At 39.4% G+C, this 132931-nt stretch overlaps 8 protein-coding genes across 18 annotated transcripts; 6 read left to right on the forward strand and 2 right to left on the reverse strand.

The window, feature by feature from the left end:
- The first annotated feature begins 1994 nt into the window (after positions 1-1994).
- Positions 1995-26003, forward strand: mark4a (MAP/microtubule affinity-regulating kinase 4a). 3 transcript variants are annotated; one of them, XM_056237860.1, is made up of 18 exons: positions 1995-2658; positions 6251-6448; positions 9695-9748; positions 13057-13105; positions 13236-13301; positions 13542-13612; positions 13752-13808; positions 14213-14449; positions 16273-16392; positions 16594-16693; positions 16838-16947; positions 17026-17200; positions 17285-17496; positions 18343-18446; positions 18551-18835; positions 21148-21230; positions 21651-21695; positions 22122-22306. In XM_056237860.1, the coding sequence occupies exons 1-18, from the start codon at positions 2608-2610 to the stop codon at positions 22184-22186; spliced, it is 2082 nt and encodes a 693-aa protein (XP_056093835.1). In that variant the 5' UTR covers positions 1995-2607; the 3' UTR covers positions 22187-22306. The 3 variants fall into 3 exon arrangements, with proteins under 3 accessions (XP_056093835.1, XP_056093836.1, XP_056093834.1); XM_056237861.1 differs by having other exon boundaries at positions 21148-21226; positions 22122-22203; XM_056237859.1 differs by lacking the exon at positions 21148-21230 and having other exon boundaries at positions 22122-26003.
- Positions 26004-26809: 806 nt separating this feature from the next.
- On the reverse strand, positions 26810-31144 carry ckma (creatine kinase, muscle a). Its single transcript, XM_056237862.1, has 8 exons — positions 30996-31144; positions 29412-29620; positions 29129-29283; positions 28842-28974; positions 28414-28585; positions 27733-27856; positions 27454-27643; positions 26810-27328 (listed from the first exon to the last, which is right to left on the reverse strand). The coding sequence occupies exons 2-8, from the start codon at positions 29602-29604 to the stop codon at positions 27150-27152; spliced, it is 1146 nt and encodes a 381-aa protein (XP_056093837.1). The 5' UTR covers positions 29605-29620; positions 30996-31144; the 3' UTR covers positions 26810-27149.
- Positions 31145-45263: 14119 nt separating this feature from the next.
- Positions 45264-48674, forward strand: nccrp1 (P1, F-box associated domain containing). Its single transcript, XM_056237863.1, has 6 exons — positions 45264-45481; positions 46380-46466; positions 46697-46793; positions 47634-47729; positions 48128-48266; positions 48349-48674. The coding sequence occupies exons 1-6, from the start codon at positions 45337-45339 to the stop codon at positions 48496-48498; spliced, it is 714 nt and encodes a 237-aa protein (XP_056093838.1). The 5' UTR covers positions 45264-45336; the 3' UTR covers positions 48499-48674.
- A 628-nt stretch (positions 48675-49302) lies between these two features.
- On the forward strand, positions 49303-74711 carry slc8a2a (solute carrier family 8 member 2a). Of its 7 annotated transcripts, none has more exons than XM_056237854.1 (15): positions 49303-49453; positions 53454-53611; positions 62233-62560; positions 63131-63268; positions 63574-63801; positions 63933-64187; positions 66063-66506; positions 67110-67459; positions 70423-70526; positions 71071-71088; positions 71230-71342; positions 71456-71494; positions 72152-72251; positions 72368-72637; positions 74296-74711. In XM_056237854.1, exons 3-15 carry the CDS (start codon positions 62261-62263, stop codon positions 74670-74672), a joined length of 2736 nt encoding a protein of 911 aa, XP_056093829.1. In that variant the 5' UTR covers positions 49303-49453; positions 53454-53611; positions 62233-62260; the 3' UTR covers positions 74673-74711. The 7 variants fall into 7 exon arrangements, with proteins under 7 accessions (XP_056093829.1, XP_056093826.1, XP_056093830.1 ...); XM_056237851.1 differs by having other exon boundaries at positions 49304-49453; positions 71456-71521; XM_056237858.1 differs by having other exon boundaries at positions 49306-49453; positions 62315-62560; positions 71456-71521.
- A 1382-nt stretch (positions 74712-76093) lies between these two features.
- srsf7a (serine and arginine rich splicing factor 7a) lies at positions 76094-80118 on the forward strand. 2 transcript variants are annotated; one of them, XM_056237824.1, is made up of 9 exons: positions 76094-76173; positions 76285-76368; positions 77593-77817; positions 78183-78362; positions 78439-78507; positions 78598-78636; positions 79217-79336; positions 79450-79536; positions 79624-80118. In XM_056237824.1, the coding sequence occupies exons 3-9, from the start codon at positions 77600-77602 to the stop codon at positions 79673-79675; spliced, it is 765 nt and encodes a 254-aa protein (XP_056093799.1). In that variant the 5' UTR covers positions 76094-76173; positions 76285-76368; positions 77593-77599; the 3' UTR covers positions 79676-80118. The 2 variants fall into 2 exon arrangements, with proteins under 2 accessions (XP_056093799.1, XP_056093800.1); XM_056237825.1 differs by lacking the exons at positions 76094-76173; positions 76285-76368 and adding an exon at positions 76372-76504.
- Positions 80119-82844: 2726 nt separating this feature from the next.
- hnrnpl (heterogeneous nuclear ribonucleoprotein L) lies at positions 82845-103525 on the forward strand. Of its 2 annotated transcripts, none has more exons than XM_056237805.1 (14): positions 82845-82999; positions 83665-83783; positions 85424-85661; positions 85804-85889; positions 87683-87779; positions 88327-88399; positions 92550-92585; positions 92832-92900; positions 94137-94408; positions 94734-94855; positions 95085-95286; positions 95543-95600; positions 95736-95843; positions 103320-103525. In XM_056237805.1, the coding sequence occupies exons 1-14, from the start codon at positions 82916-82918 to the stop codon at positions 103376-103378; spliced, it is 1623 nt and encodes a 540-aa protein (XP_056093780.1). In that variant the 5' UTR covers positions 82845-82915; the 3' UTR covers positions 103379-103525. The 2 variants fall into 2 exon arrangements, with proteins under 2 accessions (XP_056093780.1, XP_056093781.1); XM_056237806.1 differs by having other exon boundaries at positions 95748-95843; positions 103320-103524.
- A 3695-nt stretch (positions 103526-107220) lies between these two features.
- Positions 107221-112415, reverse strand: kptn (kaptin (actin binding protein)). Its single transcript, XM_056237837.1, has 12 exons — positions 112111-112415; positions 111942-112024; positions 111722-111806; positions 111505-111559; positions 111268-111346; positions 111092-111165; positions 110882-110988; positions 110693-110788; positions 108217-108280; positions 107999-108134; positions 107683-107856; positions 107221-107598 (listed from the first exon to the last, which is right to left on the reverse strand). The coding sequence occupies exons 1-12, from the start codon at positions 112319-112321 to the stop codon at positions 107437-107439; spliced, it is 1326 nt and encodes a 441-aa protein (XP_056093812.1). The 5' UTR covers positions 112322-112415; the 3' UTR covers positions 107221-107436.
- A 12424-nt stretch (positions 112416-124839) lies between these two features.
- crx (cone-rod homeobox) lies at positions 124840-127565 on the forward strand. Its single transcript, XM_056237813.1, has 3 exons — positions 124840-125260; positions 126164-126315; positions 126685-127565. The coding sequence occupies exons 1-3, from the start codon at positions 125164-125166 to the stop codon at positions 127279-127281; spliced, it is 846 nt and encodes a 281-aa protein (XP_056093788.1). The 5' UTR covers positions 124840-125163; the 3' UTR covers positions 127282-127565.
- Positions 127566-132931: the final 5366 nt, after the last annotated feature.

The raw sequence follows: 132931 nt of genomic DNA on the forward strand, positions 1-132931 counted from the left end.
AATGTTCTTTTGAGCCTTAAAGAATCCTGAATTTTTATATTAAGTAGGACAACTGTTTTTAACATTGATAATAATAAAATGTTTCTCAAAAAAAAAATGTTGGTCATCAAATGCAGCATATTAGAATGATTTCTGAAGTATTTCTGAAGTGACACAGACTGGAGAAATGGCTGGTGAAAACTCATGCCGGAATAGGCTGAATACAATAATAGAAAGGAAAGAGAAATAGTGTTTAAAAATATTACACATTATTATTGTTTTTGTAGGCTATTTTAATCAAATAAATGCATTGGTGAGCATTAGACACTTCTTAAAAAAAATCCAAACTCAAGCGATGATATGGCCCCTTTTGCCTTGGGCAGTTAACTGACTTCAGATGACTGTCTGTATAGCTGAGCATTTGACTAAATGTAAACAATGTGATTAAACGGTGTCAGTCAATTACCTCCATTTTTGTAACTGGCAGTTTGTTGTGAGGTCTCTACACATTAGTGGCTTGCATCCTTTAGTATTTATAATCCTGTCCTTTGCCACTAGCCTGTAAATATTGTAAATATATAGTTCTACGCTCGGTCATTCATTTAGGCTACAATTTCACTGTTTATAAAAAGATTGATAGCTGCAACACCTTGAGCTATTCTCCTTGAGCTCAATATATAGGCTACACTTTTTAATAAGTAGCTATAATGACTACAAAATGACAACGAACAACGATTGAGAGTTTAAAGACCTTTACAGTCACGGAGAATAAGGTCTCTATCAGATTGTGTGCAGAGCCGATCCTGGCATCCCTGGGGCCCTAAGCAAAAATCTGTTAAGGGGCCCTCCTACCTGACCCATGAGCCATGTAAACCATTTGCCATTGCCACAGTCACACCTGACACCCCAGTTCTCCCACTACAATCCTCCCTCGTTTAGTTAGTACTAATGAAAATGTAATTCCTGATATCAGAAATAGACATATTTTATATTAATATCAATAATTCACATTTTAAATAGTACAATAAAAGCAATAATTGATACTTAATGGTTATTATTTACTGATTGATGTGCATCCATATTGACCAGTATGTCCAGCCAATCAACATTTTAAATGCAATAGTCAATATCAATAGATTGCTTTCCATCTTGCTTTATTGCAGGGTTGTAACTATTCTGATTTGGAGACTTGATAATCATTGTCTTGTTTTAAAGTGAGCGCCTAATGAGGAGTGCCATAACGCCCATATTGTACTGGTAACTGGTCCCCATAGATTTTTTTTTTTTCTGGAAAGTGCGCGTTACATTTCGTGCACGCGCATATGAACTCATGTTAACGCGCGACGCGGTTATCTTTTCCGAGCTGCAGTTTATAAACGAAAACCGTTGCCCTTTGTATTATCAAACGTAATATCATGAAAGTGCGTATCTATAGCCTACCACGAATTTAATTCATCGTGCTATTTATACGCCAAAAATGTTTTTTTTGCGTGCATATGCTACGCACTGTAAATCTCTTGGGTAGGATTAGGGGTGTGGAGTGCGTGCATATTACACGCCAAAAAGTGCGTATCATATGGCGCAAAAACTATTTTTGGCGTATAAATGGCACGAGAAATTAAATTTGTGGTATAAATACGCGCTTTCATGAGATCGGGCTGGAGACAGACAGATAGAGAGAGATGCACATCAACTTAACTTTACTGTTCTGTTCTGTGCTGACATCAAACTTGGAGAGGAGAGAACACAAGTTTACCTGATCGCTGTTCCCGCAATTCACTCACATGGTGTTTTTCTCTCAGTTTCTCTTTTCGTGACCAGAAGGATAGTTCCGCTTAATTATCTCATCGATGTTGTAAACTTTGATTGACGCGCTTTGACGCGAGGGGGAGGCGGGGCCTTGAGTAATTTGCGGGGCCCTACGCAGCTTGCGTAGTGTGCGTATAGGGAGGATCGGCTCTGATTGTGTGGAGCTCTTTAAATTGTCCATCGGTGCGCGCGCGTGTGCGTCCGCGCGCGCGTGTCAGTACCGAGACGAGCGAGCGCTAGCGGAGGCAGCAGTGGCGCATCTCACATATATCTGCCGCTGGAATATAACGGCTGCTTTAGGATGTGAACGGGTTTCGGCCTCGTCACCGACCAAAGCTTCTGTTTTCCCATGACAAACAGATGCGACAAGAGAACAAGCGAGCGCGAGAGTGAACGGTACAGTGGAGCGGAGAGATCATCGGTATTATTATGAGAAAAGAGGACGGGGTTGTCGGAGCCGTATTTGTTTTGCTCGCGGAGATGAGGCGGGGGGTAGCGAGTCGCTACAAAATCGTTGGGCTCCGGCCAAGCATTACTCTGTTTTAGCACATATATACCGCCGCGCTTGCGTTTACATCGTCAACAGACGCGTTTGATCGCTACGGTTTGCATCGCAGAAAAATAATGCAGCTGTCTCGAGGACATCTGTGAGATTTGCCGCTGCCATGACAGACGCAGGCTTTACCGAGCAGGCGGTTTGAGACGAGCACGGCCCCAGCTGTAGCAGCACGGCCGATGTGGGCTGCGTTTACCGGGGGAGATTAAATCTGCATACTGTTCGCGCTATTCCTCTTTAACCGTTTGCAATCTCAGGGAAAAATGTCCTCTCGGTCTGCTTTACCGTCTGCGAACGACCGGAGCACAGATCATGTAAGTATCATCATTTCAAATTAATTATTATTGTTGTATCATCTAGGCGCTCCGTTTCCACACATATCCTACAACGCCCAGAATAACGTCAGATGCACGGTCATTTTTGCTACCGGGATTGAATATCAGGAATTCATTGCCTGGTATCGTTCATTCATGGGAGGATGGAGAGGCAGGATAAATACAGTGGCCCATGTACGCGTAGCAGGTTCTTTGGCAAAATGGGCCGCGTCCTTGCATGTGCAAAGCAGCAAAAGAGGCGCTGCGAAACGCGCAGGCCATCCGCATAGTGTACACATCAGCGCATCATCTGCGCACGAGCGCGCGCTCCTCTCCCAGAGAGCGGTTTTGCTTCATTGGCAGAATTTGCGGGAGAATGGCAAGAAGCTCTGAGCACTCTGTCTCTGCAGATTAGAAAATGAATATAACCTTTTGTGGCACCAGAGTCATATAGGGAGGGTGAGGTTTTAGCGTTAGCTGTGATCTGCCGTCTCCGTTCGTCTACAGTTGCATGCTCCATGCTCAGACGCACTGGCTGGTGTCGTGGCCTACCAGTTCTGCGCCAGAACATAACAGTGTTTTATTAACTGACCTAGACTTGTGTTGGTTAATGTATTTAGTGTTGCTTCAATATCTTATTAAACAATCTAAAACAACTATGGTTTTAATTAGCCTAATTTATTTACTTAATAAAAGAGAGTGCTGTTGATGTCAAATCTATAGGGATTCAATTTATCTGACGTTTGACTGATTGAAACTGTCTGAAACCTTATAAAAAAAGTATAATAAAGCAAAAAATCTCAGCTGATGGTAAAGCTTAATGAATATAATTTTACTTGCTGTATATTTTAAAGCAAGCACCAAGGTAAACGTTTTAAGTAATTCATTGAAGTGTGCACAACTAACAAAATGTTATGTGAAGGATCATCAGGTTGTTGATGTCTTAACCGATTTGCATTTCTACTGTCTGGCTCACAATTATACATTCATTCATTCCCTTCTCTTTTTATGTACACTGCAATGTTTTTTTATATAAGTCTCTGATGCTCACCAAGCCTGCATTAATTTGATCAAAAATACAGTAAAACAGTAATATTGTTACAATTTAAAAGAACTGTTTTCTATTTGAATATTTTTAAATGTAATTTATTCCAGTGATGTCAAAGCTGGATTTTCTAAATCATTACTCCAGTCTTCAGTGTCACATGATCCTTCAGAAATCATTCTTATATGCTGATTTGCTGCTCAAAAACATTTCTTATTATTATCATCAATGTTGAAAACAGTTGTTCTGCTTAATATTTTTCAATGCTAAATTTTTTCAGTTTTTTTTTATGAAATTTCTAAAGAACAACATTTATTTGAAATGGAAATCAAACATTATAAATGTCTTAAAGGTCACTGTTTGATCATTCGTTTGCTAAATGTTTTCTTACTGACCCCAAATGTTTTGAACGGTAGTGAACGGTAAAAAATGACTAATTTCTTTCAAATTCAGCATTGTTATTCTTTAGACCAACTGCCGAAACATGCACAGGATTCTGGGATGTCATAGACAGCAAATGATAAATCTGTTATCAAAAACCAACCAGATGAAGACATCTTAATAAATAGTGCACAAATGTTGGATATGGATGTTGACTTCTTACCTGTGTGTATAAACTGCAAAGGCAGCATTTTTGAGCTTTCAGACAGTTTTAGAGAACACTAAATGGTGGTTATTAAATGTAACTCTGTAGTTTAGTACATGATGTATCCTTACATGGGACAGAGACATACAGGATTTTAGGATACAGAGCTAAGATAATGTGCATGGTACATTTTATTGAGCAAACATGTTTTGACCATAATATACCATTATGGAAAGTTGGGGCATTTAAAGGTCTTTGCATAACATAAAACAACCAGATCATAAATATAATGAAAATGTGAGCCAGAACTGGCTTATTGGTTAAGCCTACTTAACACCCACACATGCTCTCTCACATTTGGGATTCTCCCAACAAACCCTTTTCAAATAGGAGCAGTCTATGCTATATTCTTTATTTATTTGGTTATAATTTTTCAAAAATAAGAGGGAACCTGGTGCACAGTGTGTGCAGTTTGGCATATTGTGTATATAGCCTATAGCGTAGGATGCTGTGTGTGAGGTAGAGTCCAGTACGGCAGGGCATCGTTAGTAATTTATTCAATCCCTGAGCTGTAATCCCGTGGTCAGCGGTGCAGATGTGGACCTGCATGGGCATGTTTTGATTTCTGTGCGAGCTCCTTCCTCTCCCCTCTTAAGGGGGGCAGTTGGAGCCATTCAGTAAACTTCACCAGATGTTAGTTTGAGTGTTCAGGGTTCAGGTTTAAATGTGCTAATCTGTTTCAGCAGCGACAGACTAAAACCTCCATGGCAAAGTAAATTAATCCTGTATTATAGGGCAGAATTACTCAAACACCAATGCTTAAGCTCTCCTATACCATCATCACATCAGCCATCTAAATGATAATTCATATGATTTCAGTCACCATTTATTAAGGTTGTGCATGTGTTTGTGTTTCGCTGTGAATTTTTAAAATTAGATTTCATGTTTATCACAAGAAAGCTGAATTACAGCAACAAACTTCCCCTCAGATTTGCATATTTCTAAATAATTTTAGACCGTGTTTCACCGTGTGTATAACCAAACCTGTGAGGACTCCTTTAAAAGCAGTTACAAACCCTCTGTAAATGCGTGAACTAGTGATGCACTGAAATTATTTTTTTTACCAAAACATTGAAACCAAAATTAAAGCTTTATTTAGCCTAAAAACTAAACCTGAAAATGAAGGTTGAGTAATTAAATTGACCAAATTAAGCACAGGAATTTGTGCAGTTGTTTGCACGAAACAGACCCTGACATGGCTGAAACACATTAATGGAGAAACATTAATTAAATGCCACTGTTTCAGTCAATGGTATCGGCCCACCAAAACTATTTCGGCCGAATATTTTAGGTTGCCGAAATTCCGGTGCATCATTGCCTAATCCCAGATTTGAGCAACACAACTGTGACATTGTTCTTTTTTTAGAATTGTTCACACTATAGTAGTTAAATTAATTAATACATTAAATTAATAAGTGATGCAGTGGCCAAAGATAGCAAAACATTGGTATAAATAAATAAAATACTAATTTCTAGCTACTACAACAGTTGTGTGGCCCATCTGCATTAGTGTAGACTGATTTTTGTGTGTGTTAGTAAGAGGCTTAATCAGTAAATGAGGATTTAATTCAGAAATCTGGTGCAGTCGGTCAGTGCTGTAGCATTAGTCTGTTTCACTAAAGATTCCTTTCTTAAAACTTTCCTATTCCTCAATTAAATTCTGCTTTAATTAATTAAATTAATAAATCTACATGCGATTTCTGTGATCTGAGCTAACTAGGCTACTTGTCTTTTTTGCTGGCTAGACACACAGGCAGGTTAAATTCTTTCTTTGAGGCCATTTTCTTTTTTCTGTTTGCTTCAACAACAACACATATTCCCCAGTTTAATCCAGTCTATTTGTTAAAACTTTAATTAGAATAATCGTAATAAATTTTCTATGTGTCTGTCTCTTCGTCCAGCATGCATCTCTGGGGGCGAGTCGTTCAGAGAAGGGGACGAATGTGTCGAGTCGTTCACTGGGTGCCAGATGTCGTAACTCCATGGCCTCTAGCTCAGACGAGTTGCCCCACATCGGAAACTACCGGCTCCTTAAAACCATCGGCAAGGGCAACTTTGCTAAAGTCAAGCTAGCCCGCCACATCCTCACAGGCAAAGAGGTGAGAGCGAAAGAGAGAGTTTACATAGGTAAAACCAGAAGGGTGTGATAAGATGTAGGAGCTGCTGTAGTAGGTCTCATTCACATTAGAACACTTGTGAGCATTAATTCTTATTTCTTTGGGTGGTATATTTTTAAAGTGGTCCAACTTAAGTGTGAAAATTTCCACGCCCACGTTTACTTATTATAAACCAAAGCTGATATAGTGTGATTTTAGATGGACTTGTTAGTGGGCACCAACCATAATCTTGGACAATAATAGAATGTGATGTTTAAAGAGAAGTTCTTGCACACAGTGTTAAAATATGTACATTTCAACAAAAAAAAATCTAAAGTTTAAATACCATTATAGAAAGTTTGCATAATTAATAGTGAACTTATGTGTGGCAGTCTGGAGCCACGTATACACTTTGGGGAGTGACATCCGCATTTAAATGCAGATGAGAATCCCCTAAATTATGGTTGTGTATGGAATACAATCGTCACGCCCAGACTTAAAATGGTTGATATAACCATAACACTATTGTGGCTATAAATTAGGTAGCATGGATGCTAAAGGTTTTGTGCTCTTTTTGATTGAAGTAATGTTAGTGATCAGATACAATTTTTAATAAAATACCCATCAATGTGCTTTGTTTATACGCCTTAAGTTGTTACTAACAGCATGTGCTCTGTCTGAAGTGTACAGTATGAGTTACTTCTAGACCACATGGCTGGTGGGAGCAGCTACAGAAGAGACTGACAGACTGGCATGAGAATTTGCGAATGAGTCAAGACACATGGCTCTGTCTCTGACTTGCGCCACGTGAGAAGAAAAGAGACATAGACCCACATCTAATTACACTAGTTTTACAGTTGGGTGCTGTACCTGTACACATTTGGTTATCACTACCTGCATTTCTTTATTTATTCAGTATGGTTGTCACTCCTGAAAATGACCAAACCTCTGAAGCAAGGAGCAGTTTTATAACATTGACACAGATTTCTCTTCATATACTGTATTATTAAGCTATTTTATTATCTATCTTCTGTAGTATTCTAATAATAGAGTCAAATATATACAGTACTGGTCAAAAGTTTGGGTGTAGTAAGATATTTCTTTAGAAGTAATTAATACTTTTATTCAGCAAAGATGCATTAAATTGATCAAAGGTTACAGTAAAGACATTTATAATGTTACAATACAAAAAAATAAAATAAATGCTTTCTATTCATCAAAGAATTAAGAAATAATGCATCACGGTTTCCACCAAAATATTAAGCTGCACAACATTTTCAACACCGATGATAATAATAATAAGATTAATCATAATAAATGTGTCACAGTCATCGTCTGCACCATCCTGTCTTCGTCTTCACTAGACTTCCCAGAATCCCTCGTGTCTCCACCGTGACAGAAGAACCGACCAAACAAGAAGCATGGAAGTTACCCGCTTCCTTTTAACCCCAGCCAATGGTCTGGTCCATTGTTTTCAGGATGGCCTCCCAATTGAGGAATATGTGGCCAAATTCCTCGAAATTTCCCACCTCATGGACTGGGCTGACGATGTTTTGAAGACCGCATTCTGGTGCGGACTGGATGAATTGTTGTACCAGCACAGAGCCCTCACCACTGGTCCCGTCCAGCACAGAGCCTTCACCGCTGGTCCCGTCCAGCACAGAGCCTTCAACGCTGATCCCGTCCAGCCCTGAACCTTCACCGCTGGTCCCGTCCAGCCCAGAGCCTTCACCGCTGGTCCCGTCCAGCCCAGAGCCTTCATCGCTGGTTCCGTCCAGCACAGAGCCTTCATCGCTGGTCCCGTCCAGGACAGAGCCTTCACCGCTGGTCCCGTCCAGCCCAGATAGGTCCTCGCCGTGGCTGCCCGAAGGGCTGTCTCCGCCACGGCCGCCTGAAGGGTCTTCTCCGCCATGGCCACCCGAAGGGTCTTCACCGCCATGGCCACCCAAAGGGGCGTCTCCGCCATGGCCACCCGAAGGGTCTTCACCGCCATGGCCACCCGAAGGGTCTTCACCGCCATGGCCACCCGAAGGGTCTTCATCGCCATGGCCACCCGAAGGGTCTTCACCGCCATGGCCACCCGAAGGGTCTTCACCGCCATGGCCAGCCGAAGGGTCTTCACGGCCATGGCCACCCGAAGGGCCTTCACCGCCACGGCCACCCGAAGGGTCTTCCCCGCCACGGCCACCCGAAGGGTCTTCCCCGTCATGGCCACCCAAAGGGGCGTCTCCGCCATGGCCACGCGAAGGGTCTTCACCGCCATGGCCACCCGAAGGGCCTTCACCGCCACGGCCACCCGAAGGGTCTTCCCCGCCACGGCCACCCGAAGGGTCTTCCCCGTCATGGCCACCCGAAGGGTCTTCACCGCCACGGCCACCCGAAGGGTCTTCCCCGCCACGGCCACCCAAAGGGGCGTCTCCGCCATGGCCACCCGAAGGGTCTTTACCGCCATGGCCACCCGAAGGGTCTTCCCCGTCATGGCCACCCGAAGGGTCTTCCCCGTCATGGCCACCCAAAGGGGCGTCTCCGCCATGGCCACCCGAAGGGTCTTTACCGCCATGGCCACCCGAAGGGTCTTCCCCCGTCATGGCCACCCGAAGGGTCTTCACCGCCATGGCCACCCGAAGGGTCTTCACCGCCATGGCCACCAGAAGGGTCTTCACCGTCATGGCCACCCGAAGGGTCTTCACCGTCATGGCAACCCGAAAGGGAAAGGGCGTCTCCGCCATGGCCGCCTGCTCATCCTGTCTTCGTCTTCACTACACTTCCCAGAATCCCTCGTGTCTCCACACCGTGACAAAATGACACTGAAGACTGGAGTAATGACTGCTGAAGATTCAGTTTGGAATAAATTACATTTTAAAATATTTCAAAATAGAAAACCGTTATCTTAAATTGTAATCATTTTTCAGAATATTACTGTTTTTACTGTGTTTTTGATTAAATAAATACAGCCTTGCTTAAAATAAAATACTTATTTTAAGTATTAAAAATTCTTACCAACCCCAAACTTTTGAACGGTAGTGTACTTATTGTCATATTGTCTTATTGGATATTGTCATTTTTCATAACCAAGAATTGTTTAAACTGGTTTCCAGTTCCTCTAGCAAGTTGCTTTTGATAAAAGTATCTACTAATCAAATGACACTATAACAGGTTTGATTGAGTTTTTCTGGAGGCTATCTACCTGGCTTAAGGAAAAAAAAATGTTTTGGAGCTCAAATCACTAATTGTGATTTGTACATTTAGGTTGCAATAAAGATTATCGACAAGACTCAGTTGAACCCAACCAGCCTACAAAAGGTAAGACCATTATGTATATATTTAGTATTTATGTTTTCAAGACATTTTCTTCTTATTAAGACAACTGTCGACAAATGCCACACAATGATGTAATTTTAACACATTTAGTACAGAAACGGGAAAAAATATCCATGCACACTCTATATAAAGTGTCCAGAAAATCACATATTGAGTGCCACAAGTGAATAGTGCATATATAACTATATGCTTATCTAGAAAAGTTTGAGGCTCTTGGAAGTATTGCAGTAAAGTGTGTGTGTGTGTGTGTGTGTGTGTGTGTGTGTGTGTGTGTGTGTGTGTGTGTGTGTGTGTGTGTGTGTGTGTGTGGTGTTTAGTGTCTCTGTTGAGTCTGCGCTCTCGCCTGTATGCCAGTGACTCATCTGTCTCGTAATAGATTATCTCCGGCCTTCATTCCTCCTATTGAAGGCCAACACTCCACATTGCTCTGTGTTTGAGCATACATCAAGATTTTTTTTTTTGGATTATTGACAAACCTATGTTTGATAGACTTCTGTCTTTGAACACACTTGTGAAACAGTAGTTTTCAGTAAATCTGGATGGATCTTACATTAAATTTCAGCACAGACAACTGTGTTTAATTCAAGAGCTCCCATTTTGTGTGCAAAATTTGAAATGTAGTAACTTCAACATCAGTGATACTGTATGAACTGTCTTTTTTATGGGGAGCATATGCGTGTGAGTACAGTAATGTTTTTTTCTCTAAATATCTACTGTATTTCCATGCACTGTTTAGTTATGTTCATTTTATTCCAAAGTCTTCTGACTTATCTCTTTAAATCTGGCCATGGGCAGTCTTGTTTTCAAAATGCATCATTTGTTTGTGTGCTTAGTGTGTGTGTGTTGGAGAGGAGAGGTCGACAGCTGCGGTTCTCCACAGGCCCAGAATGCCCCACTGCGATTCAGTCTTGGCTCTGTAACACACACAGTTAACTGTACACAAACTGGAAACCACCCTTATTGAACATAAGTCACGTTTGGCTTTTTGATCACTCATATAGCTGATATGAGCTGGTATAGTGCTGGAATCACTGTTCAGTGGAGCATTTGCCAGTTGTTAGAGTAAGTGTTTGTCCCATACCTCTTTTCTTGCCCTTTAGTGTTGCACATAAAGGAAAGCTTAGAGATTTGTCCTGTGTCATGTTGCGTCATGATTTGTCTGGTTTGCTAGATGATAGTTCCTAATTGATCTCCCATAAAATAAGTATACAGAAAGTATGTTTACATGTGACATGGCACACTACAGCATTCATTCACAGTATGTGTCTGTCAGCAATGCTTCTTTCTAATCTTCTTCTATTCTTCTGATCTGCTTATTTTTTTGCAGTTAATTCAAACATCGCTGAACTCTTATGTCAACAACACAGTTTTACACATGTTTATTTTACTTTAGGAGTATCTAAAAGAACAAAATTAGGGCTAGGACTTTGCTCTATCCCCTGGTTGTTGATTGGATGATTGGATTGAGGCAGATCTAATATGAGCTTGCAGTCGATTGTAAGAACGGGGTGGGTTTAGGTTGACCAAATGACTGGAGAAGTCCAGCATAAGACACTTGAGAGGAATCTGTCGTTTCACTGTACAATCGTGTTAAGACATTTTGATTGAAAAAAAATGACTTGGTAAAAAAAAAAAACATGCATGGACATGGTCATTAAAGGTTCTCTAAGCGATGTCGGGTGACGTCACTTCTGGTTGACGTTTAAAGTATTGTCAAACAAAACGGAGGCTAGCTAGACCCTCCCTCCTCCTCATCCGCGCACTAACCCCCCAAACCCCGAAAAAAGTATGACGGGCCAGAGGTGGACATCTGGAGCCTGGGTGTCATCCTCTACACGCTGGTCAGCGGGTCTGTTCACAATACACATCATTTCAAAGCAGCTTTACAGAAAATGCACTAGTCCACATTACAATTTAGAGTGATCTGTTATCAGAGGTAACTGTCTAAGTTACGTATTTCAGAAATGTACATATACAAAATCACAGTTAGCGAAAAAGATATTAATTTAAACAATGTAATAATTTAATGCAGAAACAATGAGCTCATTGAAGTAATGAATACTTGTTTGTTAACAAATGATTATGACATTTAGAAAAATGTAGCATTTGTGCATGTTGATTCAGAGTTTGTGTCATCTGAAGTCTCCGCGGGAGCTGGCGCCGTCTCTTCATAGGTGTCGGGCATCTGAAGTCTTCATAATAGGCTGGATCCAAACTGGAGCTGACAAACTCTCTAGTTACCTCAGGATGCGCATCCCAAGATAAAACAGAGAAGCAAATAGAAAATAATTAGCGTAGCTGCTGTTCATTACATTAAGCAAGAATAATCATGTGCTTTTGATCTGATATAACTGTATAAGTTTAGGAGATGCATTATATTAATGTTTGGCTAAAGAGATGCGTCTTTAATCTAGATTTAAACTGGGAAAGTGTGCATGAGCCCCGAACATCATCAGGAAGTCTATTCCAGAGTTTAGAAGCCAAATGTGAAAACACTCTCCCTCCTTTAGTGGACTTACAGTAGATGTTCTAGGTACTATCAAAAGCCCATAGTTTTGTGACCTTAAAGAGCGTGATGGATTGTAGGGCGATAGAAGATTAGTTAAATATACAGGAGCTAAATCATTTAGAGCCTTATAGGTCAGTAGCAATACTTTGTAATTGATACGGAACTTAATAGGTAACCGGTGTAGAGATAATTGGTAATTATCGATAATTAGTTATATGATCTTATTTTCCTGACCTAGTAAGAACTCTAGCAGCTGCATTTTGGACTAATTGTAGCTTGTTTATTGAGGATGCTGTAAGATCAATAATAAACATTAAGACAATATATAGGGTGAATTTCCATTGCATGCCAACTTTAAACTGACAGTAACAGTTTTTAAATAGATTTAGTGGATTTTTGTTTTTGTTTTAACACAATATTGTGCTTAGTCATAATGAAAGAATGAGGCCATGTGATAAAAAATAGAGGAGTATTGTGATTAGCTTATAAGTCGACAACCCTCAGTAACCCACAGAGTTGAGAAAAACAGCTGATACAGATTGGTGCAGTTTCCACAGCAACATGAATGGTATATTGGGTACTCCCTTCAGACTGAGAGACAACAAAATACAGAAGTATATTCTATCTGGATTTTACTGTCCTACCTTGAGGCTGACGTTGATGATAATACGAATATCAGTATATTCTGGGAACAGAATTTAAATGTCATTTTTTTTCTTGATTATCACTGAAGAATCACACCACCCTCTTTTTCTTACTTTCTTTCTTTTTTCTCTTGCAGCTGTTCAGAGAAGTGCGGATCATGAAGACCCTTCATCACCCCAACATTGGTAAGATGCACTAAAATGCAACTAATGCCTGCACGAATGCTGCTTTTATAATAATGACTGTGCAAAATAATTAGCTAATGCTGTTTAAACGTAAGCTTTCCAAAAATATTTTATCTCTTATATATTACAGTGCAACTCTTTGAGGTTATTGAAACAGAGAAGACGCTTTATCTTGTGATGGAATATGCAAGTGGAGGTGAGCTCTGAAGTTCATACTGAAGTATGGAGTATACAACATTGTGTAACTACTACTAGTACATACTTGTGTGTCCATGAAAGTACTTTATGAGCTGTGTGAATATAGGGTGTTTATTTGTGTAATGTGGTTTTTCCCCAGAGCTGAAACATAATGCAAAAAGACCTTTGATACTCATAACATTTATAGGTGCATCTGTGATATTTTGGGACATTATTCGTGTGGGATTTGGTTTTCCAGGTGAGGTGTTTGATTACCTGGTGTCTCATGGGAGAATGAAAGAAATAGAGGCTAGAGCCAAATTCAGACAGGTGAGACATTTACCTAATGACTACAGCACATACAGTTTAAGATCAAGGTGTTGTCACATTAAGCTTCTGGTTTACAGTTTCATCTCCAGTTTCATGTGTTTTAATTGGGTCGTATTTTTTTTTTTCTATTTCATTTCAGATTGTGTCAGCTGTTCATTACTGTCATCAGAAGAATATAGTTCACAGAGATCTAAAGGTACGAGTTTGAATCTTTACACTGCAAATCTGATTTTTGTCTTGTTTTCACATTAACAATATCTGAAACATCTCTTAACACTTTTCATTTTACTTGAGAAGCAAAATTGTGTGAGGATATATCTTGAATTATGCAGATTTTTCAAACCCCATTAAATCTTATTCAGTTTTGATAATAATTAATCATTTTAAAGATACAAACATATACAAAAAAAAAGTTTTTTTAGCACTGTACAAGCACTATGCTGTACAAGTATTATGTACTATTACTGTTTGTAGTATTTGTTTGTATCACTTTCTGTCCTGTTTATTTCTCTTTGTTTTTCTCTCCTTCACACAGTTCATCTGTACAACTTAATTATTTTTCTGCCTCCTTCACACACTCATGACTTTCTGTATTTGTAGGCAGAGAATTTGCTGTTGGATGCAGATGCTAACATAAAGATAGCAGACTTTGGCTTTAGTAATGAGTTTACGTTGGGAAATAAGTTGGACACCTTCTGCGGTTCCCCGCCTTACGCAGCTCCAGAGTTGTTTCAAGGAAAAAAGTATGACGGGCCAGAGGTGGACATCTGGAGCCTGGGTGTCATCCTCTACACGCTGGTCAGCGGGTCTCTTCCTTTTGATGGACAGAACCTCAAGGTACAATTACTTTGTTCCTACACTCACAATGATAATTTCCTGCCACTTTACTCCCTACGGGGAAATAATTGATACAGTCTCTTATTGCAATATTCTATGATTGTGTGATATTGATAAACTGACACCAGTTACATTTCTATTTACAACAAGAAATGCACTTCCATTCCTTAGTTTAATTGTTTTTTGAAAGACATCTCTTTTACTCACCAAGGCTGCAAAAATACAGCAAACATCGTAATGTTGCGAAATATTATTACAATTTAAAATAATTGAATTCTTTGATCAATAGAAAGTAATAATTTTTTAATTAATTGAATGCACCCTTTCTGAATAAAAGTATTAATTATAATAAAAAAATCTTGGTAGAGTACATTGAGGGAAATGTTTTTTTTACGGTACTTTGAATGTGTCTTAACTTTGGTTTTAAACATTTCTTTAAACAAGTTTTAAACAAGTTCTTTAAACCCTTATTTCTAAATTCTTTAGTATCTTACTGTCTAAAGTTTATGACACACCAAGCCGACGTCAAAGTCGCCATGGAACTGTTCCTGTTTTTACATGGAATGCAAGAACAGAGCGAATAAAAAAATTCTACATAAATGTAATATAAAATTAGATACAGGTTAGGTAGATTAGGTACAGAAATTGAATAAAGTAATCAAATGGGTATAGTCTTCACTGTATCATTTAAATATAGATCAATCCTTATTAAAGTTACAAAAGTTATTCAGTCAAGAGCAACGAGTGATTTTTTTACAGTGATTCTTTTGTTGTTTGATTAACATCAAAACACAGACAGCAGCAGGAATATTAGGCTGCTGTCACTTTAAGACATAATGCACGGATCTGATACCGTTACACATGAGTTTTCTTTCTCCGCTGTTTACATTCACTTAAGACATAACTGTATGTTAAGGATACTCGCCAAGACTGTTTTTTTCACATCATTTTGTGTGAAATTGTCCATTCAAGCGCAAGAAGACTTGAAAGAGAGCTCAATTCAGTATTTGGGTGCTGTCAGATGCTGCTTATTGGGCACACAGCGCATGTGAGTTGTTGTTCGCATCTTCTTGCGCTTGAATCTTTAAATTGGCAAAGCTTAAAAACACGTAAATCTTCTTGACGATGCAGCACTGCCCCGATCGGGACCGTGACAGTTCTGTCAACTCTTGGCCATCGAGCATTTAGAAGTGTCAATTCTCCTAGCGTGTCAATTCTCTTTACGTGGCATGTGTAAGCCCCTCTTTTTCTCTCACGTTAAGTGTGCGTGTGTGAGAGAAAGCGACAGAGGGTGCTCTCAGTTGAGCGATGGTACATAAAGTTCACCAGGCAATGGAATTATATCTGCGCTAAACTTATTTTTTTTGCCTCTATCTCAATCACAGGCGACTGAAATCATACAATTTAATAGCCATTAGCTAATTAAATAAGTTTTTTAGTGAGTGATTTACTCGCACTGTAGAGGGTTGTTCTTAATTCCATGTTGCTCATGTTATGTTATGAAAATATTTGCACACTGGAATGCTCAGGTAAGATGATGTAAAATTAGAATAGCCTTTTGTCTCTGCTGTCTTGACTCGCTTTCATCACTTTCACTTTTATTCTTGAGCACTGACACATTCTCTAGACTGAACAGTCAATCAGAGCAATCAGGGCAATCTCTCTCACCAACGGCCCCGATACGGATTCAATATTCTGAATGAGCCGAAAACTAGCCTGACAGAAGCTCACCAATGGCCAACTGTCGGCTTGGTGTGTCAAGACCCTTAAGACCACACTGATATCTGTTTGTCACATTGTTTGCTGGTGCATGTGTTTTCCAGGAGCTGCGTGAGCGAGTGTTGAGGGGGAAGTACCGTGTACCCTTCTACATGTCCACAGACTGTGAGGGGATTCTGCGCAGGTTTCTTGTGCTCAATCCCAGCAAACGTTGCACTCTAGAGGTGCCTACTTGCACATTCATTGATACTCTCTACCATACCAAATACTAATGTGCCTATTTCTGTGATGTAGGATGTACAGCATGTATTTGCTGGAAGTCGCTAAATGCTATTATTAGTGTATGATTCGTGTTAAGTCAAAGCAGATAAATGAATGAGCTAAGAAGTTTATGTGTAGTCAGGATGCTGGTATTTCCTCCACAGCAAGTGATGAAGGATAAGTGGATGAATTCAGGGTTTGAGGGCGATGAGCTGAAGCCTCACATTGAGCCAGCAGAGGACTACAGTGACGCCAACCGCATTGGTGAGCATGTAGACCAGTAAGAAACTGGTTAAAGTATTTTACTGCTGTTACTAACTGTTCTGTTACTGTGATGCATAGAATAAAGAGAATGATTGCGTCTGGAAATATTTCTTTCTGTTCTCACTTATTTATTTGTCTTTTCAGAGATTATGGTCGGGATGGGTTTTACTACAGAAGAAATTAAGGACTCTTTACTCACTCAGAAATATAATGAAGTCACGGCTACATATCTACTGTTGGGCCTGAAGACTGAGGTAGTATATAATACATGAGGTAAACAAAGTCCTGAAATCTGTGTTTATTTATTTATTTTCATTGCTTTTTGGTCATAGGATGGTGCTGAGTCACGAGTTAGTGGCAGTATGACGTTGCCACGTGTGCGTCCAAGCCCAATGACCAATGGAACCAACAAACAATCCTCTTCTTCATCATCTTCCTCATCTTCACACAGCAAGACTCAGCGCAGCGCCTCTACCTACCACCGCCAGCGACGGCACAGTGACTTCTGTACGAGACACTTGAGCTTCAACTCTAAACATAAACGTACTTCTAATTGTTTATGATTATAATCATTATCAGTTTGTTCTGCAGGTGGTCCTAGCATGCCTGTGATGCACCCTAAGCGTAGCCCGACCAGCGGTGGAGATCGTGAGCTGCGTGAGAGCCGCATGCCGCCGAGGAAGGCCAGCTGTAGTGTAACGGGCAGTCGAACCCTACCACCATCTAGTCCAATGGTCAGCACCGCCAACAACCCCAACAAGGCAGAGATACCTGATCGCCGCAAGGAGATGACCGCCACCACAGTGAGAGAAATTTCTCTAATTGAATCATTATTTTATTATATACACACTATTGTTGAAATGTTTGGGGTCAGAAGTTTTTTCTTTTTAAGAAATTAATAAATTTATTCAGCAAGGACGCATTAAATTGATCAAAAGTGAGGGTAAAGACATTTACAAAGTTAGAAAAGATTTCTATTTCAAATAAATGCTGTTTCTATTCATTAAAGAATTTAAGCATGTGGTGGTGATGGCGCAGTGGATAAGACACTTGCCTTTGGTGTGAGAGACCCGGGTTCGGGTCCCTGAGCAAGACACTTAACCCCTAGTTGCTCCAGAGGTGTGCGACCTCTGACATATATAGCAATTGTAAGTCGCTTTGGATAAAAGCGTCAGCTAGATGAATAAATAAAATAAAAATAAGAAAATAAAGAATCCTGAGAAAAATGTGTCATGGTTTCCAGAAAAATATTAAGCAGCACAACTGTTTTCGACATTGATAATAATAAGAAATGTTTCTTCAGCACCAATAATAATAATATAATAAAATAGAAAAGTTATTTTACATTGTAATAATATTTCACAATTTTGTATTGTATTTTTGAGCAAATAAATGCCACCTTGATGAGCATATGTGACTGAATCCTAAATATCAAAAATAATCATTTTGCACCATAATTCTTTTTTAATTTAAATTTTTAATACTTAAACTTTCTGTTTATTTTAATTACATTTTTAATCCTAGGTTTTCAATATGGTCTCAGAGTGTTGGATCCCATTTTATGAGTGTACGTGTGGCATTGTGTTTTGTAATGACATTCGTTATTTTGTGGGGGGTTAATGAAATGTTGTCTGCCATCTTCCTTGCAGAACAATATCCCAGGAAGTACTATGACCCGTAGAAACACGTACGTATGTACAGATCGTTCCAGCACTGACCGACACTCGCTGCTGCAGAACGGCAAAGACAACAGGTGACCAACACACATTCACAAACACAGTCACACTCTGTCACTGTGCTGCATATTGCAGTGCCCTGTCTGACTCTCATTCACTATCTGTGTCTATCTCTCCTTAGCTCTCTGTCTCACCGCCTCCCTCCCACCTCTCCCTCCACTCTCAGTATTGTTGGAGCGGGAGCATCCTCCTCTTCTTCCTCAGGTGAGCGCTGTCGGCTGACACGTGGATCCACCATCCGGAGCACCTTCCATGGGGGTCAGCTCCGTGACCGTGTACCGCCCACCTATGGACCTCCGCCCACGTCGCCCACCCTGAGTCATGACGCTGGAGCCCTGCCGGCCAATGCCCGCAGCCGGGCCACCTCTAACCTGTTCAGCAAACTCACCTCCAAACTCACACGCAGGTAAGAGAAGTTCTCATCATACATATAAAAACATATGCATAGCTATGCATTAAAAAGTATCGCACATCACATGACAGGAAACAGGTTTAAGCATCATTTAGAAGGGAAAGCTGTCTCTGATCCAGATCCCTCTGATTCTAAAGCTGTTTACTCTGACAAAGTTTTTTTTTGCTGGAGGTTTATTGGTCACTGTACCTTTAGTCACTACCTGGCATTTGTGCTGCTGGATGCAGCAGTGTATAATCCATTATATCATATGGGCTTGACATTAACACCATCCAAGCCGCCAAATGCGGGTGGATTTCAGCAGTGGCGTGTAACGCATTCACTCCTTCTAGCCACTTTGGGAGGGCTGAATTTTATATATAATATATTTATATTTCTATTGTAGTCTTTTAAAAGGCATCTGAAATAATAAACTAAGTGTAATTTAGTGTTGTCACAAATATTGATTTTTTGATACATATCGATGCTGAAATATCTGAAACGCTTCCAATACTCATTTTCCGCAGAATAGATACACCAGCTGCACTTTCTCGCACTTTCTCGCTTTCTCATCTCTCCGACAGCGAGTTAACACACAAACCCGCCTCCCCTCACTCACTCGTTTCATTTGCTCCGGATGAATATTGTTGTTGTTACAGGGGGATTGCGCGTTTTGCACATAATTTTATTCCTGTGGATTTTGTGCTCAGACCCAAAGTATGTCCACATAAAGCTGCCTCTCAGTACAATTGAGTTATTTACATTTACATTTAGTCATTTAGCAGACGCTTTTATCCAAAGCGACTTACATCTGAGGACTAAAGCAAGGGAGTCATCGTGAAGAGGGAAGAACGACGCAAGAAGTGCTCAAAATACAAAGTTCAGGCATTGCTCAGAGTAGCAAAAGCCAGACAAGGGAAGATTTAAAAGGGAAGGAAAGATTTGAAAGAGAAGAATTTTTTTTTTTTTTTTTTTTTTTTTTATGTTAAGTACTCACGGAAGAGATGAGTTTTCAGTTGTCTTTTGAATGCTGTCAGGGATTCTGCATTACGGACGAGGGTGGGGAGTTCATTCCACCAGCATGGAACCGTGAATGAGAATGTTCTGGAGAGTGATTTAGTGCCTCGCTGTGATGGCACCACGAGCCGTCGCTCCTTGGCCGATCGTAGGCTTCTGGTAGGGACGTAGACTTGTAGTAGGGAGTGAAAGTAGGACGGAGCTGAGTCTGTGGTAGATCTGTAAGCAAGCGTCAAAGCTTTGAATTTGATGCGAGCAGCGAGTGGTAGCCAATGCAGGGAGATGAACAGCGGAGTGACGTAGGGCCCTTTTGGGCTCGTTGAAGACAAGGCGGGCTGCAGCATTCTGGATCATTTGTAGAGGTTTAGTAACACATGATGGAAGTCCAGCCAGAAGAGCATTGCAGTAATCAAGCCTAGAAATAACCAGGGCCTGGACGAGAAGTTGTGTTGCATGCTCAGTTAGGAAAGGCCTGATCTTCCTGATGTTATACATTGCAAACCTGCATGATCGAGCTGTCTTTGTAATGTGGTCTGTGAAGGTCAACTGGTCATCAAATATTACTCCAAGATTTCTGACTGACCTTGATGGGGTGATTGAGGATGACTCTAGCTGGATAGTGAAGTCGTGCTGTAGAGATGGATTGGCAGGGAGGACGAGAAGCTCAGTCTTTGCCAGGTTGAGCTGCAGGTGATGTTCCTTCATCCATGCCGAGATGTCCGCCAGACAGCTTGAGATCCGTGCAGCTACTGTGGGATCATCTGGTTGAAATGAGAGCTGCTTAATGCACTTAACCAGTCAAATACACACAAAATAATGTTAAAATGCCAGTCTTGGTGAGTATTCATGTATTCATGTTTTGTTTTAAGTGAACGTAAGCAATTAAGAAAGAAAACGCATGTGTAACAGTATAATGGATCCGTGCATCCGGTCTTAAAGTGACAGCAGCCTAATACACCTGCTGCCAAATTTTAATATTTTAATATTATCTCATAATTTGGCAGCAGGTATATTAGGGATTCCTTAAAAAAAAAAAAAGAGCTACAGTACAACCTGTCCAATAACACTGGGGTATTCTTTCAGATTAAAAATTAGATGTACACTCATGCTTCACACCTCCTTGGCGTATTGCCTCTTTTTTTCAAGCTTTCCAAGCTTACAAATGTGTACTTTTCCTAATCTCTCCCTCTTTGTTCTTATTTTTCTGTTACCTTTCTTTCTCCCCATTTGCTCTCACTATCACTCAATCCTTCTGTCTTTGACTTTCTCTCTGTCTTTCTCTTGCTCTCCTCGTTGTGTTTCTCTCCTAGGGTCAATCTTGACCCCTCTAAACGCCAAGGCTCTAATAAATCAGTGTCGGGTTGCACTCTTCCACAGGGATCCAAAACAGTTAGTAAGTTCCTTTGTTTGCCTGTCTGTTGCCGCTGCACGTCCGTCGTTCTCTGCACATGGCACGCCTATCTGCATGCAATGTCCTTTGCAGAATTGTGCGAGTCTGATAAATAGGTTGTGAGGGTGAGGAAAGTCTGGATGATGGTGCATGGAGGTTTTGTCTCTAATCGGTTTGCATGCATCCAGGAACATACAAAAGTTTTTATTCGTTATGACTGTTGTACTTTGCTCAGGATCAACATCAGGATAGTTATAGTTATATTGACCAAATTACAGATTAAATTGCTGGGTCATCTTCATACAGGACTGAGAGATCCAGATAAGCATGATTGTCTTTTTGTTAGTTATGTTGGAGTTGTGTGAATGGATCGGTCACTGTTGGGATAATGCAGATCATCTCAAGATGTGTGCTTTTTTGCAGGATCACAAATGAATCTGAGGGAGTCAGCAGATCTTCGGTCACAGGGTGAGTCCTCATATGATACTACACTTTATGATCAAGAAATATCCAATTAAATGTTCATGTCATGCCAACTTTAAGAACAGACTTTGTCAACAGATTGCAATGAATAGACTAATATAAACTTAAGTTATGGATAATTTATAGCATAATTGTTATACATTTAAATAACACTAAAGTATTAATACATACACAAAGTAAAAAAATCTGCCAATAATTAACATAAAAATATTATTAATAAGTAGTAATAGTAAATAATAGTAATACAAATAATAACATTATACAATTGCATAAAACAAGGGTGATGAAAGCAGTGACTTCTTTCTGAAGATGTGAATCTCAAATATGAGTTTTGCAGAAACTTTTTTTTTGTAAATCTTTCTCAGTATTGCTCTCTCTCGTTCTCATGCTCTTTTCCTCTCTATTTTCCAGTGGCCATTTATCTGGGGATCAGAAAGCGTCCCAGTCCTGGGGCAGGGGAGGGGGGTGGGATGTAAGGGGTCGTTTCCCCCGTCCCCCCCGGGCCCCTGCAGAAGTGGTACTGGCCTTGCGTGAGGCAGCGAGGGGATGCGGCTGCCAGGTCCGGCACGCTGGCCCGTTTCTGCTGTGCTGCAGTCATGGATCGGCAGGATCAAAAGTCGCATTCCAAGCTGAGGTGTGCCAACTGAGTGTGGGTCCCGCAGAGACAAACGGAGTTCGCTACACACGCCTGTGGGGGGCTCCCCTCGCCTTCAGGCACATCGCATCACAGATCTCTAAAGAGGTGGAGCTCTGAGGGGACGGGGGAGGAGACTTGACTCGTAGATGTCCCCTCACTATATCCGTTGTTATAGAGATCTGACCTATGTGTTATAGACAAAATCTGATCCCTCCAACAACACTCAACACACACCTGAACACACATACACGTAAACAAACACAGTCACCTTAAAAGCACGGGACACTCAATCCTGACAATATGGAAATCTAAAGTACAAAAACAAGCACACCCCTTCCATGCATAAACATGAGCGCTATTAGAGCGCTACAGATACACACACACACACTCACTCTCTGAAAAGCCTCATTCACTGGGTCTGGATTGAATCCAGTTTAGTATTTTTATTCTCATTCTAGTCATGAAATTCTTACTTCAATAATTGATGTCATTCTTTTTTTTAACCACTTTTGTATGTTTTCAACAAGTCTTGACATTTTAAACGGGTCATCATTTTTATGTTTTTGTGATTTAATGTGTCTTACATTTTCTTAATACTAAGTCAAAGCATTGAATCATTGACAATGTAGGACTGTAGCTGCCAATGAACTATATGCACAAATGTGAAGTTGGCAAACGTATCCTAACTTCATCATAGCTCACGGTGCGCACCCAAATCCACATCACATTCGCTGGCGACCACAAATTTGATCAGGCTGCAAGCCAACCATCTACACTTTGTTTTTGAGATTGTCCGAGCAAAATTTTGTTCCCTAGATTAGAAATCTGTTTTTCTGATGTATAGTGCCAGTTTACTTACTTTCTACCATGTTTAATTTAGAAGAGACATTTAATGCCAAATGACTTTCCCTGACCCTTCTCGGACACAGGCACGTTGATTGGTTGGTTGTTAATCCTTCATTTCAACTCCTAGTTAGTTAAACTTTGCAAATAGTCACCTCTCCTTTTATCCAGTCTGAGTGGAGTTGAGGTTATCACATGAGTGATTTTACTAAGACAGATGGTTTTAGTGTTCAGTGTCATAAAAAAGACACACTTCCTGCATTGTAGATATCTGATTAAATTGCATGTCTAGAAAAAAACACCTTTCTTATTCAATATTATTGAATTGTCAATAGATTCTCTCCCACCTCCAGTATTAAAAAGAAATAGAAAAGTAAATATCCAATACAGAAATGGTGTTTGCATTGCAAAATATGTTGTGGTTCAGCATTAGCAGACATTAAATCATAGTCACATTCATTAGCACACACGTGTCAGCTTTTTTCTTTAAAATTCCCAGGCTTTATATATGACTAAATTGGTATTGAAAAATATTTTGATCCCTTACCCAATCATTTTGGCACCAGATATCTAAAATGCAGGATGTTTTAATGCAAGAGTACAGGAAGAGGTTCAGTGCTCTCACTACTGAAATATGTTTTTGGGGCAAAGGCACCAACAGGGCTTTGAAAAACGTGATTTATTTATTTATTGTAAAATCAGTTGCACTTGCAATCTTGTAATAATATGGCATCTATATGGCTCTGTTTCCATTGCAAAATCTTAACAATGCTGTGTAACTAACAGAAATGCAGTTTAAAAATGGACCATGGACATTGTGTCATGGACTGGTCATGTTTTTGCTATAGCTCATGTTGGTTTTTATTCATACACAAGTTTGTCTCTTTAACAGATTTGTAATCATGTTATTATCAATTTAACAGGGGTTTCATTTGCAGGTTTGAGACCTGAATAGAATATATATGCTGCTTCAGATTTTTCTGTCATGGGTAGAATTAGGTTTGTTTGGAGCTTATTTTTAAAATAATACTCTTGGCTTACTTTTTGATCGAACCAGTTCTGGTTTTTGATGTGTAACAAGGCCTAGTTTTGCAATAGTTGTCAATTTGCCAAGCATAAGCAATTCACAACCGACGGTGATCAAAATGTAATTGTGAATGGTGATAATTGTGCAATAGCATTAGATGTTACTGTCATGTCTAGAAGTTGTTTCTATCTTAATGCAAAGCCATGCTTTGACCCTGTTGGTGCTGCCAGCCCGTAGACAGTACGATATTGATCAAGGACATGGTTTGAGCAATGAGGGCATAGTGTATAGGACACTTGCTAGTTCAGTTTGGATAAACAGGTTGATTTAATATGGTTGGTCTGTTATTTTTTGATTGGGGAATCATTGTGCTGTCATGTGTGAAATATATTGTAGATACTAAAGGATTATATGCCACTTTCTCCATGTTTGTGATGGCATCTCCCTCTGTTCATGAGAGGGTGTTGGATTGTGGTACAGAAAACAAGCTTGGTTCTTGATTTTGGTTTTGTCTGCTGCAAGTATGTCAAATGCTTTGAGATGCTTGAAAGTTCACTTGTTATGACTGACTCCACAGGTATCACTGTGGTGCTTCACCATTGACCTTTAGCCAGACAGTGAGCCTCCTAGCCCACCTTGCAAGTCTGACATCTTATCATTCATCCACTTTTTGTTGTTCACTTTATTCTCTGCTTTTGTGCCGCACATTCGCAAAGACACCTAGTTTCTCCTCGTCCAATTGCTGAATCACTGGAAATCCTCGTGTCATTGTTCTGTCTGCTCTGTGACTGGACTCCTGTTGTGGAGACGCTCCCTGTTTTAAACTGAACAGGGTAAAGACTGCACGTCCTGGACCAGTCTGACCCGGTCTCCGCATCAGACCGGCTCTGTCTGGTTTGGACTGCTAGGATCTGTATCTGTTCGACGTCCATTAAGACCTCTGTGCACTCATGTTGACTTGAATCAGCTGCATCCTATGGCTCTGTGGGTTTATACCCATGTTTGGCCACCGGAAGGCGCCAATGTCTTAAATGTGAACACTTCGAATTGTGTATATTTGCACAGGTACTTAATTTATTTTCTAGAATAATTATCTTGGGAGAAAAAAATTATTGGTTTATATCAGTCAAATTCTGGCTGTATATAAAGATTATGATACTGATGATAATATTGTGAGTATAGTATATACAGTATTTTAGAATTCCAGGTAAATTCATAGCTAGAGCAGAGACCCTCTGCTAGCTCTCCAGACGTTTCTATGTGTGCTGAAGTGAAACACTAAACTGCAATCCTGCATGATTCAGAGCAAGGATGGAGAAAGAGAGACTACATATGTGAAATAACAGAACGGGCAAAAGCAAAAGAATTTGAGGGAGAGAGAGAGCGTGTATGCGTGTGCATGTATGTGTGAATGTGTGCGTCTGTGTATTGCGCTACTCTGTTGACCTGCCTCCCTCTCTCTCTCTCTCTCTCTCTCTCTCTCTCTCTCTCTCTCTCTCTCTCTCTCTCTTTCTCTCTCTCTCTCTCTGCTGGTAGGAAATGTTTGTGTGAGAGGATGGCAGCCATACTTGACCTGGAGTGAAAGTGTGTCCGTATGAATTAGCTTTTCTTGATGTTATTTAAAGGCATTAAAAAGAGTATTAGCGAGAATTGTGAGTTGGTGTGCCGGGCGTGAAACGTCTGAATGACAAATCCCTCCAGTTCAGTGTTGTGCTGTCTGTGATGTAAACTGTATGCTATGATATTGGGTTTCTCATGATGCATTTAGCTAATATGCAATATGACAAGAGAGAAGTCAGGTGGGCAAACTATATATGAGAGAGAAAGAGAGTGCAAGAGAGAGACAGAGAGATTAAAACCTTGATGCTGTTTGCAGAAAGTAATTTCGCCCCCTTCGCCCCCCCCCCCCCCCCCAACCCAACCCAACCCCAGAGGTGTTTGCACCTCTGGCCAAATATTAAAATGGAAACAAAAAATCTTGAGAGAAAATAAACTTCACTGATGTTGGCGTCTTTGCTTGTGTTCAATTATTGTTTGGTGTATTTGTGTTTTATCCGGATTTATGGCAAAGTCTGTCCCTCTTGTATATGGGTACTTTATTTGGTGTCTGACTAGAATAGATAGGATATCACTTATGTATTTATTTATCTATCATGAATTTATATTATTATGAATATGTTAAAGTTCCCCTGTAGTCAAAAATTGTATCCTTTAAAACTCATCTTTGATCACCAAAATGACATATTTAAAAAAAAAATCTTCATGCCTTAAAATAGCTTCTATGCAACTCTACACCCTTGCTTCATTTAGTATGAACACCAAATACACACTGATCCCTAGACCTACCCGTCACTGTAACCTTAACCAATTAAATTGGGGGGGTATATTATTAGTCTTTTGCTTGACTATGTTGCTAATGTTACACAAACTGTTCCTGTTCGCCATCTCAGTCTGCCGGCACGTTGATGTGATTGGTTACAAGGTAGTTTGTGACGTAAATTATTTTTAACTTTCATCTACTGAAACTATATATATGCTCACAAATATGATAAAATACAAGATGTGTTTAGAAGAGATACTTAGTAGAGTATATGTTTTATGGGGTATGTTTATTCAAATACAACTTGATTGATTCACTTTTTACAACCAAGGCTGAAATTGAGGTGAAGCCTCGACGTCAGGCACTCACACCTGCACCGACAATCTGATCCCAAGATGTTACCAACTGAACAGGAAACAAAGTGGAAAAAAGTGATGGCGAAATGACATGGAAAATAAAGAAGAAAGGAAAAAGGAAAGCAAGACAGATGCAAAGGCTAGACTGTCTATGTGTTTTCGAGCAGCAGTTTCCTCTGTGTTGATGTAAGATTGCATGATGGACTGTAAAAAAAAACACAAAGACGAGGAAAAAAAAAATAGAAGGGCTCCCGCTTTACTTCTGGGCAGGGATCATGCTGTCGATTGACTCGCCCTTCTCCAGCTTCTTCTCCATCTCGACCATCAGCTTAACGCCATCAACCACACACTGCACCTGGTCAACCTCTGAAGAGCCTATACGGTCAGCATTGGAAATGTCAAACACTCCACCAACGGAAGCAGTGTCCACACCACCTGAGAGAAATAAATGAAGATGGAACAAGTGGAGGTCAACAAATGGAGATGTTAACTACATGTCTTCATCAACATCAATAAGCATTTCTATGCTTTTTGCATATGTATGTTCAGTGTTTGTATACCTGTGCCACGCTTCTGCAGGCGCAGTCTGGTCAGGATCTCCTCAAACTTGGCATGTGTGCTCAGCTTGGGCAGCTTGACGTGGACACCACCACGCAGTCCTGTGCCCAGGTTGGAGGGGCAGGTCAGAATGAAACCAAGATGCTCGTTCCACATGAATCCATGGTTGTGCTTCTTGAAAATTTCCTCAATCTGTCAAAGCAGAACACACATATGCTCACATGCTCCAGGTGACAACAGTCAGTTATGTGTGTGCATTTATTTATGCATGTTCTCCATACCCTCTGAAGACCAACGCAGAAGCGCTTGAACACTTCCTTCATGTTGCCACCCTTCTGCATGGCAATGACACGCAGATGATCCTCCTCATTCACCCAGACCAGGAAGGTCTTGTTCTCATTGTGCCTGTAATTGAAGCATAGGCATCCATTTACAATACAAAACCTAATTTTTATCACCCAGCTAATATAAATGGTCTTCTATTGAAGACACCAAACATGGAGTTGTTCAGAACTATTTTCATTGACGTGGAAAAAACAAAGTAACTGGGAATATATTGTCTAAAATGTTACTCAATATTAACTTCTTGCTATAATGTCAATGTTGCACTTGCAATAATGCTGTTGGTGTGGCTATCATCGTGGATATTCTGAAAAACTGCATTCTTGCTTGTGCGGTATTGATTAATTAAATAATATATTACCTTTGTCCAGTAATTTGACTCATGTGATCATATGTCATTGAGGCTGCATTTAAGAAAAGTAACCATTACTCTGGGATGTAAAGGTTACATTTCTGAAATGAGGGAGTCTCAAAGTAAGAAAGAAATATGTCAGTTTTATAATGGTTACTTTTCTGAAATGAGACAACCTAGACGACATATATGGCCGACAATTGCGACAATGCAGAGCGCAACCTTTGAAATGAGACACAGCAGTATAGATAACTATGATTCGACTTACCAAATGCCTCTGCCATCGGGCCAGTCACGGGCCATACCAGCAGCCAGCAGCAGGGGGGAGACGGGTTTGTCAAACAGGAAGTGGTCAGCGATCAGCTGCTCCTGCTCGGCGTCAGTCATGGACTTCAGGGGGTAATACTTGCCCTTGAACTCTCCGTCCAAGCTGTTCAGAGCTGGAGGAATAAAGAGATCCCAAACTAATGATTCCACACTCTCGTTCTTCAGTTATAATTTTGTGCTATGTACCCTTACAATTCTGAACTGTTGTTGGGGTTTGTAAGGTGTGAAATAAAATAAACTAAAAAAAGTACTAAAACTTTAATTAAAATTAAAACTGAAAATTTTAAAATAATTCAAAGCGTATTGAAAATATGAATCAATATAATAATCATATGTAATAATACTGAAATAACGCTGATGTGTGCACACCTTCAACAGACAGCCTCTCCACAGCTCTGCGCTCTCCACGGGTGTTGTGGGGGGGCAGGGCGTATCCCTTGATGCTGCGGCCGGTACGCACACGGCTGCTCAGAACGTAGTTGGGGTCCAGGTCATCACCACCCTACAAATAGAGATTTAATTCATTTTAGTCCCAAATTTCAAATTATTCAAGTAAATTAACAGTTGAGGTCAAGGAGTTTACTGTTGTCTCCTGTCAAGGATCAATTAAGAGCATCTATAGCCTTTATAAAATATTTGTTATTTCTGTTTTGCACCTTCAGGTTCTCAAAGTTGAGGTCGGTCTTGTGCTTGTCAGTTGCCTTGTATCCACCATGGCGGTCGGAAATGACAGGGTCGAGGAGATCCTTGAAAACTTCGTAGGACTCCTCATCACCAGCAACGCAGCCGACGGTCATGATGAAGGGGTGACCTGGAGAAAAGTGTGATCTCATCAGTGTATAGACAGAAGAAAACATATTGTGCTTCCTGAACAAATCCAGGTTTGATTGGGGTAAATACTGAATGTGGTAAGGATGTACAACTGATGTCTTTGCTCACCTGGGTTGTCAACACCGGTCTGGATGACATCATCCAAGGTGTACCCAGTGGGGGTCTGCTTGTCCCTAAGCTTGGCATAGATTTCCTTAGTCAGCAGCTTGGCCATGTGGTTGTTGTGCTTGGTAAGGTCTGGATACTCATCATCAACTGAAAAGTTCAGCTTGAAGTTGTTGTGGGTGTTTCCGAAAGGCATGGTTGCGTTTCTAACACTGCGGATTGGACAAAGAGAACGTGAGAAAGATTATTTGCATTTGATTCCTTGAATTTTCATATATTAATTCCACACACGCACATCTCACTTGTCTCTGACCTCAACTGTTTGAACTTAATTTGATTAATTCTGCTTAGTCAGTTAGGCTGGAAAAAGTTACTTCAACCAAACGTGTAAAAGCTTGCCACACTGTCGCCAACTGCTGCAAACACTAGCTTCAAGTTTATATGTATAAAAATGTAGTAAGAAATTGACCATTTACCAAATGGTTTCAAAATGTGTTTACAGCATGCTGACTGAAATCAATGAAACTGTATTCCGTGCAGAACCATAACTGCTTAAACATCAGCTTCCATTGAATTGAGAAGAATGATACACATGTGAAACACAGCTGCACACATTAAAACAGTCTGTCTGGTATACTAGCAAGTTCCACTTGAGGTCCTCACTTGTTATTTGATATGTCTGATTGTAGGAATCGGAGAGATGCTCCCCAGGCTAAATCTATACAGATCTATTTTTACTATGGTGTTCACTCCCTCCCATTACTTTCACATAATCTCGAACCTCTCCAAAAAACATTGCACTGTTTTCCACATAAATAGTCACAAAGCTTTGTGTTATTAAATTATTCCCACATGTTCTGACCAGTTTACTCAGACTCACGTGTTAATCATGTCATGGTTGTGTAATGATATCGTTTAGATGAAATCAAGTTCTATGTAACATACAAAACATAACGTTGTCATTTGAATTCTTTTGTATTCATTTCTGTTCTGTGGAATACACCTATCAGAAGATACTCGCATGATTACCACAAGATTCTATTTTAAGAAAAGCCAGCAGAGGGAACCTGTCCCATATGTGTCAGTATGAGAAACATACGCACATCTCAGGATTTTTTATGGCTGTATCCGATTATGCTCTCAGAGCTGCTGCATATCACATGTTTGACATCTGCTCCCACATTTAAGCACAGGTCAACCAAACCAAGAGTCCCTCATCCAACATATTTAAACATGCACAAAATTAAAAAACATTACTAACATTTTCATAGTAAATCCAGATGCCTTTGATAAACACTCCAGTATTTCTTTCATGAAAAAGATCATGCATCTGCTATCATGTTGGAGTGTATCATTATCGTAAATACATTTTAAACAAATAGCATCTGACTATGAAGATTTTAAAAGGATTTACAAATTGTAAAATGTATGCAGCCCAGTTAAGCACTTCTATTTTGCTTTTCTATTTTAAGGAGTATACTTACATTTTTCTTTCAATTATTTTATCTAATTTAATTATTGCTTCTTCTTTTTTTAAGACTCTCCTTGCTGTGAATGATGGTTATTCAAGAATGTTGATGTATTTACCTGCACAAAAGACAACAAAAGAGGTAACAGTCCTTGGGATCAGATCCTGTTCACCAAAGCCGAAATAGGGGTCACCCAAGCGAGAACAGTCCGTTTTGAGTTTATATACCTCCAACCCCTGCAAACCATTGGCTGGCCCATTTTAGAGCTCGCTGAAATCTGATTGGCTGGCCCTAGTCTCTTATGCCCTGTTTAGTGTAAGAAAAGCTTCAATTTAGATCCCGGGCATCTTAAATGAGGTGGCAGCTGTGGGTTGTGTCCCCCTCCACTCGAATATCCATTTACACTTCCCACCCCATACATAGCTTTCCAGTAGGGTTTAAGTTGGAGGAGGGGTGATGGGACATGGAGGGTCTGCCATGCTAAAAAGGCTGAGCAGCACTTTTGCCAAACATACCATGGATATCAGAAGTGCTCACGTAAGGCCGATGGCTTTGGAAAAAAATCACCTGGTAGGCCACGGCCATCTCATGATTCTTGGTGCAAATTCACTTAGCAGTTTTGCAGATGAAGTTTGCTAGGGTGTCACATTTAATTCATTTATCTGTTCATGTTGGACACCATATTTATGCTTTGGGGGTAAAAGGTCATCATCTTTTATCATGTGAAAGTAAATTGGACACACAGCCAACATAACCGTAAAGCCCAACCCCTAACCCTAACCATGATTGTAAATGAAAAAAAAAACCTATACAATTGTTTGTATGATCCAATTCAGATGATATCATACGATTTTGCCATCTTGCAAAATTATTACATATCTAATTATGTTGCCAAGTGAGTGTTTATATGAAAACCATCAATAATACAAAACATCTTGAACTCTTAGCGTTTGTTTTATTCAGACACTGTTGTGTCTTTTTGTAATTCAAAGAGAGGTATTTCCATCTCTCAAGTTTCTGTCACGCGCACACATACATGTTTTCGCTCAGGGAGGCACCGTTAGTGTCCCCAGTATAGAGTCTCACTGGATATTATGGGTAACCCCCTCCCCCAATGTATCTGTCTAGTAATCCATTCAGCTGCAACTTGCGTAATACATACATTTTGTTAAGTAATGCATTGTAAAGATTTAAACGTAACAGCATTGTTTCATTTTATCTTTGTACCATGGCTTTAGGTTACATAGGACTCTAATGCTAGTCTAAGTGTCTCCAACATGGCACCAGTTGTGAATAACAGGCCTGTCATGGCTCACATGCTCCCCAGCAGCTGTCAAGCATGCAACACACACACATACCATCACAGCTTATTATACAGAGATAAATGTTTAAACGATAAAAGTTTTTCATTTGCTTCTCAAGCTCAATTCATTACTCTGACTTTAAGATATAAAGTCGGCATGAAACTGAGATAGTCTTTTTTCCCCTTGTATATATTTTTCTTCTCGAACAAGAAAAATGTTGGGTTGGACTTAATTTTGTCCACCGGTAATTGGATTTGTTGGATCGTTGTGGTTTGCTATTGCAGTGATCTCATGTGAGTGACAGGTTGTCCCGCCCTCGTGCCAGTAAACATGTCATCAGAGAAGAGATGTCGCTGCAAGAGGGAGAGAAATTTATTTTGATTAAAGATTGAGGGCACATTAATTAAACAAAAAAAAACTTGCATCGGTAAATCATTTATAATAAACATTGTAATTTTCCATTTAAAAAAAAGAATTATTGATTTTGATTTCATAGTGACTTTAATGTGGCGCCAGACATATTTTTGAAAAAAAGATTCAAGGGATATTAATATTTTAAGACTGGTTGGTTGGGGAGGGTCGTTTACTGTGGCCTTGCCCTCTGGTGTCACCCCATGTCCCCTTACTCACACAGCTGTCTTCTGTTTGTCCTATCTATCTATCTATCTATCTATCTATCTATCTATCTATCTATCTATCTATCTATCTATCTATCTATCTATCTATCTATCTATCTATCTATCTATCTATCTATCTATCTATCTGTCTATCTATCTATCTATCTATCTATCTATCTACTGTATCTATCTATCGTCTTTTGAACAGCATTTATTTGAAATATCTTTTGTAACATAAAAGTCTATACTTTCCCTTTTGATCAATGTGATGCATACTTGCTGAATAAAAGTATTATTTCTTTAAAAATAAATCTTACTGACCCCAAACTTTTGAATGGTATATGTGATACCTTCCAATCTTTGAATATTATTTCATTGAGTTGGGTGTGTATAGTTATGTCTAATCTTTCTAGGTCTGTGAGGTGGTGTCAGAATGGTGTGCATGTGGGAGGGAGGGTAGGTTGTGTAATATTAGTGTGCTTAGACTAGAGTGAAAAAACAGACCCTCATTACAGCTTCAGTTACTACAGGACAGTTAAACAACACAGTGAGGACAGAGAGAGAGAGTTTTTAAAAAGTCTTCTTTCTCATTTGCAGTTCTTACATACTAGGTACTATTGTTGAAGATGATATCAAATCATAGTGTGCCATAACATGGTACACATTTTTCTAAAGTGGACATGGAACATGGAAACATGGAACCACACTAAAGCCTCAAAATATCTGTCAAATGATGGCCTGTTAAAAAAATAGTAAAAATTAAGTGGTGTAAGATGCATGGTTGGGTAACTGCTATATGAACTAGAATGTTGTTTAGGACACATACTTATTACACATACAGAATGTGGAAGTGGAAGTGAGACTTTGACTTGAGAATGTCTTTCATGGAATCTCTATTAATAATTATATGTTGCGTATATGTGTCTGTGGGTCCGGGGAGGCCATGTCATCATCATGTTCTGTAGTCTTGGTGAGAGTAGCAAGTTAACCAGCAGTGGCGGCTAATAATATACTTGGCCTTTGGAAGGGCAGCAGGTAATCTGAGTCTAAACACTCCATATGACCTTCAGCCAAGGCTTGATTTTAAGGTAGAGCATGTATGCATGTCTGTTCTAGCTTGTACTTTTTTTGCACGATTTTGTTTTGTCTCCTTAGAATGAATCACTTCCTGCATACTTCATTTGTCAATAATTATAATGAATAAGTTGTAAATATGCGTGTGCTTGCATGCCTGTACAGGCGGTTGGGTGCAGTGGAATGAGCTGAAGGTCTCACATGGTCACCTAACGGTGTTAAATTTTATTTTCAGTTCATATAATAATCAGACACTGATTATATTTGGTAGGAATGAAATATGCACAACAGTACGCACTAATAGTGTCTAAATGCATTAAGTAAATTAATTTACTTCCATTTTTATTTCGATTACAGTTTTTCTCAGTCGCTTTGGTACATTTCTCGAATCATCCTCGACATTTGCAAAACAGTAAGTGCATTTCTCAAAACAATTTGTAAAAGCAAAACACCTGCAAAAGCCAGTCTCTTGCTCAAAATCCTTAGTTCATCTCTCAAAAGTAAATATCTGTGTCAATGAACATGTCAGTGCCATCAGAATGACAAGTCCTTGTGTCATTGTGTACGGATAAGACAGTCAAATTGCTTAGTCATGTTGTCAATATAACAGTCTGGAGGGATGTTCTGTAAACTAAGTTTTGATGACAATTATTGTAAATTGTAGGTTACACACCTTAGTGTAGGAGTTTGATTGCAAGAGACTGGACAAGATTCACATTTACGCTTTTACTGTTTGTACTGTAATTTGTTGACAGACCATGTCATTGCGATACAGGAAGGAAAAGACAGCACTGCATAGCACAAAGAAAAAAAAGTAGAAATGTGAACAGGACAGATTCAGAAAAAAAGTCTAATGGAAATGTATAGAAATATGCTTACAGTTTTTCTCAATCGATTTGGTACATTTCTCCAAACTCAGGTAACTGCTCTCAAAACATTTAACACAGTGATCTGTACACTTTGTAATTGTCCTAAACAGATAGTAAATTCTCCTTCATTTCATACAAATTACAAATCAAAAGCATCATTTTCTCAAAACACTATGCACAAAATGCCCTAATGTTATCACAGCAGTTCATACAGCCTACCAAATCTTTAATATATCAGGAAAAACATTTGCAGCTTTTTCATTGGTCTTCACAAAGATCACAAGCATTTTTGTACCATTTTCAAAACACAACAAACAAAACTCTGTGAATTGTAAAATAGTCAGTTGCACACCTTATGTCCTCAATTAACCCCAAATTGATATCTGATGAGTTAGTAATCCACTCAACACAGAAAAAGCCAATTTCCTAATTGTTCACACAGCTGTCTTAATTACAACAACTAAAAAAGGGGGAAGAGAAAAACAACAAAGACGACGAATGAAGAGAAAAGACAATAAAAAGAAGAAGAATGATCAGTGGAAAAGGAAGAGGTGTAAGAGTGAGAGGTGGTGGACAGGGTGAAGGGAGAAGAAGAGGAAGAGGAGATGGAGAAAGAGGAAGAGGAGATGGAGAAAGAGAAAGAGAAAGAGAAAGAGAAAGAGACAGAGAAAGAAGAGCTGAATATGTAGGAGAAGGAGGAGCAAGAAGAGCTGAAGATGTTGGAGAACAAGCAAGAAGAGCTGAGGATGTAGGAGAAAGAGAAAGAAGGGCTGAGGATGAGAAAGAGAAAGAAGAGCTGAGGATGTAGGAAGAGGAGAAGATAGAGGAGTAGAGAGAAGAGATGGATATATTGGAGGGCAATGGTATAGTGGAAAGAGAAAGAGTAGAAAATATAAGAGGAGATGGACTGAGAGGAAGAGGAGGGCAAGGTGTAAGAGGAGGGAGGGGAGGTAGAAAGATAGGGTACACACCTGTTAATACCATAAATCATGGTCTCTTACTGAGAGAAGCTGGGCAGAGAGTTCAGCCCAATATAAACAGATCCACAGTGGCTTCAATTATCCGCACACTTCAGAGAGAAAACCGGTAAGTAAATATATCATTCTACTTCTACAATAAGAGTCCATGTAGTCTTGTTTGACATAGGTCTAGATTTCTACAGTAAATTTTCCTGCTTGTCCAAACATTTTTCAGAATTGAAGTTAGAGAACATTCAGGTGGACGAACAAGACTTCCTTCAACTGAACAAGAGCATGTCATTGTTGACATGGTGGTCCAGAACAACACCCTCCACCTCAAAGAATATCACAGGACAATCAACTGCCATTACTGTAAAACACTAACTTACTGTATTGTACCTTGTGTTCTTTTTACTCTAGAGAATCTTGGAGTTGGATAGCAGTGCAACTCATTATGAGTACCTGTATATTGATGAAGCAGGCATCAATCTTCACAAAAAAAGGAGAAGAGGGAGAAATGTGATTGGCCATCGTGCTACAGTCAATGTCCCTGGACAACGAGGAGGCAACATCACTCTCTGTGCCACAATTTCTACAACTGGTGTTGTGGCACACAATGCTGTCTTGGGACCATACAACACAGCAAGGCTGCTACATTTTTTAAACCTCCTCAATGAAATCCTCTTTTCGCAGGGTGATCAGGAGCAAATGGTGCGTAATTTTGTAGTTGTTTGGGACCAAGTCCAATTCCACCATTCAGCACTAGTGTGAGAGTGGTTTGAGAATCACCCACATTTCAGGGTGGTGTTCCTTCCACCATATTCTCCTTTCCTGAATCCAATTGAGGAATTCTTCTCCTCTTGGAGATGGAAAGTACATGATCGCAACCCTTACAACCAACTAAGTCTTCTTTAAGCGATGGAAGAGGCCTGTGGAGATATCGGGGCACAAGTTTTTTTGATGTGCACAAGTGACACAATGATGTGAAGATTGAACAGGTAGTTTTGAGAATTTCTGAGAAATGTACCAAAGCGACTGAGAAAAACTGTAAATGATTGGACAGTTTTTTCAGTTGAGTCGTGAGAGAAGATATAAAATGTGAGCTAATCAACCAGTACTAACCTGTTATGCTAACCAGGGGCAAGTTGCACAAACACAGCCACTATGTTAAAAATGAGTCTTAAAGCTGCAGTCCGCAGTTTTTCCTCTGTCGCCATCTCTGTTCGAAATCTGCAATTGCAGTTATTCGCGGAATTATCAACTTTACGTTAGTTGTGCCTCGGCATGTCACAGTGCGGATGAATCCAATGTTTTGAGGAGAATGTGCAGCTGTTAATCACCGCGCCGGTGTGGATATCGGAATCACAGATTTTACTTTTTGGAAGTATGACCAACATAAGAATTTTCACCCTAAAATGTCATCTGAACAAGTAACATCCACTTTTGTTCTGACCAACTAAGGGAAAAAAAGCATTGCAGTAAATCACGCTGATTAAATCTAACGATCGCTTATATATCACGTCAAACCATGCAAATCATACTTTGTTCTCAAATTGTTAATGTTAACAACATCTGCATTGCGTGACTACATTTAAAGCCCTTCAGATATTTATCCTTGTTTTCACATGGGTCCGGTTGCAGTCTCTTTTTCCAAACTCTCAGTCCAAATTCTTTTGCATTTTACAACGGGTGAATCTCCAGTTGTCACTGGTGATTGTCGTTTGAACCTTTCTGGATCCGCCATCAAATTGATAAGTTTAATTATATCAAGTGCTGTGAGAAAAGGCTATAAATCTACACCTCCAACATCCTCACGCAATATAGCTTATACTAGCCGAGACTCCTTCTTTATGTGTACAGATGTGACGTAATGACGCAAAGACATGCTCGAAGTTCCCGGAAATCCACCAGTACCACTGGAATTAAAAACATTACCGTTTTGAATCGAGCTAAGGCAAGCAGATAGTTTTGAACACTGGCTGGTTATGTACTTGCTCAAAAAATTATTTTAGATAATTTTTAACCTAAAAAGTTACGGACTGGAGCTTTAAAAACTGGTTTGACCAACTAGCAAGCCTTTTTCAGATTCAAAATAGACCAATCTACATTTTTATGCAACTTACTTTAAAAAAAATCATGATTGCAGAACAATGGGTCTTTATTAAGTATAAAATTAAAACAAAAACTACCCCAAGGGGTAAACCATGACATGACTCAACTCGACAAACCACAGGAGGAACAAGGCATACGGCGACAAACCAGCACAGGACTGCAACCACAGGGAGAATAAATAGGGAGCAGACAAGGCAGGTAAGGAGGGAGGACAGGTGGGGAAGAATTTTACCCCCCTAGCATTGGTAGGTTTAGGATTAGTTGTGGGGAGGGGTTAGGATTAGGGGCGGGGTTGGGATTAGGCAATCAGGTACTGACTTCAACGAGGGGGGTAATAATTTGGCAGGGGGTCGAAATTCGGCACAACACCGGCCCTGGGGCAAATTAATTAATAATCAGGTAACAAGATGGGAGGGGCTAGACAATGGACAGGAGAGCACATGGCACAAGGAAACACATGACAAGCCATGTGCTCCATACCTGTCATCAGGTGTGTTCGACATCGGCTGCGGCTGGATGTAACCGATCGGCGAGAGTTGCCGGGTGCAGGCAGGGAGGAGCTGCAAACGGAGACGTGAAGTCGGACACTTTCTGGTTCCCGTAGTGACCGCTCATGTGATGTTTGTATACTTTACCACAGCTGAAGTGAAATAAATTCAATATTTGCCAAATACACAGATGTTTCAGACACATTTTCATTCAATACTTTATGTACTGCATCACATACAGCATCTGTTTGAACAAGAATAAAGTTCAAAATAAGCCTATAGCTACTATCAATGAAGTGGAGTCGACGTTTTTTAATCAGTTTTATTTTGATAAACATAACACAATATAACATCACGACTACATGAAAAGAGTGTTTACTGTTATAAAAAACTGATGATTTGTGAGCTTTAGTGGAACTAAATGTGTGAGAATAAACTAGGGATGCACGATATATCGGCCACATTATCGGTATCGGCCGATATATGATCATTTTTAATGTTATCGTTATCGGCCCGACAAAGAAAATTTAGCCGATATATTAAAGCCGATAAATAATGTATTATTTCCTTCGGCTGAGACGCTTCAGATGCGCACTGTTCAACATCATGATGCTTTTAAACTGCTTGAAATATGATTGAAATCACTTTAAAAAAGGAAAATCCAGTTAAAGTGCCGCAAGTCTGTCATATCGGCTACCTAACATTATAATGAGAACATCATAATTGTGTTTGTATCTTGGCTTATAATGGTGAGACTTTTGTTTTTATAATGAGGCTCTCAAAAATTATCTAAAAATTTGGATTTAGATTTATCTGCCAATATATCGGTTATCGGCTTCCAAATGTAAAGAATTATCGGTTATCGGTATCGGCCAAAATTGTCATATCGGTGCATCCCTAGAATAAACCATAGACTGTAAAAAAAATAGGAATAAACACGAAACGCACGCCACGTGATCGTTGTCATGCGGTGAATCCGGCCAATCATGGAACAGCTGTGACGTCATCAGAGCTTGTGCAGCCGCTCTTGAGAAGCTGCGCTGACTGAGTTCTCCGGCTACTCTCGAATCGCTCTCGCGGTACTTTGATGGCATACGTCACAGTCACATGTCGTCGGCGCTGTATCAAGTCACACAAAATTTCTAACCGGCATGCACTGCTTCAAGTCAGCACCCGATCGGTCTGCGCAGAGCTGCATGAAGTCGAACAAGCCTATTAACACTCCCGTTTTCCCCGAGAGTCACCTGTATTTCACACCCATCTCCTGGCCCCTCGCGTTTTGTTATTTCTCTCGTGAAACTCCCGTAATTTGTATGTCCCAAACCTCGTTATATGAATAATCTCATTCTCACATTAATATATTTACAAGGTTGTCCAGTTGCCAGATCTTGTATGAAACACACCCTACTCGCACAATTTGAGAGCTCAACCTGGCAACCTACAGCCCAGTTGCGCTGTTAACGTCTGCGCAGGTTGTAGACGCGGGAAGTTGAATAAGCGTCACTGGTAGAAATCAAGGTGGTAGTCCATCAGCCGGAAACCGAAGCTTCCCTGGGGGCCGCCATTGATTAGCAAGCCATCATCTGCTGTTAGCATTCCATTGACTCTCATTCATTTTGACGTCACTTTGACAGCGAATAACTTTACATCTGAGGTGTTTAAAGACTCCATTTGTCCATTGTTTATTTCTAAACACGACAATGTATAAAAGCCTCCATTACCTTGTATCTTACGTTATGCCCCCATTGAAGCAGTTTTTGTAAAAAAAAAATAGGCTAACGATTGCGTCATAACCACGCGACTCTGTCGCACAGTAGAGAAATTACCGTATAGACAGGAGGAGAAGCTCACAGGCAATCGGGGGGATGTGGAGGCATAAAGTCAAGGGAGAAGCCCATAGAGTCATAAAGTTCATCCTGCTGCTACCTCATGGACAGCTACTCACGCTCTCCGTCTCTGCAAGATTCGGAAGGGAATGATTCAGATTTCTCTTGGCACAGTTACTAGAAGACTTACAACTGTCAGACAGGTTGCTCACGTCACATCTACGTCGTCAAGCTCAGTTTGAGGCTGCGCAGTACGCTCAGCCATCAGGAAGTGAGTGCTTCTAATTGACTTCACTTTTCTCCGTTGAAGTCTATGGGGTCGCTGTGTCCATTTCTTTTACTGTCTACGGTAGAAATGGGAGTAGAAGACTCAGTGGTAAATATTTAAAGGAACACGCCGACTTTTTGGGACTTTAGCTTATTCACCGTATCCCCCAGAGTTAGATAAGTTCATACATAGCCTTTTCATCTCCGTGCGTCCTGTAACTCTGTCTGACGCACCCACCGCTAGCCTAGCTTAGCACAAAGACTGCAAGTAAATGGCTCCAGCTAGCATACTGCTTAAGTGACAAAATAAGGCCAAGGCCCAAGTGGCAGTGCTTCGCCTTCTGAGAATATAGTTCCCAGTGCTACTGTGCAGTATGTATACGGTTAAAAGATGCCTGTGTCTCATATGACCTTGTTATTTCTACACACTGTGACTATAAAAATCACAACATATAAATAGGAAAATGTTGGTGTTATTTTGTCACTTATTGGGAGCAGTATGGAGCATCCGTTATTTCTGTCATACTTTGGCTGGCGTTTTTATTCATACAAATGATTTTAAACCATTCAAGCCTAGACAAATTGATCGAGGTCTCTTTTGGCTTGAAGTTGAATGAACACTAACACACGCAATTATGCCGAAATGTCCGTTTTGTCGAGTATCCTCATAAGAGCAGACTGAACAGTGTTAAATAAGTTAAATAAAGTCTTAAATGTGAAGAGTTGTAGGAGAATGAGGCGCGTGAAAGATCCGCGTCTCTGTCAGCAGCGGCTGGTCTTAAAGGGACAGCAGCCTATAAAGCTTTCTGTCAGTAAAGTTAATCAAAGAACAAAGGGAACAGAGAAAATCACTCACTGCTCTTGACTAAATAACTTTTTGTAACGTTAATAACGATTAATCTATATATATATATATATATATATATATATATATATATATAAATATAATTTAAAATGTATGCAGTGCAAACGGTTTGATAACTTTATTCAATTTCTGTATATTTCTTATACCTGTTAGACAAATATTTAAATATACTGTCTTTATGCTGTTTCTACATTAATATGGAGATTAACTGTGAAATTATTACATTATAAAATATATTAAAAACGTAAGATTTTTTTTAATGGCGATTAATCGTGATTAATCAGAAAGAAAATGTGTGATTAATCTAATTTTTGCAATCGATAAAAATAAATAAAAAAGAAACATGAATAAGTCTTATTCATGTTTATTTTTATTGAATATTATGTATTTATTTATGTTAATATCTGCGCAATTAATGTGTATTTAGCCTGCCTCTGCCATCCAGCACCCCCCTTCTTTCTTTCTTTCTTTTTCTTCCTTTCTTTCTCTCTCTCTCTCTCTCTCTCTCTCTCTCTCTCTCTCTCTCTCTCTCTCTCTCTCTCTCTCTCTCTCTCTCTCTCTCTCTCTCTCTCTCTTTTCAACCCCCTTCCATCTCATCCTCCGTCTCTCTCTGTCTCTGGGTTGTATTGCATTGCCTCAGCAAAGAACTCAATAAGTGAAATTGATATAAATTACAATTTGATGCTTATGATTAATGGCAGAACTTATTGTACGAATGCAGTTTAAGTAAACTAGTATTTTTTGCAAATTGATTGCACACTATTAAACTGAGTTTCAAATAACTGTATTACATTATATTTCGAGTGTAGATTTATTTAAACACATATACAGGTGATGTGAAAATAAGTTCATAAACTTGCGGACAGCAAAGCCGGGCTAAAAATGCCTCATACACTACAAGAATATACTCACATACAGAGAGTGAGATATTCCCCTTTAGTGCGAGTCTGCTAATGGACCCACAGATAATTATTCTAACACCATGGTTCATAAAGATTCACATTCACAAGTGTGTGACTGTCTAGCCACTTACATAAGTACATAAGTAGTGTATCATGTGTACATTTGCCATGTGTTGTATGAAATGCAATATGACTGTGTGTATTAATTTGCAACTCAGTGAGGCCACTAGTACACAGTGTGCCTGACTAATTCAAGATATTATTTAATTACGCAGGATTTCGCTCTCTAAATAATTTTAGTGCATATGAAATACTATGATATTTTTTAGATTTTGAAACAAAATTACAGCTTTATTTGTGTATTTATAAAGCTTAGTTAAAAATGTACTTTAAAAGATATTGCTTGGTAAAAATATTGAAATCATAAATATTTTAAGCTATATCCCAAATTGAAAATTATTTTAAATTAATTTGTTTGAAGTGTATATGAGAGCCACCAGAGGGCACTCCACATCAGACTAAATTGTCATTCCCTCACAAACTACATTTCCCAACTCACTGCCCGGACTCATCATCCCTGATTGCATCCACCTGTGTCTCATTACCTTGTTAGTCTCAGCCTATTTAAACCATGTACACGCATTCATTCCCTGTGAAGTCTTGTATGTTGTCGCACTGTATTTCTGAGTGTGTTTGTATCCTGTTTCTCCTGTGTCTTGATTCTCTGCCTTTCCCTTGGATTCTCTCTTTGCCTCAGCCCTAATCTGTTATTGTTTGTTTGTGTATGACCCTTGCCTGTTATCTAGATTACGTTTTTGGATTACTCTGTTCAATAAATACTTCTCAACCTTCTTGTCTCGGAGCAATTTGTGACAGAATGCTTATTTTCCTTTCCTTTCTTTTGTAAACATTCTTTTTCTCACTCGCTGTATAGTGTAGCTGGTGGACTTTCCTCATGAAATGAAATGACTGGACAATGATCGCTGGTTTACCACATCCATTTGATTTTACTGATGTTTGTGTGGCTTCAGTTGCATGTGGAATGTTGTTCTGAGCTCAGACCGCAGATGAGTGTAAATTAAACCACATAAAGTGAAGAGTTGTTATTGTATGTTTCAGATAGCTGCCAATCCTCAAAGACAGAACAACCAACAACTCAGCCTGATGGCCTGCTGCCATTGCCATCTGAAAACAAGAAAGGGGAGAGATGTGAGGATTATGAGAATGTGATAACATAATCAATCAGATGAAAGAGTGCATCATTAATCAATAACTACTGACTTAAGAATTAAGTAATGAGGAAATTCTGTTGCAAGAGGTTTTTGTTCAAACTCGAGACATTTAAAAGGACTGACAATGCATTCATATATCCAGATCTTTTCTCAGTACATAGTTTTTTTTAACGACTGTTTATGTATTTTATTTGAGGTTTATATAAGCTATATTTATATTTTACTCCAACAATACCAGCTATAATTGGCTTTTGTGTCAGTAATTGCTCAGAGATCAGTATAATTTGTTTCCTTTTGTGTTCTGAGTTGGCTATCACAACAAAACATATCTGTGGTTCATATGATTTTGGTCCCTTTTGATCTCTATAGAATCTCTCTTAAGCTTTAGCTCTGTAAAATGCACCAACACATTTCATTACATACAGTCTGCAGAACTAACCTCGACTCTGCTGAGTGAGTTGTGACATCAGTAAGCAACAGTAAACTGACTTAACACTGTAACAATGGAGATGTGATAATGTTCAATTCTCTGGAATGCTTGTTTAATGGATGATTAATAAGAGGTATTGGATGTCTGTTTGGAGCAGCTGGTTTGGTGTTTTTCTTCAGATTATTTAAAAAGTACTGCAGGCCTTTGTTTGTTTGGCAGGGCTCAGGATTTCAGCTGACAGGGAGCTAGATCTAGAGTAGTTAAGTTATGTAATCCATTTGAAACAAACCACAGCAACTGACATGCTGTGGTCGAGAGGGTCATCCAAAAGTGTTTTTTCCTATGTTAGCTAAGGATAAGTGAGGAAGAAAATACAAGATTGTGAAGATTCATTGTGGCTCATTTATGCCACACACGCAGAAGAGTAAATTGTTGATAAAATACATACATTGTTGAATCAAATTGAATGTTTTACGAAATATTCACAATGAAATGCATTCCATTCTCATGGGGATAATTGGTCATTTTATGGAGAAAGTAGGCCTATAAGTATAATTTCACAATAAGTTATTGAAAATACACAAAATAAGTTAAAACAAAATGCTGTATAAGCACTGAATCTGAATCAGGGAAACTAGTCAAATGTAATAGCATTAAATTATATATCTTCTTATACATTTATATATAGACTTGTACACCCCTACTTACATGTATTTAGTAAAATACTGCATGCAAAATATGTATAGGCCTATATATATCAAGAGATAAGCAAGCCTCTTGGCAAATATCCTCTCTGAGACTTCATAGATTGTTCATGTATAATGATAAATTAATCATTAATCATTGAGACTGCAAGTGTAACATTGAAAAATATATTATTTTAACAAATAAAGCTTTATTTTAATTAGATAATTTCACTATGTTTAAACAGATTTGTTAATATTGTTAAAATATTTTTTATTATCCAGAGTTTATGAATGTGCATTTCCAAGACACTGGTTACATTTATTTGAAAGATTTACTGATGGATTTGGCATGTTCAGGCAGCCTTGGGCTGAACTTTAAATCTTTGCTGACATGATAAGCTCTTGAAGTTGTCTTTATGGGTGCAGGCCTAGTTCACCTGTCCACCTGTGTGCTGCTCATTAATTATATTATATCACTTCAACCTATTAGTCTTTGTGTAAAACAAGGCCATCAATAACGAATGAAGTGATTGAAATACTCTTCATAAATAATTGCGTTCTATCTTATTGTCAACTCATAGCATGGCATTTGTCCAGCTCTTTGCTGTGTGTATTGGTAAAAAATGATCAAGTCTTTGTCTCAAGTATCACACCCATTCATGTTGTGAAACAGAGCTGGTCTGTCGTTGGTGTGACTCACTTCTGAGTGTGCAGCACTGTGCAGTAAAGTAGGCTCTTGCACAAGGCTCTTCTGGGTGGGGCAGACCATAATAAAACACTTCCCCATGCTTTGCAGTGCGTGGCTAACAGCGAGGGAAACAGTCGGAAATGGCGGCGGACTGGAAAAAGAAGTGCGATTCCCAGTGGCAGCTGGGGGCTCACGGTGTCCCCATGCCCGACAGCGTGGACTGGAAATTGGTGTACGAGAAGAAGCCGTTAAAGCGCAACTTACTGAAGAACCCCTCGCCTTACGGTAATGACGTCACACAGACGTACGCTGGCGCTGCTAGTTTACAGTGTTGATGAAATCTCTACTACTGGAGATCTCTGCTTGAACTTTGTTGTAACTTTAGAACGTAACACTGTTATGTTGAGATGGAGTGGAGGGGAACGATGATGTAGGCCTAGTTGTTACACCGTTAGTTAAACTAGCGGCGAATCATGCATGAACACCACCCTACTAACATAAGTTACACACTGTTGCTGTGTCTCATTGCGCAGGTTGCGGACTTGCGCTCTGAAAAGTCACCATTACATTACAAAGCAAGGAAAGAAATTATAGGCTAGTAATTTATGACACACAACGAATAATACCAGTCAATTTTATAATGGTTACTTTTCTAAAATGAGACATCCTCGATGTATTGTATTATGTATTTTAGTTCTTTGTTGTTATTGTTAATTAAATCAATAATTCGATGTAGCCCTACTTCATTTTTCCAAATGGATGGCTGTTTTAGAATAAAATGTTCCCTATAGTTTTAAAGATACAGAGAAGATACACAATTAAATGTATTTATGAATAAAATTCACAGGGCTAGTTGGTAGAGTGGCATTATCTTCGTAGTAACAAAGTCATGTTTCATGAAGAAGGCAATTTAAAAAAATATATAAATGATGGGGATGATTTATAATGTTGTATTATGTAAAAGAGAAAGAAGCTGCTTTCAAAATATTTAATATTTGGCACTGCAAATGTTGCTCTTAAATTATAGTCTATGGATTATGGATTTATATGTTTTTGCCTACAAGGATATTTTACATATACCTTTGAAAGACAGTATTTGCAATTACATTTTACTGTAATAGAAATTTAATATTTTCATGCAAATCTTTTTTACTCATCTTTTTTTTTCTTGCTCAACAACTAGGTGTAAACCACACCGTGCCACCACCTGAACCCCATCGGTCGGAAATGCCTCCTCCTCCAGACCGGCCACCTCAGTTAGAGCCCGATGGTGAGTCAGCAATCAACACAGTAATATATTTGCTGCCTAAAAAGCTCACCACTGCTGAATATTACATCCACTGCAATGGAAATTTGTTATATCTGACATTTGACTAGAACATGAATTGTTAATTGGTTGAACTTTACACCCAAAATATTTGCCATTCTTAATATCTTTGCTTTCTAATTAAAAAAAAAGATGATTGAGAATTTAATCTTGTACCTGGATGTTAATTGTAGGCAATTTCTCTGGCTGGAAAACTAGTACAGAAGTTTTGCCATACGACACTAGTGGAATACCCCCCGGGGTTGTGATCTGCCAGCTGCCTCAGTACAGGTGAAGCCCAGTTTTGTGAGAAAAATGACTTGTCTCAAAAACGTATAAAAACATTTGTCATGTTCCAGTACCACAGGTAATTTTATTTAGTCACTTGTCACTTTTATATGGTGTTTGCATATAAATGTGTCTTTGCAGTGTGTGGACTCAACCACCATACAATGAAAAAAATCCTTTCACTCCTTTTTTTTAATCCTCAAAAGGCCTAAACACTCTCAATAATCAAGCCATTTGGATTTTCTGAGCAATATAATGTCATATTGCACATGCTCCGCCCACGACCACTGACGGACTGTCCCATATTAGCATATTTCCGCCCTCAGCCATTTGTATACTGTCCACCAAGGCAGGTTGCCATGGCAGCACTTTATGTGTCTTGTGTGACACCCCCCATGGAAGAGAGTGGTGGGGTGAGCAGTTGCTCAGTATCATTTAAAGAGACATGCACTGAAACGGGTCGCTGTGAACAGAGCTGTTTTTGAGGAGGTAAAAAGGAGGAGGTACCCCTTTATTACCCAAAACTTAACATATTGTTCCCTTATACCTACACGGAAGTACACTATAATTACAGAAACGTACACCGTAATTTCGGTTTACTTACGAAGTTCTTTGCAGGTTGTATATCTGCTTGTTACCCCTTTATCACGCAAAACTTAACATATTGTTCCCTTATACCTACACGGAAGTACACTATAATTACAGAAACGTACACCATAATTTCGGTTTACTTAGGCAGTTGTTTGCGGGTCGTAATATAAAGTGTTACCCCAGTTTGTCAGGGTAAGCAGAAGGTCATATATATATTCTGTCTGATATGGCCTTTGTGTATCTTTACCTCAGGTGGTTTTCTCTGGAGCAGCATGTGGACCTGAAGGCAGAGGGTCTGTGGGACAAACTGCTGGATGAGTTTCAGCCTGAGATAGTCATTGAGGACTGGTGAGTTATGAACTAGTTATAAAACTATGTATTTGCAGTTTAAGCAATCTTCAGTAACAGTAATGCAAACTGAGCTGCAAAATGCAACTGGATATCAGTTAAGCTAACAAAGTTAGCTGTTATGCAATCTATCCGTGTCCACACATTCAAATGTTTTACAACTAAAGAAAAATGGACAAAAAGCACAAATCAATTTGAATGAATTTCTGACATATCGGAACAATTTAATCTGTGACATAACTATATTTTGGATTTTAAAAACAGTTGCATTGTTGCAATTGCTACATATGTCATGTCTGTGGTGGTCATAGTGCTTTAGACATTGTGGTTTCAGCCTTAATGGCAGCTTTAATATGCCCTTTCACTTTTAATGTCTGGGTGTTTCCCTTCATGTGTAGGTATGAGGAAAGCCAGCTTCATAAATCTATCTATCAGCTCGATGTGAAGCTCTTGGGTGCTGATGCTAAGACAGTCATCAAGCAGCATTCATTTAACCCTGAAGAGAACCTGGAGCACTACGCACACACCTGGAAAAAGGTAACACACACGTGCATATTCACACATTTATATTCATTATTTTTTATATACATGTGTCCACATAACATTTTAATTTGTATAGGTCTCCCATGTATTCTCCAAGTATGGGCCGGGGGTGAGGTACATTCACTTCCTCCACAGACTGAAGAACCAGTTCATGGTTGAATTCTTTAATACCAAAGTCACAGGCAGCTCGATTATTGTCAAGACCAGCAAATCCAGTGTGAAATAATGCAACACATTAAAATAAACCGGTAGGAGTTGATGCATCCCTGCCAGTTGATGTAGACTTTGAGATGTAGACTATTTAGAACAAAGCACTAATTGTTTCAAATGCTTTATAAATTGACTGCACTTTCATAAGATGTATCCAGCAGCTTAATAATGTAATAAAACATTCCTCATTCATTTTGTGACACTGTTTCTTTCCTGTATTCACAATAGCACTAGATGCATAGATATTGCTATTATATTTTAGTATTTCAGGCCAGCAGATGGCGCTCACTCATTGCAAATAAGACACTGTGAAATTGAACTGTACATGACCAAGTAGTTTCTATGAAAATAGAAACAATTGCTACAGTTATTTTTACTACGGTAAAATTATAAATTAATATGGAATCATCTTTCTAATTTAGAATCTTGTATTTCTGTTTTTCATGACAGTGGCTGTATTTATTTTTTAGTGACAGTAGAAACTGGTAATTTTTTGTAAGGGGAGTTAACAAACAATATGTAACTATTTTTAATAACTATAAATATATTACTATACAGGCTATTATATAATTTATATAATAACTATTAACATTTGAATAACTTTTTTTAACAATTACTGTAAGAATAGCTAACCCTTTTAATGAATAAATGTATATTATAGCGCAACTTTATAAAGTTTTATATTTGCTTCGAATTTGAGTGATTCTACCCTCAGGCAAAGGCCAGTGTTTAGGTATTTTGAGAAACGCTTTGACGCACCAATCAGAGCGTCGCGTTGAGCTGTTGAACAGTCTATCGCGTGCTGTGCGCGTGAAAGATGCGCGCATGTTTGGGATGCTGGCACACTTCAGGACAGAAACAGATACACCACGAAAACTAATGGCGCGATTCACCTGAGCACTCGAAAAGCATCCTCCACTGCCTCCGGTCATGTCCGTCCTAACCATTCCAGGTCTGCCATAGATATTAAGGTAAGTTCTGTTGAATAACTTTAATAAACCACACTCACGTGGGCTTCATAGTAGCCTACTTTATTAACTTACTAGTGTTCAGGCATGCACATTGGTTTACTAATTGCCACCACTACATCTGTCAGAACCGAATACGCTCTTGACAGCTTCTTTGCGTTTGGCATCATAAACCGAGGAATGAAATGAACTCTTTATAATTATGTTTTCTAGTGTTTAGCTGTCTTTTATACTGTTACCTCACAGAGTCGCATCTGATAGCAGTCGCATGTGCCTCAGTCTGTGGCTGTTTTACACAAGTTATTAATGAGCCGCTCAACCTTGGGTCTGCTAGGTTTCTTTTGTATTATTTAGGAGTCGATGAAAGCTAAAAAACGAGAGTCGTTTTCACCCTACACAGGAAAAAGAGCAAAAGGGCAGTTGTTACCTTGAAAGAGTTATTTCTTTTGGCACTGGCCCTTACAATTACTCTTGTTGGTGTAAACGAATGTAGTTTGATTAATTCATGTTAAATCATAATAAATCCAGTTCATTTAGATGTTACCACATAGGTTATGTGACAACATGCAGTGGGTATAACTTACATGCAGCCCCCCTATTGGTAGCCTACCTCAGACCCAGGGATGGCCTGAGATACCCCCAGTCAGCTCACTGCATGCCTTTTAATCTATTAAAAATTCACTGATAGAAAACAGAGATAGATTGAAGTATCTTTTTCAATCCATTCACTTGATTGTATATTTAAAAAAAAAAGCTGTATGTGATCTACCAGTGAACTTAATGTAGGCTAACTGAAAATACAATGTAAAATAAGCAGTTGGTCACTTTAACTGATCTTACTTTTAAAGATAACTTTCTTTGCCCTAACTTAATGTATTCGGATTGATTCAGTCATATTAAATTATATATCTTTTATTTTTTTATTTTTTTACTGTGAATCATTTAATTGCCCTTTTTGGAGCACAATTTACAGTGCTAATTAAACAACTTTTGTGATGATGCGAGTTTGAGTAGTGTGGATTTATGTTTTTTTTTTTCTAGGCTATTTTGCAGACCAATCCCCTTGAATAGCTCAATAGTTTTTTTTTGTTGTTGTTGTTTTTACTTTTATGTCCTCTCAGTTAGAGGATCTTGTCTCACTGATAAAGTGGTCTGTTAAAAATTCCTGCAGCAGAGTAATACTTAAAGTCTTGGATTACATGAAAGTCACGTTTGTCTGGTGGAAGTTTGCGCGGTCAAAGTGGAACTGATTAAACGGTAACCCGTCTAGCTCAGAAAAGGTGTTGTCTTTCGAAATGGAAAAAAGAAACAGAATATTTAGTTACAATGTGCGGTCAGTCAGTAACGTGGATAAACGTGACTGCAAGTAGACCGGACACATGAATGAGTTGTGGTGAGGATGAGGATGATGATGATGGTTATGAAGGTTGAGTAGAAGTGATTCTGCCCTGAAGACTGTCTCTTTACAGAGAAAGTGTGGGCTCAGGTCAATACAGGAGTTCAGTTATCTTAATCACTTATACTTTCACTTACTTACTATAGCTAATTTTAACATTCTCTAGTCCCAGAATCTGCAGTCCCAAATGTCTTCCATTTTCTTGTTTTGTTTCTGAGAAAATCCTTCAGAGCACTCACATGGAAATACAAGCAAAGCAGACACTATTCAATAGCAGCATCTCCCACATTGTCACACACACACACACACACACACACACACACACACAAACAGGTTAGTGGTTAAACTCCCTGGGATGGAGGGGCAATTCTAAACAGTAAAGTATCCATGAAGTTGTGTAAGAGACAGACACATGAGACTCGGCATGTGTCCAGTATGACAGACCATCTTTTCAGAAGCACATACATACTGTAGACAGACATATACCATGAACAAACTAAGCCAAAGATGTGCATTGATGTTTCTTGAGCAGCAAATCAGTATATGATTTCTGAAAGATCATGTGACACTGACTGAGGACTGGAGTAATGATGCTGAAAATTGAACGGTAGTGTGTATGTGAGACTGATGATGAAAAAAAAAAAAATCTCCATCCATTCTTTCCTTCCAAGTAAACCAACAACACTTTATTCATATTTATTTATAAACACTTTAATTTAAACTAATGCATTTTGGTGCAAAGACCTTCGGCAGAGTTAGAAGAAATAAATAAATCCTTTAAATTCAATCCTTTAAAAGCAACTTTAACTTAACTTTAATAAACCTTTAAGAACAGAAAACCCCCAAAGTATTTTCTTTTCTAGCAAATGGTTTTACCTCCTTGGTCAATGTAAAGGATTTATTTTCACCCACTGTTAAGTTTTCTGATGAAAACTTGTGTGCCAAAACACCCCAGGTTTGAGATTAATAAATACATTTGAAGAAAGTACTGCTGGTTTACCCTCTCTACAAGTGTTTGTGCAACTTCACTACCAAATAAGGTGCATTGAAGTAGCAAGTTTTCACAAAACCATTCTCTCTCTTTCTCTCTCTTTCCCTGTTTCCCACTCTCTCTCTCTCTCTCTCTCTCTCTCTCTCTCACACACACACACACACACTATTTCTCTCTGTTCAGGGCTGTACAGTAGGATTTGGTTTGTTGTGAGCACACAGCCAGACAGGTGTGTTTTCTGCTCTTTGGACAGGTAATGCATTGCCTGCAGAATGTGATACTCTAGGAGTGAGGTAAGACTGAAATGGTGCTCTGGAGAGTTCATCTGCACTGGAGGAATATGGACAGAAGGGATAAGTGAAGGGTTGTGAATAAATGAGTACTTAGATGGTGGTTCGGTTTGCATAATACACTCAAATACATAATAAATATACATGACAAATATGATGTTCTGTGGTAGAATGTGTATTTGCACTGTGATTCACTATGTTTGGTATTGTGGAAGAAGTGTGTTTGTGAGAGTAAGTGATGGATGCTTTTCTCTTTACTGTAGATTTGTGCTCCTCCTTTAGAATTGATTGTCAGCAAGAGTATTTAATGATAATTACATTTCAGTAATCTATCTGAAAATCTATCACCTGATATTGGACTTTCAATTATTTCAGCCTATTTGTATTTTAAGATATAGAACATCTTCTACAAATTAAAGAGATGGCGATAGATTATGGCAACAACAAAATAAATGCTGTGCACATGTAGTGATAACAGAGCTATGAAAAAAAGTAAATTTCTTGAAAAAAGTATTTTTAACGCTACTTTGATATTTGCAGTAACACAACCTTTATTATATAACACCTATTCATTCATATATGTTGATTATAACTCACTTTTTGACATGTTTAACAATATAGTATAGATTTATTAGACTTATAAAGTTGGCCAGAATGTCAGCACCCTTACTGTTCATAGTTTTATGTTTTGTAATGTAAGCGCTATAACATTTAAATGTCAAGCAATAACCAACAAAAATTTACTTGCAAAAGCACTTGCAAATAATTATGCTACTCATGGTTTAATAAAGTTCTTAGTGATAGATTTTTGTTAAGTTTCTTATGCTTAACAAGGCTGTATTTATATTGTGAAATATTATTACAATTTAAAATAACTTCTGTTTTAATATACTATTTTAATAAACCATTTCTTCAGTGTCATATGATACTTCAGAAATCATTCTAATATGCTGATTTGGTGTATGATTTGGCTGATTTTAGCATTTTTTAAAAATATTATTATCGATGTTGAAAATAGTTGTGCTGCTTAATATTTTTGTGGAAGGATTTCAGGATTTGTTTTATTATTAGAATAGAACGTTCAAAATAACAGCATTTATTTGAAAGAGGTTTTTTTAAAACCAAAAAATGTTCAAACTTCAAACATTTGAATGATATTGTCTCTGTACTCTACATTTCATCATTCTATATTTCTGATGAATTAATTTAATGTGTATGTGACATGCAGGTTGTTGTTTACTAAATTTTTTTTTTTTTTTTGATGTGCTTCTTCTAGCACAGCTTCTTACACAGACTCACTCTTGACTTCCAGTTGCTCTGTTTCAGTGTGGGATGATAATGAAACTGCAGGTTCTGAGCTGAAGCTCTGCAGCTGCTGCTGAAGTCTTGCCATTGCTTTGGCTCTCACACAGAGCTCTACCTGAATCTACCTCCTGAGGTTACCTGAGTCGACCCACCTCAAAATACTACCCCATGAGGCACTAGTAAGTCATTTGAGATTGTTTTGGCTTGAGCTGCCTCAACTGCCTTTACATATTCTGTATTTCTTTGAAGAATTTGGGAGGAAATCAAGGCGTCGGTCATCTAAGTAAACTCAACAACATACCTGTACTGGTGCACATGAATCTCAGCCTAAAACCATGGGCAACATTCACTAAAAAGTGTCATCCCACCACAAATATTTTGAATGATTTAGTAACCCAGACTCGCAGAAGTTTCTGTTCATGTGTGTCAGACAGACAAAATGTGATTTAGACAGCATTTGTCTGAGAATGAACGTGTACCTGGTGTGTGTGCTGTGCTAAATATTGCATAACGGCAGTGTCGTGATGAGTGGCGGGTGAAGTTGAGACTGCGGATCCTTCTAGAGTAACGCTGGCCAGGATGAGGGGCCACCGTAACACACACCACAAGACCTGAGCTCTCAGCCTTCCTGCTGCAGTCTGATGAGTGTGTATGTATGTGTGTACACATGCAGTCTGGTTTATTTGTCTCTCTATGTATGTGTGAGCACGTATGCCTCTCTCACATGCACATGTCTGTCGATCTGCTTCGCCTTTGTCTTATTTTAGGTCTGTGAGGTGATCCGTTTGTCTCTGTATTGTACATTCCACTTATAGGGGAGCATGTAATATGTAACATGCAAAACTGTAACAGGTTAATCATGTGATTCCAGTCAAATGATCACACAAGTCTCCGTTCCGAACACTTGATCTAAACCTGTCATTAGTTAACCACCTGATCTTTGATCGATCTGCAATTGGTTAATTATTTAATGCATGGATGGAGACCATGAAAGCAAGAGTAGAGTTTCTCAATCCAAAACGCCCATGTTAGTGTGTCAGTCACTTGCACCGTCTTTGTGCATGTGTCCTGGTGAGTGTGTACTCGTGACTCTCTGCTTGTGTTTAAAATACCAAGACAGACCCAAGAGCAACCATTTTTATAAAATAGTGTTGTTAAAAAAATCTTTATTTTAATATCAAGAAAATTAACTTAATCTCTAAAGACTATGTAACAAGCTTATGTCATATTTAACATACATTAGATATAACATACATACGAATTTTTTTCTTCATATGTCTTTACGATATACTAACATTTAAATAAATAATTTAATACAATGCATTTATTAAATACATTCATGTTTTTGCATTGTACTTGTGTTTAAAAACTGCATGTAATTACTGCTGTAATTAATTTATATAATTACTTACATCTATAATAGGCTTTATGCCGGACGTCACATGAACAAACAGAAAAACTGGTCTCATTGCATTTGCTTGTCCAAGAAAGTGTTAACAGCAGGACTTTTAAAGTCCCTGTAAAGGCAATTTCAAAAAAAAAATCTAAACACATTATAAATGTTAGAAATGTATTGATTAAACATATTACAAAGACTGTGAACTGTGAAGTACTAAATTGTGGAGTTAGACCGTTAAACAGTTTTTCACCATTGCTATTTTCCGGATTTTCTGGGCGCGGCTAAAACGGGGCTCGATGACGCACTGGAGCCCTTGAGCTCCTGGACACGCCCCTACTTGATGACGCACTAAAGCCGCTGAGGCTGGCCGCTCCTCAGTTTGCCGCTCATTCGCGAGTTACTGTCAGTAGCACTACTATTATTAGTAACGGCCTACAGATTGCTAGCTAGCTATGCCTTTGTCACGGAAATGCGTAGCAGCTAACGTTACTACCTGGATGCGATCACCGGATCACGTACAAAACAGATCGGTGTCCTTATTTACATTTCCGAAAAACGATTACATCAAGAAGAAGTGGATTAATTTTGTGAAGAGCCACTTTGATGGAGAGCTGAGGATCACCGCCAAAACCACCTCTGTAAGTGATCATTTTAAACGGGATAGTTTTATAAACTTTCATCAGAGACAACTGGGATTCACTGATAATCCGCTGTTACTGGTGAATGGGGCCGAACCGACTATCTCCCGCCTCGGCCTTCATCCTCCAGTCGCGCCGACAACTGGTGCCATCATCGGCAGTGCGTGCCCACCGTGCGAGCATCTATTCCGGCTGTAGAGTTGAGTGTGGCGACGGCAGCTTTCCCGCGAGTGGGCGTGGCTTCAGCGCAGCCAGCGGACACGCCCCCAGCGTTTGAGAGCAGAGAATACTGCTCATTTTTTCAAGATTTTGATAGCTTATTGTATGTACTTGCTGCCTTTTTTTATCATTCAAATTTGGCTGGGTGACTAATAACACATTTTTCTGTGGTGTGACAAACTCAGAACACATACTTAATTTTGACTTTACAGGGACTTTAAGTTAATCCGCTAAACTTTATTCGATTTAAATATCTCAATGTTAGTGAGAAGAAAAATAAAAAAACTTTTAGATATCAAACTGCATATGCGATGGACATCGGATATGCTCATCTTTGCTCGCTTCTTTGAAGGTATCATGAGTAAAACGGCTCTATATTTAAGAAAGCACATACAAAAGACCTCTGAACCGGAAGCGATGCGACCTGTTTTACAGAATATGGAAGTTTGTTGTGCATACACTGTTGACCCTTCTCTTACCCCTTAAACCTAACCATACCACAAACCTGTTCCTGACCTTGCCTGAATCCCACCTCATTAGTATCAAAAGTGTTTTGCAATACAACATGAACATAAGTAGTACATTGTACCTAACAATATTTTTTTTATGTAAAAATTATGTTATTAATATAAAGCGTGACCATGTTGGTTGTAGTGTGTTTAATGACAGTTACAGATGACCATAAAATATTGATAATTAGGTGTGTGTGTTTGTTCTGGTGAGTAGAGAGAGAGCAGAAGAGAGAGAGGGGGAAGGTACTGAGATTATTGTGTATAGATACTGAAAGGAGATCTGTGTGCGTGTGTGTGTGTGTGTGTGTGTGTGTGTGTGTGTGTGTGTGTGTGTGTCTCATTGGCAAGTGCTCCTTGAAGACAGCTGGAACACTGTGTGCTAGGACTCACTTTTAAAAGGCTGACTTAAATGGTGTGGGTCACACATGGACAGCTTCAAGTGAAGTTTATTGGCTATGGTTAAGTGTCATTGTGATTAATTGATGAGAATTCTATGACCGAATAAAGGTTCAGTAATAACTATAACATTAGATATAATTAGAATAGTGACAGACTTCCACAATTTTGAACATTACCTAAGAATATCTCACATATAACAGAAATAAAAAGTATCAGTGCATACAATTCTTTTTAATTTAATTTATTAGTTGTGTGTTTGGATTTCCATGTTTGATTTTGTTTGTGTAAGTGTTCATAAACGAGAGCATTGCTGTTATTTTACACAGGTTGATACTATGGCGAGCTATTTGGTATATTGTGCATTCTGTGAGTGTTTGTGTATGTGACACAACTCCAGGTCAATTGTTCAACGCTGTCCATCCACTATTATGTAGTCAAGTCTGTGTGAGTGTGTCAGGGATGGAAATTAGCACCAGCCATATGCTGGTGATTTTGTGTTGTGGCTGGTAAACTCGCTTCACCTACCAGCCACCGTGGCAGGTAAATAAAAGTAGCATGCTGTTTCAACTGGACACTTTTAGAGGAGGCACACCTTGAGACTTTACCCTATGGAATAAACGGCTTAAGTATTGTAGATCTTGTAGTATTAATTTTCACATGCAGGTATACATTGTCGGTTAAAAACAAGAAAGTGGCTGGTAAAAACGTTGAGTGGCTGGTAGATTTTGGAATCCACCAGCCACAGTGGCAGGTGGACAGAAAAGTTGATTTCCATCCCTGGAGTGTGTGTAATCAGTATTGGATGGCAAATACTGAGAGAGAGAGAAGATGTTAAAGCACACTCATGAGAGAGAGAGAGAGAGAGAGAGAGAGAGAGAGAGAGAGAGAGAGAGAGAGAGAGAGAGAGAGAGAGAGAGAGAGAGAGAGAGCACACTCGCTCTCATAAACACCTCTCATTCCACAGGGCAACAGCTTAGTAGTTGTCAGTGTGCTGGAACAAACATTGTGGCTGAGAATTTAAAATGAATTCATGGAATTTATATAAAAAATCAGATGGATGCTGTAAAAAATCTTTTTTTTAAATAATAAGTTCAATTAAATGATCAGTGTTTCCCCTACCATTGTTTTAAGGGGGCGGCCCGCCCCCCCAAAACGACCCCCCCACCCCCTAAAATGCTGACGAAATCCAGTCATAAAAAGGAATTTACGCGGAATTTCACGGAATTTGTCAATCTTTTGAGGAATAAATAGAAAGCAGTTCAGTACACTTGAAAACAAATCGCGATGTAGACAAGTGTCTGTGAATATTAAACCACAAAGACAATTTAAATACGAATCCTGCTTGTTCTCTGTAAATGAATGGTGCAGCCGACGCGCAGTTTAATTTACCGCACACACACACACACACACACACACACTGAAGCACGTGTGACGCTTGCGCTGTTTTTTTTGCCTATATGAAGACACAAATGGATAAACTTCCTCTCCAGGCTCTAGATCCACTCTGAAAGTCACTTCGTGATCATTTAACCGCTTCATTTGAGAAAAACTATCATTATGACATAAACACACACAAACTCAAAAGGTCTTCACGTCAAAATAAAAGTTCGGTTTAACTTGACAGAAATATATTACCGTTGTACAGTAGAATTTAGATATGTCCCAATGTAATAATACTAACACTAATCCAAATAAATTATCATCAAAACTGAATTTTTTAAGGAATAATCCATGCTTTAATTTTAACAGTAGCCTAAAGCTCATTGTGCAGCATGTTATTTGACAAAAAGTTTAATTTCATTTGATTAAAATTGATGATAAATGATAAAAAATGTGTGTTTTATTTCTTCATTTTATTACCAGAAAAAACACAACACAGAGTTAGTGTGAAATTTTTTTTCAGATATTTTTTTTAAATGTTGTATAAGTTTAATGATTCATAATACATTATTTCAATTAATTAGACACTCTTTTTGATTGCTAAAAAATTTACACCACGTATCCGTAACCGTAACACGCCCGCTGCGCAACACTACCAGTCAAATAAGAGTAGTGTAAACGTTACAATATATATATTTTTAATTATCACTTTTAATTAGTTAATAAAATAAATGTGTATTTTAGCAAATCAGCAGAAAATGATGCATTTCCTAAAAATGTGTGATGTTTTTCTTCTTTCTCTTTTTACCTAACCATCCTCTTCATTTTTCTTTGTCACTCTCACGTTTCCAAGAACGGATCCTCTGCCTTTCTCCCTCTATCTCCCTCTGTCACTTTCTCTCTCTGGTGGTGGTAATCTTAACCACTAAAAGGTGCTAACTCCTATTAAGCTGTCAGAGCTCTGTGTGTAAGCCAATCCGGCCAATCACTTATCAGCGGCACTGACAGACTGAAACAGTGTCATCGTGGTAATCGGAGACATTTCAGTTTCAGGCACACGCACACACCTGAACACAAACATACACACACATAACTGTATGAGAGTATCACACACTCACTTATTCAAATACACACACACAAACAAACACACACTGTCACCCAACATCTACAATAACATACAAGACACTTTCATACACATGTACATATGAGTATGTGTGTGTTTTAGTTGTAGGGCCATGTGTGATGGGCAGGTTATTTTTGGACAGTGGTGTAGAGTAACACAGCAAAGCTGATGTCCAGGTAACCATAGCGCAGATTAGAAAGTGAAATATGAACACATGGTTCAATCCAGCACGTCACTCTCAATCTCTACCACACAGGTGACGGTCAGAGAAACAATCAGAGGAAAATAAGAAGGAGAAGGAGAGAAATTAAGATTAAAAATCTATAAATGGATGTGTTATGTCTGAGCTTTTGGTGCATGGCAGGAATTTCTTGTATTCTATCTTAAAATTAAAGTAAAATCTCTTGCACTAAAATATAACCAACAATGATGATGCTGTTGTAATAGTTGCATACTAAATAGTAATTGGTCTTGTCTTTTTACATATTTTGAACAACTGCTTTTTGAAAGTGTGGGGGTCTGTAAAATGTTTTAAAAATGTGAAAGAAGTCTCTTATATGCTCACCAAGGCTCCATTTATTTAAATTCACATTTATTTGTATAGCATTTTCATAATAGTACATATTGCTTCAAAGCAGATTTTCAGAAAAATGCATGTTTCTACATTACAGTTTAGACGAGTAATCTGTTATGTTATGTCAAAAATGTACAGTTCTTAGCTAATATCATGTATTTATTTAGGCAGAACAATTATCTTATTAAAGCAATTATTACAAGTTGGGATTTCTAAATTAAATGCTGCAGGACCAGGAAGATTTATCTGAAGATTTAGAGACCGTGAAGGAGCTGTTACAATGAATAAGGACCTCAATATCAATCATTGGGTAACCATATACACCATCAATAGTTCAATGTTCTGTAAAATACTTATCAATTTCTTCTCTTTTTCTGGAATTGTCTTACTTCCATAAAGCAGGGCTGATAAATAAAAGAAAGAAAATTATCCTCTTTGATTTGTTGTCCTCTTTTCTCTGTACCAGTGTAGAATTTGGGTGGCTCGCCATCAAATGTGAAGTTTCGGATCACAGGAGTAACACAATCCATAGAACCAAAAAATAGATAAAACACAAAGAAGAAGAAAAATTGGCCTGATCACAGACCAGAGCATTAATTTTGTGGATCCAAAAATAATTTCACATCAAAGATCAAAATAACCAAATTAAACCAGTTACACATACAAATACAAATGCCATTTTACAAGAAAATTATAATATTATAGTCATTTACCTCTATATTAATTAGATCAGCTCATGTCTCAAGAGCTCTCGTTGGTCAAATCAATATTCAACTAAATAACTTAAATCAACTTCTTTCTATTTTAATGTTCTTTAATAACTTTTACAATGTTCTTTAATAACTTTAGTATTTCTTTTCACCTTTTGGTTACATTAATTTGAATAATCCCGTTTTTAAATAAACAAAATGGTTACGGTATGATCTAATTTTCTAATCGAATTCTAAAGTGATCTATAGTGTCGAGTGCACCACTAAGATCAAGTAAAACTAGTATTGAGATACAGCCTTGGTCAGAAGCTAGAAGTAAGTTTCTGTGCTATGATGGGACCTTTCATAGATACATTTTCTTTCTTTTTTTCTTTTCTTTTCCTTTTTTCTTTTTGCAGGAAGGAGCACAATTGAGCGGACACAACTTTTTCTAGTATTTTAGACATAATTGGAAGATTTGAAATGGGTCTGTAATTTGACCATTCATTTGGATCTAGTTGTTGTTTCTTAATAAGAGGATTAGTAGTTGCCAGCTTGAACGGTCTTGGGACCTAGAGATAAGACGAGTGAATATTGAGAAGAGGTAACAATTCTTCTGCCACAGGTAACAACTCTTTCAGTAATTTAGTGGGTATTGGATCTAATAAACATGTTGTTGGTTTAGATGCAGTGATAAGTTTATTTAGCTCTTCCTGTCCTATAGTTGTAAAGAACTGCAATTTTTCTTGAGGGATGATAATTGAGGCTAAATCATAAAACACTGTCTAAGGTTGTACATTTACTATTGTTTTTCTGATGCTTTCTCAGTAAAGAAATTTATAAAGTCCTTACTACTAAACTTTGAATATTCAGTTCATATTTATTTGTTAAACTAGCTACTGTACTAAATAATAAACTTTTTTTGGTTATTTTCTATGAGTTTGTGGAGATGCTCGGCCCTGGCAGCTTTTAGAGCCTTTTTAATAGCGGGACATGTTGTCTTGCATGCGATATAAAGACCTCTAAATGAGTTTGTTTCCATTTGTGCTCTAGGTTACGAGTTTCTCTCGAAAGCACGAGTAATACTGTTGTACCATGGTGTAGTACTTTAAGTCTATTTTTATTATTACATATATTATATTATTACAGTTCTAAAACACTTTTCATTTGCTACTTCACAACCATTGGTATTTTCTTTAGAAAGTGTAAATAGTTTATAAATCATATACTTATTCAAACTGAAAGCATGCTGTCTTTCTTTCATTTTTATGGTGCCACTGCTGCCAGTCCACTTGTAGTATTAAGGTCCTTGCATACCGAGTCCGAAATTTTCGTCCGAACATTTCGCATGTTAAAAAATAAATACGACCTCACGTTATGTCAATCACGTTTACACACGTTTGGATGGGGTTCGATTTTCTGCTTTTTTCGCATCCGTAGCAAGCCTTTTAAAGAGGTGTTTTGACAATTCAGAGCCACCGAAAGACGAATATGAAAAAACGCATACGAAAATTTCGGACTCAGTGTGCAAGGACCTTAAGTCTCATGGATCCATTAGGTTGGACTGCCTGTGTCCAGTGTGGGCCAGGCATGATTAATGAATCGTTGATAAGTCCTGTGGTTTAGATTAGGACTTAGATGGCCTCACACACATTCACTGTTCTTGACAAGCATGTACTGCATCCACATATAGAGATTGGGCCTCATTCATAAAACACAAGCAGAATTTCTGTGTAAATCATTTGTAAAAAACATTCTTATGTACATTGTTGCATTATATAATAAAAATGTATCATGATTGATTGATCATGCTTTGTATGAATAATCCCCACTCTTTTTCTCTCCCTTTCAATCTCCCAACTTCAAGAAAACCTTTCTGTTCGCCATATGTGGTCATGGCTCCTCCTCTACTCCTCCACCTTCTCCTCCTTCTCCTCCTCTCTCCACAGGTGTGTTTGGGTGGCAGTGCTCATGGGAACAGCAACAGTAGTGCAGATGGCCCCAAAAGATCCTGTTCTGATAAAGTCAAATGTCATCCAGGGATTCTACTTCCTGTGTGGCTGCCACAAAACCCTTCACTGGCAATGCAGGCGATGCGAGCAGTGATCTACTTTTCATGTCTTCTCTACATGTTCCTGGGTGTGTCTATCATTGCTGATCGTTTCATGTCTGCCATCGAGACCATCACTTCACAGGTGTGACAAAAAACAAAAAAAAACAATAAGTATTTTATATATATATATATATATATATATATATATAATATGTATTATAGAGAGAGAAATAAGAATGTAGATATAAGATTTTTTTTTTTTTTAAATAAGTCTCTTAAGCTGGACAGTATGACAATATATTGGTACGGTATGACGGTGTGTGTCATCCAGCAGAGAATTTGATATTATTTTATTCCACGGTAGATATATTGGCAAAGACATTAGTGAGCAGAACTGCTTTCAAGAAGAGGAAAAACTAGGTGATTTAAATTATGTTTGAAGTCCTTACTGTTGTAGTTTGTGTCAATCTACTTCAAAACAGAAAGAAAAAATAGTCAAATGAGATGAAGTGCCTTTTTTTATAAAGTAAACTCACTTGACTATCCAAAAATAGGCAATACTACATGGTTATTAAAATATAAACTATTTACTACTGTACATTGTGATATACTTTTATTGTTTAAAAAAGGACTAGCGTGAAATAAGATTTTGGTCATTCAGCCCACCCATATGGTGTTGTTTTTATAAACTTAATGTGTCTCTTCTCCCTAGGCGAAGGAGGTGACTGTGACAGGTGCTAATGGAGAGAAAACAGTAATGACAGTAAGAATCTGGAATGAAACTGTCTCCAACCTCACACTCATGGCTTTGGGTTCATCAGCCCCTGAGATCCTGCTGTCTGTAATAGAGGTACGCACACAACGTCAAAACAAACCAGCAACCTGCATTGCTCAGTGGTTTATCACAAGAAAAGTGAAGGCCTAGGTTTTTTTTTTCAGTTTAATTATTAAACGACTGACACACAAACCTCATCAGTTTAAAGTGATGACTTCAGCGCTTTTCATACTAACCTACATCGGCCAGTGACATTCAACTGTCATTGATAGAAAAAAAAATAGTCTTAAAAAGTCCATAAATTGTGCATTACTAATTGCTTTGGAAAATAAAGTATTAGTATTGGTAGTATTGTTCTCTGCTTTGTATGTGTGTAACAGGTGTGTGGACATGGTTTTGAGTCAGGAGAACTGGGTCCTGGCACTATAGTGGGCAGTGCCGCATTTAACATGTTCGTGATAATCGGAGTGTGTGTGTGGGTTATACCTGATGGAGAGGTGAGGAAGATTAAACACCTCAGAGTCTTCTTCATTACTGCAACCTGGAGCATCTTTGCCTACATCTGGCTCTACCTCATCCTGGCAGTCATAAGCCCTGGCGTTGTAGAGGTGTGTGTGTTTGTAAGCAGAACATGTTTGCATAATGTGGATGTTAATATTTATGTGGATGTACATTTTGTTGCTAATTTGATTAACTTTTTGTGTGTGTGTGTGTGTGTGTGCGTGTGCGTGTGTGTGAGGTCTGGGAGGCTCTGGTCACTCTGTTCTTCTTCCCTGTGTGTGTCTTAATGGCGTGGATTGCTGACCGGCGCCTGCTCTTTTACAAGTATTTGCACAAACGATACCGTGCTGATAAACGTCATGGTATCATTGTGGAGATGGAGGGTGAACTAGCACCCAGAGGCATTGATGCCATCATGGCAGACAAATATCAAAACAGCACCACCAGCATCAATATGGAGAAAAACAAAGAACCCGAACAGGAGAGAGAGGAGGTGAGAGGGCAAAACAAAACAGATTCTATGGCCAAATGTCTTTGTATACTGATTGCAAATTTGTATATTTTTCCATTTTTGAAAATATGTCCATATTTCCTCTTCCTCACATACACTTCTGTTCAAAACTTGGATCTGTAAGAATAGTTTTTTACGAAAGAAATAAATACTGTCAGCAAGGATTTTATTTTATTTTTAAAGCTGCAGTCCGCAGTTTTTCCTCTTTGTCGCCATCTCTGTTCGAAATTTGCAATTGCAGTCATTCGCGGAATTATCAACTTTACGTGAGTTGTACTTCAACACGCTCGACACGGCACAGCACGGATGAATCCAATGTTCGAGGAGAATCTGCGGCTGTCAGTCACCGCGCCAGTTTGGATACTGTCATTCAGAATCACAGATTATTCTTTTTAGAAGTATGACCAACATTAGAATTTTCACCGGAAAATGTCATCTGAACAAGTAACATCCACTTTTCTTCTGGTTCTGACATTGCAGTAAATCGCGCTGATTAAATCTAACAATCGCTTATCATATTACACAAAACTGTGCAAATTATACTTTGTTCTCAAATTGTTAATGTTAACAACGTCAGCATTGCGTGACTACATTTAATGTCCTTCCGAATTTTATCCTTGTTTTCGCATGGCCCGGTTGCAGTCTCTTTTTTTCTGTAAGTTAGCCACTCCGAAGTCCGAACGAAGTCTTTTGCATTTTACAGCGGGTGAATCTGTTGTCACTGGTGATTGTTGTTTGAACCTTTCTGGATCCGCCATCAAATTGATAAGTTTAATTATATCAAGTGCTGTGAGAAAAGGCTATAAATCTCCACCTCCAACATCATCACACGCAATATAGCCTATTAGCCGAGACTCCTTCTTTATGTGTACAGATGTGACGTAATGACGCAAAGAAATCCACCAGTACCACTGGAATTAAAAACATTATTAGAAGCTTACCGCTTTGAATCGAGCTAAGGCAAGCAGAGAGTTTTGAACACTGGCTGGTTATGTATTTTTTCAAAAATGTATTTTGGATAATTTTTAACCCAAAAAAGCTACGGACTGCAGCTTTAAATATTTTTCAAATGTTTGTCTCTTTTTAACTTTTTATTCATCAATGAATCCTGAAAGAAGTGTATAACAGTTTCCACAAAAATATTGAACAACATTGAAATGCTTATTGAGCAGCAAATCAGCATATTAAAATGATTTCTGAAGGATATATGAAGTAATGATGCTGAAAATTCAGATTTGCCATCACATAAATAAATATAATCAATTAGAAAACAATTATTTTAAAATGAGTTTAAAATAGTATTTCACAATATTGCTGTTTTACTGGGTTTTTTTCGTATTTAAAAACATGCAGCCTCGGTGAGCATAAGAGAATAAAAAAAATTCTTACTGATCTCAATTTTTTTTTTAATAATACAATATGTGATTACCTCACATATTTTAAACTCAAATCAATATTTCATGTCCATTTATTTATTAATTTGCTAAGTAGCCATATAGTGGGATAATGCACAGTCAGTCCGTCATTATCTCAAAATAAACAGGGACCTGGGGCCAGTTGCATAAAAATAGCCACTATTTTAAGACTGTCTTAAGAACTAGTTTGACCAACTAACAGTTAACAAAAGGGTAAACAGTCTTACTTTTACAAGTCAAATTATACCAATATACCTTTTTATGAGAAAATTAGATGACTAACTTTTGAGACTAGTCTAAGCAGTTTATGCAACTGGCCACTGATTGCCCTACCAGAGCTTTTTACGATATTGATCGACTGAATATCATCCCTTACATATAAAGATGTTGAACATTGAAATGAAAGATTATTGGATGTTACTAAGACTGTCCATGGTTCTAGGTGATCCGTATGCTGAAGGAACTGAGAGAGAAGCATCCGGACAAAGACCTGGATCAGCTGATTGAGATGGCCAACTATGCCACCATGCAGAAACAGCATAAGAGCCGGGCCTTTTACCGCGTACAGGCAACACGCATGATGATTGGTGCTGGGAACGTACTGAAGAAACATGCCGCAGCCGAACAGGCAAAGAGAGTCGCTGGAGATTCGACTGAGTGTGACCTGGCCACCTGTTCTCAGATAGCCTTTGAGCAGGCACAGTATCAGTGCAGTGAGAACTGCGGGAACGTGAGTCTATGGGTCTGTTTACAGGGGGGAACCGGCACCAGAACATTCCACGTCGATTACAGGACTGAGAATGGGTCAGCCAGTTCTGGGGCAGATTATGAGTATTGTGAGGGAACGATCGTATTTCAGCCCGGAGAGACACGCAAGGAAATAAAGGTGAGAAAGTGGTGATGTCTGATCCATGAACAACAAAAGAATCATTGATTTGTAAGTGATTCAATAACAAAAATCAGTGGGATGATGTGAATGATTCAAGTAGCAAGTGAAAACACAAAGGATTTTTTTTCATCTGTAATTTTGGATACATTTTGTGTGTCCTTCTTAAATAAAAGAAATGACATGTATAATTGTCAAATATTTTCAAATAAATGTTGTTCTTTTGAACTTTCTATTCATAAAAGAATCCTGAAACAAATATATCACATTTTCCACAAAAATATTAAGCAGAACAACTGTTTTTTTTTTTAACAATGATAATAATAGGAAATGTTTGCTGAGCAGCATATTATCAAATCAGAATGATTTCTGAATGATCATGTGACACTGAAGACTGGAATATATTCCTATTTTAAAATATATTCATACAGAAAATTGTTATTTAAAATTGTAATAATATCCCACAATAATATGTTTTAGTATTGTTTTGTTTTTTTCCAAAAACATTTAAAAATTCGTACTGACCCCAAACTATTGAACAGTAGTGTATGTATTCGAGTTGAATATGAGAGTTGTCTTAAGATGCATGTGTGCTTTTTATAGGTGGGCATTATTGATGATGATGTGTTTGAAGAAGACGAACACTTCTTTGTGCGTCTCTCAAACCTGCGAGAGGGAGAGGGTGGGACCAACACCGACGGTGCCCGACTGGTTGAACCCCTCGTAACCACAGTAACCATTCTGGACGATGACCATGCGGGAGTCTTCGCATTTGGTCAGCAGGAGCTCTGCGTGGGTGAATGTTCAGGTGTGGTGGAGGTGCCTGTGAACCGGACATCAGGTATGCGTGGGACCGTAACAATTCCGTATCACACAGAGGACGGTTCTGCTCGACAGGGTGTTGACTATGAGCACACACAAGGAGAGCTGGAGTTTACCAATGAGCAGACTAGGTAAATGTCCACAGGTTTTAAATTCAAATACCTTGTTATTTTAACTTTACCAACACAATTTGAGTATTTACTTCTCACATGCACACAGACCCTGCCACATTCACACAAAGTTTGAATTTATGTAAAAAAAAACTAGTTAATTGTAGTGTGGTTTAATGCATGTGTTATATTGATGGTGATGAATTTGGTAAGTATCTCAATAAGCAGTCTGGCAGTAGCACTTAAAAATCTCTAATTATGGACAATTGTGGACCATTACAGCCCATTAATATACTTTACTTATATATGCTATGCAGTTATAATGCATTATAAAGGTATAATAAATGAACATTCACTACCGTTCAAAAGTTTGGGGTTGGTAAGATTTTTTAAATCGTTTTTTTAAAGAAGTTTCTTATGCTTACCAAGACTGCATTTATTTGATCAAAAATTCAGTAAAACAGTAATATTGTGAAATATTATTACAATTTAAAATGACTGTTTTCTATTTTACTATATTTAAGTTAAATTTTCATACAAAATACAAATATTTAATTTATTTTAAAAATCTTACTTTTGAACAGTAGTGTATGTCAATTTATATATCATATCCATTTACTATCTATAATTTAATTACTATTTTTCAAAACGCACAATAAGCATTATTAAAGACTTAAGTTGAAATTCTGAAACACTAGTTTAGCTGTAGTTGTGTAGCTAATGCACTGATATTAAACCTCGTATTACATCGCCATCAGCATACAAACAACCTCTATTATTTGTCACTATGCCCTCACTTCTCATTTGAGCCACTAGAGGTCTCTTTCTCCCCAGTACTAACATTTAATGCTGTTTAGTCTATAATCCCTAGTACTTTCAGTACTTCCTAGTACTTTCAGACTCTGAAATGATGTGTTCACTTCTGAGATATTCTCTAGTGTCCTGTGTGTGCTTCCAGACTGAATCTGTTACGCTAATACTGGATTTTGAGCAGCAAACGGTTTTTTTGTGTGTCAAAAATAATTTTTAACCGACTTATCCTGGGCTAGAAGGTTTAAGGTTGACACAAGGTGATTCCATACAGCATATCCATAGATCTCTATATCTAGATCTCATATACACTCACCGGCCACTTTATTAGGTACCCCATGCTAGTAACGGGTTGGACCCCCTTTTGCCTTCAGAACTGCCTCAATTCTTCGTGGCATAGATTCAACAAGGTGCTGGAAGCATTCCTCAGGGAGTTTGGTCCATATTGACATGATGGCATCACACAGTTGCCGCAGATTTGTCGGCTGCACATCCATGATGCGAATCTCCCGTTCCACCACATCCCAAAGATGCTCTATTGGGTTGAGATCTGGTGACTGTGGAGGCCATTTTAGTACAGTGAACTCATTGTCATGTTCAAGAAACCAATTTGAAATGATTAGAGCTTTGTGACATGGTGGAAGTAGCCATCAGAGGATGGGTACATGGTGGCCATAAAGGGATGGACATGGTCAGAAACAATGCTCAGGTAGGCCGTGGCATTTAAACGATGCCCAATTGGCACTAAGGGGCCTAAAGTGTGCCAGGAAAACATCCCCCACACCATTACACCACCACCACCAGCCTGCACAGTGGTAACAAGGCATGATGGTTCCATGTTCTCATTCTGTTTACGCCAAATTCTGACTCTAACATCTGAATGTCTCAACAGAAATCGAGACTCATCAGACCAGGCAACATTTTTCCAGTCTTCAACTGTTCAATTTTGGTGAGCTCTTGCAAATTGTAGCCTCTTTTTCCTATTTGTAGTGGAGATGAGTGGTACCCGGTGGAGTCTTCTGCTGTTGTAGCCCATCCGCCTCAAGGTTGTGCGTGTTGTGGCTTCACAAATGCTTTGCTGCATACCTCGGTTGTAACGAGTGGTTATTTCAGTCACTGTTGCCCTTCTATCAGCTCGAACCAGTCTGGCCATTCTCCTCTGACCTCTGGCATCAACAAGGCATTTCCACCCACAGAACTGCCGCTCACTGGATGTTTTTTCTTTTTCGGACCATTCTCTGTAAACCCTAGAGATGGTTGTGCGTGAAAATCCCAGTAGATTAGCAGTTTCTGAAATACTCAGACCAGCCCTTCTGGCACCAACAATCATGCCACGTTCAAAGTCACTCAAATCAACTTTCTTCCCCATACTGATGCTCGGTTTGAACTGCAGGAGATTGTCTTGACCATGTCTACATGCCTAAATGCACTGAGTTGCCGCCATGTGATTGGCTGCTTAGAAATTAAGTGTTAACGAGCAGTTGGACAGGTGTACCTAATAAAGTGGCCGGTGAGTGTAGATCTTCAGTACATGTAGTGTTTAATTAAATATAATAATTAAATATTATTTTTTAAAACATTATAATATAAATAATTATATTATAAATATAATTTAAATAATTATATTATAAATGTTATATTAGAACATTATATTATGTTATATGCTTAAAGTAGAGCATTTATGATAGGTTGTATTTTGAAAACAAAAAAGTATTTTGATGAACAATGTGGTTCAAATTCACATTCACATTTTTTTCTGGCAGTTAGAATCCACTTTTGACAGGTTTTTATTACTTCATTCATGTGTATGTGAAATCTGATGAGGTTGAAATCTGTGCTGTCTGTAGTGAAGCTTCAGCGAGTACATGGCAAAGACCAAAATCATGCCGCATACACGCACTGAATAAATGTACCTTTTATTGTTAAAACAAATTAGATAAATCTTAAACCCTCAATGAAGCAGTGGTTTGTGGAGAGGAGAGCATGAACACAACCGAAAGCTCGTCTCAGTTCATCTGTGTGTGGGTTAATTATTTATGCACTGTGTGTTAAAGTATTCATGTAGGCCCAACTCTGATGTGATTTAAATGCTGAGGTCTCCTTTAATATTTCAGAGGTAAAACCAAGAGGAAATGATTATTTGACCTTTGCTCTTTGTGTGCGTGTATCCACAGTAAGACACTACAGGTGCGCATCATTAACATGCAGGAATATGAGAAGCGAGAAAATTTCTACATTGTACTTGAAGAACCCAGTTGGCTCAAGAGAGGCATCTCAGGTCTGTGTGTGTACCTATTCTTGTTAATCATCACATATGTTATAGTATTTTCATATTTTCTCATTGTGGGAGATTTCTATGAATGCTTGCTAATAGCCTCAATAGCCTCCTACTCGCCTCTCAGACACACACATTTCTATGACCAGTGTCCAGTTTCAGATCAATAACAACAGCACAACAGGGGGACAAACTAGATATGCGTCACTCATAGTAACTAGATCCAACTCACCTACGCACACATTTCAGCCTCACGCTTGTGTGTGTGTGTGTGTGTGTGTGTGTACGTAATATAAGCCGATGTGTGCAAATAAAAATGTTTGTACTGTATTTTTGATCAAATAAATGCAGCCTTAGTGAGGATAAGAGACTACTTTGAAAAACATTAAAAAAAACTAGTGTAGAACGGTAGTGTAGATTGATTGATTGGATGATTGATTGATTGATTGATTCAAACAATGAATGAATCAATCAAACATTCATTTAATTAATCAATCACTCAGTCAATGATTCATTCATTCATTCTCTACTCGCATGCTGCAAGTAGATTTGCTGTTGAATCAGGGTAAGATGATTTTACAAACTCTTTCTACATATATTATGCAGTGTATATATGCAATTTTGTATGTCTACACATAAAGAATTGTTACACCTCACATCTTAGCATTCAGTATTTATCCTTTGCTCTCCTGCTCATTTTCCCCAGCCACTCCTGGTCCAGAAGTGGAGGATGCCAGGCGTATAGCAGAGAAGGGGAAGCCCATTCTGGGAGAACACAGCAGGCTAGAGGTCATTATAGAGGAGAGCATGGCTTTCAAGGTATACATCATATGCATGCATACATTAACAAACACATGAAACTCAGTGCCCAATTTATTCAGTCACATGCAGGCAGAAACTGTATAAGCTGTGATTCCTTCCATCTCATATAGGTCCGACAGGGAATGGCCCCTAATGGAGTTTTAGATGCGGTAGTAGACCACTTGCCTCAGTGTGAAGTGTGTGTTGGGATTGCCCTTAACTTCAACCTTTAAACACTCTCTGACTGAATTAATCCCATCTAAATGCATGGAGATTGTGATGCAATTAAATTTCATTTTTCTCATCTCAACTCTTTCTCTTTTAATGTTTGCTAATTGAAAGCTTTAAAACTAAAGCTTTATACACAACCTATCATGATTTATCAATGAAACATTTGGCTGAGAAAGTGTAAAGGAGGCCAGCTAGTAAAGAGCTGTGCAGGTAAACCTCACTTCGCTGGCCTCAAGAGGGACTCGCTAACAAGGGCGCTAAAGACCACAGCCTCTGGCATCAGTTGCTAGTTCGCCTATTGTCTTCGCTCGAGGTTGACGAAGCGAAGTCCCTCCTCGGTCCATGGCTCTGGCTGCACCACCCTAAGGATGGCCCAGGGCTGTGGGGTTTACCTGCACAGCTCTTTACTTGCTGGCCTCCCTTACACAAGAACAGTCCTTTTGTGCAAATGAATCAGGAATACAGTCAATATTACAGGAATTTAAAAAAAAAGTGTAATGACTTATACAGAGCAACTGATGAAGTCTGATTGATTGCTGTTTAACGGATGTATTTCTCAATCACTAAGCTCTACTATGGTGTGCATATGTGTTTAGAATACAGTAGACCGCCTTTTGAAGGATACCAATCTTGCCGAAGTAATTGGCACACACTCCTGGAGGGAACAGTTCATTGAGGCTGTAACAGTCAGTGCAGGTAAAATCAAATAATTTGTGTGTTTGTATATATATGAAATGAATTATGCTGTGTTTGTGTGCACAAAAACTCACTAGAGATTGTTTCAGGTGATGATAATGATTTCTTTTTCTCAGGAGAAGGTGATGAGGAAGGAGGGGAGCCTCAGCAGCCTTCGCGCTGTGATTATTTCATGCACGCGGTTACAGTGTTCTGGAAGATTCTGTTTGCGTTTGTTCCACCCACAGAGTACGGGAACGGCTGGACCTGCTTCATTGTGTGCATTCTGGTCATTGGGATGCTAACTGCTGTCATCGGAGATTTGGCATCTCATTTCGGATGTACAGTGGGCCTCCGTGACACTGTCACTGCTGTAGTGTTCGTCGCCTTAGGAACCTCCATACCAGGTAAATATGTATGGTAGACAATGGCTGTGTCCGAAATCTCCCACTACTCACTATATAGTGGACTATATAGTGAGCTCGCCATTTTGTAGTGCTGTCCGAATGTATAGTGATGATTATTATACCCTTTGTAGTCCACTCAATGTATCCCAGAATGCATTTTGAAAAGTAGTGTACAAGCGATGGTCACTAACCCAAGCCCTACATACCATCATGCATTGCGCTGATCGTGAAAGACCTATCAGCATCATCCTCATCTTTAACTTACAATTTTGACGACGTCTCGCTAGCGTAGCAAGAACAGCACGTCGTTTTCTGTGTCTAGAAATCCTGTTTCTTTTGCTAATCCGCAAAATCTTCTGAATCACGAGAACAAACAAACAAAAAAGATAAATATTGAGTGGCATCTCCACAGAATCTAAAAGCTGTTTTATTAAGAGTATTATGAGCAAGATATTTGATAACGTAGATCTGTTTTTTTTTTCCTAATGTCGACAGGCAAGAGAAAACGGTGTGGCGCGAAAATGAAAATATATGAAATATGTGTATTAATTTTATTTATGCAGAAACGGCCAGAAATGTCTTTTAATTTAACAATTTTGGAGAAATAAGCTCAATATAATGTAATGTATTTATAAAAAAAAAAAATCTATTTAGCCCAGAGCTGGCTCGGCACTAGCTGACAGATGATGGCGCGTTTAAATAGTGCAACAGTAATGACGTAATCAACGGCTCCGAGAGACGATCGAGTAGTGTCTGAAAGTGGTGTTTCTATTATGCTGGTGAGCTCACTATATAGTGCTCTACTCCCTACCCACCCCTACATAGGGGTTAGGGAGTAGTGGTTTGAGTGGAGATTTCGGACACAGCCTGTGTGAAATAAAGGCGCACACTAAAAGCGGTTGTCAATCCCAAAAACTGGCACTTACAGGTGTGAGTCTCGAAATGTCCCGTTCACACAGAAACTTTCAGTAGCGTCTCGAATACTGTCTGTATGAACGTGCAACGGGAGTCAAGCCTGTATTCTCTTACCATTAACCATAGCGACACACTGACATTATGGCAATGTCCATTAAACTGAAAAGTTTTATCACTTTTGAGACGACAAGTCCAATCGAGCCACAAGGTTATCGGTCAAATCTTCATCAACTGACTGCAGCTTTTATATCTGGGTGGAGAGTCACTCATAGAATATAAAACTGAGCCTTCAGATTACACACAGCTCATATCTCCGTCGCTGTAAGTTACTGAAAGTAAAACCGGTCCACACACCAAAACCCGCAACACACGGTAGACAAGCATTTGTGCAGTGCAGAGCGGCTCTCTCACACAGTATGACATGACAGACAACTAGTTGTCCAATCCAGTTCCGTTCATACAGCATACGTTTTCTGAGAAGTTGTCAGTCCCGTAAATACCGGAACTGTGTGTGAACGTAACCATATTAAAGGACAATACGGATGAAATTTAGCCTTTGGCTAGATCCGGTACAATGCATGAAATGGAAACATTTATGTTAAAAATTGTACATGGTCCCTTTATAAATAAAAAATTAATTAATTTTAAAAAAGGACTGACAACTGTATTTTGTTGCTGTGTGAATGTGGACAAAATCATTTTACCAACCAGGCATTTCTCACCTCCCTTCCTTCCTTTTTTAGATACATTTGCAAGCAAGGTCGCTGCTCAACAGGATCAGTACGCAGATGCTTCAGTTGGAAATGTAACCGGTAGCAACGCCGTTAATGTTTTTCTTGGGATTGGCGTGGCTTGGTCCATTTCAGCCATTTACTGGGAGGTCAAAGGTCAGGTGTTTTATGTAGACCCTGGTTCGCTTGCGTTCTCTGTTACACTCTTCACCATCTTCGCCTTCATCAACATTGGTGTGCTGATGTTACGACGGCGGAAATCGGTGGGCGGAGAGCTAGGTGGGCCCAAAACGCTAAAAGTTCTGACTTCAGCGTTGTTCATCGGTTTGTGGCTTCTCTACATCACATTCTCCAGCCTAGAGGCCTACTGTCACATCACCGGCTTCTGAGGACAGAGAAGACATACAGACTCAATAAACACACATACACACTAACACTAATGGCATTCATATTAAATGAGTTTTGTGAAAACTGTGAGAGAAATGTACGAAGTACTGTCTATTCCATGGTAATATGTACATGAAGTAGGTATAGGTTTGCACTTTCTGTATAAACAAACATACCTAAAATAAGAGAGTGAGTGAGAGAGAGCAAGATATGACTGCACAGGTATCCGGGGCATCTCTAACTGTTGTTCAGCTTTGGTTTCAAAGCACATTAGAGGTATTATGAACTTTTGACACCACCAGACCTTCAAAGACATGGTGGAGTTTAACACTGCAAGATGTAGCACTTTTATGACAGAACTGTGATGTGATGTATATGCTGACTCATTACAGTAATTGATGCACCTGTGAAGAGATGCTAGGCCTCTCTCTGAGAGAGAAGCCACATATGACTCTCCATAGAAATTATCACAAAAAAAATTGTCTTTGACAAGTGAAACTGAACAACTTTTGCTAGTTTCACTTTAGGATGTTATACATTATGGGATGTACCTTGCAAAGTTGGTCAAGGAAATAATTTATGTGACAATAATAATCAGAATTCACATTCATATATTTACAAACACTGACGAGTCTATGTCATATGTCTCTTCATGAATTCACTCAAATGTATATTTTCAGTATTTAAATTTAAGTAAAATCCTTAATAAATTTAACTGGTTGTTTTATTGTGTTCTGTATTCTAACCAGTCTATGATTCTAACTGGAACATGCTGCTTTCAGAAATGAAAAGTGGAATTACTGTTATTTTATTCATTAAACATCAACAGATTACACTAGGCCTAATTAATAATAATTTCTTCCTTTGACGAATCTTGTACATGCTTTGGTTGCTTATAGAATCCATACAGATGGAGAGGCGATATACAGTATAACAATGAGACAAAGGACATGTTAGAATTATGAATGTTAATTTAAAACCATGTCCAGCATTTGAAAGCAGAGGACATTTTTTACTGAAAACACATTGTGGTACTGTATGCAAATGAACTATAAACTATTTTGAGTGTCCGGTTGGCCTATTAAAAACAAACATGCAAATATTTTGCTTTGCTGAATTTGGCAACCCAACCATGCACTCTTGGTAGATTTGTTTATAAATCATTTATTAGTTACATCAACTATTCTGTCTTCTTAACGAATCGGTTGAGTGAAAGATTCAACGACTTTATGATACAACTGAAGCAGAAATGATCGCTTGAATTAATGAATGAATCGTTTTAGTGAACATATTCAAACTACTGGAATGAATGAAAATCCCCGCCAGTAAAAACCAGTAGGAAACGCGCCTTTAGTTTGAGTTACATCAGTGAGAGCCAATCATGTTTAAGCATTAAAGACACCGCCCCTTCTTGGAAGTAAGAGAAGTCGTCAAGGCCGCGCTCTCAGCCGGTGACGCTTCCGGGCCAAGAGCGCGAGTCAGGAGCATGAGATAAGAGAATTGGTGAGGACTCTGTTTTGAGTTACATGCTCACGTTGTTTATTCGGTTAGATGAATTCGATTTGTATCGACTTTGTACTTGTAGTCATTAGCTGGTTTCCCCTGTCGGCCAAGGTTTGGTTGAGCGCCTTTCATCAACCGGAAGAAGAAGCGTCCACGCGCCCTCACACGACGGAACCGAGGACGTCGAGTCACACAGTAAGTCCGCGTGCTGTATATGGTGTTGTTTATTTGGTATTATTTCAAAGGCCATTCTTTTCACATGCGATTATATATCTTGTACGAGAGATCGTGGTTTAAATGTTGCTGCCAGCTGGCGGATCTTTGTGTTTCGGTAGGTGTATCGTTTAATTCAAAAATGTGCCAAACAAAGAGCGGCCTGCGTTTCTGGCGCACTTATTACTGGCGTTAATCTTGTTAATTGGCTAACAATCAAACCACTTGCTACATTCTCAAATTTATCATGCTTCTAAGCTATTATGCTATTGTCTGTTTTGGGTTTGGCTGTTTGAGTCTTGTTAATTCCAATATCATGTTGATAAACATGATTGAGCGGTCTATCGCGGCCGTAACGTTAGTTCGTTACGTGACTGGTGTTACAGAGCGATGAAAACGAAACCAAAACATAATCCTTGAGAAATTCATACGTTTACATTGTGTAGCAACAAAGCTCTAACAGCAGCACTCACATCTTCAGCTTTAACGAATTTAGATGCATCCACGTGATACTGGAACAGCTGACCGCGAGTTGCTATGTTTTTAACAAGTGCATGGCTGTACTACATTCTAGACCAACGCACTTGCATGCGCACTGGTTGATCAATGTACACTAGACACTGTATTTTATACTAGAAGAAAGCTAGAGGTTTTCAACCTTTACAGAACCAGAGACTTGTAGTGTACATCGAAATGTGTTTTAACAGTTTACAACAATCCTGGGCACACTGTTACTTTACCACATTATATAATGCTTAATGGAAAATTGTCATTTACTCATGTCATTACAAACTTGTATGACTTTCTGTTTCGGTGACATTGACCTTCGTTGTATTTGGGAAAAAAATACATTATACTATACATTATACATTATTGGTTGTGTCCTGCAGAAGAAAGTCATACAGATTTGGAACTTGTACGAAGGCAAGTAAATGTATTATTATTATGGGTGTTCTGTCCCTTTAACAGAATGAGTTCAATGTTTGATAGTTATAAATGTGGTGTTCTATGTTTTATATAGTCTCCACAGACTTTGAGTACCATCAGAGACACTCAGTGGTCCATGAACCCCTGGTTGAAAACATTCATTTGAGTGTCAGTGAATTTGGGGAAACAATTACTTGTATTTTGCTTCAAACATTAGCCTTAAATTTTTACTCTCTCAAATAGGCATCAATTAATTTCTTTACTTTGTCAATACTACAGGTGCAAGATGTCTTACTCATCCCGAAGTTCCTCTCGTGCCACCGACTGTAAGGTCTATGTAGGAGACCTTGGCAATGGTGCAGCCAAAGGTGAGCTGGAACGGGCCTTCAGTTACTACGGACCATTGCGGAGTGTATGGGTCGCCCGGAACCCTCCAGGTTTCGCCTTCGTAGAGTATGAGGATGCCAGAGATGCAGAGGATGCCGTAAAGGGGATGGATGGAAAGTGAGTCAACTTGAGTTCTACCTGCCTACATTTGCCATGATGCTACTGCAGCACATTTAACCCCCTGACCTCTTCAGGGAGCTCAGACCCGCAGGGGTGAGTGTCGGCGGTTTCACTGTTCTCTTTCCGCTCACAAAGGCCCCAACTTTTGTGGCATTTTCCTAGATGCAGATTAATTGTAGCCTTTTTTTGAGTTCAGTTGTTTTTAATTTGTCTGAACTTTATCTGCATCTAGGTGAAATGTATGGCTCAGAAATAAAGGCTAACAGGGGGGAGTCTGGGATGTCCCAACAGCTGGATCACATATGTACACACCTTTGTTTGACATAGGGAAACAAATAACCGTCTGATCTATAATATCCCAGGGTGCTTTGTGGAGCCCGTGTCAGAGTTGAGCTGTCTACTGGTATGTCAAGAAAGTCCCGTTATGGCCGTCCCAGCCGCAGGCAATTTGACCCCAACGATCGCTGTTACCAGTGTGGGGAGAGTGGTCATTATGCCTATGACTGTTATCGTTTCAGCAAGAGGCGAAGCCGACGCAGCAGGTACATGAATAAACGTTTTATTTGTATTGCCTTTCTACTTGAGCCTGTTGTTGTTAAACTTTCATATTGTTTTTAGATCAACATCTCGCTCTCGGTCCAGATCTCGAGGCCGCCGCTACCGCTCTCGGAGCCGTAGTAATGAAAGGTTAGACCACGCACTGTTCCAGTTGTTTTAATTCTTTATTTATTTTTTGTCAATATGCATCAGTCTGATTTCATGCCCTCCCTTTCTCAGAAAGTACCGTTCACCTTCATACTCAAAACGCAGAAGCAGGTGAGCTTTGGTATCTTTTCACAGTCCTGTTTTTAACAACTCTTAATTGCAATAACTCTACTTAAAACATTGATTTGCCAATTGCCACAGCACTGTTGAAAAAGCAATCTTTCTATGGGAAGTTTTGATTTTCTGAAAGTCCCCCTATTTATTTTATTCCTTAACCCACCTTTGATCACCAAAATGACATTTACCTTGAAGAAAAAATAGCTTGAATGTAACTCTACACCTTTGCCTCATTTATATGCGGTTCTATGAATATGCAAATTAGCCCCGTCCCCGCTCGCACACACCAGCTCAGAGATCCCCTCTGACGATCACATGTTGGCTTGATTGGTTAAAAAGGTAGTTTGTGATGTCAGAAACACCAGCAATTTCGTCTTTTTTTCACTGCATTTAAGGAGAAAATACTCTGCACATGGTTTGTCTTAAAGCATAAGTCAACACCATTGCTAATTCATATTAAAAACACCACATAGACATATAAACATCATTTAAAAGCTTGATTTTTACCACAGGGGGACTTTGTCATTGATCTCTGGGCTTTTGATTTTTCATAAACTTCACCTCTTTCTTTTAGGTCAGGCTCCCCGGCTCGCTCCAGATCTAGAACCCCTGTGCGGCGCTCGCGTTCACCTGTACGCAGGTCAAAAAGCCCTGTCCGGAGGTCCAGATCCAGAACGCCTGTCCGTAGAGACAGGTACTGCATGCACAATTTACACATGCTAATTTAATTCAGTTTCACATGTATAAAATAAGATATACGTGTTGTACATTCCATCTCAGTTTAAATCTTATTTGTTTCTTTTAAAGTCGCTCCCGTTCACGATCTGGTTCCAGACAGAGGGAGCGTAGTGTGTCCAGATCTCGGTCTCGTTCGGTCAGTCACAAGAAAGACGGGTAAGTGCAAATGTACACATTGGCACATTTCAGTTGTGTCACTCAAGGTCGAAAATCTCTAGATGCTGACTGTGTGTCTGTTCTTAGTCATTCCAGGTCTGCCAGCCCAAGGAGAAGTACAACACCGGGTGCTGACTGATCTGAATACTGATGCTTCACCCCTATTCCCCACCTTTGCCTCAGGGCTAAAATACATTTTATCTTCCCCATGATTTCAATTCTGGTTCTACTGTAGCTACAAAGCTTTTATTTTTTTCCTCCCCACAGTTCAGTGACAAAGCTCCTCCACCTTGTAAAAACATCACTATCATCTCAAGCAGCTCATATGTATTTTTTTCCCTTCCCTTTTTCATAATCCCCTTTACTTCTAAACATTTTTTAAGAGCTCCATTGTTTTAATTTCAGTGTTGAGCCAGTGTCCTGTGATTTGTGGGTAAGGTGGTGAATGAGCTATGTTGTGATTTAGTCAGTGTATTATATGAATTGAAAAGTACGCTGTGATTCGTTTGTTGTAGAAGGGTTTTTTTTTTTCATTGAAAATGGCAACAATCTTTTTAATAAAGTAAAGCTTTACAAACCTAACGGTTTCAGTGCATTTTTTTTTTTTTTTTTTGCTGACCTAAGGTTTCTTTATTCATCTTTTTTTTTTTTTTTTGCTTTAACTTTTAGATTACATAACAAAGAGAACATGTTATAAAGACTCGCATATATTCACATACAGATAATCTAAATAAATTAGGCCTCCTAGTACAAGACGCATCCAACAATACTACTTTTCTTGCATATCTTATAATATCCCATAAAATATATCCCCATTGTTTTCTTTTTCTAAGAAAATCATAAAGGGGTTCCAAGCATCTTCAAAAGCCTTAGACCTGCTTTTAATATGTTATTTTCTCCAATGACATATTCAATGCCATCTCCCTATAATTAGTGCCTCCAACTTTTCCAAAGAAGTGCTATAAGCTTGTAGAAAACACATTTACACTCTCCCCCCCCTGCTCTGGTCTGGGGGCTAAAGGCTCGAACGCTGTTGTCCTGTCCGGGTCCACGCCTCGCTCGGGACGCCAGGACTTCACACAGATGCATATTTAAGTTTGTCTTTTATTTACATTCAAAACTTGCACCCACACACTCAACACATCCAAACACCTGCCCTACACTACTGATACTGACACTCACACCCCATTGTTAGTTCTGTTTAAATTTGTGTTAGGTTCACAATAAACTTATGATTTGCATCGTTTGCTTATGGCATGGTCTCCTATATTTTGTTATGGCCCTGAGTCAGTCATAACAAAGGCTTAATCTAAACCCTGTTTGTGAAACCAGGCCATATATTCTCCTCTTCTCAATTTAAGATTACTAGGATAAAAATGTAATATATAAAAAATGTTGTTTCAAAGGAAATAGTAACATTGATTATTTTATCTATCATAGTCTGCTCTAACTTTTTAAGATCTCTTCACACTCCCATACACAATTAAATAATTCTTTATTCAACTCTAATCTTCAAGGGATAGGGAGTATACTGTTTTAAATTAAAAATGCACATTTTCAGCCATAATGTTTTTTATTCATTTGTTTTATTGATTGTAAGTTGCTGCTATTTACTGTTTACTTGCCTTCAGCAATTGTTTTAGGTCTTTTTACTTTAGTTAGCCTGGTATTAGTTTTTGCTGCTGTCAAAGTTGTTTGAGAATTTTGAAATTCTGCTGTTATATACAATTTTGTTATTGTAATGACCTCATTTACAGCACAAATAATTAATTATATCATTACTACAAAATCAAATTAGAATGGATTGTTTTTTTTAATTATTGGGCCTTTAGTTGCTTTTGTGTACAGCTTTTAGTCATGTCCTGAATGAATTGGATCTCTCCTGGAGGTTTGATTTTGTTTTGTGTCTGTGTTTGCAGTGCTCAAACATAAAGCTGTTTAGTCGTGTTTTGGTTTCACTCCATTCTTGAGTCAAAGCAGTTTATCATATCAAATTGTTTAACCATTTTACGTAGAATTGTAGTACACTTATTACTGTTATGGGGGAAAAATACAAAGATCGATATTCTAGGCAAGCTGAAACAAAACATTTAAAAGTGGATGGAAACATGGCAAATTCGCACAGACCAAATATTTTTGTAGTTAAAGTTAAATGTCCTTTAGTTTGAAGTATTGGCTGCCTCGAAACCATGGGTTTTTTAATGACTACAAAAATGTGTACAGTGTGTCTGACTATAAATCATATATAATCAGTTTTTTTTTTTTACTACAATATTATAACATAGCAGTATAGCTGCCAGTCTTGAGTCTGCACTATCTGGTGTAGTCACAACAACCTGGAGCTGAACACACTCCAAACAGTGGAGATGATAGTGGACTTCAGGACGAACACCCCAGCACTCCCCTCCCTTACTATCATGAACAGCACAGTGGCATTCAGGTTCCTGGGCACCACCATCTCTCTGGACCTGAAGTTGGACACTTTAACTCTATTGTGAAAAAGGCCCAGCAGAAGTTGTACTTCCTTCGCCAGCTGAAGAAGTTCAATCTGCCACAGGAGCTGCTGACACAGTTCTGCTCAGCTGTAATTGAGTCTGTTCTATGCACTTCTAGAACTGTCTGGTTTGGTTCAGCTACCAAATCGGACATTAGAAGACTACAACAGACAGTGCGGGCTGCTGAAAGGATTGTTGGTACTCCCCTGCTCAAGGACCTGTACTCTTCCAGAGTGAGGAAGAGGGCAGGTAAAATCATCACAGACTCCACTCACCCTGGCCACAAGCTATTTGAACTGGTGCCTTCCTGCTGGCGATTCAGAGCGCTGAGCACTAGAACATCTAGGCACAGAAACCGCTTCTTCCCACAGGCCATCTCCCTCCTGAACAGTTTATTTCCTTCAGAGGCCAATCGCAGTGCAATACTCCCACTGTTTAGTGCAACATCTTGTTAATTCACTTTTATTTATTATCCATAATACTGGTAACTGTAAATATGTTCATATCTGTAAATATTCATATTTACTTTTCTTTATTCTTTAATTTAGTTATTAGTGTCTTCTTGTTTATGTGTGCACTGGAAGTTTCATTTACAGACAAAAAGTATTTGTGTGAGCAAGCACCATAGCAAGCACCATGGCAAGCACACTTGGCAATAAAGCTCTTTCTGATTCTAATTTTCATAAACGTCATTTTGGTGCACCAGACGCATTCGAACGCGACTACGCAGCCTTAAAATGTTGTCTAGGTAGGCAGCTTAAAGTGTTTGAAGCGCAACCATTCCCAAAATTCATTTTCCTCTCGCGTTTCTTCCTCCTCCTGCGGGTTGCCGTATAGCTCCGGCAGTGGTGTGTTCCATTTTATAACATTTCATTTGAGACAACATGGCTGCTGCGGCTGGCCATTATTACGGTGACGGAGGCAGAGCAACAAAAAGACAGAAAACAGACGGCGACGGAATGGCCACGGTACTTTCATTTAATTCACGTTATTGCATGTGTGAGCTTTGTGGTGCTAGATATGCATTTATTCTTGAAACGATTTTTTTCTCTCCATTCAATACGTGATGGCATAAGGCTAACGTTAGCTTGTAGCTAACACCAGTTTGTTAGTCTGTTTAGTTATGAGAAATAATGATGCGATTGTGGAGGATATAAGCATTACAGGTGATATACTGTATATAATATACATCATCTAATACAACTAATTGGTCCCTGTGGTTCGGCTAGGATTGCTTTACTCAATACGCATTCATTGTTCTGGTCAGTCCTATCAGCCTCTGATAAACCATTCACACTGCTTGTTACCAGACTTCTTTTCATTTAGCCGAATGGAAAATGTCGGATTCAAAAGCAGTAGAATTTCAGTTTTTTGCGCGAAACACTAACCCTGGCTAGATCATGATATCTGTAACGTTCGCGTAACTGTCTGAATGTGTTGCTGGTATTTTGGATCAATTTCATTAGTTTGAACCTTTATTTGTTACAGTCTTACAGCACTGATTTTTACCTAGAGGCTAACGTAGTGAAGCAAATTAATTAATATTTTATATATTTGCTTTAAGCATTCACAAGGATTCTAGTTTTCTACTATTGTTTAATTTACCCCTCTGCTCTTTCCTTTGTATGTGCAGGAGGGTTACAATGACCCGCACAAGACCTTGCCCTCGCTTGTGGTGCATATTAGGGGGCTTATTGACGGCATTGCCGAGGCTGACCTGGTGGAGGCGCTACAGGAGTTTGGCACTATAAGGTAACGTTCATGGTGGATAAGAATTGGCTTTATGCCCAGCTTCACTACTTCCTGAACTTCAGCCAGCCCTTTGTTTCCTGTCTGTCATTATTGGACAAACTGATTAATCCAGGTGTGCCTGATTATTGTTACTGAGGCCAGGCACACCTGGATTAATCAGTTTGTCTAATAATGACAGACAGGAAAAACAAAGGGCTGGCTGAAGTTCAGGAAGTAGTGAAGCTGGGCATAAAGCCAATTGTCCCTGTCCCAAACAAGGGGGTAATCCAGCTCCCGGAAAGCGTACCTTCCATGGGGGCCGCCATTGGCTAGCAAGAGATCACCTGGTGTTAGCATTCCATTTACTCCCATTCATTTTGGCGTCACTTTGACCGTGACTTTACATCTGAGGTGTTTAAAGACTCCATTTGTCCATTATTTATTTCTAAAGAAACACAACAATGAATAAAAGGCTCCATTACCTTGTATCTTACGTGATGGCCCCGTAGAAGCCGTTTTTGTAAAAATAGGCTAACGATTGTGTCATAACCATGCGAGACTCTGTCGTACAGTAGAGAAATTACCGTATAGACAGGAGGAGAAGCTCTCTGGCAATCAGGGGGACGTGGAGGCATAAAGTCAAGGGAGGAGCCCATAGAGTCATAAAGTTCATCCTGCTGCTAGCTCATGGACAGCTAATACTCACGCTCTCCGTCTCTGCAAGATTCGGAAGGGAATGATTCAGATTTCTCTTGGCACAGCTACTAGAAGACTTACAACTGTCAGACAGGTTGCTCACGTCACATCTACGTCGTCAAGCTCAGTTTGAGGCTGCGCAGTACGCTCAGCCATCAGGAAGTGAGTGCTTCTAATTGACTTCTCTTTTCTCCGTTGAAGTCTATTGGGTCGCTGTGTCCATTTATTTTACTGTCTATGGTCCCAAATGGTATCCTCAGCCCTTGTGGTTCTCATTCTAGTCCTTACTTTGTTGACAGAGATATTAAGTTACAAAAGGGGGTGTATTTGAGTTTAATTTAGAACACTTATAACAAAAATTCCTTTAAACCAGTGGTTCTCAGTCTTTTTGACTCAAAGGCCCTCCATTGTCCAACACAATATTTAAAGGCCCCTGATATTGGAGAGCTATTTCCTCTGGTATTTCTGCTGTAATTATGAAAGCGCTGCTGATATATTAGTGTTGATATGTTAATTCAAGATTATGATTCTGTATGTTTAAAAAAAAAAAAAAAAAAATTTTGACGGAAAAATAAATTATTTAATTGTTTTCTTTTTTTGCATTTTAATTAATTTTTTTACATAGAATTAAATCATTTTAAGTCATCCTGTGGTCCCCTTGAAAGTTGATGGCCTCTCGGTTGTGAACTGCTGCTTTAAATTAAACAAATTTTAATATCTGACTAAATAAAAAATAAACCGTACTAATGTCTTTATTGGTATTAAGAGAGAACTTGTTTAACCAATAATAGTACACCAAAAAGTGTTTCTAATCCCATGATGATAATCCATTATTCAAGATGGTGAGGTTGTTCTTTTTTTTTCTTCTATTAATTGATTTGCATTTATTTTTGCACCATTTCGGGAAAATTGTTTGAGGAATTCAAAGGCGTTATTGTGTGTGCGTGCATGTGTTTGTCTTTCAGTTATGTTGTGTTGATGCCAAAGAAGCGTCAGGCACTGGTGGAGTTTGAGGATATGGGCGGCTCCTCTAACGCAGTGACGTATGCTAACAATAATCAAATCTACATTGCTGGCCGGCCATCTTACATCAATTACTCTACCAGTCAAAAAATCTCTCGGCCCAGCGACTCTGATGATACAAGGAGCGTCAACACTGTACTACTCCTCACAATCATGAACCCCATCTACCCCATTACCACGGTAAGTTGTTTAGATATTGATCATCATGGTCATATATTATGATGGTGTAGCGGAGTAGACTCTACTGTCTATCTGTCTACTACTGCATCTGAGCTTGTCTTCATTCTTTGTGCCTCTGTTTATTGTCATTTCTTGTCCATAGGATGTTCTGTACACCATCTGTAATAACTGTGGACCCGTGCAAAGGATTGTGATCTTCAGGAAAAATGGAGTTCAAGCCATGATCGAATATCCTTGAACAAAATGACTTTAACCTTCACTAATGTGTTTTAAGATTAGAGTAGGGGTGTCCCCGACTAAGGATTTTCATAGTCGAATCAGATTCCTGCCTGCCTAAGTCCTGCCTATAGTCGACTAATAGTCGAATCATGTGTGTGGTGTTGGGGAGGGGGCGGGGCTTTAACATTTTAAAGCTGCGATGTACAGAACATCACACAAAGATATAGAAGAAAATGTATAAAAACATTTTGGATCAATAAAGCTAAGAAATAACATAAATAACTGCAGAAATCAAATTAAATCGGCTGAATTGCCTGTACGAGCATGCTCTAAGTAGGCCTACAGCGCAACATCGATGCACTGAAAAATAATCAACAATTAAGAACACAATATACATTTATAATAAATAAAAATACAAAACGAAATAAGTCAGAATCAAGTCACAAGAAGCAGAACAAATGTGTGCAAAATGCCTAAAGTGCAGGAGAACAAATATTCAAAACACAAGTCACAAATAGTTCAATTAGATATCCCTGAGTGATCAATTAATAAAATTAAAATAAAGAAATTATCAAAAATTACGAAAGAATGGCCCGGATTGTCAACTTTGTCTTTTTTAACTGCAGAAACAACAATAAACGCTAAACTGGAGCGGCAGTCTTTTTAGCTAAACGTGTTCACAGTATCCAAAAATCAAATTAGAACCAGCTGAAATGTTTTGAAATCACTTGTACCCATACCTGATCGAAAAAACAAAATCCAGTCTTTCACTCGGCCTGTGTCCGTTTGAGTCTTTTCAAATTGTGTGCGCGGATAAAATAGGCCTAACGTTACATTCTAAAACGCTTAACGTGAAAAACGCTTAACGGCTTTGTCCTAAAACTGTTATATTAAAAGATCAAATTCTGTACACACCTTATTAATAAAGCATACTATATAGCTTACAGAAAAGCAGATGAGCCCAGAAAATGAACGCAACGCGTTTTATTATAGGCTACGTTAAGCATTTTCCTCCCATAGAAAACCGTTAAAGAAAAAGCTTTACTTGACTTTCTATAGGAGAAATGCGTTGCGTTCATATTCTGGGTTCATCTGCTTATCTGCACATAGAATGGTTTCTTAAGGTGTGTAGCCTACTGTGTACATACATTAAGCACGTAAAAGTGCCATTTAAGCGTTTTAAAAGCTTTTTTCACGTTAAGCGTTTTAGAACGTCCCGGGAACGTTGGCCGGCAGAAGTGCGATCATGGTTTTCCTGATGCTAAATCCAGCCTTGGAGAATATCCTTTCTGATGGTGTGCATCTTTAGATTTTCTTATCCCAGACATTTTTAAAGATTTAAATCCCTGCCGACAAGACGCTCCTCTGTCGGTCACGGATCGAAAGTGAAACTTAAATCTGTCACGGGGTGCTTGGATTTATTCACGCTGCACGCACGTTAAAAAATATTTATTAAAAGCTTCTTTCTTCGCACATTTTTATTGACAGCATTATCATAATAGGCTGTATATTAACGTATTGACAGAAAACCAGTAGTTCTATGTGAAATCAGACATTGAGCACACTCATATAGCCAAAATGACACAATCCTCGTTTAATAACACATCTGCGAAGATTCGACCGTGATTGAGATTGGTAGTCGAATATCAGGCTCCTCCTATCGAAGCATCGAATCTTCGACTATTCGGAGTTACCCCTAGATTAGAGTATGGGGCTTTTCACTAGAACAAAGATCAAACCCTGTACAAGTATTTTAGGCTGCATGCTCTTATTTAAAATTGTTCTCCTTGACTCTTGGTCACATTTGACTCAGTCCAGAGTGCGCAAAGAGCTAAAGCCTCTCTCAACGGAGCTGACATCTACTCGGGCTGCTGCACCCTTAAAATTGAGTATGCCAAGGTTAGTGTACCCCATAAAATGACATCAAACTCTTTGTGCTGTACAGTGCCTTCTACAGGCCTGGAGTCAATATGGGAAATTAAGTCATTCTGTATAATTATTTTTCTTCATTAAAAGGTATAGGCTAACGATTAAGCTAGTAGCTAAATCTTACACATAGTCAAAGGTAGGTTGAAAAGTCATGACTCTTTTGAACTGTTCATTTTAATAAAGACATGGAACACTCATTTCATGGTAAAACGCAAGCGATATTTAGCCAGCCAATCTTTTAAAGTAAGTTACTGTACTAAAAAAAATCTATATTATCTAACACAATACAAATTGTAGCTTAGTTATTTATATTTGTTATGTAATTGTTGTAAGTTGTATGCATATATCGTATAAACGCATATCTGAATTCAGATTTCAGAATGAGCGCTTTGACTTTTGCAGGTTTATTTGTAGCACACTCACACTTTTAATGAGCAGGCACAATTCAAATGATTGCGCCTACTTATTACTCCTGTAAAAAAATATTCCTAATGAAATCTCACTTTTTATTGTACAGCCAACCCGTCTCAACGTCTTCAAAAACGATCAGGATACATGGGATTACACCAACCCCAATCTCAGTGGCCAAGGTACTGTACAGCTGTTGCACTCTGTCTGTGCTGCTCCTTATGTTTTGTGGGGATGGGTGTGTGGACAGGCCTCCTCAAGTGACGCCCTTGGGAAGTTTGAAGTAACTTCAATAGTGGATCTTTTCCCAAGTACATCACTTCAGTGATGCTGCTTCATTCTTGTGTTCCTTCTCTTTAGATTATAATACAAAATAATTACACGTTTGTTGTTGTAAATAGACATTCTTACATGGACACGCATTCTTGCACATGCGCAAAAAGAACATGCACCTTTAAAAATAAAACGCACATTCGTGTATTTAATGGAAACACATGCACTTGAGAGGGCATGATTGTCATACTGACTGCAGAAGCGCACATTCTTAGCTCATACTGACTTGCACTGGTCTGTTGCGCATGCCACCTGTCTCATGTTAAAGCACAAGTGTTTCTCATATAGCAATTCCTGAGAAGCAGGCACTCCTTTCACCTGTAGTCACTGAGCATGACACTGCATCAAGCAAATATTACATGATGGAGATTTGATTTTTGCTTTGCAATAGAGATGGGGTATCCAGTACTGCTCCTGGAGGGCCACTCTCCTGAAGAATTTAGCGCCAACCCCAAATTTAACACTCCTGAACCAGCTAATCAGGTTCTTCAGGATCACAAATAATTTCCTGGCAGGTGTGTTGGGGCAAGTTGAAGCTGAACTTTGCAGGACGTTGGCCCTCCAGGAGCAGAATTTCACTGAACGGGGCTGTAGAGCCAGGCTGCAAATAACAGGTTGATTCGTGAATGTAAAGTTTCACAATGGTCCTGGCAATATTTAATGAATCATTCAGGAAACAACTTTACCCAGATTAAGTTGTTTTATACTACACTTTTGCATTCAGAATTCTTTTTTTTTTTTTTTTTTTTTTTAAGACTAAAGCTTGTTTGTCTTTGGCCAGAGTTTGTCTTTGCTCTTATGCAAAATATCTATGTATCAGGTCTCAAAGGGTAAAATTGCTGAGCATTTTTACTCCTGAGATGTGATGCGTTAAGCTCCTGTGCTTGAACTAGCTGCTAAACACATTTTACATCCAACAAAACATTTCCATGTACTTAAGTTTCTCTGCAAGACACACTCGCAGCACTTCAGCAGGCCACATGGAACAGCCAAACGGAACTCATGGCAACTTTAAACACTTCAAAGTCTGCAGTTTCACTCGTATCGAAGTCGCACGGATACAAAACACTCAAGATATCCTTCCATTCCATTCTCTACAAAGGTGGCGGACATCTCTGAATTAACGACACATTTTAGGGACATGAGTCTAATCTCTTTGGATAACACATTACAGAATATCACCGAAGACTTTCACACATCAACACCGACCAAGCGACTGATCAAGCAGCAAACACATGAAGGGAAGTGGTACAGATACACAGAGTGACAGAGAAGAGTTACACAGATATTTTCTTCTCGTTCCCTGCCTAATGCCGTCATGTTTCTTGGGTGTTTGGGCTACTTTTGCTCTCGCTTCTCCTCTTTCCTGAGAACATCATGCGAACATGCCGCACTGACATAAGTGACAACACCAGATCAGGATTGCTACAACACAAGTGCCATGGTCAGAGATTTGGGTTGGTCAGAGATCGCCATGACATCATGCCAAGCTGACATTGCCATGACAACATACTATCAGACAAATCGTTTGAGATTTATGCAGAGATCATCATGACAACACGGCAAGTTGACATTACCACCATGACACAAGTCAAGAGTGCTTCAACACAGCGGCGGTGGTCTCGTTGCGCACAGCACTACAAGTTGAGATCGTCACTACTCACCCGGCCAAGAACAGGCATTTGTCTATACATAACGAACAGATGACATCGACTTTACACCGTGACACATCCAAAACCGCATGATCACAGGCCACATGCTCTGACATCAACGTGAGATTGTTGCAAACACATCCTTTCGACATCTTGCTAACAATAGTGAAATGCACCAGACAAGACACTATGGGTGACAATAGCGACAAAACACCGCCGTAACACATGGGAAGGAGCAGCTGCCCACCGATCACACAGACAGATCCTCAGCTCTCCCTCCCCAAGCCCTGTCTCTTTGTGGACTGAAGTGCTTTCTCTCTCTCATTTCTTCATCCCTCCTCCTCTTCCTCTCTATGTTAAATCTGTTTTATTCATTGGGCACGGCTGACCGTGTTCTGATCCCTGTGTTACGCCCCCTGTGTGACGCAGGTGTGGATAAGTCTGATTGCTGATGTGGCGTCTCTTCTAAACTCAACACCGTCTGCTGTCTGCTATCCACCTTTGCTACTACGGTAAGCACCTATGTGCCTGGAATGCACCAAAAGCACATGCAGTGGACTGGGAGGAATATCCTAAAGAACTGAATGAAAACCAAATCATCAGGAAAAGAGCGACTGGTAAAGAATATCACACTTCCACCATGGTGCCTGCTGCATTTATTTATGTATTTATTTAAATGGGCATATAGCACATTGCTCATTTAAACTGTTCGTCCTAGCTGGATCGGCTAGAACTTTGTTGGTAAGATATTTTACGCCATTTCTGGCATGGAGGGAAGACCTTGAATAACACTTTCCTGTGGCCTTTTAAGCCTAAATACAGAATATCCCTGGTGGTGGATACATGTAGCACTAATTTATTATTATTATTATTATTTTGGGACCATTTGAGTATGGTTGTTTTCCCACAAGTGACTGATCTTTATTGTGTTGTCTTTAGAAGGTAACATTTCCTGTGGGAGTGAATGTACCTTATAGTCCTGAAGCGTTTTTAAGTCAGAAAATATTCAATTACAAATTCTCAATTTTGTAAATGCATGTTATTGATCTTGAGAACTGTGTGTGTGGTGACCGTGATTTCACCAAGTACAACATGAAGTTGATCCAGGAACAACATTCCAGTCGACCAATCAGATTCGAGGGACAAGTTTACAGTTTGTCAAGTTTAGGCTTACAACCAGGCTTAGGTGCTTCTACATCCGTGTTTACCTATTATTTCCCTCTGATTTTAGGGATAAATTATGGCTAGAGTTAGGACAACATTTTCGGACAGGAATGTTGTTCCAGGATCAACAAAATGTTGATCCAGAAACATGTCTGTCTTGGCAAAAACACGGTGACCACTTGTTTTTGACCTTGTATGTTTGAATCAATATTATTATTCAAACTTCTGGTGATGTATGCCAGACTCTCCAATCATTTAGTCTGCTTTAACCCCGTCCCTTAATTACAGTCGATTGAAAACTCACATTCGTATCTGCCTCCGTCCTTTCAACAACCAATGGATGAAAGACCCCTGGCCTGTCCTACTTTTTTTTTTTTTCGATTGTTTCATTTACGTGTCACAATACAGAAGAAAAGATCCTTCAATTTCATCACGACATAACATAACTCTAAAAAGACCTACCACCTTATCATTTGGCAGCCATGTTCATTTGTCTAGTCAACTTGAAATCAAAATTCACCCCCATTTTCTTTAATGCGTTTTTTCTTAGCTTATTGTCCATTTATTTCTGCGCATTATTACAACTGTTCCAAATGCACATTTATTTTCACATGAAATAGGATGTTCAATGAGAACATTGGGATAAGTCAGATTAAAGAAAGTAAAATTGGTTGCAAACAGTGTTTAATGTTCACTTCAACTCAACTCCACCCTTTTAGAAAAGCCTTAAACCCCTTCCTAAAGTTTTTGGTATTTTATCAATTTAAGTGAAACATTAATTCATTCTGTGTTCATTGAAATCCCTGTCTAAAATGTAGGTAAATAAACATCACTGTATTGTTTTAGTAGTCTTTGCTCTCCTTTTCTGTGGAATCTTGTATTATGACTGATGTAATTTGGGTGTAATTTAATTGGAGAAGACCATTTATTTTGGTCTCACAGGCACAGATAAAACATATCTAGAACCAGGCTACTTATGTGCTTATTTTTCATTCAATTAATCAATACATATTGTTCTTTTAAACCCCTCTTGGAACCTGTGGTTTTACATTCTGACCCAAGTGAAATTAATAAATGAAGAAATAAATTTAGTTTTCGAAGTATGATTATTTAATCATGTTCTTGTTGTATTTATTTTTATTACTTATTTTAATCTGATTTGTGTGTATACCTGTCTGTGCAGATACCGATGCAGATGGCAATTGGAACAATACACAAGGTGTGTGTTTGGTTGTGAATGAAAGATTTTCTTGGATCATGTAAATGGTTGAATTTCTCTTTGAATAACCTGACGTCATACAAAATCTCCATTATGGTTTCCTTTAGTATTGCAGTAATCGTGATTTTAGTTGTTTTAACACCTAACTCTCACTGCATGCCACTCACCGAACTGCACAGCCCTTCCTTTTCTTTTGTTTGTGTTCATAGCAGTTGTGATGCTGTATTGTTGTTTTGTCTCTTTCAGACCCCAACGCTAACACGAACAAGCGGCAGAGGCAGCCAGCACTGCTGGGGGATCATCCACCTGAATATGGTCAGTTTGATACACACATTAACAAATGGCCCAAATAGAGGCACGGAATCAGGCTGCACGATTTGGGACAAAATGTTAATCACGATTATTTTGTTCAATATTGAGATCACGAATAATTATCACGATTATTTGTTGATTTTAACCAAAACAAATGTTTTTGTCACATAGGCTAATTATAACTGCTTTCACATCCATATTGTGCTACATTCCTGCTAATGTACAACTATGTGCATCAAAATAAAATAGGTCCTCTTATTCACCAAAATTCAGTGCATCTCCTTAAAGAATAAATAAAAATAAAGAAAACAATAAAGAAAATGTAGCAAAACTTCAACAGGGCACTATTTTACATTGTGTAAATATATTTTAGGAAGCAAAATATAAACTTGCATTGTACCTGCATGATGGATGTGAATAAAACGCGCAAAATATACAATCAATAAAAAACAAATATTCCATAACAATGTAACCAAATGAGAACATGTCAAGGCAGAACTATGCACTATGGAAGTTCGATTAATGGATTAACTTAATTGTTATTTGTAATTAATTGTTATTTCATTGTTATTTGATGTTTAAGAAATGTAAAATGTGGTACAGTGTCAGTGATTAGTTGTGAAGTCTTACTGCATAAATTGAATTTATTTAATTCTCCATATGAAAGTTTATGTGCTTGAATTATTTCTATTTATTAAACAATAGTTCAAAACAAGACGTTTGTAGTACTGATTATTGGAGTCCATTAATCGAACTTCCATGCCTCTTATATAGTAATTATATATTACTATGTAGTATGTATGTACCAATTTACTAATGCTCACACTCGGTCTCTCGCGCGTGCAGACACAATCGGTATCTCTCGTGGGCTGTCGCTCGCACGCAGACACACTCGGTCTCTCACGCGCACTGTCGCTCTCGCGCAGACACACTCGGTCTCTCTCGCGCACTGGGGCTCATGGAGGCACGTGATCAGACAGTGGTTTACGGAGCACTAGATTGGCTTTGCAAAAAAACCCACCTTTGATACGGAGCGTTCTGTGAATGGAATGACACATTTTAAATATCGCTCGATCAGGCGAATTTGATCATGGGAAGCCAAAATCGTGATCGTGATTAAAATTTGATTATTCGTGCAGCCCTACCTCTAGCTTTTATAGGTGCTTATTGTGTATATTTCATTCTCAGTCCCCTCTCTCTCTAATTACTATATATATATATATTTTTTTATATATATAGCTGGTCCTCAGGGTGGCTATGGTCACTATGATGACACTTATGGACCACCTCCTCCACCCACTCACTACGAGGGTAGGCGCATGGGGCCCCCAATAGGGCGTGGTCGTGGCGGACCCCGGTATGGTGGGGCACAGTACGGACATGGACCTCCTCCACAAGACTACAACGCTCATGCTGACTCTCCTGTGGTCATGGTGTACGGTCTTGAGCCCAACAAGATCAATGCAGACAGAGTGTTTAACATATTCTGTCTCTACGGTAATGTGGAAAGGGTGAGTGGGTGATTCTTTACATAAGTGGCGTTAGATTATGATCCTCAGATGAAGAACTTGTAGGTTCAACTGCGCCTTAGAATTATAACCAAGTAATGGCTGAAAGCATTTGTCAAGCAAACCTTAAGTCAAGAGGCTTCTGCATACTGCATAAGTCTCTTAATCTCACCAAGGCTGCAGTTATTGCAAGAACTGCATTTGTTTCACTTTTGATCAATTTAACATGTCCTTGCTGAATAAGATATTAATTTCTTAAATCTTGCTGATTCCAAACTTTTAAACAATAGTCTCCTTATGTTTTGAATATTTGTGTGTTGTTGCTCAGGTAAAGTTTATGAAGAGTAAACCAGGTGCTGCAATGGTGGAGATGGGAGACTGCTTTGCCGTGGATAGAGCCATTTCACACCTTAACAACAACATGCTGTTTGGACAAAAACTCAATGTCTGGTGTGTACAATAGAATGTCTTTTAGAGCATGTATATCCATTATACATATATTTTATTATACATTACTTTTGTTTCTTTATTTTATTTTAAAATGAGTCCATTTACTAATTTAATGTAAAAGGATTTGACCATAAAGGTTGCTTTTCCATTCAAGACAAGTAAAACTAAATGATTTCTGTCTGTGTACTACTATTTAGTTTTTTTTTGTTTTTTGTCTATTGGTCTGCAGTGTATCCAAACAGCAGGCCATAATGCCGGGTCAGTCATACCAGCTGGAAGATGGCAGTTGTAGTTTTAAGGATTTTCATGGCAACAGAAACAACCGTTTCACCACTGCTGAGCAGGCAGCCAAGAACCGCATTCAGCAGCCCAGCAACGTACTGCACTTTTTCAACAGTCAACCAGACAGTACTGTTGAAGTTTTCACTCAGGTCAGAAATCTTATGTCAATTAAGGTTGCAGTGTTTATTCTGAGTGATATCTGTGCTTCTTTTTTTTTTACATTGCACTTTTAATCTTTTAACAAAAACATTAACTCGCTACAACTTCTGACTTTTTTTTTCCACTCTCTTTCCATTTTACTCGAATATATGCCATAATAGTCATTGGGACAAAGATTTTTGTGTTTTAAAGGTCTGTGTGTGTGTGGGCTCAGTTAAACAGTCTTTTCTGTATCTTCATCTACAGATTTGTGAAGAGTTGGGAATAAAGAGCCCAGCCAGTGTCAAACTGTTCACTGGCAAGAGTGAGTTACTAATTGGTTTAATATGTTTGTAAATAGTCAATTTATTGTGTGAATTATGTTAAAGTGTGTATATAGGTGGTGTATGTTTGGTTCTATGTAAATACACTTGTGTTGTGTGTGTGTGCTCTTGTGTTGGTGGAACTGCAGGTGAGAGAAGTTCATCTGGTCTGTTGGAGTGGGAGTCAGTAAACGATGCTATGGAGGCTCTTGCGCTGATAAACCACTTCCAGATGAAGAACCCTAGTAAGTACTCGGCTTACATCCAGCCACCACACTTTAACACTACTGCAATGTGACTACTATAGTTATGGCAGCTACACGTTTTTGTACTGGTGCGAGTTATTTCTGTTGGAGCCATTTAAGGTGTGCAACACAACATTCTTCATCGCATCATAATCTAAACTCTGCTCAAGAGTCAACGCGGAACAAACTTCTTGAGCTTTCCCAACCAGTTTACACTGCAACAGCAGCGACCAAACATTTCACGGTCATTGTAGCGTGGCGGCGATGCGTTCAAACACAGTGAAGTATGTATCCACTTCACTTTCACGGAAGAACGGGACTAACTCAATTTGTTTACTAATATCAAAACTTGACTGACTTGCACAGGGTTCCCGCGGATCCTTAAGTCTTAAATTAGATTTTTAAAATTTAAGGCCATAAAGTCTTATTTTTACTTATGAAAGGTCTTCAATTTTTGATGACACTTTGACTTAGTTTTAATTTGGAAAGCATTTAGATACGTCTAATTAGCATACATATTCTTTTTTATTATTCTATCTTTGTGGATTTGCTTGTTCACGTGACAATTTCGTGTCATTCGCGGCAGCATATTACGTCTGTCTCCTGCACGTGAAAGGCGGAGAGGAGAAGAAAGTTGGTAAATGTCAGTTCAATTGTAGGTTCATTCTTTATGTGCTTAGGAATGTGCGATATGTGTCATCAATCATTGTTTTAACTTTGTACGAGGCATTGCGAGCTGACATCGCATTTGTGTCTCATGCTTGCTTTCACTGCATGATGTGTCAGTGCAGTTATAGGTATGTCCCCAAATGAGTTTTGTCTTATGTTTATATCATATATTTATATTAGAATATCACATGACCAAGAGTGCCGTTTTCCTGTGCACAATTGCAAATGTGATATTGTTAATTTAACTGTTGTTTAAAATAAATAAGTTAAAGGTGCTATATGGAACTTTTCTTCTAAAATGAATCCTCTTTTTATTGCCTGTGTGTGAAGGGGTTGTAATCACACATTACAATGATCCACTTGTCGGGTTTTGCTATTACCTCTGAAGGCCAGTATTCATATTTATATGTGAAGTCTCCGGGTCGGGTTTACCCCGAAATCCATCGGAATGTGACGTGCATGCGCGCTCCCGAGCCTCTCTCCTTACTTAGTCTATGCGACGGCACTGCAGCTGACGACATGGAGACTGATAACACCCCAAAACGACCTGCCTCCAGCACCACACACACTCCAACACTAACTCCACATAAATATAAAAAACAAAACAAAGTTTTATCTGCTGAAGCTCGTCAGGCCAAACGTGATTCTGATCGACTCAGGACGAAAACACGGATCAACATCGGCAGAGCTTTTGAATTATTAGTAAACTCAAATGAAATAGCAAGGTTAACTACATGAGACATGGAATGAATACAAAAGACTGTTCCAGGATAAGAAAAGGTGCTTTAGGATACTTGTTTTATGTACTAGATCTACGTTATAGATCGTTATGCTATAACGTAATTCATCCCACTATATTGTTTATAATAAACATTTCCAGACACGTTCAGTACAGTAATGTTACTTCCTACTGTCTTACTGTTTCACTGACATTGTTCAATCTAGTTCACTAACCGTTTTCGTTATCATTATTATACATTCACCTATGTTGACATTGTTGATTGTGAAAGATACACGAATAGTTAGTGAAATGCCGTAGGCTATGCTAGATAACACCACATGCCGGCTAAATGCAGTCAATGTAACGTTATCATGGTACGAGCATGGAGCATTAGTTCAACGTCAAGCTGATAAAAGTAGCCTATTATTGTAACGTTGCAGTGGGAGTTTGAGTTTCCAGCATGTTGTGTGATGCTTTCGCCGTTGCGTTGAAAGTCTCCTTGTGGCCGGTAGTGAATGCTCGCTCCTGAGATCGCACACGAGCACGAGCGCTCTTGTTGCAATCTGAAACATCACCACTAGAGACCGCTAAAAGTTCCATAGAGCATCTTTAACATTGTGAGTTACTTTTTAGATTGTTTTCTCTTTATTTCGCTGATGAGAATTTCAAAATGAAACCGTAGCAGAGTCTCAATGCAACAGACAGCGATGATTTTTTTTTTTTACTGAAATCTGTGTTTTTAACGAATAATTTTAACGATTCAATGGACAATCACTTGTTTTTCCTGAATGAATCAGCCGTTTGAACAAATCGGTTGACTCTACTCACTTAAGACAGTGACTTGCCGCCACCTACTGGTGGTTTTAGTTTCATATTTTTAAAGTAGCTACCCTTTAATTAAAACGTTAAAATTAAAAATTATTTTATTTAAATATTGAATAAATTATCTCAGCTTTATTTATGCAATTGTAAATGGAGTGTAAATATATTAGTGCCAGTTCTGATGCCACCTCTGTGTCACCTCTGCAGTGCAAAGATGGATTTTTGATTTAATGATTTTATTTGACTGATAACAGTTGTATTGTGTTATTAGGGGCCAAGCACCGAAGGTGCGGAGGCACCTATTGTATCTGTTCGGATTGCTATTATTAGGGGCCAAGCTCCGAAGGTGCGGAGGCACCTATTGTATCTGTTCGGATTGCTATTATTAGGGGCCAAGCTCCGAAGGTGCGGAGGCACCTATTGTATCTGTTCGGATTGCTATTATTAGGGGCCAAGCTCCGAAGGTGCGGAGGCACCTATTGTATCTGTTCCCGTTCCTATTATTATTATTATTATTATTATTATTTATTCTTCCGACTGGGAGTCTATGGCAGCCGAGAAAGTTGTAACGGTCTGATAGAGGACAGTCCCAACATTAAATACACCAATTTTGGTGTCTCTAACTCATTGCCTCTAGTGCCACCACCTGTCCAAAGTTTCACTCAAATAATGCTAATAACTTTTAACCGTAAGGCCTATCAACAAAAATTTTTCCTCTGATTCCTGAGCTAATGACGATTCGATTCGTCCTAGACGGTTTGTCCGATTTTCACCAAAATTGCACCAGATCATCTCCAGGCAGTGCCGACAAAAAGTTATGGAATTGAAGTTGATTCGCTTAACCGTTTTCGATAAACGCACAAACTAATTTTACGTAGCGCTTGCGAAAACAGACGTAAGGCTGGATCTCTGCAACGCTTAATCGTATTCAGACCAAACTTGGTACATGTCATCATAAGCATGCTGCGTTTCGGCACAGCGCCACCTACTGGTCTGGAGATATGAAAAAAGGTTATTTTTGCTCATAACTTCTGAACGGTTTGTCCAGAAATCATAAAAGCGGTCTTTTTAGATTCAGGGCGTCATGTCGAGTCGACTGATATCCAATTTTCCCAGATCAGCTATTTTGGCTGTTGGCCATTTTGAATTATGTGCTAAAATGCTGTATTTTTTTAACGCATGAACGAATTGTTACGAAACTCGGTATGGGTCATCAGTACGATGCCCTGAAGGAGCCTGAGAAGTTTCGAAACAGTGCCACCTAGTGGTAAAATGTAATTTTCAAATGCTTATAACTCTGGCTGTGGTTGACTTATTTTCACGAGAGTCATCTCGTTGGGTTCCTGAATCCTTGCCGTGTCCACAGATACCAAGCATGCTAAGTTTCGTCTTGCGGTTTGTGTAGCGTTGTGATTTAGCGCTTAAAAAACATTTGCCGATATCTTCGAAACCGTTAGTCCGATCGAGACGAAACCACTGTCAGAAGTTTGGAAACATTGGTCGATGGCTATACGCCAATGGCCAAATGCCAAAATATTGATAGTAAGGGGTAGTAAAATTCAATCAAAGTCACGTGTCAGTCATTTTTGACGTGTTTTTACATATTTATGTCTATAACTCCGAAGCGAATTGAGATGTCTTCACCAAAATTGACACACATGTATGGGCTCATTCTGAGGACACATGAAAAAAATTGTGGGATTTTGCCTCTTGGTGGCGCTATAATAGAACAAAATATGATATTCCCATTGACTTCAATACAGTTTTGTTATGTAAAATGCTATACTTAACAAATGCATTGCTGTAACATTATGAAACCCAGAATTTGCCACCAACACCATCCCCTGAAGGTACTCAAAAGATTTCGAGTTAGCGCCACCTGTTGGTCAAAAGTTAAATTAAATTTCCAAAAATGCGAATAACTTTTGAATAAATATGCCTATTGTAATGACTAGGGGTGTCACGATTCTCCAAATCCTCGATTCGATTAAGTTTTCGATTCTAAGGTCACGATTCGATTCTCGATTAAAAATAATAATAATTTAAAGCGCAGATTGCTATGCAATTTTTAGACTACACGTTTATGCATTATGCAATATAAATTTGTTCACAATGTACACTACACCATTGCCAAATTTAAAATATAACAAAAACAAGTAACATCATAAATGTAACAATAACTTTATTAAGTCAATTGGAAACTTAAGAGAAACTAAATGGCAGGTTACTTTGCAGTCTTCTCAGAAGATGACATTTATGTTCACAGTTACAAAAGCAATCACAACAAAACAAACAAAAGCAATAAAACAGCAATGTCCATAGACTCCATACTAGTCTTCTCTTCTCTGAACAATTAAGCATCTTAAACTATTTCCGAACAGTTATATTATGCCTAAATCCGGAGTTTTCCACCACCGAATAAGGTCGCATATCTGCAGCGATGAATACTCCTAAGGCGCTTGTAATTGCATTTGCACGAGTTGAGTTACTTGGAAATTTAATTCCAAATGAAGACGGGAGAGTAGTTTGTACAGTTGTTGGTTTGACCGACAAATCTATATTTTTGTGCGGTCTGCGGAGATGCGCAGCCATGTTATTCGTGTTGCCAGTGGACGAATATGGTAGGCCTATACACGCACATAGCAGAGCTTGCAAACTGTGGCTTTTTTGTCGACAACGCGAACGTTGTCAACATACCGCACTGCAAATCCAAAATACCTCCACACCGGCGACTTCAGAGAAGCAGGAGGGTGTTCAAGTTCCGTTGATGGGTCTTCGATATCTGCAGTTGCCATGTGTCAGTTAGAGGACTCGCAGCCTTTCAACAGGTGTTTTGTTTTCCGCACCGTGATGAGTCGTTCATCATGAATGAGTCATTCATCATAAACGATCTGTTCATTGCCTCTGTCACGCGACAAATGAACAAAAGACTCGGAAGGTAAAGTAATTATTTGTTCCCTGTAGTGTAAATTATTTTTCACTGCATTCATGATGTACATTTTCTTAATGTTCGGGGAATTTGCATGTTAATAGTATAACATTTAAAGCCCCTGAAATGACTAGAAAAAAAGTTTAGTTAATTTTGATGAACGAGATTGAACAATAGAGTCTGTAAAACGATCCGAACTTTCCATCACGGACGCGACATGGGGCGTGGCAGTATCGACGATACCATTTTTTATTTCGATTTCGATACCATTGAATTAATTTCGATCGATTTCGATTTAATATCGAAATCGTGACACCCTTAGTAATGACACTGCTCTTAATAGATTCCTTGGGTCATGCCGAGAACATAGATACCAAGTTTTACATATTTGGACGATTTTCCTGTCCGCCATCTTTATTTACTTTCAAAACCTTCTTTTTCGAACTTCTCCTAGACCAATCGTCCGATTTTCACCAGAATCGAATCATATCATCTCCAGACCATGCCGACTAAAAGTTATGGATTTCGTGACGATAGACGAAACCATTTTCGCATACCGCAGCAGCAAAGTTGAGGCATGCTGCCAAAATGACTATTAAGTCTTTATCTCTGCAATGCCTTGACATTTTGACACCAAACTTTGTATGTGTCATTGTCACCTCACTCTGACCACATCACATAGATTTTTGTAACTGCGCCAGCTACTGGGCGAAAGTGATAATCCATTAAATCATACTTTTAGTTAAAGTATAATATTATGATTTTTCAGCCATTTTACCAAATTCTCTTAATGTCTTTAATTCAATGGTCAACAATGGGTTTTGTGGAGATGGCAGCTCAGTGCTGAATGGTTCCTCGTTTTTGGTCTGCTCTGCTCCCTTACCCACGGAACTCTGTATTGGTTTTGCAACACCCGCTAGTTCGCCACCCTCTGGCAAGATCCCATTTTCCACCATATATTCCACAACCACTTCCTTAATCTCCCTCTTTACTGCACCTCGAGGCACCTTGATGTGATATAAATCCGCGATAGAAAAAAGTCGTAAAGATGACTTATTTGCACATTACTGCGCCGTAGGCCGAATTGCAAACTCCTCTAAATCAAATTTAGAAGACATCTCAAAAACACTGCCGAATTCCTTTCCCTTTAAAGTAAAAACCCCAAGGCAAATGATAAATAACGCAACTTTCATTAGATCGAATGATCCATTTGTTTGATGAATCTGGTCGTTCAAACTGGAGAAAAGCTTGGACTGGCGAAAAAGCCCCCAATTTGTTACGACCGTCTAGGGCCAGCCGCAACATAAATGAATGTGCGCTCACTCACAAAGATAATGTTCAAACAAATATAAATTTATTAACAAAAATAGTGAAAACCAGAAACAAAGGGGTTAAATTCAGGAGTGGACAAGGCCAAAATAACTAGTTTAGTACCCTCTAAATTCCCTAAAAAAAAAAAAAATCACATCAAAAGAAAAATACAACGCAACTTCCCTAACTCCTTAACCCAAAACATAGAATAAACATATGCAAAAGAAATGTCGTCACACTCACTACTTCCCCTAAATTGGCCTTCAGTTATATTCTGTAAATACTCAAAGTAATTCAAAACAACCTAAAGGCCTGTTCACACCGGGACTAATTTTGCGCGTGATATTCGCTAACGTTTAACGCCTTTGACTAAACAAAGACTAAACAAACACTCACAATGTGAGTGTGCACACCGACGCGAAAAACGGCACGCGTAAAAGCGTCATTTTTTAAAAAACGCCTTGGGTTCGTTTTTTTGGTTTGACGCACCGCATCAAAAACTATCCGACCAATGAGATTGGCGCTTTTGCTCACGTGTCTGGAGCTTCTGAAGTTACAGTAAAACACAACTTGGGGGCGCTCAAACACAAAACGGTCTTGCCGAGCACACATACGTAACGGCGAAGAAGATATACGCCAAGAAGCGTTTTACATTAAGCGCCATCTAATGTCAGGGAATGAATTTGCATGTTCACTCGGCTCATCGTCAGTGAAAATCGCTTGGGTGTGAACACAAAAAACGCGTTGAAAAACGCTGGCGAATAACGCACGCTGATATTCGTCCCGGTGTGTACGGCCCTTTAGAGTTATAAATCGAATGAACAAAAGCAAGTTTCACAAAAGGCACACAATCACAGAGGAAATCATTTTTCACAGAAACCAAAATTAGACCAATCAGGATCTCTGCTGGCTTGAGTGCAGGCCACACCTTCTGCAACAGAAACACATACTTCTAAAAGACATAAGCTGTAACACAGTAAATCATAATGTTCCTTAAATCTCATCTTTCTCTTTTTTTCCTCAGGTGGGCCTTACCCATACACTCTTAAACTGTGTTTTTCAACCGCACAGCACGCCAACTGAAACCCATAACGCCCACTAACCTTCCCGGTGATCCCAGCACCATAGCATGTCTTAATTCTTGACCTGGAGGGAAAGAAATGGGACTGTTATTTCCAGAATAAGACTGGACTCAATGTTTTGTATCATTGTTCATTTTTAAAAAAAATTTTAATTGATATTAATATACTTTTCTTTTCTTTTTTTTTTGACCGGTCTTGTATAACAGTAAATGTGTGTGAAAATGTATTAAATCAGTAAAGACATCATTGTTAACCAGTTTGTGTCTTGTGTATGTGGTTTGGCTCAAAACAGCGGGATTGCTGGTGTATGGTGTTATTATCCTGTCAAATGTCGAGAGCGCATTATTGTAGCGCGAAAGTACATTAATATTATGCTCGAGCGTGAATCTCTCTGCTCGCGTGCGGAATATGATGTGCCGAGCGTGAATCCCTGCGCTCTCAGATACACTTCTCTTGTAAGAATTCTCTCTCTGGGCTGAGTGGGCTCGCTGCCTCGCTCAGAGAATATGCCTGCACTTAAAACGTGTTCAGTGCAATCGCGAATTGCTCCTCTTCCCCAGCTAACAATTTTAGGTTATAAGAACGTTTTCATAACGTTCCCATTAAGTTATAAAAACGTTATTTCTGAATGTTCTAGGGAATTTCAAAAAGTCCAGTTTTTTAGACGTTGTATTAACGTTATTTCTTGGTTATAAGAACGTTCAATTCTCCCGTTATGTAAACATTGTATTAATGTTATTTCCTGGTTATAATAACGTTAGAACGTTCAATTCTCCTTTATATAAACGTTGTATTAACGTTCTTGTTTGGTTATAAGAACGTTATTCAAACGTTCAATTCTCCCATTATATAAACCTTCTCTCAATGTTTTTCTAAGATAATGAAAAACATTAAGAAATGTTTTAATAATTATTAAAACCTTTCTTAATGTTTTTTATATAACAAGGTAGCCTATATAATAGGCCTAGCGGCCTAGCCTATATGAAGAACCTACAATTTTAAAAAAAGACCCATGAATCATGTCTATAATATGTGTAATGTAGTCCACTGAAGTCGAGTTGAATTGAACCCAAGTAGGCCTATAGTTTATTCCAATAAACCGATTTGGGTTGAAGTGAAGTGACCATATGAAATTAACATGAACATAAACTTGGACTAAACATAGAATCACCAACAATGGTACAGGGAACAAAGCTAGACAAGAGACTATGGGAACACAAGGACAAGGATTATGACCAAAAACAACCAATGACATTCACAAGTTAAAGTTAATTTAATTTATATAGCTCATTTTTACAACAATTTCCAAGTTTATGTTCATGTTAATTTCATATAGTCACTTCAACCCAAATCGGTTTATTGGAATAAATTATAGGCCTACTTGGGTTCAATTCAACTCGACTTCAGTGGACTACATTACACATATTATAGACATGATGGGTCTTTTTTATTTATTTTTGTCTTAATTTTAAAATCTGAAAGTTCTTGTTTTAGGTTCTTCATATAGGCCTATTATATAGGTTACCTTATGAATGAAACGTTTTTCATTATCTTAGAAAAACATTAAGAGAACGTTTAATGGGAGAATTGAACGTTTGAATAACGTTCTTATAACCAAGCAAGAACGTTAATACAACGTTTATATAAAGGGAGAATTGAACGTTCTAACGTTATTATAACCAGGAAATAACATTAATACAACGTTTACATAACGGGAGAATTGAACGTTCTTATAACCAAGAAATAACGTTAATACAACGTCTAAAAAACTGGATTTTTTTAAATTCCCTAGAACATTCAGAAATAACGTTTTTATAACTTAATGGGAACGTTATGAAAACGTTCTTATAACCTAAAATTGTTAGCTGGGGAAGAGGAGCAATTCGCGATTGCACTGAACACGTTTTAAGTGCAGGCATATTCTCTGAGCGAGGCAGCGAGCCCACTCAGCCCAGAGAGAGAATTCTTACAAGAGAAGTGTATCTGAGAGCGCGCGAGCAGAGAGATTCGCGCTCGGCACATCATATTCCGCGCGCGAGCAGAGGGATTCACGCTCGGCACATCATATTCCGCGCGCGAGCAGAGGGATTCACGCTCGTCACATCATATTCCGCGCGCGAGCAGAGAGATTCACGCTCGGCACATCATATTCCGCGCGCGAGCAGAGAGATTCACGCTCGCGCATAATATTAATGTAGGGTAGAGTGGGGGGAAACGCCCCCCTTAAGGAAAATGTGACATTACAGTGAAACAAAACATAAATGTGACTAGAATTGCCATCCCGGTTTTGAGTGACTATGGCAGGAGTTATTCACCAAATATTAAAATTGTTCAGCCTTCATAATTAACTAGTATTTTGATTGAAAATGTTTTTGTACAAAGGGGGCGTTTTGCCCCAGCGGTGGAGTAAAACGCCCCCCAAGGTGGGGTAAAATGCCCCCTTTCTTTCCAACCTGTTTTTAATAGATCAAGAGCGGAATTAACAGACAATAGTTTTTAATCTCTAAAAGTAAAAGGCAAGTAATGTATCAACATGTATATATATTAATATTTATTTCAGGAATGTCCAAAACAGCCAAATTTAACTACCTTCCATCAGTGAGCTGTAGCAAGCTAGCTAGCTAATGCTCACTTGAGGTAATTTTTTCATGTTTTGTTCAAATATTTTGATTTTACCACCTAGTTATACTGCATTAAGTGTAAAACAAAGGATTTGATAGAAATATGTTATTATAGTAATTATGATAGAGAGAAACTATGCCACCTGAGGGGGTGTTTTACCCCACAAGCTATGACTTTTTATTTTACTTTTAAAAAATATATAATTATATTCCTTATAAATAACATATGATCTCAAACTACAGACTTCACTATTCATCTATCACACGTCACTGAGATATCCTGCAGAACAATATTCTCTTAAACACTTGTTTACTAATATCTGAAAATTATAGCATTTACCATGTAATCCTCTTCTCTTCAAGTCACTGGTGTCAGCTTCTCCATAGAGATTTATATATTCCCGTTATCAACGTAGTGCATAGCAACAGTACAAATGTATCTTAACTACCTCTAGTTGTTATTTTGGGGAAAAAAGGTGGGGGGCGTTTTACCCCACTCTACCCTACTTTCGCGCTACAATAATGCGCTCTCGACATTTGACAGGATAATAACGCCATACTGGTGTGCTATGGAAACAGCCAGCCAAGCAAAATAAATACCAACTTTACTTAGCCAAACAGAATGGAGGTCAATACACATTTGTGGTAAATAGTTTCATGTGTCACTGAAGACTGGCGTAATGATGCTGAAAATTCAGCTTTGCCATCACAGGAATAAATAACATTTTAAAATATAAAGTTATTTTAAGTTGTAATATTTCACAAAAACTCTTTTATTATGTTTTTGATCAATTAAATGCAGCCTTGGTGAGCACAAAAAAAAAATGTCCACGTATAATGGCTCCTACACGTATGACTGATGCTATTATGTTAATGACATTAAGGGCTTCTACGCAACATTTTATAAAAGAGGCCCTAGGCCAGACCACGTCAAAGATCTCAGGATTTCTGAACGTACTGATGTACTGATGCAGTGTTGTTGTTAACTGACTGAGGGATATGGCAAAACACCAGTCTTGCCTGAAGAACTTTGAAATCTCATGAAACCAAAGCCTGGGTTCAGAAATTCTTTTAGCAGATTAAAAATGGACCAAAAATATTGACGACTTTTCAAAAATTGATGTACCCCTGAAAGTTAAGACAGATAAAATGTGAATGTACCCTGACTCTAATACAACCTGTTACTGACTAGCAATGATGTAAATAAAAAAAGACACCCCATGTCCCATCCGAAATTCAACAACTACTACTTGTGGCCACTAGGAAGTAAGATTGAATAAGTCTGGCTACAAAACATGGTACCAGCAGCAAGAAGTCATTTTCATTTGAGTGTTGAAGACCCGCCTGCTATATGGCATGGATTCATACACAAACAGAATTAAATATTTAGCTCTTCCTTAACCACTTGAAATACAAATAAAAATCTTTTACATAAAAGTCAGTGTTGAGTGGCTGCAGCTCTCTGTTCATTGCTGATTGAAATGGACTGCTCTTCAGTATCTTGGTTTTTGATCGGCTGTTCTTTTGAAGAAACAGGCAGTCTTGATACTAAAGTGGACAATCGGTGAAGAACAAGATCTGCTGTTGTTTTCAGACTGTGCTGTTGGGGGGGGGACACAGAAGCTTAATTAAATAAAAACATCAGTAATCAATAATAATAATAAAACAGCTCAGTGATAGTCACCTGAAGTATATGCAGGCCTTTTAAGGTAAGAACAGCTAACTCTCTTAGTCCGTCTCCTGCCAGGTCAAGATAAATCAGTGACAGTAGGGGACTTTTAAAACTCCGTCTCCACAGCAGCTGTAACTTATCCTCAAAAGCTCCTGTTGTTTGGGGAAATTTGTAGCAGAGCAGGTCCTATAGATAACAAATCAAATACATCATTGTGCATACTGGTTAGCCGATTATATTTCAAATTACCACCAGTGTTATGAACTCTTTCATTTTGGCATACATTTGTTCCCTATTATGCATATGTATTTTGAATCCAGCACTCTACCTGTCCATACGTTCCCAGTAGCAACTCATGCTGTCCGTCAAAGTCCAGATCAACAACGAGAGCACAGAGAACCGCATCACACTGGTCGCTTTCTGCCAAACACAGCTGTCTGCTCAGTCCACACTGCTCTACATCCCTGAACACACACACAATTATTTTACACCCAACCAGACACATGGTGCACTGAACAACAAGCAACATACTAAAGAGGCTCTAACCTGTAAACAACAGCCATCTCTATCGCACTGGTTACCAACAGATTAAATGTTCCCTTTTGACTACCTGTGGGGGAAAAAGACAGATAAAGAGAGATTAATAACAATAGTCTCAAGAGCAGTGGTTCCCAAACTTTTTAGCCCCCACAACTAGTGCTGCCGCGATTAGTCGACGTAATCGACCATGCAAATTAGTCGACGGCAATTTTTTTAGTCGACGTGTCGTTTTACTATTGACCGCTATTTATTTTTGGTCTCCCGTCACAAACGGCTCACTGTAATTCACCTCCACACACCAGTCTGTGCGCCGTGCGCGCCCTGCTGGTTTATCTGCTATCATTTTCCTTCACGTTCCCGCCCGCCTTCACTGCTTTGATATGAAAAATTGCGGAGGCAGGTGACGGAGCTTTCACAGTGGGCTCGTTTGCTGCAGTCCGAGCGCGAGCGCGATTGTTCCCGGCGCCCTCCGCAGCGTTGGTCTGGTTTCACACTCAATTCTATCGAACCCTGTTGAGTTTGCGTGCATCTTATGCCATCGCAAACGTGCACGGCGCATGATAGAAAACAGAACGCGGGTCAATATATTGTGTTTTTCAAACGGACTCTATTGAGGAGACAGTGGATTTCCAAATGTGTTGCCCTGATTGCAGACTCAACTCTCGCGTATCCGAGGTAAATCATCAACACTATCATCCCTTACATGTGTTTTATTTAACTGAATGCATCATAATCAGCTAAAACGCATGGGCAGGTTACTTAACTTCCTGAACAAGCGCTCCCGAGTCCGTGTTGCTTTCACATTCACGCGAACCGCGGCACGGGCCAGCCATGCACGCAAGTGTAAACGCGAGCTACATAACTGCGTGCCTGCCTGCTTTCAGCGCGACTCATAGTGTATAGCGCTTTTCACAGAAAATGCATTGCATCTACTTTACTATTCAGAGTATGCTTTTCAGAAATGTACATAAACTAATCATTATTAGCTTACTGTACATTTTTTAGGGCAGAACAAAGAGCTAATTTAACTTAAGTAATACATACATGTTTGTTATTAGAGGATTAGATTAGGACTCTGACTAATATGGTATAGCCTAATGGAAATGCAGATACTTAATGCTTAGATTTTTAATACATAATGTTTTTGAACAGGTGACATTTTATGTTTTGGCCCTTCAGTTGAGTTCAAAATAAAATGGACACAATGAAATAAACACTTGATTTTTTTTAAATTAGTCGTTTAGATTAGTCGACTAATCGAAAAATTAGTCGAAAGATTAGTCGTTAGAAAATTAGTCGTTAGTGGCCGCACTACCCACAACCCACATCAATAAGGCTCAAGTACCCCTTCATCAAAACTAAAGAATAAATGTTGTGAGTAAATAAAGACTGGACAAAATACACATTTAAAATTTTAATATTTTTAAATCCAACATTTGATGGAAAACAAAACCTTTAAATCTTATATTAAAAAATAAAAAAAAAACCATGAAATTACCACTATAACCAGTAGATGGTGGTAGAGGAGCACTTATTGGCTCATGTTAGCCATTTCCACTCCCTAAAAAACGTTCTGCTTTTTAATTTATATTAAGACATTATAAAACCACAACGTTAAAAAAATTATCATAAAAGTTTAGCACTTTTTGAAAAGTCACAAAGTCTCATGAAAAAAAAAAACCTTTTCTTCAAATTGCGAATGAATTACACAGAAAGTGAGCAAGGAGTGCTCCCTTTATAAGCGGTCAGTCAGTTCAACGCAAGCTCACGGATTTGGGCACACTTCCGAAAACTCCAATTTTAATAATTGAATCTTCCTAAAGTGCACAATAAATCTCTAACTTACAATGACATGCTTTGTTTGTTATAATGGGTTAGGGTTAGGTTTGTGAGCATGTAGGACATAAACTGGCATTAAACACCTCTGATTGGCCATTACTTTCAAAAGACATGCCTGTGATTGGCTACAATACTCAACGCTGCAAAATCAAGTTGTAATTGGACACATTTGGAGCGACTGATGCGGAACAAACCAAGCAAAATCAAAATATTTTCACGCACCCCTTGGAACCTGCTCACGTACTTCCGGTTGGGGATCACTGGTCTACTCTAAAGAACTTATCAGGCATTAATAACCTTGCATAAAGAGTAATAATTAATCTAGTCATTAAAATATATATTTAAAATAAATGCTTTTTTCTATTTATCCAAGAATCCTGAAAAAAATGCATCAGTTAGTTTCCAGAGAAATATTAAGCAGCACAACTGTTTTCAACATTGATAATAATAAGAAATGTTTCTTTAGCAGCAAATCAGCATATTAGAATGATTTCTGAAGGATGACACTGACACTGAAGACAGGAGTAATAATGCTGAAAATTCAGCTTTGCCATGACAGGAATAAAATATATATTTTTAATATATTCAAACAGAACAGTTATTTTATGCACCAACTGGTGATCATATGAGGTGTATCACTCACTGTTCGTCTCTGTGTTCTGGTGCTGCTCTTTCAAAGGGAACAGCAACACAGTGGAGATGGGACTGTCATGCTGAACACGCCAGTTCTGGAGAATCTCTAATAAGGCAAATGTGCATAGAAAGCCAGAGCTTTTATTAGACTATACATTCTAAGAAGAGAAGAGAAAAACTGTGCAAGTGTGTTTCTCACCAGGTCCCTTTTGGTTGACAAGAGAAAGTCCCACAGAACCATTCTGACATCCAAATGCAGTGAGACGCAGGTTTTGATCAATACTTAAGACATCTAACCATAATACACTGCAAAGCACACGAAGTACATATTAATAATTACCATCAAACATCTTACATAACAGCACAGCACATCATCCAAACCTGAACTGCAGAAAAGTAAACCACTCACTTGCTTGGCAGCTCCTGCAGTTCAGGAAATAGTCTTTCCACTGGCTGTTCCTCAAACTGGTGCAAAGAGGCATTCTACCAATCAGACAAAGAGGATGAACTTCAAATCTTCAGTATGAGAGAGAGAGAGAGACAAAGCAAAACCTTATTCTAACTACATTTATCAGCTAGGCTGACCTCTTTGTAAAGATGTATGCGCTGATCATGCCCACTGAGGAGAAAGACAGTCTCACTGGATCCATCTACACAATGCACCCTGCAAAACAAACATGTACTTCTGAACCCTAAATCTTTGTTATATTTCAAATACCACAACACACTGCATTTCATCTATTTAAATACTAAAAGACTACATAAAAACCTTACTGGCTCCTTTCATTGTAACATAAATGAACAACACAGTGACACACTCACTCAGTATGATAGAGCTGGAAGGGAGTGAACTGGAGCTCCAGGTTCAGACAGCTTTCTGTCAACCAGATGAAACCGTCAGATTATTCAGTATGGACCAACTTCAATCAGATTAAAATATGTAGCATATAGTATAATTTAGGCCATATGATGTGTGAATTCTTCCTTGTCTCAAGGAACCAGACATTTTTAAAAAATGACAAACTTATGACAAACTCACGTGCAATAGACTCCAGGTTAAACTCTGACCCTGGTTCATAATCACAGTAAATATTAAGGAAAGGAGTCGCTTTATCTCCTGAGTCCTGAGAGGAAATAGATCAAAATAAATGCATTTAGCAGAAAATGCAGCAAAAATGTCAGCTCTCATGGATGGAGAAAGAGTGAGCGAGGAAATTCCATCTAGTTTGAAACTAGTTACTTGTAACGATGAAGCACACCTTAATGAAGGTTATTCCTACGACCAGTCCTCTTTTAGGGGCAGATTTGTTGAAGGCGTCAATGGAGACGATTTCTGCATCAACTTTATATTAACAAAACAAGAAATATGTTTGCATTAGACAGCAAGCTAGAACAAAAGACTTTCAAAGCAAACGAACAGGTTGTGACCTGGTATATATGTGAACTGAATCTCTCTGGCCACAGGTCTGATCTTCTTCTGCAGGTCCTGGTATCTGAAGCACACTACTTTCCCCTTCAGAGTCGCTGCCAGTAACTCCTGCTCGCCTGCCTGGCATAGTCCGTATATGTTACTCTGCGAGGGAAAACGACTAAAACTGTCTTCCACAAATGGACACAGGCCTTTTACATCCGGCAACATCTTACAGATGATCACAAAAGAAATAAAACAATTCCTCTGGATCTTACTGGACTGCCACACTAGTGACAAAAAACACCAACTTCCGGGTATGGGTGGGTTGTGAGTAAATTTAACCAATCATCTGTGTTTTTCGAACCGATTGACGAATCACAGATTTCCAAATGAGGCTGTCGTCATTGGCTGTCGCCGACGAATAAAATAGAGTAAAATATTATTACATGGCTTGGTTGAATTCTAATGTAGAATGCGGTCTGTTATTTCTTGATAACAGACCGCTGCTAAGTATAACGTTACACCGTTGCCATGAAAAAAACAGAGTGTTGCCATGGACTCAGTTCTTCTCACAGGAACGGACTATTTTCTTTAGCGGAAGCAATACAATCGTTTTTAAATCAATAAACTCCTTTTTTAAATCAATATTTTTTGTCAAATTATTTATTTATTTGGTAGGCAGCCATGTAATTAGCGGGATAATGTAGAGCGAGGCGGTTGTTATAGCGGCTGATTCAAGACCCCGACGCGAATCAGCCTGTCGGGGTTACATTAATAAATCCCTTACGTATTGAATAGTACAAACATAATAGTATAAGTCGTATAGTAATATCATATATAATAATATAATAGGCAGAAGAGGAGTAGAGGCGAGCGGTATCTTGGAAATGCAGAGAACAGTCCACTGACAGGCTTTCTTCTGCCTTCCTTCAGGTTTGTGTTGTCCTGGTTGTTCCACTGGCTAAAATGTGGAAAAAAATATAAATGAGCCACGTTTAGATGACGAGCAATCAAAACACCTCTTCTTTGAAGAGATGAGTCGGTTCAGCTCTATCTGTAATTCTAACAGCCTATGCGAAGTATGTAGCCTATTTTATATATGGTAGGCTAAGCCACAGACAGACCCTCTCATCTCCCAATAATAATAAGACAATACACTCAATTTTATTTAACGCAAATATTCCATATCAGCTTGTTTATTGATCATGTCGTATCATTCTTTGTGGTTAAGATGCATTAAACTGAAACCAGTGGGAGGCTATTGCTATTATTCTATTAGTTAAATTTCCGATGAGGAAGAACTGGGGCCTCCAACAGAGGGCGAAATTACATGCATTAATTAATTTACTTTATTTACAATCTTTTTCAAGTGGCAGCCAACACAATGAATTATACAATGGAATTAAATACTATGGCTAACAATTTTGTAAAAAAAAAAAAAAAAAAAAAAAATTTTTTAAATAAACCAACCAACAAACACATAAAAATAAAACGAGCAGAACATGATCACAAAAGCCATCTAAATGTAAAAATCGGCAGATTTTGTATTTTTTATAACTAAATACCCAGTATTGTCCAATTAGTACCAATTTGACCACATTATTAGATCCTATATTGTTTTGTTACGCAAATGAATGAAAAGCATATGTTGCAATCTCTGCCTCCCCCTGTCGGCTTGTTGGAAAAAATGCGTATGTTTGACGTAGTGGGGCAGGTGAATTATGGGAGTGTAAACAAAGCATAGCGGGGGGGATTCAGTCTGAGTTTACGGTGCGAATGTAGTAGCGACGCAGGCTATGGTCCAGTTGAATGTTAGCAAGCAAAGTACCTTTGAGAGTAATAGCCCATATACCACTGAGAGTAATAAAGCCCGAGTTCATTGTTGCAACCAACCGATGTCTCTCTTTTTGTGCTTCGGCTCTGTTAGCCTGGACAACTAGACGCAAGTTACCTGCCACGAGCCAAGCTATTATGTTGAGACCAGCTCGCTCCCAACTACGGTTCGGGGCGTGGAAGCTGTAAAGGTAACACTGGGGGCTCGTCCGGGATTAAACAAGCAAGAAGAAAAGAAAAAAAAAGTTTTGTCGGACGCACAATGACGGCGCTCGGGACTAGAGCTAAAGCTAGCGCTTGGATGAAGAGGCCTGTCGACATGGAAAGCCCAAACATAAGCACAAACCCATTTGTAATGGATATAAGAGACACTAATATGGACCAAGTTAATCACGGGGACGGCCGATACGCCGACAGCACTAACCCATTCGCGGCTGGCATGGAGCGAACGTTAGCCGCGGACGGAGCGACTGTTCACGGCCGGATGCCGTCGTTCAATCTAGCTTTGACCCCCACACCCTCGCCATCACGGTTGACAAAACCCTTTTTCCCCGGCCCACGCATTGCTCTCCCAGTTCCCTTCGACACCTTTTCCACCCTGCATGCCCCGGCCCGTGGAACGTTGTGGAGTAATAAGCAATGATGATAACTATGCCCCACACCGTGATCGATACCAATACGGTCAGTCAGCTGTGGAAAGGGCCAAGTCGGCCCCACGGTCATCACACACAGCGCCAGATGTTGAAATAACAGGCATTAGTGATGATGAACATTATGGATATCAAGAGAGAATTCCAATATTAAAGCCAGGCCATTTTGATGAAACGGGCTCCTGGAAAGACTTTATTCACCGGTTTGAAAGCTGTGCAAGGGCAAACCATTGGTCTGAAATGACAATGGCAGTTCAACTGAGATTCAGCCTGACTGGCGCGGCTGGAGCTATCTTCCATAAAAACCCCAGATCTGACCGCTGGAGCTACCGGCGGATTGTGGCTGAAATAGAGACCGCCTACGGGCCGCGCTCCGATCATCCGGCAGCCATCGGCATTGAATTGAGACAGAGGGTTAGGGGGCAGAACGAAGCCTCGCACCTATTAAGGGATGACATCTACGAGAAAGTGTCCATTGTGTATGATGACCGTACAGAGCTGGGGCAGGACGCCATCAGTGTGGAGGTCTTCACCAACGGCCTAGCCGACGCCGAGGTGGTGCAAAAACTACTGGAGAAGCAGCCATGCACCCTATCCAGAGCATATGATATCGCACACAGCTACGAGACCACAAAGAGGGCCGCCAGAACAGTCACACAGTTCAGGCAGTCTGGCCAACACGGTCTTGTAAATCAGAGAGCCAGGGCCACCACAGTACGTGAAAATGACAGCAGGCCAGCTTGTGTGGAGCAAGTGGGGGTAACTGTTTGGTCCATCGACTCGCCAGAGAGGGCTCCAAGATTTCATCAGCAGTGGCTCCAGAAGAGAGGCACAAATGTCAAAATGCCTATGGAGGATGTTCAATGCCACAACTGCTCCGGTCTTGGGTATATTCAGAGAAACTGCCCTTCCCCCCGTCGACCCAGACAGCAAGGCCGGACAGTCAATAAGAACACAGCACCTGACACAGGTATAGTGGTCACCTGTACTGCGAGTCAGGGAGACGACATGTGTGTTAAAATATTAATATATGGACTGGAAATGTGTGCTCTACTTGACTCTGGTGCTCGGAGGAATGTGTTGCGCCTCCATCTCTTTAATTCTATTCCGGCAGAGTCCAGAACCCCAATAGAGCCATCTGTCGCACAGGTCCTGCAGGGCATCGGCCCCAGTGGTCTGGCAGTGCTGGGGGAGGTCAACCTACCAGTACAAGTTGGGAGCAGAGCTACTAAATGTGAACTTTATTTTGGCAGACACAGCAGAGAACACCCCTTGGGGCACCCCTTCCTATATCAGACAAGTGCCCAGCGGGACTATGGTCGCCGTGAGATAACCCTCTTCGGAGAAAAGGTACCTCGTTTTAACAAAAGCCATCAGCCCCGGGTACACATTGTCAGAGTGGCCCGCACAACAGTGTTGGAGTCGGGGTGTGAATATGTAGTGCCTAGCACTGTCCACTTGCGCCATGCTACTGAGGGAGACCTGATGCTGAGCCCAACCAAGGGTTTCATAGAAAAGCACCACGTTCTAGTGGCTCACATCATCGTACAGGCACCCAACGTTCCCATCAGAGTTTTCAACCTTGGTGCCTTACCTGTCACTTTGAAGAGAGGCGCTGTGACAGGGATTCTACAGCCAGCCACGGCGTTGCTGAGGGTGGAGCCCCAGCCGCCTCTGGCCTCACCGGCCCCTGAACCTATTAACTCTGTCTGTGCTTCTTTACCCAGCCATTTGCAGGTCCTGTATAACGAGAGCTGCCCTAGTCTGTCCAAGGGCGACCAGGTGAGGTTGGCCCGCCTGCTACGGTCTTACAGTGACGTAAGGGGCCCACTGACCTTGGCCGTACTGGCCTCGTGCAGCATGATATCCCCGCCACCCTTGGTCCGCCTTTGAAACAGCAACAGCGCAGGATGGCTAGAGACAAACAAACTGCAGCAGACCAGCAGGTGCAGCAGAGCCTGGACACGGGTGTGGCCCAACCCAGCAACAGAAGCTGTGCTGCACCAATCATTATGGTGAGAAAGAAGGATCAGACGTTGCGGTTATGTGTCGATTACAGGCCCCTAAATGAGAGAACCATAAAGGATTCTTATCCACTGCCCCGCATCCAGGACACCTTAGACACACTGTCCACTGCCAGGTACGTCAGCATGCTGGATTTAACATCAGGGTACTGGCAGGTGGAGATGACGGCGAGAGCTCGAAAAGCCACTGCTTTCTGCACCCGTAAGGGCCTGTTCGAATGGAACATGATGCCTTTCGGACTGTGCAATGCGCCGGCCACGTTCCAGAGGCTCATGGACCGTGTCCTGGCCGGGCTGCAGTGGGAGACCTGTTTGGTCTACCTCGATGACATCATTGTCCTGGGGCGGGATGGAACTGAAATGTTGGAGCGGCTCAGTCAAGTGTCCGGCAGACTACGCGCAGCCAACCTCAAACTTAAAGGAGAACTCCGGCGCAAAATGAACCTTTGGTCTAATTACACATTGTTACCTAGTCAACCGTTATCTGAGATTTGTTTTCATGATTATCGAATGTAAATAGTTTTATCTCTAAAAACAGTTTAGCCTATAAAGCTAGTATAACGCTAGTATATTGGGCATAGTGTAATGACAAATAAAAATCGCTTGTTAATACCACTAACAAGGCTGAAAATAGACCCACACTAACACGGTAGCATAATGAGGGTCCCTACCTTCAAACCGAAGCATTGAGAACTTTGTAAGTGTACAGACAGTTTAATAAGAAGATATTTTAAACATACAGTCAACTTCGCGTATACAGGCAGAATCCATCTTTGAAATACAGCCTTTACCAGTCGATCTACGAACGCCGATCCAAGTGCGCTGGTGAGATGTGAACAAGCTATAAGTTGTGATAAGGTGAGCGCGAACAGCAGGCTTGGATCGGCGTTCGTAGATCGACTGGTAAAGGCTGTATTTCAAAGATGGATTCTGCCTGTATACGCGAAGTTGACTGTATGTTTAAAATATCTTCTTATTAAACTGTCTGGACACTGACAAAGTTCTCAATGCTTCGGTTTGAAGGTAGGGACCCTCATTATGCTACCGTGCTAGTGTGGGGCTATTTTGAGCCTTGTTAGTGGTATTAACAAGCGATTTTTATTTGTCATTACACTATGCCCAATATACTAGCGTTATACTAGCTTTATAGGCTAAACTGTTTGTAGAGATAAAACTATTTACATTCGATAATCATGAAAACAAATCTCAGATAACGGTTGACTAGGTAACAATGTGTACTTAGACCAAAGGTTCATTTTGCGCCGGAGTTCTCCTTTAAACCTTCAAAGTGTGTCCTGTTCCGAGAGTAAATGGCTTACTTGGGGCACATCGTCTCCGCCAAAGGTGTCGCCACCGACCCCCAAAAGATCCAAAAGGTGGCTGGGTAGCCCGCACCCCAAAGCGTATCTGAAGTGCGTCAGTTTGTCGGCCTGGCTTCGTATTACCGACGCTTGGTCAAAGATTTCGCCTCCGTTGCCAAGCCCCTCCACGAACTGACCAAAAAGTATGCACGCTTTAACTGGACGGACGAATGCCAGGAGGCGTTTGAACAGCTGAAAAGCCGGCTGACGTCAGGACCCGTGCTGGGTTATCCCCTCGACAGTGGCCAGTTGCTCCTCGACACAGATGCCAGTGACTGGGGAATTGGAGCAGTCCTCTCCCAAGTGCAAGAAGGTGAGGAGAGAGTACTCGCCTATGGGAGCAGGATATTGTCAGCCACTGAGCAAAACTACTGCACCACCAGACAAGAACTTCTGGCAGCTGTCGAGTTCACCTCTCATTTCTGGCAGTACCTGCTAGGGAGATCATTCATCATACGGACTGACCACAGCAGCCTACGCTGGTTGACTCGGATGAGGGAGCCTAAGGGCCAGCTCGCTCGCTGGCTGGAAAAACTGGCAGAGTATGACTTCCAGGTGATCCATCGTCCAGGGAGACACCACCAAAATGTGGATGCGCTCTCCAGAAGACAGTGCCAGAGCCTAGCCTCAGGAACCAGCTTCAGCACAAAGGGATTCAGTGTAACATGGCCGAGAGTCCAGTTGCAGAGGATGCTGGGGAAACTCCTGCAGAGCAACCTCCAGTGGGGGTAGTGGTGCCCGAAGGTAGCTATGCAGATAGCCCCGCAGTCGAGCCTAAGTATCTTCCAGTGGGGGTAGCGGACGCTTTCAGTGACAATCAAGCTGGTTCTTCATTCCGTCCAAGTGTCTACAGGGTGAGTGAGCCAGCCCAAGTCAACCTGTTCGGTGGTTGGACCCGAGAGCAGTTAATCAGTGCCCAAGAAGCTGACCCAGATATAGCACCAGTAAGGAAGTGGATGGACGAGGGGAGGGGCAGGCCACCCTGGGTTGACATAGCCCCCTACAGCCCTGCCAGAGTTTTGACAGGAGTTTTGCTAAGGAAATTTTACTGCACTGATGGAAGGTTGTTCTATCCACAGATCCTGCTGCCTCAACAGTACCGGACCTCAGTGACAGAACAATTGCACGATGGCCCAGTCGGTGGTCATTTTGGAGGAGAAAGGACCCTCGCACGTCTAAAGGCCCGGTACTACTGGTACAATATGAGAGATGACGTCACTCTGTGGTGCCACACTTGCACCAGCTGTGCTGCGAAAGCCCGCCCCAAGAAAACACATAAAGCCGCCATGGGTACAGTGCGAGTTGGTGCCCCCTTCGAATGGATCACAGTTGATTTAATGGGACCATTAAATGAAACCGAAAGGCGCAACCGCTACATAATAGTGGTACAGGACTACTTCAGCAAATGGGTGGAAGCCTATCCTGTTCCCAACGAACAAGCAATGACAGTGGCTGAAAAGATTGTTTCCGAGTGGGTGTGTAGGTACGGAGCTCCACAGTGCCTACACAGCGACCAAGGTACCAATTTCGAGTCAGCTGTGTTCCAGGAAATGTGTGAGCTGCTGGGAATCGACAAGACAAGGACCACGCCGTTTCGCCCACAGTCAGAAGGCCAAGTAGAGCGTTTCAATGCCACCCTGCAGAAAACCATGGCCACCACTGCAGAACGATGTCATTGGGACTGGGACATTATGACCCCATATGCGGTCATGGCTTACTGTGCAACCAAACACAGCTCCATGGGCCTGACGCCTAATATGATGTTGTTCGGACAGGAAATTACAGAGCCGGTGGATCTTGTTGCTGGGCTGCCACCTGACCCAGACAACACTACTACCCCTCCATCCTATGTTGTACAGCTCAGGGAACGGCTCAAGCTATCTCACCAGTTAGCCCGGGAGGCGCTGGGAAAATCTGTCGAGTGTGCCAAACCACAGCACGACAAAAATGTTTGCAGAGTCCAACACAAAGTCGGTGATGCAGTATGGTTCCTGGTCAAAAGCACAAAGAGAATAAAGAACAAAGTGCGGGAGTTCCTGCCTTCCTACGAGGGTCCGTACTTCGTCGTGGGTGTACTGGACGATTTGGTCTACCGGATTAAAAGGGGCCCGAGGACGAAGATGAAAGTCGTTCATCACGACAAACTTAAAGCTTACCATTCCAGGACAACACTAGACAACGACTGGGTCTTTCAAGAGGCTGAAACGTGGGCACCAGTGGAGGCGCCACCCCTGTTGTCAGACCCCAGCTCTTCAGAAATCGATCGACCTTTGGGGCACATAACCAGAGACAGAGGAGCCTGTGGTGGGGTCCCTTCCAGGTCTTTTCTCTTTGCCACCATCATTGGCAGCTTCACCGAGCAGCAGCCAGCTCCCTTGCCACCCCGCTGAGCCTTCACTGGATGAGGCTGGGACCCGGCATGAGGCTAGGGGACAAGCTGCTCGCCCCCTTTTGAACTCTGCATAGTTTTTTTTATAGCATCCTGGGTGTGTTTACTGCTTAGAACTTTATTGAGCATGGGTGTGAAAACATGATGCAACCAAAAAAAAAAAAAAGTTACATTTGTTTAACAGAATATTTTGCCCTAGTTTTGCACCTAAAATCCTGTACCCTGGAGTAACTTTACGCTAACGTGGGTTAGTGTTATGGACATTTGCTTAGGACATTTGCTTACATGTACAAACGAAGGAGTATGCAATATGCTTTAATGGACGTTTTATGGACATTGCTTTTTCACCTTAACTTTCAACTGGAGGAGGGCCTTTCAAGGACTGTGGGAAACACGGGTTATGGTTGGGGATGTTTGTATAATGACTGTCTAATTAATATTTTCCTGTGTAGAGTGTAATCATGCTGGAGATATGTTAAAGGTTTAATCATTCTCCAGAGTGGGGGTAGTTTTGCAATCTCTGCCTCCCCCTGTCGGCTTGTTGTAAAAAATGCGTATGTGTGACGTAGTGGGGCAGGTGAATTATGGGAGTGTAAACATAGTTTCAGCTAAATTCAGTCTGAGTTTACGGTGCGAATGTAGTAGTGACGCAGGCTATGGTCCAGTTGAATGTTAGCAAGCAAAGTACCTTTTCTGCCCGTATACCACTGAGAGTAATAAAGCCCTAGTTCATTGTTGCAACCAAAGTCTCTTTGTTTTGTGCTTCGGCTCTGTTAGCCCGGACAACTAGACGCAAGTTACCTGCCACGAGCCAAGCTATTATGTTGAGACCAGCTCGCTCCCAACTACGGTTTGGGGCGTGGAAGCTGTAAAGGAACACATATTATGATGCATTCAATACACCTAAGATCTGATACAAGTAAACTGCAAAAGTAAAAAGCACAAAAAATCTATTTCATTACATTTCGCACATTTAGATACAATTCGTATACATTAGATACACATTCATACTTTTGTTTGTTATCAGTAAAACTTATTTGACCTGAAATTAATTGATTTGAGATAAATGGACAGAATCTCCACTAGAGGGCCAGACAAGCTGTCAATTGGTTATTGGGGCCCTTTTCAGCATACAGCCCCACTGACATTAAAACCCTTTTAATCTGACTGTGACCCAAAGTCTGTCCACATGGGACATATTGTGCTTATCAGCAAATAACTGCCTCATCACAACATATTCCCATATAAACACATCTACACTCATTACACTCAATACACTGCATTAGAAATTGCAACCAGTTGTTTTAAATACCTGTATTATAAAGTGATTACAGTCACTGGTTTGTGAGGGATTACAGTCAGAAGAAGAGCCCCATGTTTTGTACACATATTTAGCACATATTTAAAGTTTCTAATGAATCTGTTGTCTTATTGTGCAGAATATTTTATATGCATGCTTAACTCACTGTTTAGAGAGCGTGAGTGGATGTGTGTGTGTGTGTGTGTGTGTGTGTCCAGCGTGTGTGTTTCTTAGGGGATTAGAATTGTGTGAGTGATTGGTGCTGACAGCGGTCTGTGTATTACTGGCTGGCCTGCAGATTAAGCCGCTCCTTTTTAGACTGCCTAATCTGGATTAACTGATGCAGTGTGCCTGCAATGATGCGGCCCACTACCCCCCTCTCTCTCTCTCTCTCTCTCTCTCTCTCTCTCTCTCTCTCTCTCTCTCTCTCTCTCTCTCTCTCTCTCTCTCTCTCTCTCTCTCTCTCTCTCTCTCTCTCTCTCTCTCTCTCTCTCTCCCTCCTTCCCTCCTTCCCTCTATCTCTCCTTTCCTCTCTCTCTTTCTTTATTTTTTATCTATCTGTCACCCCACTCGCCCTTCTTCACCCCAATCAATCTTCACATTTTTCTTTCCTTTACCTCTATTTGCGTAGGAACATTTTGTTTATTTCATCTATGTTACTCTCCACTCAGATTAAATGTTTGTTGCAATGTCAATGTGTCTGCTGTGTATTTTTATGCTAATGTGTTCTGGAGTGTGTGTGTGTGTGTGTGTGTGTGTGTGTGTGTGTGTGTGTGTGTGTGTGTGTGTGTGTGTGTGTGTGTGTGTGTGTGTGTGTGTGTGTGTGTGTGTGTGTGTGTGTGTGTGTGTGTGTGTGTGTGTGTGTGTGTGTGTGTGTGCCTGTGGATTAGAGTTTAGTCCACTTCCATAATTGCTCTTGTGCCTGCATAGCCGGTTGTTGCCAGATGGACGGACTGGTCCCCCCACCCCCCTCTGCACCACCCTCCACAAAACTTTGCCTTCTGCAAGCGCACAAGCCCAGATCCTGAACACATAAACATACAAACATCCTATACTGACACAGAACAACAACAAATCATCTCTTCATAATTTTACTGGTTTTACGCAAAAAACAACCATCACTGAAAAACTGCCATGTTGTATGATGTGCTAATCTGAGCAAAGTATAAAAAAATTAAATTAAAAAAAGTAGCCTGATTATTAGTTTGTTGCATAAATAAACATACAAACAAGTAAATAATCATTTCTTGTTTGGTAATGATATTGTCTTTAATTCTTTCTTCTTCATGTTAGTTTTTTACTTGCATATTTCATTCGTATTGTATAACAATATATATTAATAAAAAATATTTTATATTCTGAAGACTTGTTTTGCCCTTTGTCCCTTGCCTGTGGAGTTTGTATTGTACTTAAAAGGGATGACGTCTAGTCACAGCCAAATAACCCTGTCTGCTCTGTCTGTTTAAAGCCAACCTATCACATTCAGTTCATCTTGAGTGCCAAATGACACCTTTCTCTTACCTCTCTCCCTCTCTGTCACTAACATATTTACACTGAACCAAACAATCTCTTCAAATAAAACACCATGTTCTTTCTATAGAAAACATTCTAATTAAAATTTCAAACAGATCAATACAGCAAACTAGTCAACATCCTTCCAAATGGATGTTCTCCTTTCTTCTTTTATCAGGCCCTCCATCACTGGTCAAGATAACACTCGTCCTTCTGTCTTCATCTTGTTTTAATTCATCATTTATCCATACATTCCTTACCTCCTTTTCTTTTCACCCTTTTGGGTCCTGTGATTTTTTTCTATTCAGAACATTCTATTGTTTGTTCTCTTGTGAACTGATGAGAAATCTCTCTTTCCTCTCTTTATAGGGTTAAGGGACTATTCACATAAAGCATATTATGATAATTCAGCAGTCTACGTGTGTGTGTGTGTGTGTCAAGTCAAAAATAAAGTGTAAAGAGTAAATACTCATTTTAGATGCTTTACAAATCATTAGCCTATATCAGATGTGGTGTCAAATATTATTTTAGTGATACTATGCTGTTTTGTGTTTAATCAAGAAATTAATAAACGTTTAATCAGTTAATTGCAATCAATAAAAAGATATGCAACTAAATTCTGATACAAAATTTCTATTATGCCAGTTGCTATGCAAACCTGTTAACACAAGACTGAACAAGAAAATATCCACAAGAAACATTTAACCTATAGCTCATAAAGCCTACGGGAAAAAAACATTTCGATTAACGAATGAAATTTCAGAGTGTAGTCGTCTTATTTATGAGAATTACAGTTGCGTCTAACAGCCTGTCCGATCGCCAAAATATAATGCCAATAAACGAAAAACATTCAGCTAATTCAAATATAATGGTTAATAGCTTGTACACAATTTATAAGATAGAAATAAAAAATCGAATTCTTGATGCAAATTGTAATCTGAATCTAAATTATTTTACGAACAAACATGCACAAGGATTCAATAGCCTCTATACGAATTATATTTATTTTCAATGCGTGTGGGCAGTGTCAGAATTTGTTTGGTCATATATTATAAAGAAACGAGTTCTGCCTTCTGAAATTGGTTTTCAGGCGCATTTTTCGAACTTGTAGCTATAGCCTGCAGCATGTCAAAGACATTTATGGAAAATGCTTGCAGTGAATCAATTAATTAATGGTTGATACGGTTCCTAAATCGATAACTATATCTAGAGAATAGGCCTATTATTAAAAATCTATGACAGATTTTTTTTTAAATGCGGCATTTTGAGGCATCTCTCGTGACATTTTTGCTCCGATCCCTGCTAATTTTCTGTCCATGATATGAGCCAGTAGATTCGCGCCATTTCGATTTAGGCTATCTTCAGAGTTTTTATTTATTAATCGTTTTTAACGATTAAACTTTTTAAAATCTATTTCTTTACTGTCATAGGCTACCACGTGTTTAGATAGGCTACACGTCAAAGTTGGAGAGAGAGAGAGAGAGAGAGAGAGAGAGAGAGAGAGAGAGAGAGAGAGAGAGAGAGAGAGAGAGAGAGAGAGAGAGATGCCCCTTGATTAGCTGCTCGGTCTCTTATTTCTCATAGTGTCCCGCTCCTGTCCGGTCTTGCCCAGGGGACACGCGCCTTAACCAAAGCCAAAACTCTGACCAAGCGTCAAAACTTTTTTTTTAGCTATAATAGTAAATTTACTTTTACTATTTCCTCACATTTAGCTACGCTCATCTTTGATATTCAGGACGATATTAATGACGAGAGTTGTGAGAGTGTAAGCTTGTTCAAGGCACTGAGGACCGGGAAAACAGGTGTTTGGAGCCGCGAGACTGAAGGAGCACCGCACGCGCCAGGCGCGAGCAAAGACACGCGGCCGTCAGGGGCAGAGCGCGACCCCCGACCCGTAAAAAAAAGCGTCACAGAAGAAAAAAGAGAGTGAGAGAGAGGGGTGAGAGAGGGAGGGAGAGAGAGCAATAGAGAGTGTGTGCGAGAGACGCGGCCGTCCCAAGAATGATGTCCTACATAAAGCAGCCCCATTATGCTGTGAACGGGTTAACACTGTCCGCCTCAGGAATGGACCTGCTCCACACCGCCGTCGGCTACCCAGGTCAGTTCTTTCTCATTAATTATTTATAATATGTTTGTTTCAGACATTTTATTAGTTTTGTTGGTCGTTGAAGTCAAAAGAGACGGGACAAACAAAACTAAAAGGTAGCCTCATCTTTCCTGTTTCATTTGTTATGATTGTACCCCTTTCCCCCCTACAATTTAGGCAAAGCGAACATCATTTCACCAGTTGATAGCCATATTAACCGAACTTGCGTGCCCACGTTCTAACAAAAACCAATTACATAAAAATAGATGTCGCCGCTATATATTTAAATTTCGTCTTCACAAAAACGTCAGAGTTTTTTCCGTTGTCAAATTTTAATTTTATGTGATGGTATGTTTTTTTGCTTGTTTATTAAAAGTTTATTATATACAAATAAAAATAATGATCATAATAGTAGGCTACTGAGTGAAGAATACAAATAAGGCTAAATGGGTTAAATACATAGGGTTAAATAGCCTAATATCAATATGTAATCGGCCTAAATCACTAATTCAAACGTCAGAAACGATGTTTTTATGCGCGGCCTTAGTGACGGACCTCGGTCATCACTGACTAGACTTAAGTGTAGCTAAAAAAAACAAGAAAAATACTAAAATACAACCATCTATCTATCTATCTATCTATCTATCTATCTATCTATCTATCTATCTATCTATCTATCTATCTATCTATCTATCTATCTATCTATCTATCTATCTATCTATCTATCTATGATGACAATGGATAGTCCAAATATTTTCTCTCACCAACATCATATTAATGACTGTTACAAGCTCAAATAAAACGATTAGCATTGATGATGCTACCATGTAAAAAACAAACAGTTTTCTAGGCCTACATGTATAGGAAAACCTAAAGTTGTTTCTTACTGTATGATGTCGATGTTTTTATAAATAGCCACTCCGAGGAAGCAGCGTCGGGAGCGCACTACCTTCACACGCACCCAACTGGACATTCTGGAAGCCCTGTTCACCAAAACACGCTACCCAGACATATTTATGAGAGAAGAGGTAGCTCTGAAAATCAACCTTCCCGAGTCCAGAGTTCAGGTGAGTCTTCCTCAAACTGAGACAAACATCTTTCTGACACCTCTCCGACTGCATCTTTCAAACATCTTTCAAATAAAATAAAATACATTTATCCCAGCATCTAACACTCACTTGCTATGATGCAATGAAGGTAAACTGTATCTGCAACTAAATATACAGTGCTGTGTTTAAAGTTGAATCTATTTTAATCTATTTTAATAAGTCACAAGTATTGAAAGTGACCACAACTCTGACAGTGAAAGTCAGTGTGTGTGAGGCCCATTATTAATGCAGATCACATCACATCCATCACAAACACATTCTTTTTGATCTATTGAGAAATGAGCCAAACATTTATTTCATCTTCAACCCCGCTCTTATTTCTCTCAGGTGTGGTTTAAGAACCGTCGTGCTAAATGCCGCCAACAGCAACAGCAGACCAGCGGTCAGCCCAAGCCCCGTCCCCCCAAAAAGAAGTCCTCCCCACCCTCTGAGCTGACCTCTGACCCTGGCACCAGCTCCTCGGTGGCGGCTGCCCCCGCCCAGGCGGTGCCCCCTATTGCCAGCGCAGGCACAGCACCCGTTTCTGTGTGGAGTCCCACCTCTCTATCCCCCCTTCCCGATCCATTGTGTGGCTCCGGCACGCCCTGCGTGCAGCGCCCTGCTCCCTATCCCATGAGCTACGGTCAGCCCTCGACCTATAGCCAGGGCTACAGCTCCTCTCCTTACTTCAGTGGATTGGATTGCAGCCCGTACCTCTCTCCCATGACCACTCAGCTGTCTGCGAGTGGGGGCGCCCTCTCTCCCCTCACCGTGCCCTCCATGGGCGGCTCGCTCAGCCAGTCACCCTCCCTCTCCTCCCAAGGATACAGCACCTCCTCACTGGGTTTCAGTTCCGTAGACTGCCTGGATTACAAGGACCAGCAGGCCTGGAAGCTCAACTTCAGCACCATGGACTGCCTCGACCATAAATTCCAGGTGCTGTAAAAGAGAAAGTGAGGAAGTGAAGAAAAAAAGCAAGAGGGAAGGAGAATTAAGAGACGATGCAGGAAGAATAAATTAAACAGAACTATTGCTTGAAATGCTGGAGACATTTTGATGATGAAACAGGTCTGATTCAGCAGGATTCATGTGATCTCAGAGGAGAAAAGGGGGGCCCATTTTGGAACAGGTTAAGACTCTGTAGTCCAGATCTGCTCTGTGATTGGCTAAGAGTGAAGGGACTCCTCAAGTCTACTGATCAGTCATCATTATTAACCATTTACCTCACACATACACACATACAATCAAATAGCTTTCTCAACACATTGTGGATATTTAGCTATTCACTAATACACACACACACACACACACACACACACACACACACACATACACACCACACACAAAGACATGCACATAATTGGAGGGAAACCTCTCGGTTTCTCTGCAGGTACAAGCTTCTTGTTGGACAAAGTTCTTTCTACTTTTTTCATAAGTTTGGTTGGTTTGTCTTCTGTACTGGGAAGCATTAGGAGTTCTTGTGTTGTGCATTTAGCTTGCTGTTATTTATGTATTTTTAAATTATGTTAACTTATAACAAATAATGTTGTTTTCTGTTAGTTTGAGTTAATCGTTACTTACTTAATTAAACTTCATTTAATGGCAGTAGTCATGCTGTTGATATATATTTTCTATTTGGACGATGACCTTGTGTTGAAAAATGTTGGTGTTGTTGTTATATTGCTTTGACCGAATACATTCAGAAGGGAACTAAAGGTTTTAAATTTTACCCTTTTAGTTTAACTTCACAATTAAATGTGTCTTTGTTTAACAAGAATTGTCAAACAAGAGTTGTCTAACTTTGTTTCTTGTTGATTATGCAAGATGAAGTACTACTGTCAATTAATAAAAACATGGCTGGAAACTTAGCTAGCGCACAGCATAAATGATTTTCGTGAGAGAGGAAAAAAAAGGGTTGGGGGGCATACAAATTGGTCTGAACAGCACAGAACTTAAATAAATTGGGCTACATTTGTCCCTCATGCAGAACAAATACAAATATATATGGACTAACATTTATGAATATAAAATAAAAAACAAAGTACTAAAAATTAAAACAAATGCATTCATGCCTCTAATAAGGGATTTTCTGGTATAAGCAAGGGAACTGGCAATTCAAACTGTAATGAACTTCAAATTTCTTTCTTTTGCTGAACACAAAAGAACATACTCTTCCATACTCTGGAAGTCAATCAACTGTTTGGTTACCCATATTCTTCAAAATATCTTCTTTTGTGTTCAGCAGAAGAAAGAAATTCATACATGTTTGGAACAACTTGACGGTGAGTAAATGATGACAGGAGTTTTTTTTTGTTTTTTTTGTGAACTATCCCTTTAACCAACTAAACTGAAAGAAGATGAATTTCCCTTGCAAAGTTCAGTGCCTTGGGTTTAAAAACACGAAGTGGAAAGATTCACATAATTCCACCATCTTCTCCATGAGTTACTGTGACACCCTGGGGTTGGATACACAGGTGGCCCACATGGAGGAGGCATCTGGGGTCCACAAGGTTGTAGCGATGTCTGGTAATCGTGTTGCTGTGATGGTGGTGTGGGTGGCCCCGCCCATGAAGCCGGGTGTGTGGGGTTATTTTAGCCAATGACCCAGAGAGCACCTCAATCTCCTTACTGTCGACAGAACACTACCCTAAAGCAATTAAACAGGATTACTGAACCTCCCTCTCTCCTTCCCTCCTCCACACCTCTCCTCCTGTTGATTCCAGTTCCAGCTCTCTCTGCTATGATTATTCCATCATTCTTTATCTCAGTCCCAAATTAGATTTAAAATTAAGAGTTACAGTGGTCTGCCTATAATGTAATAATGTATTTGCATTAGGTTTATTAAAAGAAATGTCAAATTAACTGGAAATTAAAAGAAATTGTACAAAAATACACTCTTAAAAATAAAGGGTTCTTTGTTGGCTTTCCATCTTTAAAATCCATGGAACCTTTGTACAAAAGCTTCTTTAGATTATCAGAATGTTCTTCACATTGACACATTTTTTTTTTTTTTTTACTTTTAAAGAAGTGTTAAGTGAAAGGTTCTGTGATTTGGGAAACCAAAAATGGTTAATCTATGTCTTTGCTGGATTTGGAACCCTGCTTTGGAACCTTTATTTTTAAATTTGTACTTGTCAAGAATTATTTTTTTTTTTTTACAAAGTTTAGGTAAGTTTCATGAAAAGGTGAAAATTTTCACAATAGATGACAAAATAAAAATAAAAAGAATTTGGATAATTTCTGGTTGTCATAATTTAGCCCAACATACCCAGATTTAATGTAATGAGCAACTGTGTGAACTTCATACATACACAAAAAAGACAACCTGTTGCTTAAAAGTAAAACTGGCTATAGTAAAAGTAAAAAAGAAAAAAGTGAGAGAAGGTTTAGAATCATTTATTTGTAATCGGCACTTGGTTTGGTATCAGATAGGCTATTTTTGTCTGATGTAGTGGTAAATTATTTTAACAAAATAAGAGGGATCATACAAAATGCATGTTATTTTTTTGCTAGGCCTATACTGTACTGAATAAGAAATTTTACATAAAAGATGTTTACATATCCACAAGACAAAAAAAATCTGAATTTATAAAAAATAACCCCTTCAAAAGTTTACATACCCTTGATTCTTAACACTGTGTGTCATTACCTGGATGATTTTTTTCTCTTTTTTTTTTTCTCTGATGGTTGTTCTTTGTCCTGAGCAGTTAAACTGCCCAATGTTCTTCAGAAAAATCCTGCAGGTCCTCCTGAAAATTCTTCAGCTTTCCAGCATCTTTTGCATATTTTACCCCTTTCCAGCAGTGACTGTATGATTTTGAGATCCATCTTTTCACTCTGAGAATGATTAAAAAGGGAAGGTTCAAATATTCACAGATGCCCCGGAAGGAAATACGATGCATTAAGTGAAAACTTTTGAACAGGATGAAGATGTCCAAATTTTCTTATTTTGTTTAAATATTAAATTTAGTACTGCCCTTCGGAAGCAACAGAAGATACTTACATGTTTCCCGGAAGACAAATTACAAATTACCTTGATCTTCAAATTCAAAAAGTTTTCACCCCCCAGCTCGTAATGCATTGTGTTTCCTTCTGATGCATCAGTGAATGTTTAAACTTTTTTTAATAGTTGTGTTTGAGTCACTCAATTGTCCTCAGTTTGAAATGATGGATGCACACAACAATAGCACACAAACATTCAGAGTTCACGGCAATTTCACTTAGTAACAGGTCAATTTAAACGTAATGTTTGAAATATTTTCTGAATATCCCATATGGTTCTTTCTACAGGGACTTACTAAGTGTGATCTGTTTAGCCGGACTTCTCCTCTCCATCTGTACTCTCATTACTTCTTATTCTACACCATTTTTCCCCTGTCTGCTTTATTCCTATTTTTCCTATTTGTCTCTCATATATCCCTGTATGAAGTAAGGAAAAAGATGTGGAGTTCTGTCACTCTAAACACATTCACAGGCATCTCTCTCCTCTGTGCCATCTTTCATGCCCTCTCTAACACTCTACACCCACCCCCCCCCCCCCCCCCCCAACCCAACCCAACCCCTCCTGAGTGCTTCATAATCCCACTCTGACCTGAATAAAACCACATGCACTGTTATCAGAATGAAGGGTGTGTGTGTGTTTGCAATTTTTTATGTATACGTCACAGTGAACATAAATTCTTCATAAAAACATTTGTGTGTGTAACTTCTCTTAGAAATTAATAAATAAGTTAAAAAAATACACAATAGTTCAGTTTCTTTCCCTCACCCGCTCTTTCTCTATAACTGTTTCTATCTATCTATCTATCTATCTATCTATCTATCTATCTATCTATCTATCTATCTATCTATCTATCTATCTATCTATCTATCTATCTATCTATCTATCTATCTATCATCTTTCTGTCAGCTCTCATTTCCTCTAACCCTCCCCCTGTTTCTCCAGATATTAATCTCTCTCTCTGTGACAGATTGTCTGTAGTTCATACGAGAAGACAAAAGGAGAAACTGCTGAGCCTTCAATTCTAACAAATCACACACAACACATACAAACACACACTTGCTCAGAACCCACAAACCAGCTATGTAGACACATACTTAACCAGACAAATACATTATGTATAAATAGCTACATTACCAAAAAAAATGTCCCCACAAGGAAAGGATTTCGGAAAGGACACACACACACACGTTTAGTTTTTATGTTTTATGGGGACTAACCATAGACACAATGATTTTTAATCTGTACAAACTGTATATTCTTTCACCTAACCCTACCCCTAAACCTAACCACTTTCAGCATTTTTTTGTACTTTTTTCAAAAAACATTGCTTAGTATAATTTATAAGCCGTGTTCCTCATGGGAGCCAAAAATGTCCCAAGGACTAGGATTTCGGATATTGCCATCTTCAGAGAGAGAGAGAGAGAGAGAGAGAGAGAGACTTGGAACTCAATAACTGTGAATATACTATATAGCAATGCTAAAAGTGAAACCCCTTTAAGGGGCAATATAGGTTTTGAATGATAGGAATTTGTTAATTTAATTACTGGTGAAGTTAACTAAGTGCCCCAGTATAAAAACACCTGGTGAGTGAAGTGATCACACAGAAAGAAAGAAAAATCAAAGTCAGTCATTTTTCTGTTCGTTTAAAGTAAACCATATAGCTGCACTATTAAAATGTGTACAGTAAACTAATTGAAGTTCGTTATACCCTCAAGAGTGTATCATGGGAGTAGAAACACAAAAGTTCAGATGTCGAATAGTAAACTGTGTACTGGATGTAAAATAAGTTTGATTGTCTTTTCGAAGCGTGTCCTCCTACCCGTCTGCCTCTGTGCTGCTTTTGCTATGAATTCCGCTGGAAAGAAACAGCTCCCTCTGCTGTGACAAAATCATAGAGGAGACGTCAATACAGTTAATCACTTCCCAGAAGCTTTGACTTCTCTAAAGACTATAAACACTGTGATGCTTTGCTCCACCAAGAGGAATTCACAATCAAGATTCCCTTCCTCGTTCATCAATAAATATTTTACAATTTCAGCTTGTTAAAGAGACAGTTGTTGAATGAGGGATTGTCCTAAATATTTTTGTTTGCTGCCACCGCAGTATAGAGGGTATGCGCATGACGTCACCGTCGGCCGGAGTGAATGCGGTCACGCCCAAAAGTGGCAAAAAGACTGAGCGGCAGCATTTGTTTTCAGCGTGAATGCCGTGAAAATCACACAAAACACATCTAAAACGGGAAAGAGCTTTGCGATTGACTGTACAACTAGATTTGACCAGAAATCTGAGGTACTGTATATTTTTACAGACTGCAAAAAGCTACAGACCAGACTATATTCTGCATAATTGGATGTTTTTAAATAAACACTGACAAAAAACTATACAAGTTTTAGGGCTGGACGATATGATGATATACAGTATAACATTAATGTAAGTGATCACTCGGATTTAGACCTATCTATATTGTATTTATATAAAACGTTTACAGGCAAATTGTCTTCATTTATTTCCCCGGCGTCGAAATCAGGCACATATAAATGTCAGGAAACACGATTCCTGGCTGCATGTCAATATCCATGGATCACTGGATCT

Source organism: Rhinichthys klamathensis, unplaced genomic scaffold (assembly GCF_029890125.1).
Source record: "Rhinichthys klamathensis goyatoka isolate OS25496 unplaced genomic scaffold, OSU_Roscu_1.1 h1tg000501l_1, whole genome shotgun sequence".
Classification (NCBI taxonomy): Eukaryota; Metazoa; Chordata; class Actinopteri; order Cypriniformes; family Leuciscidae; genus Rhinichthys; species Rhinichthys klamathensis.

Excerpts from the sequence above, each read along its gene's own strand:
- hnrnpl (XM_056237805.1), top strand. The coding sequence starts at position 82,916 with ATGGCTGCTGCGGCTGGCCATTATTACGGTGACGGAGGCAGAGCAACA. Across the intron at positions 85,890-87,682 it reads GGAGTTCAAGCCATGATCGA|ATTTGACTCAGTCCAGAGTG; the intron begins ATATCCTTGAAC and ends ACTCTTGGTCAC. Across the intron at positions 95,844-103,319 it reads CTTCCAGATGAAGAACCCTA|GTGGGCCTTACCCATACACT; the intron begins GTAAGTACTCGG and ends TTTTTTCCTCAG.
- slc8a2a (XM_056237851.1), top strand. The coding sequence starts at position 62,261 with ATGGCTCCTCCTCTACTCCTCCACCTTCTCCTCCTTCTCCTCCTCTCT. Across the intron at positions 63,802-63,932 it reads TAAGCCCTGGCGTTGTAGAG|GTCTGGGAGGCTCTGGTCAC; the intron begins GTGTGTGTGTTT and ends CGTGTGTGTGAG. Across the intron at positions 72,252-72,367 it reads GGCTGTAACAGTCAGTGCAG|GAGAAGGTGATGAGGAAGGA; the intron begins GTAAAATCAAAT and ends TCTTTTTCTCAG.
- mark4a (XM_056237859.1), top strand. The coding sequence starts at position 2,608 with ATGTCCTCTCGGTCTGCTTTACCGTCTGCGAACGACCGGAGCACAGAT. Across the intron at positions 6,449-9,694 it reads ACATCCTCACAGGCAAAGAG|GTTGCAATAAAGATTATCGA; the intron begins GTGAGAGCGAAA and ends TTGTACATTTAG. Across the intron at positions 16,393-16,593 it reads GCAAACGTTGCACTCTAGAG|CAAGTGATGAAGGATAAGTG; the intron begins GTGCCTACTTGC and ends TTTCCTCCACAG.
- nccrp1 (XM_056237863.1), top strand. The coding sequence starts at position 45,337 with ATGGCGGCGGACTGGAAAAAGAAGTGCGATTCCCAGTGGCAGCTGGGG. Across the intron at positions 45,482-46,379 it reads GAAGAACCCCTCGCCTTACG|GTGTAAACCACACCGTGCCA; the intron begins GTAATGACGTCA and ends CTCAACAACTAG. Across the intron at positions 48,267-48,348 it reads ACGCACACACCTGGAAAAAG|GTCTCCCATGTATTCTCCAA; the intron begins GTAACACACACG and ends TAATTTGTATAG.
- crx (XM_056237813.1), top strand. The coding sequence starts at position 125,164 with ATGATGTCCTACATAAAGCAGCCCCATTATGCTGTGAACGGGTTAACA. Across the intron at positions 125,261-126,163 it reads CACCGCCGTCGGCTACCCAG|CCACTCCGAGGAAGCAGCGT; the intron begins GTCAGTTCTTTC and ends TTTTATAAATAG. Across the intron at positions 126,316-126,684 it reads TTCCCGAGTCCAGAGTTCAG|GTGTGGTTTAAGAACCGTCG; the intron begins GTGAGTCTTCCT and ends TATTTCTCTCAG.
- srsf7a (XM_056237824.1), top strand. The coding sequence starts at position 77,600 with ATGTCTTACTCATCCCGAAGTTCCTCTCGTGCCACCGACTGTAAGGTC. Across the intron at positions 77,818-78,182 it reads GTAAAGGGGATGGATGGAAA|GGTGCTTTGTGGAGCCCGTG; the intron begins GTGAGTCAACTT and ends ATAATATCCCAG. Across the intron at positions 78,508-78,597 it reads CGGAGCCGTAGTAATGAAAG|AAAGTACCGTTCACCTTCAT; the intron begins GTTAGACCACGC and ends TCCCTTTCTCAG.
- ckma (XM_056237862.1), bottom strand. The coding sequence starts at position 29,604 with ATGCCTTTCGGAAACACCCACAACAACTTCAAGCTGAACTTTTCAGTT. Across the intron at positions 28,586-28,841 it reads GGAGAGGCTGTCTGTTGAAG|CTCTGAACAGCTTGGACGGA; the intron begins GTGTGCACACAT and ends TTATTCCTCCAG. Across the intron at positions 27,857-28,413 it reads CCCGATGGCAGAGGCATTTG|GCACAATGAGAACAAGACCT; the intron begins GTAAGTCGAATC and ends CTTCAATTACAG.
- kptn (XM_056237837.1), bottom strand. The coding sequence starts at position 112,321 with ATGTTGCCGGATGTAAAAGGCCTGTGTCCATTTGTGGAAGACAGTTTT. Across the intron at positions 108,281-110,692 it reads CCAGAACACAGAGACGAACA|GTAGTCAAAAGGGAACATTT; the intron begins GTGAGTGATACA and ends TTTCCCCCACAG. Across the intron at positions 107,599-107,682 it reads AAGGCCTGCATATACTTCAG|CACAGTCTGAAAACAACAGC; the intron begins GTGACTATCACT and ends CCCCCCCAACAG.